Raw genomic sequence first — 121,896 nt, forward strand, 5'->3', positions numbered from 1 at the left:
CAATAGATCCTTAAATAAAGTAATATTGTAAGTAATTTATTTACATATTATAAAAGTTAATATTGATGTTTAATTTTAAAATTAAATAAATTCATAAATTTCTCAGCTATGAAAAAAGTTAATTTTTAATAAACCAAAGAAGATAAAACTTAATTTTTTTCAAGAGAAAAAGTTCAAAAAACGTGATAAAATAATATATATAAATAAATAATACGCAATGAAAAATGATTTTATCTAATATTGCATCATCATTTCCATATTATTATGAAATATGCAATTTAAAGAGAACATTTTTATTAAAGTAAAGCATTAATAAAACGACATTATTGAACTTATTTTATGATTTTTTTTTTTATATATACTAAAATATCATATGTCATGAATTCTGGTCAGCATTGATAAGAAACAATTTTAAAATATGAAATGCAAGTAAATAATAAATCCATTTAATACATTTTTTAATCTTTTATTTTATTAATTTATTGGTAGTTCTTGAAATTCAAACATATAAATTATAGATAAATATCAACAAAAAATGTGTAACTGGTCTATGTAGACGATTTTTAAATGACTAACTAACAGTATTAGTAAATTAATTTAGGACTATAGATCTGACTTAAAGAGTTAATAAAGTATTTTATGATTAGCAGTCATCAAACATTCGAATAATAATATTATATGCTGTTCTACGGCGCGTCTTTGATATTACGTATGTTGACTAAAGAAAAAATACTAATATAATATATTCCCATATTATTTGATATACCATTCGTCGTCACCACGTCATTATATCCTTATTACTTAGTGCAGCACTCACTATTTGGTATAACTGCGTCAAAAACATATTAATAAAATACGATTATTCGAATCAAAAATATTAAGAATAATTTCACACGATCTCTTACTCACACTTAGCGCTTGTTTTACCAATTCATGGGCCCATTACAATTTAAAATTTTGGGCTCTACATTGTCCATTTCTATTTTCTACAATGCAAAAATAAAATGTTTGCATAATATATTTTTAAATTAATGTTATATGTAATTAGTTACTAATAAATGAGTTGTTGGATCACAGAATATCATTTTATTGTCAAAAATATGATTCTTTAATATACAAAAACACTTAATATTTTAAATGTTTAATATTTATTCAAGTAAGTATTCAAATTAAAAAGCAAATTTTTTTTTTTTAAACAAAAATTAGTATTTTGATTATTACTATGGATAAGGACTTCATGCCCTAAAAAACATGCATGCGTTAAGAGGGCGTTATACCCGCACGTGTTGTCTGTCTTATTAACGTACATCATAGTAAATTTTGATTCGCAGAACACATTTTGTGATGTTAGCTTTAATATTAAAGTAAATTTATTTACCTATTCTCAAGTTTAAAGGTAAGAGTATTATCTAAACAATTGCATATGCTTATATTTATATTATGATTTTAAAGGGTGTTATAGCTATATAAAATACTAAAATTTTAAAATGTCATAACTCATTTTAAAATTTAAATCCTAATTTATTAAGTTAGATTCTAACTTATAGTAAATTTTTAGTGAATTTTAATATTATTATTTTTTAATTATTCGAAAAATTAAGATGAATAAAACGCTAATTTAAATGTTCTAAAAATCAAATTACATAAAATATATTTTGTACTATGGCCATTTAATAACAATTTTTTTATTGATTATACTACCTATATATTGAGAAATCCAAAGTGGAATTTTCCGACATATTGTACAATGCGCATTGTGCTTTGTGCGTGTACAGAGTGAGACACCGTGTTTTCCCGTTTTCCTGTGCGTTAATATTACGGAAAAACAGGAAAACAAGTGATATCCCGACCTGTACATCATATTATACGACTTACAGGTACGACGCAATAAACTACAATTATACACGCGGTATGTGTACCAAAGAGACGTAATTGGGGACGCGTTTGATTCGACAAAAACCACCCACGTACCTACGCAACAGGCAAAGTCAAAAGTTGTAATAAACTTGTCGTACAAAACTCGTATAGTAATATACACGGAAAAGTCGAATGGATACGAATATGATGGTTATAATAATAACAACACAGCAGTCACAAGTCGCGAAGAACGTAATATAACGTACACGATTTGCAGCTGCATACGCGCTATGCGTCTGAAGTTGGAAGTTATTTATACCGACAAAGTAAACGTATTATGTGTTTACCTATATTATTCATATACAGCACACCCGGCCACCGAAACGGGTATTTAAAGTAGTTCGATTTGTGGAGCACTGCGCGTACACGGTGCAGAATTCTGTATAATGTTATAAACGTTTTATTATTTGCACACTTACACTGTACATTATATTTGATCTGCGAATTCCGTGCAGAATTATGCACGCGTGAACTGGCGAAGAAAACTAATACGGACCATCTCGCACACACCCACACACGATTACACGTCGAGTTGCAGTAACGAGCAATCGCGCATAGAAGTAGGTACCTACTTAAATATTATACTTTGATTCGCGAAAATTTTTAATAATAAACGAAAAAGAAAGGAAGGACCAAGAAAATTCTTCGACCCGCGTTTTTAATAACGATTCGTGGTAGGTATACACGCGGAGATTGTTGTGAAAAAAATAAAATAAAACGATTTCATTAATATTTCCTCGCATAGCGTACGATTGTTAGCGGTCCAACGAATCCTCTCGACAAGGAGTGTATTATACCGTATTTTATACTATACTGTAATATTGTAATATTATAACTATTTTTATTATTATTATGTTCACGCCATTTAAAACGATTTTTATATTGTTTGTTAACACTAGATTATTATGACGCCAGAATCAGACGTTTTATTATATTTTATATTATTCTATAACGCTATGTTCTCCAAAAACACGTTTATGCGACGTTTAAAGATGATTAGTGATAATCAACGAGTGATATTGACATTAATATTTGAAGTCTGCGTAAATTTTATGGCAATAAATTTAATGATAAAAAACGATAAAAATTATTATTTAAATCCATTCTATTTTATTCGCATTATTGATTCAGTTTGAACAAAAAATATCAAAATATGTAATTATTATAATATAATACGATTTATTGGCTCACGAAAAAAGAATATTTGTTTGTTTGTACATAGGATTTCCATTGGTTACAGAAAATAAAATTCCTATTATAATTGCAAATAATTTTATACCTGTATTTTATATTTGGTTAAAATCACCCAAATGACAGTGTTGAAAATATGTGCAGTTTACACAGAGTTTAACGGAGTTTTGAAACGAGGTCAATTCATTGGCATTATTTAATTCGTCGGTACGGCGTTTCCCGTATAGGATCAGAAAGTTTATAATATTTTCCTGTAAGATGTCGGATGATAGCCAATCAAGATACAATGTGCGATTTTCACTTTCTAACATTTCTAACCGTCAACAATAAAGGTCACACCTGTTATTTGTTTACATTTATTACTGGTCGCGTGGTAATTCCCAGTGTTCAGTTTTACAACTGCTATGTTAGTAGGGCATTACCTATTTTTAAATATTTTATACACTTCTTGGCTTTCACATAGACCATGAAAACTAAAATCTTAGTTTCATTAATCAAAATATTTGATCGTGGTAAATATTAAAATGTTATATTATTTATATTAATTACGTAGTTGCGTAGTATATCGACATTTTTCATCTGAAATTAAGATAAAAAGTATGATTTTTAGTTTACGGATGTCCCATGGTTAAGATGTGGTTAAAATAGAATGTGTTCGATCATCGAAGTTAAATTTAATTTTTCATTTTAGTATAAAAAATACTATTTTTTATATATCATTGTAATGAATCTTATTAAATTACTAATAGTAATGTGAATATATAATAAAAAATACTTATAAATATAGGCTTCCAGCCTGAAAAAAGGTCAGTAAATTATTGAATTCAAATTGAATACATCCGCCACAGTGACTTAATCATTAATGATGTACGCTGTACACTCAACACCTAATATACAGCATAGCGACTTCTCCGATTAATGAACTGAAATACCTATATTATATATTTTTATTAAATATTTAAACCAATTTCTTAAAAGTAAGATATAATTTTATCCGTTCTTTACAAGGAGGAAACTTATATTATTAAAATGTATCGCTATTTTATTATATATTCAGTCGTTAGTGGTTACACATTTTGACTCAATAAATTCTTCACGTGCAAATAGTGTAATAAAAATACAGTACATCTGTGGACGGTGGGAGAACGACCAAACGATTTTTGAGATTGGTATTTTTATACTTTATACATTAATTAATAATAGATAATTATAATTTACTACAATCTCATTCAACAAAAATTGCATTCAGTCACGTACACAAATGTTATCCTACTGCTATTCTTATTAACTATATTTTGTAAAAACTCTATCTAGTTTCTTGTGATATAATGCGGACAATACGAAGAACCCATAATACCTTATTTAAAATAAATCAACATCGTATACTAATTTGTAATACTTTAAAAACTGTTAATTTACTTCAAAAGACGTTATAATCATAAAACCGTTTGTGTACCGTCCTATTGTACGTGTTATTGACATATCGTTTTCGACTTGCTTTACTCGATATTAATCCGATCATGAAATTTGTGTCAGTGTATTAATCTATAGTGCACGATACCGTAAGTTTTTTCGAACTAGAATATATATAGGTATATATGCTATTTTGGAGTTCAACAGTTACAACTTAACCTAATAACCTACTATATTTGGTATTGAAACTTCAAGTTCTCTGAAATCAATCATTAAAATATGAATACTTCGGATAATTGTTAATTGTTATTAATTTTCAATGTAAGTATAAATATAACATTCTGTTATGTAAAAAATACAGATTAAAATAGATTTAAATAGACCATTTTGAAAACCAAAATATGTGACTATATGAGAAAGATAAAATACGAATAATTTTACTTTACACGAATAGTGGATTTGCTAAAATCAACTTCTACCTATAGACAAAAACAATATTGACGGACGCTGGACCTCACACGAATCGGTAATCAACCAAAAATTCTTACCAAACCACCAACCATCTTTATCTATATAAGAAGTAGGTTATCTTGTTATAATAATTAAATATTTTTTTTTAACTGTATAAATAATGTGAATAAAAGATAATTGATTTATGTAAATCATTATTTATTGATGATTTATATTTTATAATTTAGTGATGATTTGAAATATTAACGTAATTAATAACTTTATCAGCATTTATTCTTTTAGTCATTTTTGAAAAAAAAAATTATTGTTATAAATGTTTGTGTATTGTTATACGAATATTTACTGAGTATAATAATATTAATATATAATATATATATATATATATAAATAAATATTGTATTGTATATACACCTTCAAAATTATTTATTTTCTCGGAACTAGTTTTTATTAGTACTTCACAAAAAATTAATATAGCACAGTTATATACAACTAATAAAATATAGATAATTAACTATTAAGTATACGAAACAATAATAAATTATAATTATAATAATAAGAAATAAGAAATTTAGTGTTAATAATAATAATAAGCAATTATAAAGTCGAATACTTACAAATTTATTCAGATAGGTACAATAATAACGTGTTTTAATGACGTTATGTTGATAATCAAAAGTTCTGAGAAATTATATTATGGTATAGGATGAATTGTTTATGAAATGCAGTAGTTATAGATGAAATTGTTTATTAAATTAACCACCTGTTAATTCGAAAAAATGTTCGATAATTAAATTTAATTTAGAATTCTGTTTCTTTGTGATCCATTTGTGTATTACCTTATGTAGATACTGTGTAAGCGTACATTTTTTTTTTGTTTGGTGACGGAGAGGTTAAGTGTTATAATATTTACAAGATGTATAATATTTATAAAATATTAAAATTTGAAATCAATATTAAATATTTGTCACATTAATTAAAAAACCCATTTTTCAAACCAGTTTTCATGACATACATAATTTATTTTTGCAAAGATCGCATTAAAAGTTTTAAATATAAATAGATATATTTGTAATTTGTAAAATGCTTCATCGTTAATCCGCATAAACTTGCATATTAATAGTGATTATCGGTGGTATAAAACTGGATTGTTAAAACACGTGTGAGTCCACACGCAATAAATTATAGTAAGTACTTACCAACATATAAATAATTGGATACGGTTTCGAATTTAAAGCACATTTAATAAAATTATATTAATCGTACGCTACGAACATAATAATTGTATGGCAATGCTCGTAAACTGTAGTGTCTATCTATACTATCAAAATATATATAGTATGTCGATGTACGCATATATTCTTATATTAAAAATAACTCGATGGACATAAACCGGAAAAGGTGTCTTCCCATTGCCACGGTTTCATTTTAACCAAAAATAGTATTATTATTATTATTATTATTGTACATATTTTTAGATCTCACAAGATTCAATAAGACATTAAAACAAATTTTTACGAGTCAAATTATATAGCTTGAAGTATAGCAGGATTTCGGACAAAAATAATAACACTTACTATATATGTAAACGAAATACAAGTTTTTCTCGTTTCTATACTTTTTCTCACCTATATAATAGTTTTTACACTAAAACTATAAATTAAAACAAAATCTTTTTCAAAATTAATAATATTAGTTACACGTGTCATAAAGTTTAATGATAACGTATAATAGCTATACTTTAGGTTCTAACTGTGGTGGAAATTCTTTGTTCCATATAATATATTATATCTTCATTCTGAGTATTTTAGTTTTTGATTGTTTTTTTTTTTTTAGTCACACGTTTGAATTTTTAGTATTAAACGTAAACTACATTATTCACATATATTTCCAACTTTAACTACTAAGTATTTGATACCCAACTACCCACATATACTTACCGAATTGTTTTTTTTTTTGTGTTACACACGAATAATATGGGTACCCAGTGACAAGGATGGTCTCATCGTAAAGTGTGTATGTAAAATATAGAATGTCCACGATGAATTCTTTTAACGTGTTAACAGATATTATTTATTCTATATACACGTGCATAAATTTTAACTAATTCCTAAAGTTCCACTATCGAATTAGTGCACAACAATCAGTCAGGACGTTATTTATTTATTTATATAATATTTCATATGAAGTAAAAAAAGTAATACCTGATAAATAAAATGTTTATCTAATTATAATCTCTTAACCCGATAAATATAGTTATTATAAAACCTAAAAATAAGTTTTTCACAATAAATGTTATTGTTATTTATTAATTAGCACACTATTAACACTCAACCAAACTATAAATAAATATTAAATATAATATGTATCTACGTAAATTACGTTTAAGTGTTCAATGAATACAATTTTAAGGTTCAATAAGGATAGACGATGCTTTTTAAATCTTAGACATCTATTATAAGCAAACAACAGAGGTGTGATAAAAAGTAAGAATATTTTTAATATCACTAAAAAATGCATAACCCCACTGACTAAATAATTCATATAAACAAAGTCGAAAAGTGCATAATAATAGTATAAATAAAGTTACCTGTTCTGTATTATTATATTTATGTTTTTTTAAACTTTTTAAGAGCATTACCTAAAGTATGAATATTCTTAAAACGAAATGTAAGATGATTTATTTTGAAAAATGTTCTAGAATAAAATATCTACTTATTATATGCTTATATCGATAATCTTTTTTTATTATTATTATTAGTTTAAAATCTATTATAATAATTATAAGATTATTTAATTTAATTCTAATATATCTACTAAGAAAATTAAGAAAGAAATATTCACAGATATTATGTAAATTATTAATATTTGTATTGTTATATTCGTAATAAACAAATAAAAAGGATAATAATTTTACATTTTTTTTTAATTGTATTAAATTCTACCTTGAGTTTTTATGATATAAAAGCCGTATAAAATTGTTAGCGTAAACTTTTATTGATTTAAAAATTATTTTTCGAGAAAAAAACTGCACGATGTTTCGTTTCAAAATATATAAACAAAATTACGGGCTGTTTATGATTGAGTATGAATAGTAATATTATGGTGAATATATAGTTTAAAAATATATTATATTGATAAATACTAAAGACATTATATATATAACATATACCATACATTATAAATGTTTTATTTAAAGCGCGAACGCAGAAAAATCATCGATCTCTGACAAATATAATATGATAATTATGATGTCGACGTGCAGCCATTATATATTGTTATTATGATTATTATAGTCTTGACGACATGTGACAGTAAAAATGAGATGGATAAAGCCCGAGAAAAACCACAAACTCGCTAGTCACTTCGAATGGTGGCGGGGAAGCGTGAAAATTTAATTCCCTCTTCGCGCTCTGTATTATACGTATCATTGAAGTATCCGTATATTATTCAACGGCGGTACGACGTAGAGAGCATTTATGTCGTGTCGGACAATATATTATAGCCCTCTGTAATAACGGTATCACGGCAGAGACATTAAAATCGCTAACGATTGGAATTGTTTGTACGCAAATATCCGGTCGCCACCCGGTCGTGCAATTTATCTCGCCGAGGTTTTCCGTTGACGTTACGTACGCATCCATTTTTCTAAATGAATGTCATTAATAAAATTATAATTAAACGACTATTTTCGAAATTTGCACGCTTTTAGATTATTTGTTAAACCAAAATAATTAATATTATGGTTTTAATATTTTCTGACGAGTTTTTATTTTTAACTGTCATATCATGTAAATATTTTATGCAAGTTACGCAACTGGTTATTTTGTGTGAAATAGCTTATTCGACCATCGATTTATCAATTTCAGTGCATAATACTTAATAATAGTAATCATATTATACAAAACAGTTGTAAGAGGCTACATTATCTATAACTATAATTTAGACTGCGATTATTTCGATCTTTGTTTATCGTTGTCCACCAAAATTGGTGTTATGCGAGAACTGCGGATAAAACACAGACATTGAATACAAAATTGAGTGTTTAATATTGGCGATTGTGCGTTATGAGCAACGAGGTAACCGTCCGCTGTCGGTGAGAGTAATCGGAAGGGCTGACTACTCTCGTCAACCTCGGACGGTTACCTCGTTGCTCATAACGCAAAATCGCCAATATGTTTGATTTTATTAGATCGAAATGCTAATATAGTAATATTATAATTACACATTGAGACTCATAATGGTCAGTGGTTGCCGTCACGGACCTGGTTACGTAGGACGTCACCGTACGTAGGCGTAAAACAAGCTCTAGTCCCCCGTACCACCTCTTCCATGAACGGGTAAGGTGGCAGAATCAAACTATACTTGTACTTTTTACTTACAACTGCTGCAGATTGCGTAATTTATCTATCTTTCAAAATCGTTATAGTATAATATAAGGTGATTATGTTATTTATATAAAAATAATATCCGGACAAATAATTTTGGCTTCTTTTAATAAATATGAAAATTGCTTAATACTTTTATTTATAATTTAAAGATATTTTTGAGAAAATAATGACCCGTTTTTCGTTATACGAGCTATCTATTCAGCTTTCGCACATAAGCATACGACATAAAGCCCAAACGCACGTAAAATAATCTATAATTTGATTTAAGCAATTAGTTCCAAAATAATAACAAAACTATATACTAAATAATTATAGAATACTATTTATATTATTGACAATATTTTTCATAAAAGTAATATTATTTTATAGCTTATCAATTTAACATAGTGATTATGTATTTTATGGAATCATTAAAATATATTAATTTTAAAAACAGTTGCCTATATTAAAACGCATTATATATTTATATAAAATAAAATAAATAATACTAAAAGATAATAATTAAATAAACTTTTAGTGTATATATATTATGTTTATTTATCATTAGTTAGTACTCAGTAGTCACCTTCACAAAATAAAATTTTAATAATAATAATTATAATTAATTGATAATCTTTATATTTAATTTTAAATTTAAAACCAACTATTTTTTAATAATCCATTATTATTGATATTTTTTCTGACAGATTTTAATATTAAAAATCACTTTTAAGTAGTGATTTGTTTTTTTTTTCGTTCTTGTATATTTATTTGAAGTTTCAAATACATTTCTGTATGGTTTTTTTTAAGTATTTCAATACAAATATGAATTGATAGATGTGGACTATAAAATTGGTATTTCAAATGATCAAGTGACATGGCTGGAGACCATTGGTAGTCCCAGGATTATTCGAGTGCGGCCAAGCCGAAAAGTGCGAAGGATATCTGCTGTCATTTTCAGTATAATTTGTTAAAATATAATCAAAAAACTTAACAACATGTTTTAGTATTTAAAATATAAATACACTATATTATAAAATGTAAGATTACGAGCATTGATTTTAAGCTGAAAGTAATAGTTAACAACTAAAATGGGTTTTAATTATACCTGCATTCAATAAAACTGAATTTTACGCTGTTGAGCTGTCAAAAAATTCATTTTATTTGTGCTTTTTGACAAAATGGATAAGGTTTATTGTTAAAAATAGTGTACAAATCCATATCCTTAATTGTTTAAACACAGCAAAGCCAATACGACAATAATATATTACTATGATATAATACATTATTATTGATCGTCAATAGTCGGAATTTGATGCTTGCAACACTAAAAGTGTCGACAATTGTTATTGGTATAATATATTAAAGTAATTTGTCCTATTGCTACTAGCAACTACAGTCACTGTAATAATTTTTTTTTTTTTTACTTAACTGTTTTTTATAACTTTAGTTTTAATACAATATCATAAAAATATTGTTTTGCATTTCGGATACAATTTTTTTTTCTATTACGCACGTGCCTACTATTATATAGATACGACGGGATTAGAACAGGACCTTATCCCAAACGTGAGACAAAAAGTGATCAGTTTGATGTTTTTTGGAATATTAGAACATGGCTCTAAAAAAACGGGTGATCACGTTTTAAACGACACCTTAGTATAATTAATTAATCTACTCCTACAAACAATTGAGATAGTGGATATCACGTGCAACATATATATCAAATATCTATGTAACATAAACCGTAAAAGTTTTCATATTACCTGACAGAGTTGGGCATCATTTGAATAAAATTTTATTTAGATGTTTATTTATATAATATTTTATTAGGAATAAAAAATTATTCAAATAATTTTTAGTAATTTTATCTTAATTAACATATGGTTGGTATTTTGGTAATTAAAACATTCGTGTATTAAAAAACAATAGTTAGCATTGTATTTTAATTTCATGATTGTAAATTTTCTTTGATTTGAAATAAATAGAAAAATACTGTAAATGAAACAAATATAGGAACTCTCAATAGAAAAAACTAGAGAGTAAAGAATTCGAATAAATTTGTATTTTGTATTAGTATTATGTTTGAAAATTATTCAATTACACTTTTATTCTAATATAATTATAAAAAAAAATCATTCAAATAATCATATTTGAAAATCATTCCAATAATTTTTTATTCAAATAATTATCTACATAATATATTTGGCCCAACTCTGTTACAAAATAAATTATCATTTTATTTACTTTAAATTTTTATCAACAATAATATATTTATTATGTTTTCGAAATTTTTTAGAAAATTTAAATTATTATTATTATTTTTTCGTATAAGTTTATTATGTTATAACTATGAATTATGAATAAAATTTGAATTGACCTAACCAAAGTTCAAAAATAAGAGTAAACACTACATTTAATTTAATACGATTTCGTAAGTTTTTTAAAATATAATAAGTAAAATTTAGCTGTGACTTAAGAAATAAAATATCAACATTTGGAACATAGCCAATTGTTTACAAAAATAAGAATGGGCATAGTTACAGGCATTAGTTGGACATACTTCATTATCAGTTCCAATATTAATTAATACTCGTGAGCGGTATTTTTCAATAAAAACTTCTACCTAAAACTAACATGTTTTATTTCTAATATTCTAGAAGTCCAAAAAGAAGTTATTAATTATTAATTATTATCATACCGAAATAATAGTATCTTATATTTAATAACTAATAAGTAATAAATTACTAAGTAATTTAAACATATTAATATATTATATTACTAATTTATTTATTAGTAAACGAAGCCATGTGCACTTGCAATGAGCCAATTAAAATTCATAGAATCCTACTCAATATCAAAATTGTATTATAGATCTGTACGAAGTCTTTAAGTGTAGTGATGGTCATCAAAAATACTAAAATTATTTCACCTTATAAATATTTTGAATGTTCACTGCTGGATAGCTACTCTTTTCACGCTAACTTTAAATTACATGTTATATATAATATATATATTATTATATATTATTCTAATAATAAATGTTAAATAAAAACATAAATATTCTTTTTAAGTAAAATAAAATATTCATACAAATTTATATAATACTTATTATAATATTATTGATCAAATACTTATTAACAAGGTATTGCAAAAATCCAAGATCATTTGTCGTCTAAACCTAACTACAATAGATATTGAAATAATTAATTTACGGAAATCTTGGCAATTTGATCGTATGAATATTTGTTAATTTTTTGTACAAAAATATGTTGTATGTATGTTGACTGCTGTCTGAGAAAACAATGTAACGACATTTTTCCAGTGACAAATGAAATATTTACATATTAAATATTCAATAACCATTAAAAACATAGGTAAGTAGGTAGATAGGTATAATAGACAGCTGTTATCGAAATTTAAATCATCATAATAATATATAATGATAATAATATTACTGATATTTATATAATACTAAACTTGTTATTGATGTAAACGGTTAACGCGGCGCGTTAGATAGGCATTTCTGCTACACTCCAGTAGTGCGTTCGTTTATAGTGCAGGTTGTTTATGCAAAGAACGACGATTTGATAAGCCGTGTGTGCTGCAATACCACTTTCACGCGAAGCCACCAGAGTAGTGCCACCAGAAAAGTATCGTCACTTTTCATGCTTCCAAAAATGCTCCCAGATATATTTATCACGGCATGTACTTAAATTAAAATGCAGTACAATATCAAAGCAGAAGTCAAAGGTATATTTGTGTATATATACACAATAATATATAATCGACGATGTACAAATACGAACGAATGCGACGAATAACATTAAAACAAATTAATAAACTAGATGCGTAAAAAATCCAAATTGAAGCACTGAAAAATTATAAATCATTTGATCTTTATGAGATACGTTAAGATGGCGTGTGGTTAAAATTCATTCATGTTCGACCGTGGTTCGCGCGCACACTTACCACGATAGATTTCCACTGTAAGTATAGCACGAAAGAAAAAACAACGACGTAACAGAGCTAATCGCATCAACTTAACAATTTTTGATGAATTTACAAAATAGATTATAATAATTTTTCAGCCCACAAATACGTGTGCTGAAGTAGTCTCGATTCATCGCTTGCTCCGTTTAATGCTACCAGGACGGACATCTTCAAAGTAAAATATATTACATTTCCATTATTTTTAATATACATTAAATTGTACTCGGTATAACTAAATATTATGTTAAATTTATCATAAAAATCCTCTCATACTCCCGTTTGGTATTTATATTTACGCCAAGTATCAAAGATGGATAACGTTTTATAGTTGATACCACGTAAGAATATGTAATATTAAAGTTATTGAGACTTGAGGGGCGCGTATAAAATATCAATTTATTTTTACACAAACTCGTATAAATCGTAATATAAAAAGTTTTATTTCGAACGCATACAATTTCAAATCGAAAGATACTAAATATAAAACGTATGGAAATTACTAAAACGAAAAAAATAGGAATTTTACTGTTGTTATTTCTAAGAATCAAATCATGCTTATATGAGCATTTGTTCAAATGTCCAAGCTTACAGTTAGATAATTCGTTATTTAGCACATAATAATTATATGTATTATATTATAATTCTTCGAAATATGATGAAAATAATTACATATTTTGTATATACAATAAGTATTTTCCGCTTATGCCGCAATGCCACAGGTACGCACCCTGCATGGAATGACTTATTTTGAAAAAATATTTCGGTATCGATCGGCTTGCTTTTCTGTCAAGTGTAGTAAAAACGTATTAATATTATATTGGAAACTAGGGTAGCATAAAGATAAATTGTTTATTAAAAACGAAAAACAATTAGTAGCTTTCGACTTTAGTTGGTTTAAACTTTAAAGTAAACGTATAAATACTTCATGAAAAAGAGTCTTGCAAAAATGTTTTTTAATTACTGTTCATGAAATAAAAGTAAGCATATAATATAGAAATAATTGGTAAAAATAACAGATGAATATTGCATGGTTTGAAGAAAAAAAATCTGTGACCCGTGATCGTTTTCTCGGTGGAAAAGATGTAACCATATATAACATATTATATGGTCCTTTTTCGTTTTTTTTTTTTTTAACGAATATGAAGATACAATATGAATAAAGACCTGCAGTATTAAAAATTTCATTATTTTTTACATCGATGAATTTCTTTCTGAATTCAAAATAATAAGTAAAATATAAATTTAATTTTACATTACCATCCTAAATTTTGTAAAATTATTTTACATACTTTCTAAATAATTTTGTACACCTAGTTTTTAAATAATTAATATTTATACTCAATATATATTAGGGATATTATTTTAAAATTATTTCAATTATTTAAAAAAAATATATTATTTTATAAAGCATATATATTTATTTGTTGTCGTAAAATATCTGTATATTTACTTCATTACACACATAGTTAATATTTTTGGATATTATTTATTGATACGGTCTGATATACTTGCCTACCTTTCGAGTCATAATCATAATTGTTATTTTATAATTTTTAATGCACATTTTTCTTTTTTTATTTAAGTTAAGGTGCATACTGTATACTGCATGGTTTCTCAAATGTATTAAATTCATAGCCCTGTTTGTGTAAAAGTGTTTGGAGTGGTCTAATTTTAAATTTGGAAGTAGAAATACAGTACATACATACGGAGCTTCATTCCGTCATCAACTAGTGCAGAAGCTTTCTTTATGGATATTGACGAATTGTACACATTATATAATGTTACGTATAAAATGTAAAAAAACAGAGATATCCATATAGTCCGTTAAATATCGACACGAGACTATGTCTATTATTATTGCTATAATTATTATTTTTATTGACTATTTAGATATGTACGCGAACTGTACTACGATATGTTTAAGTCGTATAAAGGCCTTCCCACATTAAATACATTGACGTCCGTTGTGAATTTGTGATGACGTACATCCAAATTATACATTAGATATTTACACATCTACTTTTCAATTTGCACATTGACGTAAAAATTTGTGTTTTATTACATAAGTATATCAATTAATTAAATAAAACTAGTAACTAGTAATATATAATTTAACTATTAATTAATAATATTCTTGTTTTATATTAATTGTAACTCATACAGTTAAAAATATTATTGATAAATATTCATATATTTATTATACTTATTGTTATTATGCCATATTAAAAATAAAATATTGAAAAATGTATAGTAAGATAATATTAAAGGTATTAAGAGTAAGCTAAACAACCATAACAATAATATAATTAATTCAACAATATTCCTATGGTTGAAAATAGTATGTAAGTTATTTTTACTTAATTTACAATATGAATATAATTAAATAAAAATTACCGTCAGTTTTAAGCTCATTAGCTACGTCTTACCATATGTCTTCTCTATGATGTATTGGCCTTTTTCTCTACTTTAACTACTAGTTTTTTTTCAATATTTTATACAAAATATATATAATAATATTTACAGTAATTACGGGACCACACTATTCTAAAAGAAATACACTTCACAGTCAAAGTATAAATACCTACTGATTATCTAACGCGTCGTATCTAGTGTGCGGATTCGTATTTAAAAATACGTTGAATTTAAAAAGAGTAAGTTGACATCGTCGCAACGGACGCCACGATGTATTTAATGTGGAAAGACCTTAATAATGCGATTATATCGTTGGCGCGTAAACGAAAATTACCGGTAAAAAATAAAATGAGCGTGACTTTAAATTATTATTACTATCGTAATACGCACACTCGTGAATACCGCAATCATGTATGTATACTTAACATGGTAATATTGAATAATGCAATGAACGAATAAGCCGTTTGCGGCCGCTTTCGCGCGCGGATTCGATAAAATAAAACCTGTACAATATTGTGCATAATATAAGAGAAATATAAAAAGAAAAAACCCACTGCGCCGGAACGACCGTGATCTTTGCTCTGTCTTCCGAATCGATCAAACGTGACGATAACGCATACACGATAATAATAGTATATAAATAGTATATATTGTATTGTGGATACGTAAGACTACTCGCGCACACGCGAAGGTATATATACATAAAATACGGTCTTTTGCACGTTCTGGACCAGAACAAATATAACGCTCCGTATGGTAGATATATACGATATACCACCGTCATATTGTGTGCCCTATACATATACATACGTCATACCACCTTACATATAATATACGTTCGTGAGAAATAGGTATACCTGCCGACCAGAGCCGGATTATGGGTTGTAGGGTTGTAACTCTGGGCCCCCAGAGAAAAATAAGTCCCATAAAAACTTTTGAAAACTTAATAAATAACTATAACCATTTAAAGTATAATATTCTATTGACTATTATATATATATATATATATATATAAGTGGTCACCAAATGGTGTCCCGCGGACCGCATCCTACCCACAGACAAGGAAAAAAATGTAATAACGGATAATAAAATGTATATAGTATTGTAATTTATTATTTATGTTCATCGGATTATACTGATTACCAAGCATATCTTATCGTTAGTATCTTAAAGTTTGAATTGGGGGTGACCGTCTGCGGAATGTGCCGATTACACGTCGACGGTCGACGAAATTCCGTCAATTACCGCCGACCCGTGTTGACTTAATTTCCGTTGTATTACGTTGTTACTTGCTTCGTGTTTATTTTGTTTTTATTTGATTATGGATAAGAAAAGAAAAAAAGTTGAATTTGAAAACACACAGCTTTTGCCTGAGTGGACGGAATTATATTGTTTTATTTTACCGGACCGCTCAGAGGCCTTGTCAGTTTGTTTGATTTGCCACCAGGCAGTACCTGTATTTAAAGTTTTCAATATTAAACGTCATTATGAGACTTCACATAAATCATTTACTAAAAAATTTCCAGTAAGTAGTGAACTTTGTAAATCAAAAATTGAGAACCTGCATATAAAATATATAAATCGACAACCAATATTTTGAGTAACGCAATGGCTGAACAACATAAATGTACTCAGGCTTCTTTGAATATTTCGTGGACGCTCGCTAAACATGTGAAACCAATTACCGATGTTAATATTGATAAATAATATATATAACAATGAACAATCTGTAAATCTACTGTTTGTAAATAAAAAAGAAATCATCGAAACAGACTAACGGCAAATAGGTTAATGAAGCAACAATTTTTTTTTAATGCAACAAAACATCTATTCAAATAGAAATAATTAAGTGAAGACTGATAAAATAAAATAAAGTTATTTTAAGTGGGAAAAATAAGTTTAAAGTATAGATACTTTCTTTGTAATAATAGAAAGGAGTAACGAACTTGACAGAAGACTATGTTTATATTTTTATAATTTGTTTTATTCTCAATTTAAATTTTTAGATAACTTCGAAACTGACATTGAACTTAACAAACGGTTTCCTCAAATATTGGTAATAATGGTGCTATAGGAAAATTTCTTTTTGAATGGAGTCTTATCATTTATCAACGTTTTTATAAATGTATATATTGCATTAATATTATATCTGACAATACTTTTTAACGAAATGTAAAGTATAACGCTCATTTTCAAAGTTGGGCCTGATTAAAAATCGACTAAGGTCCACACGGACCTAAGATATATTAAACACGTTAATAATTATGTCTATTGAAAATGACGTATGTGATTATTTTTCATGAATTTGAATGTTTGTAAACCCCTATTTATAAATAATTTCAGTTACCACACTCCTACAACTTCTGAACATTTAAAACAATTTGTTATTGAAAAAATGGATTCGAACAATAATGACAGTAAATTTTATAGTAATAAATCTGTATAGAAAATAAAATTGGTTTTAACAAAACTGAATCAGAAACAAGAAATTCAAACTATGCAAATTTACTAGCATTATTTTTCTTAAGTTTAAAAAAAAATTTAAACATTTTAAACCAATATTATATATTATTTTAATATTATTAAAGAGATATTCTTAAAATATAATACTACAATTCTATCCTCAGCACCAGTTGAGAGATTATTTAGTAAGGATTAAGGGAATCTAAGTTTTAACAACCCGGGGTAACCGAATTAAGTGATAAAATTGTTGATATGATTTTGTGGTGTAGTTCAAATATGGTTTAAACTATTATTATTTTAACAATATTTATTTATTTTTTAAAATTAAGTTTTTATTGTTTTATTAATTCAGAGATTAACTTGTTATCTTTTAATGAAGTTTATTTAAAAATTAATTTTTTTTTTTTTATATTAAAGCTTTTATTGTAATTATTGAATTAGAGAATGCATTAATGAATAAACTATTTTATTTTTTTTTTTTTTTTAATGTTTTAAATGATAATTTTTTCTAAAATTTTGCTATATGCTCAGCATATAGGCCACGGAGGCTCAGCATAATGTTGTAACCATAACATAATTTTAAATCCGTATTATATACCATGTTCTATGATGATGCCGAGTCTTCACTACCAACATCATGCCTAGTCTCCGGCAAAATGAAAACAAATCAATCAACTTTTTGACTGTCGCTTCTATTATGTTCTATACTATAAATATACATCAAAGGTCACAATACTTTTATCATGGCAATACTGAAAAAATATTAGTTAACTGTTTCAGCGACAGTTCGTTTCATTTTATGTCTGTCCATTAGTTTATCCAACCATCGAGTCTCGCAATATGTACATATTATAATGTATATATAGATTCTTCCAAATTTCATATGACAAAAAGGGTGAAAAATTAATTTGGTCTTACATGACCCACGCCATTTTTGTTACGCAAAATTTGGAAAACTCTGTACATACTTGTAATGTATAGGCAGACGTGTATTCAATAATGTAACGACAACAGAAAGGGACTGAATAGAAAAAAAAACAAAACCCCCAACAAACATTTTGTAGGTACCTACATAGCAAAACACATACATAACGTCGCGTGTGATTGTCATGCACTGTTCCGCGTCACCGAAGACTTTTACATTAACCACGCATGATATATATCGTGCGGACCTGTGGCCTTATACATAATAATATAGCCGTTCTTTTCGTTCACGTCTTCTAGATCCTTAAGGATTAGATTCAAGAGACGTTTAAAAAAAGGGTAAAAAATGAAAATATCCATTTAATCAAAAGTCACGAAGTTTCCAAAATTTGATTGATGGTGAAGAGATTTGAACTTCAAAGTCAATTGACGTTATAAAACATTCTTTTTTCATCGATGGATCAGCTTTCATAATTTTATGTCGACGATCGCCGATCCTCATACCGATCTTCAGCACCATGGCTGTAGATTCAACGATCTCAATATATTAACATATAAATGTTATAGATCACATTTATTGCATCGGAACACGAGAGTGTGGCGTTATCAGCCATTTTTTTTATGAACTCCGATACAAAAAATACAACAGGATGTATTTATGGTTCTGAGAGTGTGGACAATATATATAATAAATAAATATATAGATACAAAAAAATTATGCAAATACAATAATAAAATATTAAATTCATCAAATCACCTTAAAACAACAATGGTGTTTTCCTGGAAGTAATTCTAAACAAAGACTAGTGGACATATGTAGCTATGGGCAAATTGCCTAATTATTAACTACTAAGTCCTAACCCATTTTTCAGATAAATGGGCAAATAGAGGTTTAGGGGAGGACATTAGAAAATTAATATTATAGTGATTTTTAATTTTATTTTTATTTACCAATATACATAAAATAAAATATTTTGCAGTTAAAAAATTCTTCTAATATTATAATATGATAAATCGAAGTGCATTAGTATCGATGTGCATTAGTATCTCAATACAATATATATATATATATTACAACATTTTATAAAAAAAATAATTAAGTATGGACTGGGAGATATTATATTACACTTAGTCTATAATACAGTAATATAGTAGTAGAATTTAAGTACATTTTTTCCGCGCGCACGCATTTACAACGTCAAAGCGATTTCGTGGAGCTCGGTCGCGATCGACCCACGAAATTTAAAGCTTAAATGAAAATATTTAATAGCGAGTACGAGCTGAAATTCACGCGAAATATTAGAAACATTATTATAATATATAACAACATGTATGATGTAGGTACGTAAAAGGTTAATCCGTGCAACCCTTGGAAGGAGCTACAGACTCGATAAAAGTTAAAGAAACTAAACGCACACGGTACTAACGTGTATTATTATTGTATATAGGTACCTACAGCTGCTGCAGACGAATAGGAATGAGTGTTTCAATAGAATTTTGATTAATGTTAAGTAATGTTGATTAAGTGCAAGGATGAACAGCAAAAAAGGGTTGGTATATTAATATATTATATAATATAATGTGCATCGGGCGCGAAAAACTATTCCTCAATGCTAATCTACTTTAAAATAACTTAGCGCAGTGGGGTAACAAAGTGGATAATCGAGAGACAGACGTCTCTAAATTTTTCAAGGTGTGATGGATAACCAATGAGTAATAATTTAGTATTGACCAATGAGTGTATAGGATACGAATATTTTTCGTGTAGAACTGGTATAGGATACGAATATTATTCGTATATAATTGGTATAGGATACGAATATTATTATTCATGTATAACTGATATAGGATAATAATATTTTTCGTGTAACACTGATATAGGATACGAATATTATTCGTATATAATTGGTATAGGATACGAATATTGTTCGTGTATCACTGGTATGGGTAGTGGCGTATTTAGGAATTTGTCTTGGGGAGGGTCCAGAAAATTTTCATAATACAGATCCGTGGGAAGCTTTACCCCCACACTCCCCAATTACTCTTTATTAAATAAATTTACCATAAATAGAAAATCAATTAACATTTAAATAACAAAATCCAACTTTCTTGGGCTTAATGCCATTTCATTAACATCTAGAATCTAGATGTATGTCTCGATGAATAGACATCATAGCTAGTCCATTTAGCCTCGTCTACGTAATATAAATTAATACAGTACAAATAAGTTATATTGTTATATGGTAGATACTAAATATTTTCCAAAATAATTAAAGATTACTTCGTTTATTGTTGATCTTAGATATGTTTTCAACCTTGAAAAGGTTGAAAAAGATCTTTCAGGTGTTGCTGTTGACACCGGTAATGTGCAAAATAATTTAATTAAAAAATGTATGTTTGGAAAATCATTCTTTGGGCAGCTCAAAAGTGCAGTTTTTCTACAAAACAGAATAGGTCAATTTTAACTACTCTATAGTTGTTCCCCCAAGTAGCCTGGTAAGTTAACAGCCGAAGACAATAAACGTGTCCTCCATGCAGAACAATTTATGATAACATTTTTTTTCCCGATTACGTAAAAAAATAATATTTTACGTGGTTACAAGTTACAACTTATAATTGCACAGAATATAATAATATATTATATATGTATACTAGACGTTTAGATACGTATTTATGGAACCAATGGGTGGGGGTCCCAACCCCATGGACCCCCTCCCCCGTAAATACGCCACTGGGTATGGGATACGAATATTATTCGTGTATAACTGGTATAAGTATATAATGACTAGTATTTTAGAAATCATACTACAACATATAGTTTAAAATAAGACAGTAAATGTTTCTATCGAATTTGGAATTTCTAGCTAGGTCGTGAAATATTATCGACATACCTCTGAACAATTTCAAGTTCATTACGCCACTGCCACAGCGTTTAACCCGATCCACTATTCTTTTTTTTTACTTTATTATCCAATAAATAGATTTATATGAATTGATTTAATTATTACAATACATTTAAATTAATTATAATTTGATACAAGATAAATTCGATAAAATTGTTTTTATTTACAAACTACTATAGGTCAGCCCGTTTGGATCCAGAGTACACCTCTTTCAGTTCGTCACGTGACAACACGAAATGAAATTTAATATGTGCGATAAAATTATATAACGTAAGACACATTTGGCAAATTCGTTATCCCGTTATCCGTGCAGCTGCAGTTGCATTTATTACATTTCGGAGTCAAAAGTTTCGCTGTAAAAACAACGACTTGCGAATTTATTATACTTTACCAACAGTAGCCAATACTCGTACACTGTTTATAAAACTAATTATACAGTAGGTACACTGCACTTAAAACGAGAACACGACGTTTGCGTCATTGACATATCAAACAGAGTGTTTCAGATTATTGCGTAGACTTCAAATGTCGTGCCGAAATTAACACGACGAATCTTGGATACGATAAATCAACAGGTGATATATTTATTAGTGCAATATATTATAATTTTGAAATCAAATGATAGATGCACATGCACTCAGGTTTAGTTATATGTGTTTACAATTCAAAATCCCCTAATCGCAATACTCTATTTGATTTCACTCACTGACATCATTACCGATCTCATTATCAAAGTACCTACGGAAAAACTTGATCCCTGCAGCATATATACAGAGTGATTCAGCTAGCATAATTTACATATTTCACCATATTTGTCTTTATTATACCTTATACCTATAATTTTTATCTATACCTATCTATACATGAGGACCATATTTTTAAATTACCATTTAAGCAGTATTGTGAAATATTTAAGTGAAATTATTAAAATTCCTTTTTAAGTATTGAATACCATTTAAATATTTTTAGCATGAAATATCCTCGAAAGTCAATGGTATTTTAAATATTTTTTTTTATAACTTTACTTATTAGTTACCTATTTTTATTAAACACGTTTGGTTTCTTTTTTAGAATTTAAAAAAAAATCATTGGCCATTTCAACAATAGTTATATTCAATATGAGTTAACCGACATAACAGACGTTAAATTTGAAAATATCATGTTTTTGAAGTGCAATAAACAATTATTTAATAAATTAATTTAAATTAATTTATACTAATATACTTATTACAATAATGTTTCGTTAAATCTATACCAAATACTAACAAAAAATATTTGAAAAGTTATCTAAGTACTTTTTCCATGTATTATTGAGTAATAATTAAAATACTTTAAGGGAAAAGTATTTTAATAATATTTTAAATAATTAAAAAAAATGTATCGCACTTTATTTTAAAAGTGTCTCGTAATAGGATTCAAACATGTTTAATAAAGAGATAATTTTCCTCTTTTACTGTAAATATTTGTTAAGCAGATAAGTTTTTTGAAAATGTTAAAGTATTTAGATTGAGATTCGAACAAGTAGTTTTTGAGTTATTAAACCTTATATACTAAACATATAATATGATTGTAAATTATTATGGGAGTAATTAGTTTAGGTAGGTATATATTAATCTATTGGATTCTTATGATCTATAAAAATTGTCCGAGTATATACGCCGCTTATATGACTCACTTTGGAACCAATGCAAAGTGAGTCTCATAACCGAATGAATCTTATAGGCGAAGTGGGAAAAAAATTTTAGTTACATATTTATGAATTTTATTTTACTACATTTTTTGCTTTAATTTTAATCTAATAAGAGAATAAATAAATAATAATAATAATATATTACATACCTATTATATACAATAATTGCAAAAAATGTGAAATGCGATAAAATTTGTTGTACATACACAGATTACAAAACATGAATCGAAAACAGAAATAACCCAAAAAAATATATGTAATTTTTGAAAACCAATTTATTTCAAATTTTAACCAAAAATATTTATTTTTTACAATTTTTTTTACGAAATTTTAGTCTTATAAACAAAGCGGTGAGTCTTATAACCGAATTTTTATAATGTACTTGGATACGCCGGGCCGTTCCAGATAATTATTTGAGTCTAATTGTCTAATAATAAGCGACTGAACTTTATATCCGCGAGTTTTATAAGCGGTGTCCACTGTAATAAATACTAGACTAAATATTACATATGTTTAGATTTTATGTAAAACCATTATTATTCTTATTATTTAATAGTTATTATAACGGTACAGATTATACTCGAATACAATCTAAGAACTCAGAAACTACCTACTTGTTCAGATTTCGATCTAGATATAACAACATTTACTTAAAAATATACAGTGATGGTTAGTTCCATTAGAAATTGAATGTTTGTATCACTATTATTGACCACATGACAACTATTCAAATGTAAATTTAAAAATATTTCCCTTATAAGTGTTAAGTTATACCATAATAGTTTTAACGTATAACCATTATATTATTGGGAATTGAATAGATACATTATTGAAAAATAAAAACACAGTGTCCATGATTAGTGAATCGCTCTGTATAATTTTATATTGATAGCTACTAGTAATAATTATGGTGATAACGTTTGAAAAATACGACAACATTTTTATTTGTCAAAGTTGTTTATGTTGGATGTATAAAAAAAAACAGTAAAAAAGTAAACATACTAACTGTAGATCTGTAGGTATATTTTGTTGGCTGTGTACGTTTTATTCTTTTTATTATCATTGTTTTTTACGATCTCCAGACTATTAGCTATAATATTATTATTATACACACATATATATATATATATGTGTGTATGTACCTATATAGGTACTCCGAACGAGACACAAACACGCGTAACAGTCAACAGGTACCGTTTAAATTGGAAATTCTGGTTTTCGCTTAATAATCTAATATTTGGCCTGCAGTGGTGAGACTATATTATACGAGACGGTTGAGAATTGCAACCTCTGATAGTTGGGTACTTATACGTACAAAAACTGATGATTTAAAGTGGTCATCAACCAATAACAACAACAACCCATTTCCAATGTTGATTACAAATTTCAAAATCATATTACTATTTCGAAAACAATTTCACAGAATACAGGGACCAGTATACTTTAAGTGTGGTATATAAATATATAATGCATTAATATATAATAAATAATAATAAAATAAAATCATCATGGACATAATTTAGATATTCAAATCTTTTGAATAAAATTAGAGATGTTATTGCGTTTCATTTATCAATTTATCAATAAAAAAACTGCTCTCTGGCTCTATTGACTCTTTTTCCCTCCTTTCACTTATAAATATAAATAGGCACCAATTTGAAACAACCACAATATTTCATGTTTTGTTATTCCACACTGCTCAACCTATTAGGTAAGTACTTGAGAAACTATTCTCTAGTCGGCCAAAATGACGAGAATCGTCAATCCGTCATTCCTCTTCTAAATTAATTTATATTAAGTAATATAATTCACTTAATTATTGGTGTGTACTCATAATATACCGCTGTATACAGTGGCGTGTCCAGGAATTTTCTATGGGGGGGATACATCATATAATATGTTATAAGAAAAGACCGGATTTAATTATATTAAAAACACACAAAAATTGTATAATATTATACCGAAAAATGCATAATAAATTGCACTGTAAAAATACATGTCATATAAAAGAATTAAATAACTTTAAATTCTTAATTATAATTAAGTTATTTTTTTTAAAAAAATCGATGAATGTATTACTTTTTTGAATTAAAATTAATAATTAAATATATTTCCAAATTATGTTCATTAAAATTAAATCTGTTATTACTTAAAATATGTTTATACAAAGAAAAAATAATTTTACTTCTACTACACTAGTTATTTGGTGCATACTAAAAAAACTCAATAATTTAGGCGTTATATCTAAATAAACATCTGTTTTACTTGACATGACTTTATAGTAAGATTTAATAGTTTTATATCCTTTACTTTTTTCAATTATATACATAAATTTATCTTTAGTTTATTTTCCATTTGGATCAAGAATATTTGTTAAAATATCTTCAGTTTTTCAAAACATATTCATACTTTAAGTAGCTCACTTATTAATAATATTCGATTCTTCCTAGTTTGTAAGATTAATGGATAACTCAGATAAGTGTAATTGTATGAATGCTATAAACCACATTTCTCTATCATTGTGTACAAGCTGTTTCAGCTTTTCACACTGATGAGAATTAACATTGTCTTTTAAACTTTTAATCACAATAAAATTTTCAAAATTATTTGCATAGAAAAGTACAGCTTTTAACTATATTTCCCGCCTTTTAATAATAGATATGGGAGGTAAAAATATACCCGACATTTCTTTTCTGTATTTATTTTATTTATTTATTCTCGATTGTATTTTTAGGAAAACTTTTTTTCCTAAAATAATTAAATAAACGAAATACCTAAGTTACATATGTATGTTATATATCAAATTAATTACCATTGTTAAATAATCTATTTATGTAATAATAAATTTAGTTTAGTTAAGTATTTTGTTCATTAAAACACAAAATTTAAAAAAAAATCCAAAAACGTGGGAAATTGTTAAAAATTGCATTATAAAATTAAATAAGCAGAGAATGAGAGAACATAAATTATATGATTATAATAATATATATATATTATTATAATAAATATAATTTATAAGCAATAACTTATTACTAATAATCAAAAACAATGGCTTTATAACAAGTATCTAATACCTCTAATATCTAATAATTAGTTTAACAAACCTCAGCAAAAAAAAGTCAATGGGGGGATATAACCCCTAACCTCTCATAAATATTTGTTTGTAAAATGTTGTGATTTTGGAAAATCTTCTAAAAATTTAAACTTAAAATGCATATAAAAAAAGTTGTACCAATGCATTTTATAATTTTTATACAGATACAAGAACAACTTGGCCCTTAGGTTAGGTATTAAATTGATCAACAACTAGGTTCTTATCGTAAACAGATGCACAAAATACACACACACACACATTATTTATCATTGTAAAATTAATATATTGTAATAATTTGCGACGTCAAAACTAAAAAGTAATCTAATCCTTAATTGGTACATTATAGGTACTTACCTATCTAACTAAAAGATCGTTTAGTTAATTTTACACCAAGTGTTATTTTATATTGTTTTATTAAAACAAAATCATATAAAACTTAATGACTATAATATACCTATTGTAGTTTTATAAATCACAATATTATAATTATTAATTATTGTTTGTTAATTTTTTTAAACTTGTATTTAATATTTATGAATATCTATTAGGTATTTACTATTTAGGTAGGTATAAATGTATACCTACACGTATATCTACATTATAGACAATTTTAATAATTAATCTGTCTATAAATTAAGCTTAATACTATAGGTATTGATTGTAACCAGTTTAAGTTTTTAATACTTACTTACAACCAAGTCTTAAGTCTCAACGTACACCGCCACAACCCAGTCCTCAAGCTACCTATCTCAGACTTATGTAGTGTTACCTACCTATTTAAAATTATAACAAAATGTTTAATTTTATCATTTAAACAAGTATATACCTAATAACTTTTTACCTTTTTGATACATATGCGATATAAACAATAAGTATGTAGTTCAAAATACAAATGGGCTTTCCTAATTTCTAAATATTAACTATATAGTAAATATTTAAATTCTAAATTAATATTAGTTATACTACACTCCACAATGAATAGTTTTGAAAACACGCACCACAGACAACCGAGTTAGGAAGATAAAAAAAAATGTCTTTAGTCTTGAAAATATTTTTATACTTTCTCAAGAAAAAGAATAGGATAGAAAAAAAATATAGTATATAAACATTTAAAATTATCATATCTGTGGTACCACCGTATTGCTGACCAGTGCCATGATTTCCTGAAGTGCAAGTAGCTCGTCCTTGCACTGTACAGCAATTGTGTATAACTTCTGAATTTCTCATTCAGTTTCAAAGTTACACGCTACATGTCCTTCAGTCATCTGTATAAATGAATTTCGTATAAGATCGAGTGGTAGAAATAATAAGAATATAAACCGTTCTAAACCGATCAACCAGGGATGATCAGTAAGTTATATTAATATAAACATAAAAAACTATTCATTTCAATAGCGTATATTTCGTAATTGAAAACTAAGTACAATTATAAGCCAACTATTAAGAATCGTTAAACTTCGTTAAAAAAAATAAAAATTGCAGTTTACTAAGCTAAGGCAGTAAAACATACATTTGACTATTTAAGTATTTTTAATTCATTAGATAATATAATAATAAATATATAATATATTCTACCCTATGAGGCTATGAATACGTTTAACAATGCGTATAGTAACTCCATAATACCATAATTTATATTTTATAATACTTGAGTAGGTAATTAAAAAAAAATTTAACTTAAATATTACATTTCCAGAGGCTTTTTATTTTAATAGTTGATTTATTATTTATAAAAAATATATTCTAGCGAGTTGTATTCGTATTTCTATTTCAATTTAAAATAATATGATGCATCATGAGACTTTTATAACATAGACTATTAAACCAGGTTTGGTAGGTATGTTAAAGTGCTACAATTCCTAACACTGCAGCTCAAATGAAACTCTGATGTCTTATGATAATAATATAGAATTGAATGAAATGGATAAAAATATTCAAAACCTTAGCTTACAAAGATAATGAAACAATGCGATGTAATAAATTATCCATTATATTATGATATATTAGTTAGAAAAAAAATAATCATTTATTTTATTTATTTATTAACAGTTTATTTGTGTGCTATACTTTTATAATCCAATCTCCGGGGAGTAAAATGTAAACAAATATTTTATACGAAGCAGGTAGTTAAAATATGGCCCAATTCCTGGACACCCAAAACAAATAATGACCAATAGGCTACAACCTGCACAGAGCCAACGCCAGAAGTATTAGCGCCCTTAATCCTCCCTCCCCCCCACATCTAGTTTTAGTAGTAATAAAATTATGTTTTTTAGTAAGTTTAAATAAAATTAGTAGGTCTGTATAATTTTTGTATTATAACTTTAAACTTTATTACCTAATCATACAATATTATAACAAGGTTATTAATTTATAAAATTGCCACATCACGTAAAAGAATAAAATAAAAAAAATAGTAATTTTAAATTTGATACTTATAACTACAATTAATATTAAAACTAGTTCATTATACAAAAACGAGATAATTAAAACGACATTAGATAATGAATATTTAAAATTGTGTAGATTGTTAATACGTATTAAAAGATAAAAGAAATAAAGATAATTTTCAATTTGGCGCCACTTCCATGCTGTCACCCTGGGCAGTCTCCTAGGTCACCCATAGCTTTCGCCTGGCCCTAAAAGTACGGCATTTATAAGCTTATGATAACATAATTTACTACACGCATACAACTCATAAAGATAAAGGAAAATATTTTTTATATTAATCCAATCAGTACATTTGCTTCTATATATTATATTTATATTTATATATTATTGTATAATAAAATATAACTTTTCAAAATATAATAATTATAATATTAATTAAATAAATTTCTTCATTTTTTGCCTTGTTAGGAATTTAACGTGTAATTCCAACAGCACCGCAGCCACGAGGTCAATTATTATTATTGTAATAATACTCAATAGTTACCTTGTACACCAAAATCATATAAGAAAATAATTTACAATGTGAAATAAAACTAAAATATTTCAGTTAATTTTTATTATGAAGAATATGTTTTTTTTTCTATAACTAAATGAAATGAAACAAAAATAAGCGTATAAAAATAGTATAATATATTAATATTTGAATAAAATAATCATGTAGATATAATAGAAATCGCCCATAGGTAAAATACAATAAATATCTCTTGCACGACAGAAGAAAAATATTGTAAGAAATCGATGAAATCTAAAATTATTCAACAGAATTTGTAAAAACACATATTTAATGAAAAATATTTACAAGAACAACAATTAGTAGGAGTTTCTCTCTCTTAATAGTGAATATAACAGCACACATAGTGGACATAGTATAATATGAAAATTATTGATAATAATGTGTTAGCATGGAGATGACATACTTGGAATACACAAATAAAGACATGACATTGACTAAAAGTATGTTTTAAATAAGTACTAAATTAATGTCTAACTCAGAAACACATGAGATTTTAAAGCATAACTTTCAATCTTTTCTTTGATATTTTTACTACTTTTGTTAAGTATCTAGCATCATATTATAAAAACAATTATAAAAAAAAAAATTATGAGCGATTTCTAATGTATGATTAAATGTGATGGTAATTATCCCCATATTGACTAAGATAAATAAACTGTTGAAATCATGCAATATAATCACATTTTTAAAGATCCTTGCATATTTCAATACCACTTAAAAAAAAAAAACAATAAAATTATACAAAACAATCAATGGAATGTAGACATAAACATGTTTTTGTTTTTTTTTTCTTTGTAATTTTAATCATTCTTCTTATTTTCAGCTTCTTTGTAAGGTGGAGGGAGTTCCTAAAACAAAAATAACATCAATTATTTCAACTTAAATTAGATATCAGATGAAAACCAAAACATATTTAGTAATACTGAATCAGTTGATTGGTTTACTTTTTATTGAAAAACTGTTATGACATTAGAATTAAAAATGTTAACAGTACTATATTAAAAATATAATTTATCAAATACATCATTCAACTTAACTTATTTCAATTGAGTTAATTCCAAGGACGGATCTAGCATGTATTTTTGGTTGAGGCACTTTATAGGAAAAATTATATAATATAGATATAACCCCCACCAAAAAAAAAAAAAAAACAATATGATAAAAATGTATATGTTTTTTAATATTATTTTTTTCCAATGGGGGTGGCCACCAAATCCTCCCTTGGTTAATGCTTTACTATTACCAATTACAAACAAGTTACAATATATCATAAACAACAAACATAATAAGTAGGTATTATTTGTTAGTTATAAACTTTAATAATGTTAAGTTTTAGTTACTTTTAATTTAAATGAAAGAACAATAAATATAAATACAACCATTTTATTTAGGATGGTAAAAATAAATATTTTATAGAGCTGATTGTAAAACCATAAAAATTGTATTTTATAATTATTAAATAAAAGAAACCATTGTAACTTATATTATTATGTTCTATCTTTAAAATCATTCAATATAATGTTTTGAATTTTTTTATACTTTCAATTTCAACAAATATTTGTACAATTACTTTATAACACAAAAATGGTTTATGATTTAGTATTTACCATTTTAATAAGAAAATAAGAAGTATTTTTTAAATTTTATATTTAAAAATAAATATGTTTGATTTACCAAAAACTATAAAAAAAAAAACTGAAACTAAACTTTCACTAGAAAAATGTACTATTCTGCTTAAATTAGTAAGTATAATTTAATTTAAATGTAAAATAAAAAATAAATTAACAGTAAGCACTATGTTAAGAATCTAAAAATTGAAAAAAAATATGAATAAACAATATCCTGTGGTTTCGAATATGTTGCCTTGTTGTGGCACAATTTTGCTTGCCTGAAAGATTAAGCCACATGCATACGATCATAATGCCAACATAAGAAAAAAAAATTAGACCATAAGAATTCACAAATAAGGTTGTCTGTAGCCAAATGTTAATTAAAAACCACTGAAATGTATAGTGTATATTATACACAATGATTTTTGGTAAAATTATTTTAACATTTTGTTTTACTAACCAATTTTATTCAATTGATAAATTAGTGTGCCCTAAAGTCCCAGAAACATTTAAAAATTGAAAATAATAATGTGCTATAAAAAGATGTTTTTATGTTCTTTTAGGTTGCTAAAATCAAGACTAAATTCTCGATACAAAACCTCATTCCTTTTTATCATAAACAGATTATTTATTTTTTTAAGTTTATAACAATGCTGATACAACATATTTTTTTAAATAAATATAGCAAATAAAAACTTACATAGTATGATGGTGGTGGAACATAAGCCATTTGTGGTCGGTTGGGATCAAAGTATGCACTTTGTGCTGCTTCTGCTGCTTTTGTATCTGTAAATATTATGTATCTGTTACTTTAAGATTTATACATTTTTATAAATAAAATTTTTTTGAAGACTAATAAATTATAATATTATTAATTCATAAAATATTTCGTCTTATAGCCAGATTTTTCGAAATTTTAATTAAACATACATATTAATTAAAGTAACTACAATACTCAACAGTCTGGAGTAATACAAATAATATAATATATTTTAGTAGCATTATAATATTAAATAAATAATAAAAAAATTGAAATATATCATTACTTTTATTTTATTATATAAGTATCAAGTATAATATGCTCCTTTTAAATCAAATGTTGATTATTTTTAACTTTTTCTTCACTAACTTGTTCAATTATTTTTGGTATTATCTATGAAAAAATGAAATACTACTGGTAAATAATTTAACTTAAAAATCAATTGATTAATGTGATACTTCATGTTGTGAGTAGCATCACATTAAATTCAATTTTACTCTAAAATTGTGAAATTATGATAATGACTATTTTTTTTTTTTTTTAATTAACTATATTAATAGTGCAATATATTAACTGTTAAATAGTGATACAAATAATTTATGCATGATATATTATGATCTTGATATTTTTATGTACAAACCTCAGTTTTTATCAAAAAATATAAAAAGAGGTATAAAAATATTTTGCTGACTGTTACACAAAAAAATGTGATAAATTAAATCCAAAAACTATTAATACCTTGTCCATTAAAAAGTTGTGGAGGTGGAGCTGTTTGTGCAGGTGGAGCGCTTGCATAACCTGGATTACCAGTGAAACCAATAATACCTGGATATGGTGGAGGCATATCAGTTCTATAGACAGATTGAGCTAAAAATAAAATAAAAAATGATTTATTTTTTTAATTATTGATAAAAATTTGTCAAAAAACATTTAGATTTACAATAGGTTTGTTTTATACAAATTTTACCAAAAATTATTAAACAAAATATATATTTACGAGGTGGTGCATCTGGAAAAGCTGCAGTTGAAGGCATCCATCCATAATAGCCAGGAGGAGGTACACCGTATGGAACATCAGCCATATAGTATGGACCTTCAGGTGGTGCATAGGCTGGCGGATTATCCATTTGAGGATAGTTACTATTAGCTAAAAAAATCATATTGATTTGTATTGATTATAGATCTGAATACAATTATATTATATAGATAAAATAATCATACCCATTGATGCGGCTCTTAGCATAGCTCTTCCAAAATCAATAGCACCTCCCTTCTTAAAAATCAATTTGAATTTTGCTTCACCAACCCAGTTTCCATTAGGTTGAGCACGTACCTTACCTTTTATATAATTTGATCCAAATACTGGTTGTTCCAATTCCACCTTAATTTCATAACAATCTCAAAATTATAAAATGTGAAAACATTAATGAGATATTTGAATTCTAAAAATACTTACATCTTTAAGAGTAACAAATGGCATACTAAATGATAAAAGCTCGTCTTTATCAGATTTGTTGATGAAAATCAAACGATGAGTAGTTAAAAACAGTTTTCCCACTTTTGAACCATGAAATGCTCTGCCATCCTGACCATGAAAGTCAATTGTAACAGCATCAGTAAACAAGATAATGCTAAAAAAATAAAAGAATATTATAGGTAGGTGGTAAGGTTAATTTATTTTATTTGTTACAAATAGTAAAGAAATATTAAGATTAATATTATAAATTCTATATTCCTACCTATACTTAGTTAATCTAAAAATACATTTTCATTTTATATAAATACTATTTACTAAAGAGTAAACCACTAAATAGACCACAGGTAGGTAGTAATTTATTACAGTAATTTTTGGGTTTCCAATGATTTTCAAATTATTAAAGATCTACACTGATAGTCTACTGAATAGTCAACATAATTTTGATTTAAAATAACTCAAAGAAAAATCTTTTCATTTAGGTAGATTTTCAATTTTTATTTGAGTTAATTAAATTTCAAATTTTTAATATAGATAGATTGAAAAAAATTACTTTAAAAAACTAACTGGGTTCATGAACTTGATTCATAGTTTATAAGAAGACAAATAAAAATAGGTACGACTAATAAAAATCCCTATAAATACATACAGTTTATATCAGATAAACAAATTATATCAATTACTATACATTTTAAACCTAATTACAACAATTAAGAATAAAAACATAATTATCTGCTTCAATAGGTTGATGATGAAAGTAAAATGAGAAAATACACTAGAAAAAATTATTGAATGCTCTAGAATGTACTAGAATTTTAGTCAATTTCATTGTTACATTCAATTGCATTACATAGTTCAATGAAATGATTGCCACCTATAGAATATTCTAGAATACTAATAACAGTGGTGAAATTTACAATGGTGTCTTGAATGATAAAAGTCAATTGTGGTTTCTATCTAAGTATCTAATATAACCAAGAAAGTATAAAAACAAATAACCCATTACCGTAATTTAGTATTAAAATATCCACACATTTTTTTTTTTTTTTTGTAGTTACCACCCTATAAGTGTCTGTAACAGAGGAAGTAAATACAAAAACAAATGTGTTAGGCTAAGGTGCACAAACAAAAATATTCTGTAAAAATAAATAAAACACCTAGGTAATATAATAATACAATACAGTGGTGAAGGCCTTGTAGTAAAATCGTTATGATAACCACTACTCAGGCATTTTGGACGGAGTCCAAACTAAAGATGTGTTCTAATTGCGTACTATTGACGACAAACAGGTACTATATCCTAAAAACCCTAAACCCTGCATCACATAGAAATTCGAAATACAAATAGTATTTACAAAATATATCTATTCGAGAATAAACCCTTAGTGGGGGTGAGGAACATATTTATCGACAGGTTCGTCCAAAAGACGAAAAATAAGAGGGGAAAGTGGAACGCGGCCCGAAATGCAATTAGTCGCATGTGCAACGACTTCTGCACCGAGTGCATCGGTATCCGGTAGTACTATATAATAACTATAATCCGTAGGTGGTATGAAACGGACGTCACGGGGCATATATAATCTCATTTGTATGACTCACCATTCGCCTGCGTGTATTAGGCAACCACCGCCTTGGACGTGAGCAGTGTTCAGCGACATGATCGTCGTCGGTAGTCTCGTGTAGCCGGGAATCCAGTCGGGGAAAGAAAAAAATTAAATAAAATAACTCGTCAGCAACGAATGTTCGCGAAACCGTATCAGCGGCGACGTAGAGAAAATGCTCGACCGATTGCGTCACACGGGGCAAGCGAATACGCAAACGCGAAACGGCAACGACACGATCTGGTATCACACTGACGAAGTGATGAGAGATGAGAAATAATTAATAACAAAAAACCACTCGCGTCTCGCACTATCTAGATTTTTATTATTAACCACGACGTAATATTATTATCTGCAGTGTGCCTGAGCGTGCGCGCGCGACAGTGTACGTGTGACTGTGTGAGAGTCCGAGTGTTTTCTTATAATCACGGATTTTCTTTAAAAATCTTACACGCTTACCGCGCCCGACCGGATACTATTACGAATAATAACGTGATAAATTCGGTTGCTTGAGAAGAACGCGACCGACGGACCGACGACGTACAACGATATTATATTATTATCACTCAAAAAGTAGTGAATAAAAACGAAATTATCGCGTACTGGTCGGGGGAGGGTGGTCTGTCGGAAAAGATACGAATCTTGGATGAGCCGCGGGACGGGGGTTGTTCGACGGGCGACAACTACAGCTGCGAACGACGCACGGCACAAATACAACAAATTTCGACTGCACTCGCGTCCGCGCTAAACAGCTGCTGCCGTGATTAGAGAGCAGAGATTAGACATTCTTGGCAAATATTCAAGGTTACGCTGCGCCACAGTGTCGCCAAGCTGGAGATTTCCACTCGACACAACGCAGCCGTCGTTTATTTTCAAACCGCGTTCCCGCTTGCAATATAAATAATAATTAATAATATTTATTATTTATCATTATCGTGTATTAATATCATATTTTATATATATATATATTTTATTCGATTTTATAGTTATTACTGTTATTAGTAGTTACTAGTAAAGTAGTAACTAGTCAGAACTCTAACTAATAAAATACTAATAATATAGTATATACATATACTAGTATATTACATCGATGTAAAGTGTATGTACTTTGTCTTAGTGAAATAGTGAATAGTGTATTACTGATTTACTGTTTACTTTTTACTACCTACTGAAAATCCATCATAATTTACCTACTGTACAAATAATTATGACTTACAAGGATAAATAGCCATATATGACAATATGGTTAGTATTTTAGCCACCGAATGTAGGTATATTATAGAAAAATTGTATTATTATTTATTTATTATTAATATGAATGTTTAATTTAAGTATTACAAATCAGTAATAAACTAATAACCACAAACAATGATTTTTTTTTTTGTATATTAATATTATAATATTAGATCCAAACTTTAATTAGGTAGTTGGTCGTAGGTATGCAATAATGTGCAAATAAACTCAAAAATATACGATTGAGTTAAATGCACAGTCAATAGTCCTAAAGATAATGTGAGATGTGTATATAGGTACTGGGTAATATAATGAAATGGATTCGTATTTTGATTTAAAAAATTGAGTTAAATCCGAAAACAAAATAATTGAGTAAACATTTGGTGACAAAATAAAGGTGATTAAGAATATGGTAATCGAAAAAAAAAGCCCCGTACCTGGTACCTATCAACTAAATACTTTATTCGTTATTTTATTATGATTTACATAATTAAATATAATCATTACATTTATCTATGTAAGATTTCTTTAGCATACCTAAAAGTATAACTGCAATCTGCATTTAACATTGTCGTTAATTGTCATTTGTACCTACATAATTTAAAAAATGTTTTAGCGTAAAAATTTAAAACAATTAAAAAGTATAAATTCATTGTCATTTGTATATAATTTAAATAATTTATTTAACATTTTTTTAAATTATATAATACTTTTTATCACCCTTAATTATTTTTTAAATTATATAGGTACAAATGACAAATAACAATTATTGACAATTTGCAGATTGCAGCTTTATACTTATAAATATATTAAAAAAGTGCTACATAGATAACTATAATGGTTATATTTAATTATTTAAAATTATTTAATTTATTTAGAATAATGGATAATGTATTTAGTTGGTACGGGGCTTTTTTTTTCCTATAGTGGGGCTTTTTTCCGATGAATGTTGTTAAGGGCTTTTTCCTAGATTCAAGAATATAAGTAACAAAGCTACAAAGCAAGGGCGGATACAATGGGGGCCAATTCCTCCCCCCCCCGTTTAGGACCTCTGTATCAGCACTTGTAACAAAGTGATACACGTATCGTATTGTATCAACTATCAATAATACCAATTATAGCTAGGTACCTACCCTTAATGGCTAATAATATTATGTCTATAGACAATTGACAATATTATTTAAAATATAAATTTCTTTAAAAATTGAAATCTAAATTATATAGTTTTACTATTATTAAGCAATTTTTGATTTGAATTCTTTGTATACATTTTTATTTTTGAGAGAATACTTATTTTATTTATTTATAAAACGACATTTCAAAAACTTTTGTTTTTCAGCATAAAATAATTTGATTGTACCATTCGTACTTCTATTTTATTAATTAGCTACAAATTGCATTTTTCTCGTAACTCATGTCTCTATAACAAGATGGTTATTTCAATTGAAATATGTTGTTCGAATAATATGTTGTTTATAAAATAAATATAATAAATCCAAGAGATTTTATCGCAATGATGAGTGATAATAACCAAGGTATACATAGCGTGGGTGTCCTGACTAAAATAACTTAACTGCAGCATCATCATCGATACGAATACACGATCCTGACCTTACTATTCATTTTCAGGTTACACGGGATTGTTTCATACCTATACATATATATTACAACTACATCAATATCATATATTAAGTATAAACATCATTATAATATAGGTATATGTTTATATGTTAACGACAAGACTTGTCACCCTGCAAATAGTGCAAATAGTTTTCGTTGAGGACCGCGGCCCACTCATCGATCGTGTCTCTCCTTTTTAACACGCCCCCGATTCCGCCGCCGCCACACAGCTCCTAGCTGTCGAAAAGGCAGACGCAAGTCACCCGCGCGCATGGCACCCGCGCCGACGCACATACTCGGGGCAGTGTCGTACTTACACGAGCTTACTTACAAGTTTCACGTGCGCATGTATGCGTGCAGCAACATAGTTAGATTATTAATACGCAAGTCTGAATGGTGTGCGGTGTAACGGTGGCGCTCCGAACATCACTGCTGAACAACAACAACAATAATGCGCGCGCTGTTTCGAGTTGTTGATAAAACATTATAATAATAATAATAATAACAATATAACAGTTTATGTGTATAATATTGTGTATCGATATAATATATTACCAATATCGTGCGAAATTCTGTACAACACTATCACTAAACACGCGCATTACAAGGTACAATTATATGATATATGTATATTACATGTAGCCATATAGGTGGGTAGGTACAAGATATTCGGTAAATTTAGTTCTTCGTGGTGCGCGGTGATCGTCTCTTCTGCAGTTCGTCGTGATGGATGAGAACCTGAGCAGGGGCTACGTAGCACTGGGCAAACGTGGCAACATTTGTCCGCTGGCTACGCCTCCGGTAGACAACATGGGCAAGACTTACATGGCTATGGTACTGGCGGGCGCCGGTTTTCTGTTTCCATACAACAGGTAACCTTTCATAATAGAAGGTCTAAGGTATAATATATATATACACACACACACACACACAATATACGGTTTGCAGAGGATGACAGTTTTTCTAATTTTGGGGTGAAAGTACAAAATAATTTTAAAAAAACCTACCTCCCTGTGACCCTGTAGGCTGTATAGTAAAAAAACCCTTTTACAAAAACTTAAGTAATAACTAATTATTATATTATAGTATGGTGAGCCCTATAGGATGTCATACTCATACATAGGTATATATTTTTGTTTTGTTTAGCACCCCGTGTAAAGATGGATCCAGAGGAACAAGGGGTTAAGCTCTCTTTCAAAGTTCACGCCTCATACACCACACACATATCACATATACCTACATAATTTCCCATTTTTCAAAAGAAATATTTAATTTAATAATTTAACTATATAGCCGTCTAGATAATTAAATACATTTTAAAAATGTAAGTGCATAATACTTACACGTGAGTAAGTATAATATTTTAGCTATATATATTATATATATATACAGTCGAGAATAGTTTTCTACTATTAAGCGGATATAATAACTTGACTTCGTTCCAAAATGCAAAAAGATATCTATTAACTTAATTATGTAATACCTATGTTTATAGGTTATTCATAGAGAGATCAACATAAATACTAATTATTGCAATAATAGCGTAGTTGATTGCTTAATCGTTTTGTAAAAAATTGAACTACGTATTAAACGGCGACATGGCGTTTAGATTTTATAATAATTTAATAAATTAACTGGATTCTAAATATTTTTAATTTTAAAAATATATGTAATAAATAAATAAAATAATAAGTAATAACTAATAGGTATGTATTAAATTATAATATCGGGAAAATACGTAAGTCATTACACCGCATAACTTAAAAACTATATAAATTTGTCTACTTTGAAAATTTAGATCATACAAGTAAACAATGATATTATTATACATTTATACATTATAATCATTTAAATTAATTTTAAGAAGTAAGTTAGGTTAGAATAGTTAGTTTACTTATTCAAATTATTATAATATTGACATATAATAATCTGATTGGAACTACAACTATTTGAAAACTTGTAGGTATTACAGTTAACAGAATACTGACAATGGTTATAAAAAAAATAATATCATATTTAATATTAATTCAGCTGTTAACATTGTTTACATATATTATTAAATTAATATTCATTATATATATATGTATATATTCAGATATTCTTACTTCTGAGTTCAAGAAGAAGTCTCTCCCGCTATGTTATCGTCGTTCTACAAATATTACGAGTATAGTAGTATATTATAACGTTAGTCATTACGATAAATTAGTGTTTAACCAAACCAATTATATTAGTTTTAACTTCAAGTATAAAAGTATAAATTGACCTATTAATAAACTTAAGTAATAAGTTTAGAACATTTTATGTGTTAATTCGCAAGTTTTTTTTTTTTTTACTTTTTAAACGAATTATAAGTATCAAGTATGTAAGATACCTACTAAAACATTAACAATTTAAAAACACTGATGGCTCATTTAAAAACTGACATGTTTAAAATACAAATAGTTTATTCTTACCTTTAAGTTTTAACCTCCTACAATAGTGGTAATGAACTGGCGGACTGCGAACACTTTTTTACGGAACCTTATTCGCGGAGTAGATTTTAAAATTTTTATAATATAAATAAATAAAAATTATAAGCGTGTCTTATAAAATGTATATTACAGCAAAAAAATTAAATTAATCTGTATTGAACAAATGCATAAATAAATCTATATCTAAAAAAAGAGTATTATTATTGTGTGTAAATTATTAAAAATTGTTAGGGTATTAGAGACCGCGGACAGTATAGTAAGTTTCAAAAAGGACCTCCATAAAAATTAATTGGTGACCACTGTCCTACAATATTGAAGCTAACTACACAAAAACAAAAATAGGTTCTGCTGGACGCAAATCGTCTACCTATACATAATTGTACGCTTGGAAGATAAAGAAAACACATGAATATATAGCGCGTCATCTTAATTCTAATCATTATTTCGCATTTATAATCTAAAAATAAATATATATATATCATACAGTTCATACACAGTGCTTTTGTAATAAATGTAATAATAACATAATGTATATACTAATATTCCATATACGTAAAACATAAAACTTTTGTAAATTTGATTTACAAATGTCTTCTAAATGAAAGGAGTTGTATAAACAAATTACAAAATATATAACCAAATATAATATTACTTTTTTTTTTAATTTTTAGTTTTGTCATGGCTGTGGATTATTTCCAAACCAAATATCCTGTTTCGATGGTAGTTTTTGACATGACGATCGTGTACATTATGGTGGCGTTTGTCGCTGTCCTCACCAACAACTTGCTCGTCGAAACACTGTCTTTCACGTGTCGCATCAATATCGGTACACACAACACCACGAGACAATTTCCGTACACCATGACTGATTCTAATAGTACTTTATTGTGTTTGGATTTTTATATTTACTAATATTCATACAGGTTATGCACTGACGATTTCGATGCTATTGTTTGTGGGTTCCGTGGAAATTTTGTGGGATGAATTATTCACGCTGGATACGTCATATTGCCTCAACTTGATAGCCATTGGACTTATTGCATGGGGCGCGACAAGTAAATTAATTTTCAAAAAAAAAATCGATTTAAACAAATTGTATACCTTTACGTATTTTAATTTGACAGTCCAGCAATCCAGTTTTTATGGCTACACCAGTATACTACCTATAAAATACACGCAGGCCGTCATGATCGGAGAAAGTTCGTATACCTATATAGTGTATTATATATTCTATGGTTAAAATAAAAAAACATAGAAACTGTTAAAAGAATACGATTAAAACATCTAATAGCATTAAATGTCAGTATAATTATATTAAATATCTAAATTATTTGTTTCGTAGTCACATATAGGACAATATTCATTTCAGTAATAATAATAAATAATTATTTAGGGAGGATCCATTATTCTGACACCCAGAAGGTGAAATTATTAATTTTTTTTAATATTAACTGTAGATTTCTAATAATTTGTGAATGCAAAATTAGAATTTGTAACCTAAGACTTAATCTCATATAAATGTTTTCTTATAAGGGATATTCATTCTGATTTTTTGTTTATAAATATTAAATTATATTAAATTGGTAACTAATTTTAAAAAAACAATGCACAAAATTTCACTTTCGGAATTGACGGACCAGTAATACTGATTACTGTAACGATTAATTTGAAGGTGCTGCTGGGCTTTGGGTGTCGATTAACAGAATATTCACGAAAATGTTGACAAAAGATTTACGGATAAGTACGTTCAGTTTCTTCGTGATTAGCTATCTGGTAGTGATGACATCGTGCGTGCTGTTTCAAATAGTCCAAACGTCTGATTTCGTAAAATTTTACATTGCCCGGAGTGAAGACTCGAAGAAAAAGATTTCATTGGAACCAACAGAAGAATATGTAAGATAATAATATGCTTATATTGCATGCGTGCATCGATTATTTATTAATATATAATAAAACACAATTAGGTAGTTTTTTTTTTAATATAGTATATATTAATATGACGTGCTATGGTAAATTTTTAGATTATAAAAATAGGTCTAGTTACTTCTTTTTACAACATCATTTTAAGTTCAATTTTAAAAATGGTCATAATGAGTCTAGTATACTCTTAAGCAATGGTTTCCAAACATTTTATCTTTACCGCCCACTTAAAAAAAAATTCGACAGACACCCCATTAAAAAAGTATTGTTAATAATCTTTAATCGATTAACCCCCCACCCCGAGTTAAGCTTGTAACTTCCATTGCCCCTTTGGGTAGATCTAGCGCCCCCAAGGGGCGATATCGTCCACTTTGGAAAACACTGCTCTAAAGTCTAAATAATAATCAATAAAATTATAAAACAAATAATTGTATAAATTACTCAATTAAACATACGAATATATCAATTTATCAGTAATTATATGAAAATATATTTATGGTTCTTAAATCTCCATTTATAATTGATATGTTTGAACTAAAAATTCAAATATAAATAATGATAAAAATAATGAAAAATATATTACCATCAATTATGATGGATTCTTGAAGCAGTTGAAAGCTCATTGAATTAAAAAAAAGATATAATATCGTAGCTTTGTGTTCCTAGGAAGGGGCAAAGGTGACAAATCCTGCGTCCTTGCCCCATACCTAATAGATTTTTATAAATATTCTTAGTTTTAATAGTTCATTTTTTTGAAATTGTATGTAATGTACGTATATTTTAATAATCGTATTTAAATATTTTATTGACTTATATGTGTAGGTCGATTCCGAACAATCCCAACCAGAACCATTTGCTGAAACTAGTTTGAGTACGGGAAAAATATTTAAAGACGAAAATGCATTTAGCTTTGCAAATCCAATGTATGATCCGAACGCGAATAGTGTGCCAACGTATAAAGTTGAAGACGTCATGGTACACGTGGAAACAGGAAGTTCTTTTAAGCTACGAAAATCTACCTTATCTGAATTTTGGGATTCATTTAAAAGTAAGTAAAGATCAACAATTTAATGATCCAATGTACTTTTTATATTTATTTATGCATATTATCGACTAGAATGTAATGTAAAAATTTAAAATCAACGTAGATCTACAACATAATATGTCAATGTCCACACAATCTTGAACAATAATTTTATTTTCACTACATAACATATTGTATAGGACGTATAGATAATAAGTATACATATATATTATTCAAGTTGTGATTTTGATATTAACAACAGGTGGATATAAACTGAGAAGGGAAGTGTCGAAGATCATATGGAAACAAATGTTGGCGATATTTCTGTGCTACTTCGTGACGCTGAGCATATATCCGGGAGTACTTTCCGACCTAGTCAGCCCAAGATTCGGCACGTGGATGCCCGTACTCGTGATGACAGTATTTAATTTATTCGATCTTATGGGAAAAGTAAGTGGAATGCGCAATAATTTTATACATCAACTTCAACATTATAAAAGTTATCATTCAAAATAATGTAGTATTAAAAGGTTCAAAAAAGTCTTATAACGTAAAAAAATTTAAAACTTAACTTCCTGACGGGACGGATGGTATCTATTTTGACTGTTTAATTTACTTATATAATTATATTTAATACAACAATATGGTCAGATGGTCTACGATGATTGTTTTTATACCTATGTCTTATGCTATGTATAGTTATTGGGAGCGTATTCGTACGAACGTTGGGATGACAAAATACTGAAGAGCACCAAAAAACGTCTGTTCATGATTCCCGCTATTCTACTAATCGTAATAGTTCAACATCCATTCCACACGAAAATCATCAGTGAATTCATGATTATTCTACAAACAGCCGTGCTCGGCGTAACTAATGGCATCACTGGCAGCGTTCCAATGATCTTTGCGCCAGCTAAGGTCGTCGAAGAACGACGAGAACTTGCAGGTAAATAGAAAATATCATCGAGTATCATAGTCCATAGAGTACCATACCTATAAATGCTACTATATAAAAATTATAAAGACTATAGCCTATAAGACATCAGTGGCGTAACCAAGAATGGTGAATAGTGCGATAGTACCCGGGCCCAAGCACTAAGGAGGGAGGGAGTCCGAAGTATGTTTCAATATACTGTTTTAAAATTATTTTAATGGCTAAAAACATGGTTTAATTAAATTTTATGAAGATTTAGATGAGAGTGGAAATAATATGTTACTAATTCAGTTTCCATTATGTGTACGTCCCAGTGCCGTGTATTCCAGTAAAATTAGTGCCTGGTGTCAAGATTCATTTTAAGCTCCATCCTTATAAAAAGTGTATATCTATGATTACATCATAGGTTCTCAAATTTATTTCATCCATCCCTCACTTCGAGAATCAAAAATTGTCCAGTCCCTAAAACGTTTTAAGCTTACCATCAATAGTATATCTTAAAAACAGTAGTCTTTGGGTCTTTATCGCCCCACTGAAGACTATCAACGCCTACAGGCTACAGGGGGGTGATACGCCTACTTTGAAAAATTTGAAATGGCTGGTCTAACTAATAGCTAACTTAATACATACTTAAGAGGATGTCATACCCGCATCTGTTGTTTCTGTCTTACAAACGTAATTTACGTTCAGCATATTCAATTTTATGCTGTTAGCTTTAATATTAGAGTCAATTTACCTAATATCAAACTTAAAGGTAATAATATTATCTAGGACATCTCATAGGCTTTTATTGATATCTTAATTTTTAAGCGAATTATAGTTATGTAAAATACTAAAACTTTAATATGCTCGTAACTCGCTTAAAAATTAAGATATCAATTAAAGCCTATGAGATGACATATAATTATGTGCCCCAGGACTTACGTAATGACCGCATGGGCCATGAGATACAAGGCACATTCATTAACCACAATGTGGCACTAATTTTTCACTAGGAGGCACTCATGCTACCTACTTTTGTTAAAATATGCTCTGAGTTACTATACCTGTACCCAAATCAGTGGCGTCATTTGGACCGCGTAGGGTATACATTTGCGTACTTAAAATCCGATATTGTAATAATTTGGACCACTTTATACATTGATTGGCCTGAATAATTGATAGTGGCTTGCGCTTAAGTGGTCTGCTCTATACGCCATGCATATTAAAAAAAAAAATTGAAATGACGCCACTGACCCAAATTTAATTAATAAGTAAAATAACTTATAAATATTTATATTGAACGATTTAAATAACGTATCTATGGATAATATAAAGAATAAGCAACGAAAATATGTATTATTATACGATTCGGAAGGTTTAATATTCTTCTGTTGTCTTGTCCATCAGGTAACATAATGACGATCTCGTACATAGCCGGCACGACGGCGGGCAGCATATTCGCTTACGTGCTGGACAGGATCATACACTACGAGATCGGCTTTTCGGTGAGTTGGGCCGGCGTCGATTATCACAAGACGATGGTCACCGGCGTCACAACGGTCAGTCCCATCGAGCTGTTCAATTACAGCCACGTCACAGCCGACCCGGTCAACCACACCGGGTCGTCGCCACTGCAAACGACGGTCACGCTCGCCACGCTGCTGCTGTCGTCGGCCGCGCGTGACATCAATTCCACGACGACCGTGTTCCCGGGATAACCTCATCGATAACCGACGGGTGACCCCATGTGTACATACAACCACTACCCATATTACTACGATATTATTATCGTTTTTTTTTTAAAAAAATTATTAATATTTTATTGTAATTTAATTACACGTTTGACACGATTGGCGGGTGATCGAAAAGTTGAGAGAGTGGCGCATGACGGCTTTATAATAATATATAATATAATATATATATATATAGTGCTGTGATAATATTGGCGTCATCGTTCAGACCCAAAACCTCGATTGTTATATTTACTAACAGGTAACTAATGAATTAATGGTTATTTTGAGCGGATAAAGATGTTGGTGTTGACAAGTGCAGGTGTTTTGAAATTATTACAACAGTGTAGAAGCTAAGCAGTATAGATAGCCTAGATAGTTACCTATAGTACTTACCCATATTATCTTATAAGTTATAAGGGTATAATGCGTGCGGGACTACAAGTATACTACAGTATACCTTATATTTTTGCAATAATGATGGTATAACTGTATAAGTATAAAATATAAATTATAATACAATACAACTTATAAGTACCTATATAGGTACTGTCGTCTGTACAATAAAACATTTTTTTAAAACTCACTTTATAATATCTTTGTTTTCCACTCGACCCTTCCGGTCAATTAATAAAATTGTATAGTTAATGATAATAACATCATAATTTATTAAGATTTTGAGATATTATATTTATTTATTAATTATTAGTCTCGAATCGAGTAGTGGTTTCGAACTAGGTATATAATTATAATGATTAGGTACGTATATTAATATATTATTTTATGCATAAGATTTATTACGTTTTGGGTTGCGTGACTTTTCGATCGACCTGCAGTGTTATACTTATAATAAATTATAATACCTAATCGTATAAATGACATAATATTATGTCTATAATTATTATTTAAAACGTTAAATTTATGTGTACCTATCTACAACAGTCCACTGCAAATGCAATAGAAAGGTAAAATAAGTAATAAGCTATCTAATATAGTAATATCTACATGTTCTATTTATATAATTATATTTATGTCATAACATATACCTACTTATACAAAAAGCTAAAAAATAGTAATAACATGCTATATGCCATTGCCTATTACATATATTACCTCTCGGCTCTCATTGCCTTTTCTTATCCTTGGTATATACTATATTGTTGTGTACGTTTTCATTCCGTTTGAAACAATATATAAAATATTTCGATTTTTTAACATCATTGCAAATCAAAAAATAAAATACTGACGGAATATACTTCTATTTGTCTAGTTGACTAGGTAAGTAAACACAGTGTACCAACGTTATATCTATATGCTATTCAATGGAGTAACTTCAAAATTTGGGCCTGGGAGCGAAATTTTCAACTGGCCCCCAATCGTCCAGGTATCTATATTAAGAAGATCCGAGGAAGGTATTCTCCCTACTAAAATTTCTAAAAAAAATTTTTTTAATATTATTTTATTAAATACACATTTTATCATTTTATAATCATTTAATTTATAATGGAAATTTATTAGTAATTTAATACTTCATATTATATACATACAAAAAAAAATTAGTAAACAGTTATAGCAGTTGTAACAAATAACAATAAAAATAAATATAAAACTCAAAACTTAAAACATTTTTCTGGACTTCTTGTGGTATTTCAAAAACAGATGTAGTTATAGTAGGATTTTCCGAAGTAGACTCAACTGTTTTTTTGAAATAACTGTCTAATTTGGGCAGTTTACTATCTTTTAATTTTTGTTCTATTATTTTTTTGCGCTTTTGTGCTCCACTCATAGGTCTACTCATTTAAAAAAATATATACACTTGAATAACAAATATTCAATTTAAACTGATTACGGCTGCACGAAAATAAAATCGAAGTATATGCGATTGTCATCGACTGAACAACCGACTCTAACAAACTTTACGAACAAACTAACAAATAAAGATCTCAAATATTAAATATCAAAACGATAACGTAATCGTAATGATTAATGACAGACGGTCGATTGATAGCAGGTCTATTAACAAATGTATGTTAGGAATAAAACCCAACGTTTAACAGTAATGATAAAACTTTAAACTTCGTATTGTTTTTTCTGTAGTATCATACTCATGAACATTACGTAATACGTTGATACAATAATATTCATACCCATATGGACATATATAAAAATAATGATAATATATAACAATTTTGAATTAATAAATAAAAATGATATGTTTAATAGTATATTATAATAGAGAAATATAGGTAGATTTTCATTTTTATTAATAATTAATAGAAACATTTTTTTTTGTTTTTGGGCTCCTATACGAACGGACCCGGGTGCGACCGCATCCTCTGATCCCTCTTAGTTACGCCATTGATGATATTATAGTGAATATTGAAAAATAGTTCAAAAAACTCTAAGAAATCGTAATAAGTGATAAATGTGCATTCATTCATTACATATTTTTTAAACAAAAAAATTATTTACAATACTATACTATAAATAAATAATACTGATTAATGTTGCACTCAATTATCATTACTGCATATGATTATAAAATATTTATACTAGTTACAAGTTAACAATTTGAAACCAGTTTGATTTTTATTATAAATACACTGAATTAAATAAAAAAAATTAAGTACCTTGTTAAAAACTATACTGATTTCATTGATAAATAATTTATAACATAAATATTACCTACTCTATCTTATAGTTTTATAGACAATATATTGATTATAGGAACTTTTTTTTATTATTTAAATTCATCAATCAAATATGGAATTACATAATAAATCAAAATTTAATTTATACGATTGAATCTACTACAATAGTCAATGGACAAAATTATTAAGGACTAATATAGATGCCTAAAAGAAAATGTGGGTAAGTAAATAAATATAAACATAATTTATTTTTAAAATCTTATAATACATAATATATAAATATTGAATAAAAATATATTAATGTATTTTCATAAAAATATGTATTTATATAAATAAAATATTTAATAAACATTCACAATTTAAGTTTTTCTATACATTTTTCTAAATGTGTTCCATAAATTATTAAAACCCAATTAATTTATACAGAATATGAAAGATTAATTTTTTTTTTTATTTGCAATTTACTCAGTGAAAATACTTGACTGTTATAAAAAAAAGCATATGAGGTTTGATTTTTTAAATTTACTGTTTAATTTTTATAGATCTTTGTTTACTGTGAAAATAAATATTCACAGTTATTATTGTTTTTTTTTTATTATTATTTAAAAAGAAATAAATATTATGTTTAAGTTAGTTCAGTGTTTTATTCAATAAATATTTCTTAATTAAAAAAGGGGCACAATCCTACAACATTTACAAATACCTATCTCAAATCTTTGTTAAATAGACTTATCACAAAACAACATGAATAACTATTGTATTTGAAACTAGAGTTGAATCTAAAAGTTGATTGGTATATATTTTTTAAGTTTCATTAACGACAAAACTGATAATTTTAAAGTATATACTATGCAATATTAAGAGTTCATGGCTAACTCATAGATCATCAAAAACCTTAGTTAAATCAAAAAAAGTATTCACCAAATTTTATTTTGATTTAAGTACATCAAATTAATCAACTTAAATATAATAAAAATAATATACAACTGTGGTATAAATACAGTAGTTATCTATATTTATATTTACAATATATTTATATAATCAAGAAAAAATTCTAATTTTATAATATAAAAATATATATATACAATGATGTAACACTAATTACATTTTATAAATACGATAAAAAAAAAAATTTAATCCTATTATAAACATAAAACTAATTAGTTATTTTAAAACATATTAAAATTTATTAAGTAGACATTAACGTAAAACTAGTACAACATACTTAAAACATATTATAATCCAGTATTTATAATTTACTGTTGATGCTATAAGTAGTATAAATCATTATTTATCATCTAATCAGATCCGTAAAATTATATAAAAATCAATTTTTGGTTTTGATTTAAGAAGACTTTCTAAAATAGTATGGTCTCAAACCATACAGGCTTTTAAGTCATAAAAATTAAAATTGGTTTTTTAAAAACAAAAGGTTTATAATACTAGTACAAAATTAACATTATATTATATACATTATCCAGCAATATTTCAACTAAGTTAACTTCTCACTTATACACTTAAAATAGTTGGTTAAAATTGTAATTGATATATTATTGTATACATACACAAAATGAAGTAATTTTTGTACAATATGGCATTATTCAACTTACTTTCTTTTTAAAGTACCAAATATTTATTACACATGGAATAATAATAAGAGTATAAATAATAAACATACATATCCATATCTTATTTTGATAAATTAAGTCTTAACATTAATAAATGGGAGTTATAATTAAAATTTGAAGATTCCTTCAATTACAGAGATATAATCAATAAATCAAGTAAACTAATAAAAACAAATTAAACATAAAATTTTAAGACACAAATGACATATTAATGGTGAAATTAATAAATTCAAAATATTTTTGGTATCAAATTCCATTTTGTTGTGTATTGACGATCCCATGTACTACCATTTTGCAAACGGGAGTAGGTAGAAATACGTACACATTTATGAGACAAAGTGATAATGTAATACAATGGATATAAAAGTACTGGCCAAGATGCTTGCAAACTGCTAAGATTAGGTTCAATTATAGGTAGGATTAAGGCTAAATGAACAATAATGGTCCCTGTGTAATTAGGATATCTTATATAGGACCAAAAACCATCTACAATAATTCTCACAGCTAAAAACAAAATTAAGTTCAAATTAATTAATTATAATCAAATATTTATAAAGATATAATGTAAGACTTACTTGAAGGTCTATAAACAAATGTTGAGTTTACTTCATATTTATATTTAATAAAATCACTGTAACGTTGTAAGATATAGCCGAATAAAAAGATAATTGATGAAATACTCAAAATGATATAATTAACAGGCCTAAAAACAAATAAAATATAAGTTAATGACTTGATGTAAAATATAACAATTAACTTACAAATTGTTTGAGAGTAAAATTTGAATAGGTAAAAAATTGATAATTGGTTGTAAAAATAGTTGAATAATAGTCCAATATCCATCTTTTTCTTTTTGTAAATAAAATGATGACAATAAATTAAATTCAAAAATCAATTTATCTAAAGCATAGAATATTTGCAGTCCAGCAACAAAATAAAGATTAATGTTAATTGAATTTTTAAGAGATTCGTTGATCACAAGGGAATTGAATAAAATCTGCAAATAAAAATATAATTGTATGAATTAAGCACAATAAAAAATGTTTTATTTTTTTAATGAAAACTTACTGTCATTAATATAGAATATCTATAAAAAGCCAATTTAATATTAATAGGTCCCAGGGTGGGATTATTTGTTGTTCCAATAAATAATTTTTGTACAAAATTCAAAGAATTAAATTTATCAATTTGATTGGTGTACTTTCCTTTAATATACAAAATTATAGAAATAATAAATGTATACAATACTGATGCTACAATATGAGGTACAGTCTTTTTAGTCACTATTTCTAGAATAAAATTTATTGGGCACTTGTAATAATCCATTGCCAAAACAATCAAAGCAGCAATAATTAAATTGATAAATCCTAAAACAAAATTTTTTATTATTAACATTACTCAAACTAATTATATTTATGTATAACTAACCTGAAAACCTATAGTAGTTATACTTATAATCATCATCCAGTAATGATTTAGATTTTTTTGCCAAAGGTACAAGTGATATAAACAATTGAAGTAATATAATAGCAGCTGTCCATATAAAAACATCCTGATCATAGTAGTTAGCTAATCTTAAATAACCTCGAGGAAAAGGTATCAAATTTCCTTTCTGAAAAAAAATTTATGATTAAGATCATAGGAAAATTATGAAATTTAAATATTTTAATTACAGCTTTTATAGCAATTTTGGCAAGGATAACCAATAATGGTAATAATATCGTTAATATGATATTGCCAAATAATCCTCCAAATTCTACTGGATAAGTCTTGCATTTTGTATTATTAGCTAATTGAGGTTCATCATCAGATTCATCATTGTATTCTAATCTTGATGATGTAGTGGACATCTATAAATATATTAAAAAAAAATAATAAAAATATATCCAATTAATATCACAATACAAAATAAATATTCACTAAATGTATACGCAGTGTACAATAATTAACAGTGTCAATTTAACACATAAAAAAGCATTTTAATCTCGAGTTGTGATATTATATATATTTATAATATATATTATAAGGTGAGGAAGATCCAATAGATAATAGCCTACCCAAAGCATATAAAAAAAAAAAATATGTGCTTTGTCCAGAAGAGAACATGTTAATTCTGTGCATTCTGCAATAGTGGAACCGGTATCATTGACAGGATGGGGTGTGTAGAACTGATATAGCCACAGATACCTCTTGCTGGACTGAGTATAATATATATTTAAAATACATACAATATAAAAATGAATTTAATACTTTAAGTTATTTTTAAAAGGTTTTAAAATAAATTTAAACTTAGGTTATTTTATTTAAATAATTTTGATATTTTTAATTAAAGAATGTTTATAATATATTTGTTTTTACAATGACAATAGTCAATAATAGTGTTGAGCTACCTTATTTTTTTAAATTGTGTAAGTATATCGCAATATTTAATAAAAATTTGATTAACAGTAAATGTTTACTGTTAATAAGTTATATTTTAATTTTACAAGATAACAAAAATATTTTGATAAATGAATCCAAAGTGTTACTAACTATAATATACTGTTGAGTCAATCAAATTTATAATATAGGGTCATCCACTGTACTAGATCCCATGCATTAAACCTTTAAAGAGTTTAAAGCACCATATGCACTTCCTACTACCCGAGTAACTACCCAAGATCACTATATATATATTAAATCACCAACAATCAATATAAATAGTGAATGATAATATAAATATCATGTTACCATTATTAATATAATATTATTTCCAGGTAAATGAATAAACACTATACTACTATTGTATAACTATGAAAAAAATCTATGTCATGTAACACTGTTTAAGAACATCTACTTTTAGATTAACATTTTTAATATTAACTGATCTCTATCATTTGTGATTGAAATACATACTTTGTCACTTATTTTATCTGGAACAGGACTAATTCTTGAGTTTACAACTTCTTTAACAGGTGTTGGGCTCTTTCTTGATTGCGAATCAACAGGTTCTGGAGACTTTTTGCCTATAAACCAATATTAAATATAGATTACTCAAGTAAATAGAAAGTGTCATAAAAGTTAAGCTATTTTACTTTTGATTTCTTTCTTTTTATAAATTGGAATGTCTTTTTTAGTTTCAAAACGCTCTAAGACAACTTGCGGAACTCTTAAAGCCTTATTAGCTGATCTGGATCGAGTTCTTATCTTCCTTTCTATGGATCTACTTTTGGATCTACTTTTGCTACGACGAGGAGTGGCTGGCTTTTTAGTTTTTGATGGTGTTGCTGACCTTTTAGACTTTGAGGATGTGTCAGCATCGCTTGGTGAAGCAACTCCTTCTTTTCTTGATCTTCTAGTCAACATCGTAATCTTAAAAAGTAAAAAGTAAATAATATAATTTATTAGTTTATATGTTAAAAAATACAATAAAATATTTATCGTAATATTGCAGAATTAACATTTACCACAAAATATAAGTAAAACAAGCAAGATTATAGACATAACAATCTTATAACTTGAATTATCATGGTTGTTAAACAACAGGTAGATATTAGATAGTTGATAACGTACCTATAAGAAATCCAAAAACTAAAAGAAAAATTTAAATATGCACAACAGCGATTCGAAAGTACGATGGCAAACTACAATGGGACAGTATTACAAAATGTCACTGTAGCAGTACAATATACAAAATGGTGCAAAATGCAATTTGTAAACCGGGGGGTGTAAAAAAATTCACTGCGTAGGTATTTTAGGCAGCGCGATAGCGACGTTGACTTGTTGCCAAATCCAAAATAACGAAACCCTGCATTTACAGACCCCGGGAGACGACCAACACGAAGAACCTCATACAGGCCCGTAACGTTGAGAAATATAAAAACGACGACAAAAAACCTTTTCCTACCACCCAACCACAATAAAAATTCACAGTGAGTACCTAAGCGGCCTAAACATTTTTCGTTTGTATAAAAATCGCCGATCAAAAAGATGGGTAACGTTTTCCGCATCGGAAACAACGTAAACGTGATTCTTACCTGTGCAGTTTTGCGTCCAAAGCAGAAAACGTTTTCGGTGATGCTGTTAGTACTGCGCGACCGGCCTCGGGATTACTTGGATGAGTTAAAAGTCTCAAAACAGTCAAAACGCGGCAAAAGCGAAAACGAGGGAATCTTAAATTTTCAACTGATCAGATTATCATGAAAACGGTCAGATCCGTAGGTAAACAATGTCGGTGACGCCGCGCCGGCGCACGCTATTGGTGAATTTTTCGAATCTGTCGTGTTTACGTTCCATGAGAGGCTGGTTTGTTGTCTGTTTGCTTGTTTGTTGTCCATCCGTTCGTTATAAAAAATTGGTTTCCCGCGTGCCTAAAACGACTAACGGACAAATCGGACAATTATTGGCCCTACGCGCGTGCGCATTAATGTTATACACCTATACCGCCGTGGGGCGTCGGATTGTCGCGTACCGTGGCCGGGAGCCGGTTTATTATCCCGCATTCCCGCTTAAACATATCATTGTAGGCACGGTCTTATATATATATATATAAGACCGCAATTATAGGTACATGTATTTTATAATAACCTCACCACTACCAGCAAAAAATTGCCAATAATCATCACCATCCGCGGTGGCATAACATAACCTTCGCCAAGATTTTTAACACGTTTCAGATCGGTCATCAACCATGATTTTATTATGTAGAATTGAAATATTCGTAATTCACGATAATATATAATAATTAATATTATAAATAATATAACTGAAGGAAATTTAAATTCAAAATGAATATTTCCATGATATTATGCATACGGTTTGTCAGTTTTATAATTTACTATTTAGGTTTGTCAATTATTTAATGTGCCTAAACGGGATACTAGACTTAAAATAATAACTACATAAACAAAATCAATAATACACATGAATCATTGAATTATGTTAATATAATCAATCTGTATATAAAGTATACAAATATTGAAGTATGCAGTATATGTGTTTACACTACGGTCTACGATTGATAACGTCGTTTGGAATTTCGGGTCGTAGTCCGAACTCTAAAATCTGGTTGTGTTAAATATTGTATTGTAGAAGTGTTTGCGAAACGTATAGGACAAACTACCGCCCGATACATTTCTTACAAACATTTTCCTTCTATATTAAAAAAAAAATATATATTTTTGAACAAAGGATAAAAAAAAGTCACGGAATAAGCTATACAGAGTGCGCATCTTACAACTGTTTTTTTATACAATATTTTTAGTAATAAAATAATTGAAATATACAATGTAGCATTATTTATTTTAAAATGTATGATTTTTTATTTATATTAAATTATGTCTTAAAAATAATTATAATTAATAAAAACAAACAATTTAAAAAGTTTACATAATAATTAATAATTATTAAAATAATCATATTATGCTGTAAGTAATAACTTCCTAATACTCCAATATTTATTAATTGTCCGTTATATTAAACCGTTGTGGGGAACCCTTCAATGTAATAGCAATTGTAAGCATAATGTATTTTACAATTGTTGGTTACTACTTACTATTGTTTCTTAATACAACGCAATCGCTGGTAAATAATATATGCAATTTGTAAGACAGTCATGTCGAACCAGCGATTCCGTTAAGACTTTTGGAATACTCATTATTTTATGATGGTGTTTAGTATAAATAAATTAGTAAGTAAACTTTAGAAACATTTTGTTTTGTGTTGATGTTGAATAATCCTTAAGTGCGAACTTAAAAAAAACAATAACGTCGTCAAATCCGGAAACAAATTAGGACTGACTAAACGGACGATATCAGCCCAAACCGAACTTCCGACTTCCGTACACAACACCGTCAGTCGTCACTTCATATTTTATGTAATATTTCTTTCGTATTTTTATAAGTTTTTAATTTTTTTTTAGATTTTATATTGTCTAATGCAAATTGGGCTGATTTTGTTTCGTCAGGACTTCTGGAAACAATTCTATTCTCATTTTTTTTATTAGTGTCCAAATAGAAGGATGATTATAAATTATAATCTACTATAATTTTGAAAAACGAAACAATAGTTTCACCCTCCTGTTTAGTTATTGGTTCAATGTTCATAAACAAGGGTAATTTGATTCTACGTAGATGGTATACAATTTTACTTATATTAATTATTAGTTATATTTTTACAATTTTTAGTTTTTACACATACAACTTTTTATAAATAGATTTTACTTATATTTTTTACACGGAATACTCGAATTAAATCCCACGTTGAAACATTTTACCTACATTATTACCAGATTTTGTTTGTATAACGAATTTTATAGCATGAATAATATTATGAAAATAAAAATAATTTTTGTAGGATACTGAGAATCGCCTCCTCGAGGTATTATCTCTGGGTAATGCTAAAGCTAAATGGTTTTTAAAAATATTATAAGAAAATTATGAATCCCGGAAAAACCAAGGAAAAAAAACAAGTAAAAACAAACAAATTTTAATTATATTTAATATTTATTTATTATAAAAATTAAAAAATTATCACTTACTACCTAGTACCTACACACATATTTACATTTACGCAATGCGCATGAATCCACATCGACATTACCTACATTGAACTCCTTAATAACCATCGGTATTTAAACTGAAGTAGGTCGAAAAAAACATGTATAACAACCAAAATGCCAGACAAAAGTGTGAAGCTGATGTATGATGGATTTTAATTTAAAACACAGATTTGAATTTGTATTATAGTCTTCTAGGTTTGATCGAGGCGATTTTTGATATTTGAAAAATTTTACACGTACTTAATTCTTAAAATAAAGGAAATGTATAGTTTTTTTAATTATTAATATTTTAATAATTAATTTGATTATCTAAAATATTGCTTCGATCTAAACCTAAAAAACTAGATGAAAAATTCAAATTTGTTTTTAAATATAAAATCCATCAACCCTAAGCCTTAAAGTTTTGTCTGGCTTATGAGTATTTTATAAATATAGTATATAGAATATAGATTATACTATTATAGATGCTTTGGAACGTAGCGTGTTAATTTTGATTACACCGAAATTTGAAATGTTCCTGCGTGTGCGAGAATGTATTATCGTCTAGAGAATTACCGATATCCTACTAGGCTACTTTAATTCCGCGAAACCATTTGATATTAAAAATTAATCTTATTATAAATTTATACCTCATTAGTCATTACATGTACCGCTAGCACAGAGTGCCGGTAGTAACACGGTGAATTTAATATTTATTACTATATAATGCATTAATGTGTATAATCATATTATATTATATTAGGATTATAATATATTGACTGATACATGATTATTATTATTTATTATTCAAATGCAATGATAGTATTATTTTTATATCGTTGTCATTCGATAACCAGTACAGTGAGATTTTTAATGAAAATGAAACTGAAAACATTTTATTTAGAAAACATGTTGCCTCAAATACGTGATGAAGGAATTAGCTAATTATTATTATAATATTATTATATTCAGTTCTTTTTTTCATTATTATTATTGTTTGTTTAATAATTAAAAGTTAATACGCATTTTTTTTAAAATTTTTTATGAAGTCAAAAAAAAAGTATTTTTTCTTATTTGTTAGCTTACTTTATTTCTTATCAATACACAACTAAATTATAGACTATATTGCTTACACAACATACAGTATTTCTATATAGTATGTGTTTTATTTAATTTATTTTCGTTTTTAACGAAGAAAAAACAATAGTCATCTAAATAATAGTTAAGGTGCCTAAAAGCTGAAAATAATTAATTTACATTATAATATATATTTTTAACTACAAAATAATTTAAAATTTAACAAACTCTTTCAAAATTCAAACTTAAAATGTTTATAAAAAAAATTGTGAACATTTATTTTTAATAATTTTCAACTGCTATTGTAACGATTTATCTGTAGGAGCCTTGAATTAAATTTGCACGCTTCTTGATCCAACAAATTTAATAACAAATTTATTAACAACTATGGAAAAAAATATTGAAAATGTCCGTAAACAGTTTAGAAAGAGTAAAAATGTTTTGAAAATTTTATCAAGTATAGCAATTGATAAAATAGACATAAAGTGTAAATTATTTAAAGTATCTAAAGTTATTTGTTTTTTAATTACAACAAAATTAGAAAATCGCTACATGATAAATCGAGTGAATACCAATATTGTAAAATTTAAACTTTTCAAACGCTCATAAAAATTCTATTTGAATTTCTGGTAGAGATATTTTTTCATAAAATTAGACAAACTTACGAGGAATCTTGTATTAAATTTTTAAATGAGCGTTTGAAATCAAAATTTACGACATTGGATATTCACTCCATCATTTCTCATGTAACGATTTTCTTATTTTATTGTAATTCAAAAACGAATAACTGAAAATACTTAACAATTTAACTAAATGTTTATATTCTCATTTTCTATACACAATAATATTTTAAAAATATTTTGACTCGTTTTGAGCTGTTTATGGACAATTTCAAATTTTAATTTTTTTAGTTTTTTTGTTTATAAATGTCAATAAAATTGTATTCGTTGGATCGAAAATCTTGCAAATGTAATACAAGGCTCCTTATTTATATTGTTAGAATATCAGTTAAAAAATATTAAAAATACAGTGTCTATTTTTTTATTAGCATTTAAAGTTCGATTTTTTACAACAGACGTAAAAACAACGAAAATGTTCAAATTATTTCGAATTAGAAATTCAAGAAAATTTTATTTTTTAAATCTAACATTTGAAAATTTAATAAAAGATTCCTCATAAGTTTGTTTATTTTTATAAAAAACAAAAACTTTACCGGAAAGACAAATTAAATTTTTATGAGCGTTTGAAGTTGAAACTTTTACGATATTAGATATTCACTTGATTTCAAAAACGAATAACCTTAGACACTTGGAATGTATACCATATGTTTATTTAGCAATTACTACACTTGAAAAAAATTTCCAAAATATTTCGACTCGTTACAAACATTTAAAATTTTAAAATTTTAGGTTCTGAGCGGAGCAATGAATGTATTGGTTTTACAATGATGTGGTTTTTTTTTATATTTTTTTTTTTTGGTGGGGAAGGTAAATAATTTTAATTTCCCAATAGTTTTCAAAAGCAGAAAAACAAAATAAAAATTAAGAAAAAACGGGAATTTTTACGCAAAATCAGTTTTTGACAAAATTAATTTTGGTTTTTGGTCTAACTCTAAAACAAATGATTGTAAACATATGACATTTTCACTAAATGTTTATACTAGCCTTTTCTATGCATGAAAAAATTTTCAAAATATTTTATTTGTTATAATATTAAAAGTTCAATCACTTTTTTTTTTATATATATAAGCATTTCAAGTTAAAATATTAACAAAATACGTAAGAATGAAAAAAGTTTGCAAATTATTTTGATATATAAATTCATAAAAAATTAAGATGGAATTCAACGCCATCTCTTGAGCGTTGTATACGTTTCACTTTTACCACGATGGCCTCTCAAACACATACTATAGTTTTGGTCATATATAGATACAAAGATATAAGATATAAGATGTTAATTGAATGATGTTATCATGTTACCTAAATTTTCTCAAAACAGAAATACTACTTTCAAAACATTGTTAAAATTTATGAAATATGACAAATTATAAAATTTTGATTTTTATGTTTTTTTTTAATTGCAGTATCATTGTTAAAGATAACTGTAAGTAATTCATTAAAATTAATTTTATTATATAAAATTAAAAATTTAAAAACTAAAAATTAATTTTTTGTATTGGTTTGAACAAAGTCAAAGTTTAATAAAATAACGAAAGCCAGTAACGTACTAATATGGTTTAATATAAAATGTACAATAGTTTTTCCATTTCCCAAAATAGATCATCTATCACGAGCTAAATACGATAATATTGTAGAAAATGGCACATTATATGGCGGGGCGATAAATTTTATGCAGCGATAACAAACAAGTACCATGTTCTTTTTTCCTTTGGTTTTTTTTGTTTTTTTTCCGTGATTCAAAATGTACATGTAATATGAAATGCCTAAACACTTATCCTTATAACATGCATAGACCTTATGATAATATTATGGTATACTTCAGTCCCTGAAAAAATAGATAGGTTATTTTCATAAACGTATAAAATATGATAATTTATTATTTATGCAAGGGGATACATTTATATATTAAATACTAAAGACTAAAGTGTACATGTAGATATATTTATTTATCATTTTTAGGTTATATTAGTTATCGCTACTATAAATATGCTATGTTCCCATGTTTCTGAAAAATCCATTGTTATTTTTAGTATTATTACGTATTATTGAAATATCCATTGGTTTTATAAATTGACATGACAAGGAAATCATTGAGTAGGTAATAATTAATAAGTATTGACTATTGACAAAATTACAGGCAACACTGCTACAGCCTACAGGTGCAGACGTGTAGTTATAAATGAGAATATAATTTGGAATATCAAGTAATAAGTAATAACTTATAATTTATATACATTTATAAAACTATAAATATACAAATTATAACAACTGTAATTAATTAATAAAGGCTGTAATATTATATTACATTTAATAACCAAAAAAAAAAGACTAGTCTTTTTTATAATTAATGGTAACTAGAAGCGTTCTCAGGACTTTTTATTGAGGGGATATGAAAATTTATTAAAAGGTGAGTCCGTAGGGCAGCCTCCCACCCCTTTTTAAAACTTAAAAGCAACATACATTCAATTATATTATAACAACATTATATTTTTAAATAAAATATTAAATATACAAAATTATCTCAAGTTTCCTTGATTTTTGAGTAATTACATCAAGAACTTCTTTAACATCAACAGGGCTGGATTTAGGAATGTAGGTGCCCTGGGCCCACCTTTAGGAGTAAATTTTTTTTTTCGATTGCATATATTTAATAACCAGATTTCCAAATAACCAGAATTTTGGTAAGGAAAAAACAATGATTTGTTGTCATTTTGTCAATTATTGTCATAATCAAGGCTCGGGACTTTTAGCACTTAAAATCATTAAAATAAGCGCTTAAAAACATCATTATAAGCATTTAAAAAACTTAAATTTGAGCTACCGGTAACACAAGTAATATGTGAGAGGTCATTTTCAACACTAAAATTCATAAAAAATCGATTACGAAATACTCTTAACTAATGAGAATTTAGAAGCGTTTATGTTGATGTCCATAATATATCTACATAAAATGTTGAAAATATTTTTTAAATAATGAAGGTTTTTTATCATTATTATTTTTTTTTACATACTTATGATCATGGTCCTCAGTTAATTTTTGGCGTGGCAAAAAAAATTCCTGGCATAAAATATTAACCCAGTCCGCCCCTGCATATTTGTATAATGTAAGAATATAATGGTGTATCGATACCGCTGGTTTTGATATAAAAATAATGCCTACACATTAAGTTCTATTCTAAGGATTTTTGTCAACAACACATTACATTCCTTCTGCCCCTCTATCAAAGGTCACATTTATAACTCTACTCTTAACTATTCTAAAATATAATAATATAACAATAAAACTAATAAACATTGCAAAAATGAAAATATATTTCGACCAAAACATTTGTCATATTAAATATAGTTTATTAAGTATAGAATTTTATAAATTATAAAAAATAAATTTTAATACTTTTAATTATAGGTATGTTAAAATTCAATATAATATAATGTTAAACAGAAAAGTAAAAAAAAAAAAAATAATTTTTCTTTAATACAATTTAATATAAAAAAAACTATCCAAAATTTTAATTTTAACTAAAACTTTTTAATTTTTTTTTGTTATATTTTCTTTGTTCACTGTAGTTTTTTTATCAGCTTCTTCAAATATGCCATGTTTGTTCCTTTGCTTTATGTGTATCTTTTACTCGCCGGTCTTTTTTGTTTATCAATAATTGTACTGCTGGTCTAGGATCCCACATTGTTAATGAAGGCATATTAAAATATGTAAATAAATACTCGTTTTCAGTTTCAACAGTTAAATTTTGTCAATCATAAGACTTGAGTATATTTCCTATACTTATTAGACGTTCGACATCAGCACTATGTGGCTTAGCAACTAAGATTCTGGAAAGTACTAAACTCACATTTTGATAAAATTCAGACTACTAAAAATGATAACAATGAAAGTAAATTCATTTTACGAATATCAGTTATTGTATCTATGTTTAAAATGTCTTTGTATTCAAAAGATAATTCCATGAGATCAGTATCACTAGCTAAAATTGCATGTACTTTTTCAATGTCAACAGTTTATTGTAGTGAAACAAATGGAGTTGTATACTTTACCATATCTGAATTAATGTCAATACGTTCATTTAAAAAAATTGTTAATGATATTATGATTTCATGACAAATCGATTCTAAAGCCTGAGTATCAGAAACATATTTGTGGTGTTCTTTTCTGCGTTTAATTTGTAGTTTTTGTAACTTTATTTCCATAAATTCTTCTAATGCACCTTTTTCATCATATTTTTTCGTAGTTTCATTAAAAGCCTGAACCCAAACCTCCAATAAGATCATTCGTTTTTAATGTTTTAAGTCGCTCAATCATTAAAGTTGTTTGTTTTGTTATATCGAGAACTGTAGTAGAATTAGATTATATTTTTTTTTGATAACGACTAAAAACTGAAAGTAAATCAGCCATAAATGCAAGAAATTTAATATTATCTTTATCTAATAAAAATTTTTCAAATCTTTTGGCTTCTTTTTTTTTTGCTGTTTTGCATGTTTAAAACTAAATCACGTCATAATGTTAATACTGCATTAACTAGACTAAATGAGAACTCTGTCTATGTTTAGGAAGGCGAAGTAACTGAAAATTATTTGTTGAGGTTACATCATCAAGTTCTCGTGAACGAAGAGCAGACGTGAGAAAAAATGTGGACAATCCTATCAATTTGTTGAATAAATGTTTTATTTCAGGTACAGAATTAATAGTATCTTTCTACGCAAGATTCGAACGGTGAGCTGCACACCAAATTTTCTGTAAAGGGATATTTGAATATATGTTTGACGTTGATGCTGTTGTTCTCCATTTATTTTCAATCAAAACCCATAATCCTCTTTTAGATTCAATATTTACAATTGCTCCATCCGTAACGATGGATGAAATATTTCTTAAAATATATTCCATTGTTGCTTCTCCAACATTATTCCTGCATGTTGATTCTATTGCTTTTAATACGCCTTCAACTCCCCGTTTACATACTTGACCTGCTCCTAAAAAATATTGTTCTTGTTCCCCTTTTTTTGTAATTATTTTCAATAAAATATAAATTTTATCAATTTGACTACGATCGACTGAACCATCACACCTCAAAGACATTGCTAGAGCATTAGTTTTTATGTTCAAAGCAAATTGTTTTTTGAAACTTTCAACGATGCAATTTAATAATTCTTTATGAGAACTAGGTGTTATATATTAAAAATCAAATAATTTAGTTGACTCATAATTTTGGTTAAAAGTTTCAAATGAAAAATCACATGCTATCTCACTGGTAACTACTCTCATGGGAAACGTTTGAGCACTTAATGTTAATTTTTCAGCATTACCGTATACGTGAATAAGTTAAGAACTAATTTTATTTGCAAAATTAGATTTGTAAAATAATTATCGGTGGAATTACCGGAATTGAATCGAAAGAAAGCAAGGCCTGAAAATACCTATTATAATGTTATATTTATAACCCATATAAATAGTTTATTATACAATACATATAATACTAAATCATACTATTATGATTGTATGTCTATGTTCGGCGTAAGCAAGTACCGATAAGATAATCAATTTCCGAAAAATAATCTTTAAAATAATATAAATTACTAATCAAATAATTTAATATGTAATATTTAAAATTCGAAAATCAATTCACTAAAATACGCATAATTCCCACAAATTTATGACATCCGTGGTTATTCAAAAATATAATTTTCGAATCATTACACCAACTTCCTCACCAGTAATATTATTATTATAACATTATCAACAACGTGTAAATGTATTTCCAACAACGCAAAAATGTTCTCAATATCGCAAACAATGCTCAACAGCGCTTTACAATATACCCTGCTACACACCACCGCATTTGTGTGTGTCAATAAAATATATAGGTGTGTTGTAATAATTATTTTCATATAATATTTATTCATTTATAAATAAATTCATACACTTAACTATACAATTACGTCTAGATTCGTTACGTAATTCGGTAATTTTATACGCTAATAAAATAATATGTATAACCTTATTACAATATTGTATGATTAGGTTTAGCTAATGAAGTTTAAAGTTATGATATAAACAACATACTAATTTTATTTAACTTACTAAAAAACTTAATTTTACTACTACTCAAACTAGTCAAACTATGGGGGGAGGGTGTTAAGGGGCGCCAATACTTCTTACGCCGGCCCTGATAGTAGTAATCCGGTTCATCAATCATCGTAATTCGTAATTTCATATCGTAAGTTAATTTTATAAATGTATCGAATTGTCAACAGTGATACCTATTATTTAGGGAAATAATTTTTATTTGAAAGTAACAACCTGGTTATTTTTGTTAAGAAAACAATAATTTTCAAATTCCCATATTTGATATTATTTTACACATTTATATTTTTCTGTTTTTGCTGTTTAGGTGAGTTAAGGTAATCTTTTTCGTTATTCGAGTTTTCCTATGGTTAATTGATGTAGTCTTTGCTGATGATTGCGAATTCTGAGTAATACATTAGTGATTTACTAAATGTGTAGGTATCATTTTGAGATCTGAATGATCTTCTAGTGTTTAATTAGTTATTTTTAAAGTGTTTAAGGTGTACTACTATTAGCGTACGTTAATCTAAACAGTAAACAAAATCTTTACAAATCGTCCATTCATCGTTTTCAAATAATCCATCAATATTCAGTATGTATATTCTTAGTCAGTTTTTAAATTATTTGTATTTATGTTGTATGTAAATAGTTATATTATGTAATAATTTTATCTGCTGGCACTGGGAAGTTTTTTGGGGCCAAATTGATTTGTTGGTTAGTATAACAAGTACTCCTTATGTTAATTTGGTTGGTCTCCTTACAGTACAAATTAAATTTGGATGGTCTCCTTACAGTACAAATTAAATTTGGATGATAAATCAGATTTATAATAGATTTGTCAGCCTTGTTGGATTTATTCAAAGTATCGTGTACTCTCCTTTTGACTCAATTAAATCTATCAGTTTTAGTGCTCGCTATATATCAGAATTTAATGCAAATATCGATTTTAGAATAACTCGGTGTCCTGATATCTGATATAACAATGTCACAAAACATTTTTTATTTGCCTTTGAGTTAAACAGATAAATGTATCATTATTAATTTGCTCACTAGTATGATGTGAGATATTATTGTTTCTCAGTAGTATGCAGACTTTGTTTATGAGTTTATGATTATGTTACTTATCTGCATATTATATGTAGTGGATTCCGTTTAATGTGAGCACGTTGGGACCAGCCCTGTTTGCCCACATTAAGCGGTTGCACATAGAAACCGAAATTGGTTAAAAAAAAAATTATAATATTATAAAAAGTTAACAAAATCCCTTTCTGCATAAATTTTAATTTTTTTTTGATAAAAATGTACTTATTGTAAAAAACACTAGGATGATAGGAAAAATTTTTAAAAAAATTTTCAAGTGAAATTACCCCTAAAAGTTGATTAAGAGTTATTTTGGATACAAAATAAGGTTATGATATATTTCAATACCTAAGTATTATACTTAAAAATCTATACTTATTTTTAAAATATTCTGGACAAACAGTACTACAAGATAGTAGTTTTTTTTTACCAAAGATCGGTAGTATAGTATCAAATTGTTATTTTTGTAACATAAAGTGCATAGTTTTTCACTTTGCACAACAATAATATTTTCATTCGTTTATTTTTCATCTGAAGTTCACAATTTTACTGTTAGGTAGATGTACTTTTCAACAAAATTGTTTGCCTTTTTGTGTCGAATCGGGCTGTATATGTAGTAACGTTGTAACTTTACTTTCAACAATAGAAACTACGAAAAACTAATTTGTGCCATTTTTGGTACAATATGCAGAAAAGAGTTTTAAGATTTAAATGATACCTAATGCTTTTTATTACTTTTGATAAACACAATCTCAAAGATATGATGAAACCCGATTAAATTAGTCTTTTTAAATATGTGTATTTTAACACTATGATAAAGTAAAAATTGCCCACATAAATCGAATCGAGTGCCCATATTACGCGATTTTTTTAACCATGTTAATATACATTTGTATTGGGACCTAGGATGCCCATATTAACCGGTGCCCACATTAGGCAGAATCCACTGTATATATTTCTATAAAGGCTTTAACTAAAAGTCATTTTATGTTAAAAATATAAAATGTAACTAATTAGATGAGAACTTTTAATTTATTTATTCTGAATATTTTATGAATGTTTAATGGATAAATATATTCAACAAATTAATCAGCATTAATAAGGTACTTGGATTTTATTTTGTTGCTTTTCTTTTTTGGAAGGGGATGGGTACAATTTACAATTGCATAGATTTACCAGGAATGTCATTAAACCAAAATTGTTGAATAAAACTGTTTTGTGAACAATATCATTATTCATGTAGAATTGAAAGATTAGTAAAACGATCTTTTAATCAAAGTTATATATGTTTTGATTTGATATTAGCTAAAAATGACTACATAATGCATGAGTGATAGGCAATATTAATTATAAAATATAAAAATATGTCATCTATTATCACAAAATTACAAAAACTATTAAGTATTAATGTATCATCTCAGATATTATATATGATAGATTTAACTAATAATTCCATACAGTGTTAATATACTGATAAGTGGTATTACGATCTATAGCATTACCTTCCATAGTCGCAATGATCTTTATCGAAGTCATGGCAAATCTAGTAGGCCAAGTTGTAATGCTAATTTTTCTTTAGATCATATTGCAACTGTCATTTCTAGGACACATACAAGTTAATATATTTATGGTCAATTTATAATCTTATCGATTATTATTTATCAGGGAACATATTTACCATTGATAAATTTTCTCTGAGGAATAATAAACATTTTAATGATACATGTGCTAGGCGTTTGAAAAAGTAAATAAACATATCCAATTCTGAAAATTGTAACAGTGTATTATAACCTAACTTAATTAAATAAATTGGTTAAACCAAGGTTTTTGTTTGACAAATATTATTATGGTGCTAAATTTAGAATTGTACTAAACCAACTTTCTATGTAAAATATATATCTTATTGCTGAGATTAAAATTTTAAAAAGTACTTCAGCTAAATCAGTGTATTCTGGCTAGTTTTTGAAAAAGGAAATGGTAATGTTAAAGATATGCTAGATTATATCATAGTATTATACCTGCCATAAATTATTATTGTTATGATATAGTGTTATATTTTTATAATATATTTGTTTAAATTTACCTAACTATGTGAATTTTTGTTTTAGTTTAAGTTTACTTTTTTGAAACAATTTAAGGTTATATTAAATTAAAAATGTAGCCCATCAACATTTTCACTGTGGTTGAGACTAAATGGCATCAATTAACATTTTTTTCATATGGGAAATGATGCCAATTGGCGTTATTTTCCTTATTATTAAATACACTTTAATTTGGTCAGCAATACAATTAAAAAATTAGATTTTGTTAGCATCTTCTACATGTATTAATACTTAAATTTGTGAAAGTTGTATGTTTATATTTTAATTTTTCAGTTTTTTTTTTTAAAATAATTTTTTCAGAGTTACCTCAAGTATACACAAACGACAAATATGATATGTGACTAATGTGTTAAAATAAAATGTATTTACTCTAATAATCATCAAGGTCATTAAAAAATTAAACATTTACTATAAATAACAGTTATTTAATGTAAAGATGTAAAATTAATAAAATTACTTATCATGCACCTATAAACATAAAATTAAGAAATTTGTATATATACGTGAAATTCCCTATTTGAAAAAGAGATTCCTTCCTCTGATTAAAATCTATGCATGCCTATGATTTAGAAATTTTAAATTAATTGTTACATTTTGTTATATTTTTTTTTCATGAAATCATATTATTTTTATCAATTTAGATGAAAGAAATGAAAAAAAATGATGATACTAAAAAAAGCCGCTATGGTCGAATATCTAACAAGAGAAAATTTAATGAAGAGCTCGATTTATCTCTGGGTGAGTCCTATCGCGAAATAAATTTTATATTGAACAAAAAAAACAATGGAAAATCCTCTCCAACAGCTTCAAATAATACGAGTAATGGAAAAAGAAATGTATTTAATATTGGTGACATGGTGTGGGCTAAGACAGGGAAGTATCCAGTATGGCCAGGAATTGTAATTACAGACCCGGAGACAAATAAGTTTTCCAAAAGTATGTTTAAATAAACTATTCAATCAAAATCAAAAATTCTTAATTTTAATTATTAATGATTATATTTTAGATAAGAATATGGTACCTATGTTGCACATCTACTACTGTAATGACGCTTATAAAAGAAATTGGATAAAAATGAAACAAATTTCAAAATTCTCTGGTAAAGAAGAAATATTAGCTGAAATTCCAAAAATATTAGTAAGTAAAAACTTTTAACATAAGTAATTTGTTATTATAAATATTAAAATTTTTTTCAAATTGTTATTTTAAGTGTAATTTATATGCTTAGAGTAAGGTTTAGTCAAAAAAATGAAATGCATATTATTTTTATTTATAAAATTATTTTTAATGATATTTAGAGTGATGGTGGTAATATTCCATTTGGTATTAAAAATCCAAAAGCTCTAATGATAGCTAAATTAATTATTTTTAAAAGTCTGCAGGTGCTGTACTAAAAATAATATACAATATATTTTGTTCCTTTTTGTAATTTTTAATGCAGTATTATTATAGTAATAATTGTGGGTATATTTTTTGCTGTAGGGACTTGTTTGCGCTCATAATTGAGATAATGAAAATCAGTTTGTAGGAACAATTGTAGGTTGACTGGGTTGTGCAGGTGTACCACTATGATAGCATACACTGATGTATGCTGATGCCACACAAGACAGAACTCGTATACTCTTACTTTTCAATAAGTTTTCACCTATCATTCAAATTACAATAGTGATTATTCCAAGTACTTGAGTTGTGTGTGGTAGGCTTTTATCTTTAAGCTATATTTCTAAGTTAACACTTTTTTTGGTAAAAGTTTTTGGTCATAATTGATATACTTTATAACAATTTTAACTCGGAACATCTCATATACATTTTGATTTAGTCTAGTTACATAATATTGTCAGATACTATATAACTATAGAGAAAATTATATTTAATTGGAATAATTTAAAATTTTACAAGTAAAGGCAATTAAAAAAAAAAATGGAATTTCATTTTTTCTTATAGTAAATGATAAACTTTGTAATGCTAGTAATAAGTACAGCAAAGATCTTAATTATCCGTAAATTTCTATTATACTTCACTTACCATCTTAATGTGATATTGTGAATTATAATTATAATATTGCATGTCTGTATTATGGGTATGTATGCACTTGTTACTTATTTTCTTTATAAGATAAATTATGTTTTGTAATTAAATGTATAGGTTAGTACAAAAAAACAAGATAAAGCTGATTTGTCAAGTCTAATGATATTGAGAAAAATAAAATACTCATCAATAAGAAAAAAACCCAGAATTCATATAAACAAACTATATTCTATTCAAAATGAGATCAGTACTTGGTGGCAACCAGTTTTTGTCATGTGGGTGTTAGATAACATCCATTTTTAATCACCACCAAGTCAACTATCTATAAGCCTGTATGTAGTTAGTCATGTTTATGCGCACAACTCAGTATCCCAGTAGTACTGATCTAATTTTGCATATAATATTAAATAATCTAACTTTTTCAAATTATTTTATTTTGTCATCATATATACTAATATAGTAGTGCCCAAACTGTTAGGAGCACCTCTCTTGAGAGGTATAAGCACTTAAAAAGAAGACGTGAGGTAAATATTGATATTGTATACAATATACTACTATTATAGTTAGGGTTGCCTCACCAAACCAGGATATATTGAATACATTTTTTATTTTTAGATAAACCGGAATCCATACTTTTTACATACCTTTTTACATTACATTTTTGACTAAGTCATTTAGATAACATATAATTATTCCATGTCTTATTATTAAATTATTATTTAATAACTTTTTTTCTCTCAACTTCTATTAACCAGGAAAAATTTAATGACCAGCAGAGACATTGGGAAATGCTGTTAAAACCTGGGTAAATGGCAACCCTAATTATAGTACAATGCACTAATAAAAAATATTTCATTTATTCAAGAGAGGTGCGATACATTTTTTTATTTTATTTTTGTGAATGTGTGAATCAAAAAAGTTTAGGAACTGCTGCACTATTATGTATATTTAAGTGAACAAATAATAAATAACTTAATAATATTTTATTGAATTTCATAATTATAAAATTAAATTTTTCTTTATCCGTCAATTTTGGTACCGTTGTAGACGGTCAATTGCGATTTTACTGTGATAGTGACCAAACTATGAATTCATTTATTAATTCTGAGTATAACCATGATCAATATTCAGGTTATATACTTATATCAATAGAAATTATAAATTATAAAGAACTCTTTGAAAATGATCTGCTATGCATCCCAAAAAATTAATACGCCAAGCACTTAATTAATGCCAGTCCATGACACCAGAATATAATAAACTAAAAAGTCTTAAGCCTTATGAAGAGGAGTGTTTGGAATCATTGTATAAGTATAATAATTTTCAATCAGCAGTTATTATAAATTTGAAAATTTGTAGCTAAATAAGTTATTTTATTTACATTATATGTGGTTAAAACTCTTTTAAAAGAGATAAATGTGTGCAAATAAATTATAGCCCTTCCTGCCAACAAACCAAAATTAATAGTGTTATTTAATAGATTTATAACAGATTAAACTTAATATATATAAAAATATATATAAACAAATCATTTATGTGATGTTTCTTGGCTTGGAAACTACTGTACCAACTGGCATAATATTTTGCATATATATTTCTTGAGACTGAGTAATCTTTGCTGTTTTCAGTAGGTTATAGGTTGCTATAAATAATTTTTTTCTCATAAAGGGTATTGTTAACAAAAATAAAATTAAATAAAAATATATAGACTAATTTTAAGTTGTTATGGGATCTTATTTTAAGTAAAAGAGAATATTATTTATTTGATTGCTTGTTCTTTATGTGTAAAACAAAATGCAATATTTGTAGCTTATAGACTCAAAATCTTCTTGACTAATTTTGATGAAAGATTCAAAGATTGTTCTTAAAGATATCAGGAATATTTAGAGAGTTGTTTGAAGCATGTTCAAAAATCAAGTGCTATTTTCAATTCATTTTGTGAATTTCCTATCTTGGTTGAATTAGTTTACAAAGCTACATACATTATATATTAAAACTAAGGTACATTGCTATAGTGTCATATTTTATGTTGGTTCATTTTTTCCTAGATTGGTTATACAGATAGTTTTACATAATTCATAGATTTATGAATAAACAAACTTTACATTGAGCAATAGTTAAATAATGTTTTTTTAAATTATGTATTAATGTATTTGTTGTTGTATTCAGACTCAAGTTTCACGGAGTAAATTAAAAATTAAATGGAATCAAGCCGTAGAGGAAGCTGAGTTTTTAGCAGCATTAAATAGGTAAGAAATTGAATCATAGTGGTAGTAAAGGTAGTTTTAAAAAAAATAATGTGTACTGTTAAAGTTAAATATTTTTCTGTTTTTAAATTGTTTAAATAAACACATTTTATATGAGATTTAATTATTAAATTATATTGCAGAGACCAGCGTATAAGCTCATTTTTTGCTAACAAATTTTTAGCATCTAATTCATCATTGAATAACGAGGTAGGTAAACTGATGTAATTTAATAAGACATTTAAAAGGATGTCATCCTTGTATATGTTGTCCCTGTCTTACTACAATGCATACTTTACTAAAATATATGTTTAAAAGTTCTAATTGAATATTAAAGTAAATTAGACTTAATATCACACTTAAAGTTATGAACAATGTCTATGTTTTCTTTTTGGGTTTATTTACAATATTTTAATTTTTATAATTTTAGTGACCCTTGCAGTATACTATAGAGCCGAACTACAAACACAACCACTTTAGTAAACGATTGCTCACGTTAATAAAATCCAGGTTGTTTAGTTTTTGTGATTGTATTATAGTGACTATGACCGGCATGAGAGTGGGAATTCCAATAAATAATTTATAGCATTAAAATATAGAATGAGATAAATAATTAACATGTGCGCGTTATTAAAGGTTAAGTGAATTATGAGAATTTTTAAGTATTAATATTTTATATAATCATAACTCATAAATTAAAATACTGTAAAAAACCAATAAGAAAATATAGATAATATTTTTACTTTTAAGATTAATTATAGGTCATTTTACTCTAATATTTAAGCTAAACTCAATATTAGAACTATTGAATGTATATTTAGGTATGGTATGTGTCAATAAGACAGAAAACACTTGTGGGTACGACATCCTCTTAATAGTTTATTTGTATGTACATTTATAAGTTTTAAGTATCTTTGATTATTAAGAACCGTTTTATTTCATTTATTATTACTTATTAGTGTTTGGATTTGAAGGCAATATAGATAATAAAGTAGCAACTAAAAAGTTAGCTAAATAATGCATCAGGTTTCCATCAAATAAACTGTATAATTTGTATTCAAGCAAATTCACTACCATATACTTGGATAAATTGTTTTTAGTAAAGTGTGGGCGGTTAGAGCTTAGGATATTTTTATATATTGAGAATTTAGTACATAAATAATTATCCAAATAGTTATTTTAGATTCTGAATGGAGTGATGAATGTATTAATTTTATAAAAATGTATATTTTTTTTTTTTTTGTCTGTCATCACGTTTTGGGAGTAGTATTAGTGCTTTGATTTTTGACTTCAGCCTTTCTTTGAAAAAGCAAATGAATCTAGTTGGTACTTTGGGAAGGTCAAAAGTAAAAAAATTTCAGTAGTTTTCAAAGTCAGGAAATAAGGAAAAACCCTAGAAAAGTATCGTAAAAACGAGCATTTTACATATCATCAGTTTTTTATTTTGCTGTAACTCAAAAACGAATCATTGTAAATACTTGAAATTTTTACCAAATAATCATATTAGCGTTATCTATTTACAATTAATCTTTCAAAATATTTTGACTTTTTTAAGCTATTTATTTATAGATAATTGAAATTTTCAAATTTTCTAACCTTTTTTAAAATGCCGATTAAAAAATTTGGCTTCTCAAAAAATCTTTAAAATTTATCAGAAGGTTTGTTATAAGTACTTATCATAGTAAAACAAAAGATTCTTCAAAAAACTTATGGTATCCATAAGCCAAACAAATTAAATGCATTATATTTGAGTAAAAAGTTAGAATTAAACAATTTGCAATTTTTTTATGTAAGGGCTGCAACCAAAATGTTACATAGTTCATAATCAAAATCAGTTTAGCATTAGTATTTTGACTAATAAAAGACTTTTTTGTTATTTTAAATTTGTCTTAAAAAGTATTTTTATCTCTTCTGATATATTTATATATGTAGCAATATAGCTGTGTATAGAATTTTTTATTGTTTGATACATTAACTTCAACAATTTCACAGAATAAAATAAATGTGGTAAAACAACATGAAAACTTTTTGTATTATTTAAGATAATTCAAAAAAACCTGTTATTTTGACAAAACATTGTTGTTTTTATATTATATAATATTCTTATATCTATCTTTATTTTTGATCAATTATTTTATAATTGCACTTTTCATTTATATTTACTCTTCTATAAAATAATATACCTGCTGATAAAGTTCATATATGAATGTAATGAAATATTTATTACATTTATTATGAATATTTTCAATGATTTACTGTATTTAATTTAACACTGTATTAATTATATTTTTACTACATTATCAATCATTATCATACATAACTTAAAAGTATTTGATTTGTTAAAATGTTGATCAATAATAAACTATTCTTTATTTAAAAATATCTTAATATTTTTTGCTAGGAAAATTTCTGTTCAGCTTAACATTTATTAATAAATGTATATTTATTTAGGCAGGATCATCATCCACTGAACAGGCCGCTGTTCCTAACCAGCAACCTAATGTGTTAGAAACAAATTATAATGGTGATCAACTGCTGCAAGATAGATCTAATCACGAGGAACAAATATTGATTGTAAGTTTAAAGCTTATAATAATCTGAAAAAATATGTTTAAAGGTTACTTGATTAATGATAAGTATATTTATTGGTTAAAATTATTGGAGAATTTATCTATTGTAATTTTAAAAGATAACCTATAATACATTCAATGTTAAAAATGAATTATTTTTTTGTTGATAAGATAATTTTAGCACTTCAATTGTAATACAATTACTTGTTATATGAAATCTCAAGGGGAACTTTTGAGATATCGAGTTTTATTGCAATGATATTTTAGTAGGTTTATGGGGATTTCAGTTTAGGGTGAGATAAAAAAATTTTTTAGATATTGCTGTTCGTCATAATCAGAAACAATTGCATTTTAAAAATTTTCTTATTAAAATTATATATCAATTAATAATGGAATTTTTTGCTTCTAATGATTTTGATGATGATAAACCAATTTATTCCTTAACAGCAAATTTAAGTGTAAGTATTAAAAAATAGCTTTTATGATAAATGATAAAAATTATTGAATTATATTTAATTAAGTTATGTAATACCTACCATCGAAGTAGACAAATATTAATGTAAACTTATATATATAATTTAATTTTTTGCCTATTTTATTGAAGAAATTACTTTTGGGTAGCAATTAAATTTTATCTTTTTTATTAGGATCGAATTTAGATATTTTTTTCAATAAATAACGTTGCTCATAATTTTAATTTATATTTCAGGAGAATGGTTCAAAAGATCACCCTCGTCATTTGATTCCTGAATTATGCCGACAATTCTATACTAATGGATGGGTTACCGGTACCGGTGGTGGAATAAGCATTAAACACAAGTACATATAATTATTATTTAATGTCTTAATTTTCTAAAAAAAATAATATAAATATAATAGAGTACCTAACATAATTTAAAATATTATATTTATTATTTCGTTATCACATGCTATAATTAATCAATTTAAAAAATATACCATTTAGAGAAATTATATTAATAATTTTTAATGATTTATTAGTGATCAAATTTTTATTGCACCATCTGGTGTTCAAAAAGAAAGAATTGAGCCTGACGATTTATTTGTTCAAAATTTAAATGGCGAAGATATTATAGTTCCAAAAGCAGATAAAAAATTATCAAAAAGCCAGTGCACTCCAATATTTATGTGTTCTTATAATGGTAAGTTAAAAAATTATTTAATTCATTTTTTTTTGCTCACAAATAATTTTTGTAAAAACTATTAGAGCGTAATGCAGGAGCTGTGATACATGTACATTCACAAGAAGTAGTTAAATTATGTTTGTTAAATCCAGAAAATGAAATAAGAATCACTGGTTTAGAAATGATCAAAGTAAGTAAAAATTATTATATGGTATTTTAATAGATTGATTTATTTGTAAATACTATTTAGGGAATTTTTAATGAAAAAACGGGAAAATTCTATGATAACGACGAAGAGCTTGTCATACCAATAATTGATAATTCAAAGTATGAGAGAGATTTAGTTGACACTTTTAAAATGGCCCTGATAAAATATCCCAGCACTTCTGCAGTTTTGGTCCGCAACCATGGAATGTACGTTTGGGGCAGTGATTGGAAGTCGGCTAAAACACAGTGAGTATAACTTTTAATATCGTTTGATGTAAATAAAACAAATTACTTATTCTTTTTTATGGATTTTTTTTAGGTTGGAATGTTATGAATATTTATTCAAAATAGCAATTTTCAAAAAAATAAATAATGTTTAATAAAATTATACTCATACTTGTAGACTTGACCCTTAATGGAAAGCAATTGGGAGCTATCCAGGGGCTATTGAAGATAAACTATTTTATTTAATTATTTTCAGACTAAATCTATGTCTTGTGTATTATTTGATAATATAAAAAGGTCTTGTCAAAATATAATTTGTTATTCATTATAAATCATATAATTTATGAGTTTATTATCATTATTACAAAATAGTCTGATTTTTTTACTTATTTAAAACAAAATTATAGTTGCACATCAGTTGGTTGTGCATAAAAAATATTCTATTATTCTATCGATCTTATTGAATAAGCCTATTCAGTATTCATTAAATATTTTTGTTATATCAGTAAGAATATTTAAATTATAGTAAGAGTGCATATATGGTTTTAAAAAACATGCTTAACTTAAGAATTGAATCTAAGCCCACCCAAAATTGAAATACTATAAAGCCCTTTTGTTTTATTAGAATTGTAAAAATCAATTTAGTATATTTTTATCATGACTCTTAGACCTCCAGACTGATTTCTTAAAGATAAGAGTATATCTAATATGTTTTTAACGTTTATGATTATTATCATACATCAAACCTGAATATCTAATATTTTCAATTTCATAGCATATGCATGGACCATTATTATTTTATTTGAATTATTAATTTATAAAATTTTAATTCTAAGCTAAAGTAATGTGTTATATTTAAATAAGTGAAGATATTATCAAACCAGCTTTTAATTATTGTTTTAAGATATCACATGATTTCTTTGAATAATTTTATAACTCATTTGTTGACAGTTACTTAATCAAAACAATAAAGAATCATTGACTTATTATCTTGCTCTTTAGATTTAAATAAAACTGAAGTTAGAGTTACCCAATGATCTCTCTTAAGATCATCTCTTTTATTATTTTTATATATGCTGTCACTTCATGTCCGAACTAACTTACTGTCTACTGGAATGGTTTGTTAACAACATAATAACCGTGTTAAAATTAAGTGATCATCTAGTTCAATAATTGGAAACTAAATATTAACTCAATCAAAAGTGCCACAAAAATTTCACTTTAAAAATATAGTAATCTCTAGCAAATAAATTTCATAACAAAATTGGTGATATATAGTATATGCTAAGACCAGAAAATATACAGTATCACCAAAACCAAATATTAGAATTACAGATTATAAAACCATTAAGTTTTTTTACTAGAATAAATTATTGAATGGAATAATTAAGTTGTAGATGAAATTCAATATTTTTTATAATATTCTTTTTATTTAATTAGTTCCTCTAAACTGATAAGTGAACACCATTCGGATGATGTAAAACCAAAATTATTGATAATTAAATAAAAGTTAAAACTGCTACATTTATTAATTAATAACAAAGAATTTGATCAAATAACAAAACAAGCATAAAAGCATAACCTAATACGACAAATAATAAGTAAAGCTATAATCTATAATAATTTAATACTGCCAACTAACAAGTAAGTCAACTTGTTTAATAAATAATAGTACATGGTAACCAGTAACCCCTTCCTTCTTTTTTTAATTACTTTTTTTCTACTAGGTAACCCATACAGTTTAAAAATAATAATTTAAAAAAAAAAAAAAAACAATAGTCTTAATCAAATGGTAAAGGAATGCTTGTGTATTGCATTATTGGACAGACCATTTCTACTTGCAGAGCAGTAGCCATACTGTCCGTGGCACTGTCAGTCTCTCCTAAACTCTCCAAAACTTTTCCCAAATTATACCTGTAATATTAAATAAAATAGCTAAAAACATGGAACAATACATTTAATTTATGCAAATTTAAACATACCACGTTTCTGGAGCATAAGGATTTATTTTTGCAGCGTCTCTTAATGTTTTTTCAGCCAATCTATGGCTACCCAGATAATGGTACATCAATCCCTGTGAAATAAAAGTACTATAATAAAATAACTGAATGAAGAATAAACATCTTTATAATTACCAAATGTTGTAAGCTTTTCAAATGAGCCGGATGTACTGTTACTGCATTTTGATAGCATTGTTTTGCTTCATTGAATTCGTTTCTTTTTTCATGAAATAATCCTCTCTGTATCAACATAGTAAGAGAAAGAATGTATTTGTGAAACAAGTATAGAATTATATGATTTATAGTAACTAGAATAACATTAAATTTAAGAATCTACATAGACAAATACAACAGTGTGATAGAACCTTAGTAAAATCCATATTTTAAAATATTACTATTAGTCAGTGGCATATTTATGGAGGGAAATTAGAGTCCTCCTTTGACCACTCTTTTTAACATATTTTATAATATAAACCAGCGGTTATTAACCATAGGGTTGCCAATAATTTTAAATGGGTCGGCTAAAATTTAAACCGCCATTGAACATTATTTATAAAAAGGTCGTATGAAAAATTTGGTAAATATCTTGGGTTGCCACAACACAAAGGTTAAAGACTGCTGATATAAACCATATTATGGTTATAGTAGCGTTTTTTCCATTCATTACGATTACTTTATCAGTAGGTAATAAAATGCTAGGATGTGTTTCGGCATCAACATTTTTAGTTATATTCCTCTTCCTCAAAGAAATCCTAAATATACCACTGCTATTGATAATATTGCACTTTGGTTTTAGTTTATCTAAACATTCTAAACTATCTTTAATTGTTTTTTTTCAAAGTAAAATTACGCAAACACCAGTATTTAAAAAATTATAGTCTGTACGCATCTATGAGACTGAATCATATTAATATAAATGTAAACAAACATTAAATTATAAAATAACAATAAAAAAAAAAATTTATGTCAAGTAATTTATAGAAGTATAGATCTATCAACCTCAGTTTAAAGTGATATATAAAGCATTTACCATAAACATGATGTGATGTGATAATGGAAAAATACTGGCTGCTTCCAATAAACAATTATTTGCTGAATCAAATTGTTCTTGGGACAAGTATACCTCTGCTAAAAGTAACCAAACGTTTTGCTGTGTGTGCCATACCGTATTGGTCACAGGTCGTTGGGGAACCAGTGAACTAATAGATGATGCTACTTCTGATAAGGCTTGTTCAATACGCGCTGGCCCCAAAGAATCTACTCAATATGTAACTTGTTATCTTTATAATCAACAAAAAATATTAAAAAACTATGTAAATGTATGTATTACTTGAATCTTTGTCTGAGAGTTCAGTAGTGTAAAGTTGAAAAATACTACGAGTATCAGTATGTTCTATAGAAGGAGAACCTTCATTGCTGGCAGAAGAAGCTTTGCACATAGAAAGCATATGTTTAGCTGTCACAAGTGCAACCTTTTGAAATGTATGAAAAAAAAAACAATATTATGCATAGCTATAAAATCAATAGCTATAAAAAGTATTTTAATTACATCAGAAGCTTCTGTTTGCAATTCGATCCTGGCTCTGATGAATAATAAACCAATATGATCAGGAAAGTCTTCCAAAGATGATTCTAAAAGAGATTTGGCTTCGTTTATTTTTTTCTGAGCACTCAACAATAAGATAGCTAACTGTAATGATGGTGTATGTTCAGGATTCAATGTTAATGCTTGGCGTACTTTAGTAGTAGCTTCAGGTACTTTAGCCAAACAAGCATAATAAAATGCCAAATAATAATAAACCAAATGATCATTGGGATCTAATTGTTGTGCTCTAAAATAGTTATCATTTATATATTATATACCAATAATAATTAAATTAAAAAAATAATAAAATAAATTCAAATTTAAAAAAATAGTACTTTGTAAGAGATTCAAGGCATAGCGCATGATATTTATCTTTAACTGATTTCAAAAACGAAGTCAACGCCATACACTGTGCTCCAATGCCTATGTATAGATTACATCTTGATAGTAAATTTTCTGAATGCATTTTTTCTCTTTTAAGAGCTTCTTGACTCCAACTTAATCCTTCTTCCATCTAAATTTAAAATTAGTATTTATATTTTTTTAAATTGGTATAATTTATAACGTTAACCTTAAATAAATGTTGATAACAAATACGAGCAGCTAATAAACATGGAACTATTGCTTTGGGTTGCATATATATGACTTGAGTTAATACTTCCAAAGCTTTAATATGACGACCAGCAGCTTCAAGACATAAAGCTTGTTGCATCCAAACATGAGCATCATCAGCAGAAAATTTCATTGCACGTTCAAAAGACTAATCAAATTTTATAGTTTTATAGAAAATAATTAATATAGGTATAATAGAATAAATACAAATAAAAACTAACCTCATACAACATATTATATTGACCCCAAAGGACTAATGCAAAGGTTAACAGATCATAAATGGCTGTGGCTAAACTAAAAGCTCTAATTCTTGCTTCTTTGAATTCTGGAGACTGACTCAATACTGCATTTCTTGCTGCCATTGCTTCACTGTTGTTAAATGGTACAATTGGTAAATTTGAGATTATTTTTTTAAATAGTTAGCAATTACCTTATAATGAGCAACAATATTACTTCTTCATGTTCACTTCTGGGCATGAACATGTTAATAGAATTATATTTTTTTGGTTTTCTTATATTTGATAACTGTTTTTTAGAGGGAGCTACAATAAAGATTAAAATATCAGATTTTATTTAAAATTTAAAATGTTTACAAGAATTACTTACTACTTTGAGTTGGAAGTGAATAGTATTTTGGAGAGACTTTGCGTAAAAGAAATTCAGCAAATTGATATGTTAAAATAAGTCTAATGGAATGACTACCATGCGCTTCACAAGATGATAATATACTCCTAAGCAAAAACCATAGGAGTTGAAGCTATCTACTTTATGTAAGTAAGTTTACTCATTGTTTTACCTGAATGTTGTTATGGCACCAGCATAGTTTGAACTCTCAATAAGCAACAGAGGCAATCTCAAGATAGCTGTCTCTACTAAGATACTCAGAGAATGTGTCATGTTCACAGGCTGTGGAGAATGAGAACCTGTAAAATAAATTTACATCAAACATTTAGCATATTAAATAAAAGTTAAAAAAAAAAAAAAATACCTGTAGCAGATGTAGAATTGCTATTTGTAATCAATGGTGCATTACCACCAAGTGGTGATGGCAATATGAGCTGATTTTCTTTGTTGTCTAGTTCTTGTAAATACAAAATGCCTAAATTGGCCGCTTGCTCATAGTTTTTAATAACACCTTCAATCCATTCTGTTTTTTTAAAACGAGAACTGGAAGATGGTCTTAACTTTTCTTGGCACAAGCCTATGATCATAATTATAAAATTAAAACAATGAAATTTATATTTATACAACAATAATTTTTAGTAGAATTTTGAATAAGCTTAACTTACCTTTTATTGCAAATGACTCAGACAATATCCTTATGTTACGGATTTGTAAATCTGTTTGTATTATTGAGTTCAACTTGGCTTCTGTACAATGTTCCATTGCTTTGTCATAATGACCACAAGCGTAACACAATTTAGCAAGCAACATATGGCTATCAATACTCAAGCCGGACTGGAAATAATTTAAATTAAGTTAGCAAAGTATACATTATGCTAATAATTAATAATTTATTACTTGTGTAGAAAGCTCACTAATTGATTCAGTTAAGTATGATTTGGCTTCAGTAAGACCACCACAAGCTTTTGCAATGTTACTTTCAATAGGAGGGTTTTCTTCTAAAAACATTTCTAACTTTGCTTCACCAACCATTAAATTGTACAGCATTGCTAAAAATTAAAAAAAATTGTAAATTATATAAATATAATAATAATTATTTACAGAAAAATCCCTTATTACAAGTTATAGAAATATACGAGATATCTATCTTAATAAAGATAGACTTAGTCGACAGTAAAATTGTGAATTGTTTAATATTATATAGAATCTATATATATCATATGATGATATATAGCAGGGGTGGCCAGCAAGAAGAAACTTGCTCAATATATTAATAAATGTGGAAGAGCTAAAATGAATAAAAAGGTCATAGTAATAATATATGTATATTTTTTTTTCTATCTTACGATAAGATGCGAGCCACAGTTTGGTCACCCTTAATATACAGATATAATAATAGTTGCATTTATACTCTAATTTAAATAAAGTACCTATATAGTCAAATTATAATAGTTAAGTATTTATAAGTACAGTGTAGGTCCAAGATATTATGGCGCCCCGGGAAAATTTTTTAAAGGCGCCCTTAAAAATGTAACTTAAATATATAACAATTTATTATTATAGAGAAATGTAATTATTATACACCGTTATTATTTAAACATTTTTTTTATTAAAACATCATAAGTTTTTACAATTTTTTTAGCACCTACAAATGCGCTTCTGGCACCCTGAACAACTGCCCGGTTGCCCATGCCTTGGGCCACTACTGTATAAGTATTACGGTAATACAAATTATAACTAATTGTAGAGTTAATGGTGGTTTACTTAACAATAATTTACTTAATTTATATAAAATAAATAAAATGTACTTTGTTTACAACCATTAATTGCAGGAAGTATTCCCAAATATTTTAATTGCTCTTTGATTATATTTAATTATACCAGTAGCTAATTGTTCGGCTAAAAGAGCATTTTACAAGTTAACAAGAATAAAAAAATAAATATAGAACAAGCCAGACACAAGAAAATTCAACACCATTAATGATATTATACTCAGAAAATGATATTTTGCAATTGATTGATTTCAATGAAACTATACAATTTGCAAAATAACAAAAGAAAAAGCAAGAAAAAAAATTTAGGTTATAATTCTTTAGTAACAAATACAGTGTTTTTATAGGTATATAATATATGCATAATAAATTATTACATAATTAATAATTTATATAGCCTTACATATATTTTTTTTATTGTACAAAATTATTCAATAATATACAGTCTTTAAAATATAGTGATCAATTTTTTTGAAGTTAAAGTTTTAAGAGAGCCCACTAAGTTTATGGTGTCCTGGGGCATTCAATCCTTAATCTGGGCGCGCATTGCTCAGTTTTACATCTCCTACAATTCTATTCACTCTGACCTTAAATAAAATCTTATTACCATATTAGGTATATATATATATATATTAGAGCTGCAAAAAATTTATTTTCACATAATTACTAGCCAAGTGCTGTCTTATAAGATTGTTGTGACTATAGTGAGATATATATATTTGAATATACTTGCCTTTTCCAGAAGATAACTGTTCGACAAGCTCCAATATCTTAGACCAATTTCCTTCTTCTCGACATCCAGCCAATTCGGACTCAACCCTAGTGCTCTTCACATTTTTGCTGGACATTGCGCCGATATGTTCCTTTCAAACTAATCACCGAAATATAAAAAATTCGAGAGAACCTCGAGAAGTATTCAGGTTTCACCACCTGAATGTGTTGATAAATTAATATTTTAAATTTTGGGCACAATAACTTTTAAGTCCTATAACTGGTCGAATACGCCATACTGGCAATGAATTGAATAGTAATCATAAACAATACTCGGATAGTCGGATACACAATCCAATAAACGTCATTTGATGTCAGGCTATAGTAGTGATAATAATAATATTATTAATTACAAATAAGTAAGCAACTAGCTCAAGGTCGTCATTCACGATATGACGATATTCCAAAGTAAAATGTCCACCTACTTCATACCGACAAGCGAAAACGGTGAACTGGATTACCGTCTATACAGGACAGGTAGTCAATTATAATATACTTCAATACTAATTTTGATTACGAAACGAATATTTTGTCATACGAACAAGCGTGCACACACTCTAGTACACTACACTGTGACTGGCGATGCGGTCTAATCTTTATTCTATGACTGCGGTGTCGTCAATGATAAGAAGTGATCTTAACAGTTTAATAGAAAGAGACAGACTGATAGAGTAGAAAAAATATAAAAAATAATAACAAACAATAACATCACGTGACATATACGGAAGTAGAATCCCTCAGGCCTCGACCGACGAGACGGCGACTGAAAATCATGATTCATAATTCATCAGTTCATCTCCATTCGCGCCGTAAAGCGTAACCGTTTATCGTAGCAGTAGTATAGCATGATTTAAAATCATAGACCTGTAATTAGGTTAGGTTAGGTTAGGTATAGGTCAATGTTTAAAATAAAACGTTTTTCTTTTTATTAAATTTAAGTTTAACTAAAGCGGGCAACTTAAATTTTTACTGATTACTGAATGTCTAAATATAATAAATATTACTTTTACACATTTTAAATTTAAATAACTTATAGTTTTTATTTTTTATTTGATTCATAGTATTCATACAATCTATAGTTAATATAGTCTATACAATTTTAGTATAATAAGCATAAGTGATGGTACAAATCTACAGAATTAGGTTTACGAGACAGAAAACTGAATAGTTGGATGGAGAAGCCGCCCCCAGGCGACATTGAAAATTATTTTAAAAGGTTAGTCAAGAAGAGTAGGTCGCGACACTATTTCCTTTTTAATCTTTTAGGGAGATTTTCAGGGATTGAATTAGAAAGATTTTTCAGTATATAGTAAGTAAGTTAGGATGATCTGGAAGAGAGTTGTGGTAACGTTTGTAGGATTTAAAAGCAGTTTCACGAACTGATTGAAAGTTTTAAATCAGTGGAGTATACACATAAATACATAATCATAGCCATATGATTCGAAATATAGAAAGGAGTGTTTATAATTAGGAGTAAGGTGTTTTAGTCGTTTTGGAATATTTGAATTTTTTACTAAGATTTGGACAATACATGATTGAAAATTTTAATTTTGAGTTTAAGTAATAATTGAGGGTAAGAAGGCGAAAGTTTGATTCAAGTTTCCTGGAGAAATTTCGATATTATTGAAAGTGGCTTGAGAATAAATGCCTTGTTTTAGTGTGAAAGTGATGTGGCAAAATTTAGATTAATTTACTTTACACCAGATTTCAATAGGAGTGAAGTGGGAGCTTATTTGAAGCAATGATTGGATTTTCACGAGTTGACATAATTGCTTTGTCGTCAATATATTCTGCGACGGAGATTTTAGTGGAAGTAGGTTGGTCTATTGAAGAGAAGAAAATAATAACTACGATGGCGTTTTGAGGAACTCCACCTTGAATTTTGGAGAAGGCAGATAAAGAAGAACGATAGTTAACAGCGAACCGTGAACTGGCGATCTTTAAGATAGGATTTGAGGAGTAAGTAGAAGATAGGAGATAAAATTTTCTTTATTTTGTATATGAGACCATTATGCCAAATTATTGGCAAATAATTATTTGTAAATTATTGGTGTATCAACTATGAAAACGACTAGAACAGCTTGTCTTTCGATTTAAATTTTTTGTCGTTTTGAGGGTTTGAGTGTAGGTGATAATTGGTACCTACTACCTATACGGCTATATGAAAATGTTATTAAAAAGGTCTTATAGCAACATGGAGATAATCAATATTACAGAGAGAAGTAATGATATTTTTACGTATCGGCCACGCGTGGTTTTAGGTATTTTATATTTTTGTATTGAATTTTTTGAATTAAAAATAATATTTATTACTGTTAACATGTATCAGTGTCTCCTACTTATCTGAGTTGGTTGTGAAGGGAGAGTAGGCTGTTAATGTCTAGTGTTATATATATTTTATAGTCAGTTATGTACCAGTCGGCAGTAGCTGTACCGTTAACTTTTATGCTGAAGCTCTGTGTAATGTTGAACAATATGTTGTAAGTTTTAAATTGAATAAATGTTGTGAATTATCTGATGAAGTTTATATTACTATATAAAAAGCCTCGATCAAGATTCTCTACTCTTTTCCTAACACCTTTAAGCATTACTTGTCTGGGTGATGAGAAATTACTTGACAAATGGCAATGCCTACAACACCTCACAGTGATAAACAAAGTACTCAGGAAAAAATTCTTCACTCTTGATTCCGAGCAAGCAAATATTCATCGGAGAGCATAGGTCATATAGACCATGAGGTTATATGATGCTTACTGTGGAGTACTGCAAGGTTCTGTACTTAGCCGAACCTCTGGAATGTAGCCTCACTACGGATGTTTCGACAGTCGTTCACCTCGCGAGTTTCACTGATGATCTCGGGATCGTTATAGAACACACTCTGCCCCTCTAATTGAACAGGTTGGGGCTCAGAGCAGATCTTGGCACACACTTCGGCGATCCCCTATCTACGGCCGACATCTAGGATATTCTTTGTCGTTTGGTCTTTGAAGACCTACCTGGCAACCATAAACCACATGTATGAAGCAGAAGAGACTTTTAGGATCTTCCGTAATATGGTGGAGAAGATCCAAATTGGAGAAGAGTCAGACAGAATGTCGAAGCGCGAGTCTCGTATATTTCAATAAATGATGCTGTATGTGAGACAAGATGTGCAAACAGTAGGTACAGTCCCCGTATGTAGCGGTGCAAACACAATATGAATATATAAGTAAATTTAAATCCATTGTGTTAACTGTTAGAATACCAAACTCTAAATACCTATATTGTCTAAATTATAATATAATTTCTAAAAATGTAAACTAAAGAAATTGTTGTTTTTTTTTAATAAACGTCAAAATCAAACTACAGTCGTTTTATTATTGAAAAAATGGCAACAGTATTTCGGTGCCTCTAAAGCCTTAATCAGTAATAATTATAATTTAAATAATTTAACTATATGTATAAGTCAGTTAACTAACTAAACAATTTTATAACAACTACAATGATTTTGAATGGTAAACCGGGAGAACTTATGACCCAGCTCCAACGATAATTAATGCCAAAATGTCAGTTGTCAGTGGCAAGTACATGATCAAAATAACTACTATTATGGATCAGTGGAAAATAGTTTTTAATTAATTAATTGCTGTATTAGTGTATTACGTATTGTACTATTGTCGCAATGTCGCCTATCGGTTACCACCATAGACATATAAGACGGTGGTTGATCATGCGGTAAAAATATTACTACTATTATCGTTATTATATTATCACAGACAACTGAATATATTTTTAACATTTATCCCATTAGGCATCAGTTAAGTTGTATACCACGGAATACCAAACTCTTCCATAAGCCTGCGGTCTGCGATCTCATATTCCCGTATTACTATTTACTACTCCGTATACCTACTATCCCGATTTCTAATGTGCATTGATAACAGAGTGCTCGTATACGTGCGTGCGCACTGTGACCGATGCCGAGCGACGGCCGACGACTGCATAACTTACTATACAATGTACTCTGTTGTTGATAACGACATTACGACAACATTGACCATTCGAGAGGACGGTGACTACGTTCATGTCGAGAAATTAATTTATTTAGAAAAATATCATAAATCTCCTTTGATCGGGCAACTGTTCCGTCATCGCGCGTCTTACTGTTCACTCATCCTCGTACGGCTGTGATTTATATTTTATACAGATCAAATTTTACTTTTCTTGCGCATTGGGACGACTGCAATCTACAGTCCGCAGTCTTCAATCGTTCGTCCGTCAGTTCACAGCCACATTTTATGCGACAGGTCCCCGTAAGAAATGTGGGTTCATGTCTGGCCGTCATGCAACGTAGATTTTGCCTGTCTTGTTAATCGTTGAGATAATGTTCGGCCCCAGGAATGATATGTTACCGCTGAACGGAGTACAAAGTAACAATGGGCAGTTACAAAAAGACGTCAAGTAAGCATGTTGACAATACCTTTTGTACAATACTGTAACGATATTCTCTTAGCCCATTTTGGGTTAATGTGCTTTGCAGTAGTGCAGTGACAGAGAAAAGTGAAAATATTATATGTAAAACCAAAAGCATATAGTATACCTATACATTATTATTATAAATATATATTTCTTAGTAACATAACATTAATATTTTACCTTTAGAATGAAAATAATAAACGAATATACAGAAGTGATCAGCTCTTCTGATGCAGAACAAATTATTGAATGTAAGTAAAATGTATTGTTATATTTATGTAGTCAGAAATAGTGTTTGTTATTGGTATAAAAATCCTAGAAACTGCTCTAATACATTTTTATTTTTAGCAAATAATTTAAAGGATCTAATTGTAAATATAATATTAGAAAATAGCTGAAAGTTCAGTTTTATTCAGAAATTATATCCAAAAATTAATTTTTGATTTATTCAATTTTTAAAAAGAGATCACTTGATAAATTTTCTTAACACGAGGTTTATACCATACCATTTTATTGGTGATATTTTAATCACAGTTATAGACTAATTCTTCTAAGTCGTACAACAATCTATATATAGTTCTCCCTAGATTGAACTCCAGTTACGCTACTGTATAGTTTCCAAATAATATAAAAATAGTTTTAAATATTTAATGATTTTTATAATTTGTTAATTTAGGTGAAATAATAACTGATGGAGAGTTTGAAAATAATACATTCACAAATTTAGAAAATAATTTATCAAATGATATGTATAATGATAATCAAGATTCCATTTCAAGATGTAAAATGTCTATAGAAGAGTTATCAAATTCAAGTAATACAAAATGAAAAAAAATTTTTTTTTCAAACTGTTTTAGATAATACATTTTATATATTGTTTAGGTAATAAAAATCAAATATTATCTGATAGCGAATTGGAAAACAAAAGATCAACATATTTTGAAATAAATTTACCAAATAATTCATATGATGATAATCAAGATTCTATTTCAATATGTAAAATGTCTATAGAAAATTTATCACCATCAAGTAATTCAAATTATATGTCCAAAGTAGAAAATGAAAACCCAGGTATGGATCATTTAAATGAGATTGATGATACATATGAAAAAAATAAAAGACGTATAGAAGAAGAAGTAAGATTAGATGATGCATTCAGAGAATGTATAATTGAAATGAATAGTGACTTGTCTATTGATGACGAGGATATTTTTAATAATATTTTAAAACAATTAAATGAAAATAGTTCAACAACAGAAACCAATCACAAAAGAAAAATATTACTTTCAGATGAATTTGATACAGATGCCGATACTGATACTAATAGTAATTGTAGCTGTGGCATTGAAAAAGAACACTCTTATTTTGAAAAAAATAATAAAAAAAGAATAGTTGATGAAATTATTGAAAATTCGAATACCATTTCAGAACAATCTCCAAAGTCTTGTCAAGAAATCGGTATTGATATTCATAATATTTTTTTTGATCAATCTTCTGAAATAGAAAATGTTAAAAAGACTCTAGAGAGGTTTTTACAGAAAAGTATTTGTCTTAGTCTACCATCAAGGATTGATAAATGTATTGAATGTCGTGTTCACCAAATGAAAAATAATTTGACACAACGTGATTATGATACTATTACTTGTAGATTTTATGCATTCCGCCAATTAAGATATACAAAAAATGGAAGATTAGCTGTGGCTGGATATCCTGATCCTTTTATAAATGTTGATAATATTGATATGGGTATGTGGTTACCCAGTAAACATTCATCTGCCCCTAGTGATTTTAATATTAAAGCATCTACAAAAATTTTAGAAGATGCAGGAGGTCAATTTTGTATGTTTGTTCGGGATGAAATAGAAGCGTTAAAATTAAATTTTCCAAGTAATAATGGAAAATCACGTAAGATAGTATGGAAAAAATGTGTTAATGGAGTTAGAGAAATGTGCGATGTTTGTAGAACTACAATATTCAACCACCACTGGACTTGTGGTAAATGTGGATTTGTAGTTTGCGTTGATTGCTTTAGGACCAAACTTAAAGGTAACCGACTGACTGAAAAACAAAATATTGTACAAAGAAATTTCAATAAAAAAATTTGGTTACTTTGTTCAAACCAGGAAGAGCATCAGCTTAAAAATCTTTCTATTACCCAAATACTGGCTGGGGATGCTTTAAAATTTATTTCAGACCTCATGCATAAAACATGTTATAATCGTAATATATCTTTAAGTTGTAGTTGCAATGACAAATTGGTTTTTCCGTCTAATTATAGTGAATCTGCTTTTGACAAGTTTCTTAACAATGTCTATGGAAAAAGTAATTCTGATGATACAGATGATAATGAAGAAGAAACTTCAGAATTGCAAGCTATAATAAAAAAACAATATTATAAGTATTGCAATTCAACTAAAGGAATTGAAGAAGTTAAATCTGCAGATAAACTCAATACCAGCATTCCTAGGGAAAATGTTGAAGATAAGATTTATATAACTGAACATATAAAAAAAAAAGAATGGTTTACACCCAAATTATCATTGTTGTCAGATGATAAAACCAATGCACCTCATATGTGGCTTTGTGAAGGACATTTGTTACGTTTATTAGATCCAAAAAGTGACATTAACTATACAATTTTTCAGGTATTTAAAAATACAAGTTTTAGAAAGTACTAATTATTATGCATGGTCTGAGTCAGCGAACTATGTTATTTATAAAAGATAAAAAATCATAAATATCCAGAGAAATAAGATAATTATTGTAGAGTATAATAAGAGTATTAAAAAATGAGAAATTAGTTTCTATTTCAGAGGTATAAAATAATATGTATGATTATGATATATATAAATTGTTCTGGAAAAAATTTAAAGTATGGCAAAATGACAAATGTCTAAAAAATTTAAAACACGATAAAAAGATTAAAAAATAATGAATTTTAATATAATTGTTTTAAACTGGACTTAGGTAATTTAAATTTATTTAATTTAAAAAGAACAAGTAAATCAAGTCCTGTAGATATTATTGTGAGTATTTGAGTTAAACGATTGATTACTTATATCATTTTTATAGGTTTATAGATCAATACAATAAACAAAGTATTATTAAATGTTGAACCATTTGCCATTTATAGATAATAAAAAAATTTAAAATATCTGGGTTGATGGTATAATATAAAAGTCAAAGTATAATGAAACGTGTTAAGATAATAATTTTATTCTTCTGAAATAATATTAGTAAAAGTAAATGGAAGAGTAAAAGTAGTGATGAATTTGTAATCTATAGTTTAAAAAATGTATATTTATATATACTTAGATGGTTTACTTTACATGTAGTCATAGGTGTAACTAGTCCTTTAAGTTAGGGGGGGAAGGTTAGAATCCTAAAAATGCTTTATAGCAAATTTTTTTTAATTTGATTATTATTTGATTTTTTTGGTGTTTATTACAACTGACGAGAATGATTATTAGTTTATATGAAACATTATATTTTTTTATATTGTAGGTAAAAATAAAGTTAATACTAATATGTTTATAAGCACATACATTTACCAATAAATTGTGGGGGGCTAAACCCCACCCAAGCTCTCCCTAGTTACACTTATGTATGTAAACTTAAAATAAAATCAATTATAAATTATAATTACAAAATGATATGTATTGGATTTTTCAGGACCAATGGAAACGTGGACAACCCGTATTAGTGAGTGATGTTGGCAATAAATTAAGCTCTTCACTATGGCATCCAGAGTCATTTTCTCGTGATTTTGGCAATCAAATTAATGATCTGATTAATTGTACCACTGGTAACGTAATTTCAGACCAACCAATGAGCAAGTTTTGGAATGGGTTTGAAAATGCTGAGGAAAGGTTATGTGATAAGCAGGCAATGTTATGCTATTAAAACTTAAAGACTGGCCGCCATCAGCAGATTTTGCAGAAACATTGCCTGATAGATTTCAAGATTTGATGAATTGCTTACCACTGAAAGAATACACACACCGTAACGGTAAATACAATTTGGCTTCTCGTTTGCCAGATTGCTTCGTTCGACCAGATTTGGGCCCAAAAATGTATACAGCTTATGGTAATGCAGGCACAAAGCACAAACAAGTAGGCACCACAAACCTTCATTTGGACATATCAGATGCTGTTAATGTTATGGTCTACGTTGCAATCACTAAGAATTGCAAAGAATATGATCATAATTGGCATGTGAGGGAAGCTTTACAAGTGATTGAAGAAGCTGGTTGTGATGATTTGACAATGAGACGAATTTACGTGGACGGAGAAACTCCTGGCGCACTGTGGCATATTTACCATGCATCAGACGCTGATTCAATTAGAGATTTGTTAATCAAAGTCGCAGTTGAACATGGAACACCACTGGAACAATTCAGTGATCCAATCCATGATCAATCCCATTATCTAGACGAATACCTTAGGGAGCGCTTGTATAGAGAATACGGAGTCAAAGGATATGCAATTGTCCAATATTATGGCGATGCAGTATTTATTCCAGCAGGAGCCCCTCATCAGGTACAAAATACATCTGTAAAATGGATTATGGATAAGTGATATTAATTTTAAGATTTAGTTAAAAATAGTGAATATATTAATGTTATAAAAATATTTTTTATATTTTAATTTCTTTTTTTAGGTCAGAAATTTACACAATTGTATAAAAGTAGCTGAAGATTTTGTATCACCAGAAAACGTCCATCATTCGTTTCGAATGACACAAGAGTTTCGTAATCTAACTGACAGTCATACTAACCATGAGGACAAGTTACAGATCAAAAATATCGTGTTTCATGCAGTCAAAGACTCAGTTTCAGTATTGATGCATAAATCACATTAAGTATAAGTAACATACAAATGTATAACATTTTTGTATGTTAACAATATATAACATTTTGTATAGAATATTAACAAAATTAAAATTATTGTTGCAACCACCAAATACTTTTATAAAAATTTTTTTACATTTTAATTGAAAATGGAAATTACCATAAGTTGCCATCTCATTTTTAGTCAGATTTTTTTTTAAAGTTTTAATTATTCTAAATAACATTATCAATTGTTTTAAATTATTAAGGCTGTGTACATAAATATTACTAATTGTTATAACTTATTATAATGGTTTATGAAAAATAAATTGAACTACTATTTTATTATTATTTCTTAGAATATAATTTCTGTATGTGATAAGAAAATGTATACTCATTACATTTTTCATAGATATTTGTTGCTTCAGACTATATTTATTTAAATTATTGAAGCAATATTTGACTATTTGTTTGTACAATTAATTTAAAATGAACAGTGTTACTCTATTATGTAAGTAATTATGATTTGTTAATTAAGGTAAATGTTTACAAATTATGAAAGTGCTATTTTTTAAACATATTGTGTAATTTTTTTAGAAACATAGTAAAAATTAAAAAAAAAATAGAAACTTAGCTACTACTTGTTTGTGTCAAAATAAATACATTATCTTGTCTATTTAAAACCAGAATCTTCCTCTTCTATCGTTAAAAATTAGATTAATAATAACCTCAAATTTAACATTGAACATAAACGCAAGATTAAAAATATATCTAGTTAAAAGAAGTTTTACTGCATTACCTTGTATGCGATAGAATATTAGTTTATTACAAGAACAATAGTAATGAATGTATGAACGATCATCAACAATAAATATATATTTAGCAAACAAGCTATATTATGAATATAATAAAAAAGTAGAATAATAGTTGATTTAAGTTGTACTTGTATAAATAAGTAGTATTAGTTTTAAATGTTTTCTGATCTTTAAAAAGAAGGAACACACGTTTGTTTTTTGGACAATACCTCTAGCCGAGTATTTACAGAAGATAAAAAAATATATATAAATTCTGATGTAATTTTTTTTTTTCATTAAAAAGCATAATTACAATCTATACAATAATTTTCATATCATTTTAAAATAACAGGGAATTACAGTGAGAAGGTATTCAGTATAATCAGACCGATTAAAGATGTAATTTTATGTAGCTCGCAATAGTAGCCAATTCAATGTACAAGCCCTGTAGAGATCTGTTTAGTGTTTACTACTCTTCCAACCAACACTATGAGATGCAGCAATATGAAACATGACTCTCCAACCATATCCGATTATATGATTTCAGCACAAAAGGAAGGGATGGGGCCAAATCGCATACAACATATCGTTGGTGGCCAAGGCTGCTTTCTCTGTTTCAATATCTTATTAAACAAACATTATTCCTTATTTTTGTGCCGTCATACTGACTTTTACACATATTGAAATAAATACACCATAACATAAATCTAATGGATTAATTTTAATTTCTTACAAATTGTAGTCTGTAGTACCGCCACCCAAAATTACCATTATAAAATATATATAAATATTCATGATCCTTACCTAAGCAAATCTTATTAGTATTGTGATTTTTCCTTTTCTTCTACCTCCAACATAACCTACACTGCAATACCTATGGCCATACATCAAAATCGTTGTAGTTTCTGTCAAATTATTATTCTCTTTTCACTTTGAATTTGAAAGATTCTTCATGATTACAACATAAATCAATAGACTGTCATATTGCATGTATTTGTATGTTATAAATTTATCAAATAATACAGTTTTTATTATAACTGAATGTTTAGGTTTATAAATAAACTTTTTTAAATTGATAATTAAGGTAACAATGGCAAAAGAATAAAAAATTAACTGCAATTTTAAGATAATAAATGTAATGACATTTTTATTCTAATGATACATCCAATTTCAATTTGATTACATTATATATAAATATTTATTATTTTAACTATATTATATATAATAAGGAATGGCTATGACTTAATTAAAAAATAAATAACACAATTAACTTGGTAGTATGAAAATAAAAATTAAGAACACTGGTCTGAAAATTGTACTTTATAATCAGTAAAATTTATAAACATATCTGCAATTTACACATCTGCTGATCTAACACAATTTAATATTTTGGTTTTTTAACTTGAGGTTCCAATGATCCTAAAGAAGAAATAAATTATAATATATGCTTTTATAATATAAGAAAAAAACTCACTCATATCTTTGAGATTATTAATATCTTCTACGTTTTGTCCAATAACTGTAGCGACTACTTTATTTATATCTAAAGCAGATTCCTGAGTAGCTGGAAGCTTATTTGATTTCTTTAACGCCGGCAAAATCTTGTTAATATCAATATTCCTTAACAATTCAGGTTTCTTCAATTTCAGTTCATTTATTATCAATCTAGCAGCTGCTTCTACAGCAGTAGTATGTACAATATTTTCATCTGTGTATAATGGGCACCTAATAATTAATAATACGTGTAATACATATATATTTTTATATTAAATAATTTATGATTCAAATATATAAATATATTTGACATAATATACTAAATAATTTATTAACTGTTAACAAAACCTACTTATTTTCCATCACTTTTTGGTGGTAAAAATGAGCATAATTAGAATCAACTGGCTGCCTACATATGTAGCACATTTGTTTACCACAACTGCAAGTCATTTTGTTGCATCCGTCTTCTTTGACAAACTTACGTTTACAATAATAACAAATTCTACATTGAATAAGCAACAAATTTAATAGATATATTAAAGATATATTAGTGTTACTATAATTATCAAAATTTCAACTACAAATCCAACTTGATTACCTTATAAGTACTTCAGTCATTTTGTTTTCAATCATGGTTCTGACTTGTACTTCTGGAGCTTTTTCTATTTGATCACATCTGTATGGAAAATGACTTTCTTCTCGACATTTCCTAGAGAAATTAAATACATATTTTATTTACACACAATGAAAAAAAGTAATAATAAAAAAATATTAATCATAGACTTTAAATTTCTTGCCATAGAGTAAATTATTATTTTAAAAACACAAGGATATTTTCAAAATATTTAAGCATATATGATTTTGCCTCATAAAATAATAAATAATAAGATTGTGTAGATTATATATCTAATGTATAAAAATCACTTGTCATAATGGAAAATGTTTGTTACCAAACTCTTTCGAAACAACTGGACTGATTTTCATGAAATTTTGTCTGTATATTAAGTAGGTTAAGTAGGTCTCAGAGTTTGTTGTAACCCCTAGGTGAAAAGAGTGGCTCACCACAAATATTAAAATCAGTAAAAATAATAATAATAATCATGCGTTGCCACAGCTATTAGAATATTTTTTTTATATGTGTATTTTATCTGTTATATCTGTAGATATGAATTGTTCCGAGGCGTTTGACACCGACTAGCTCAATTATATTATCGCTTTTTTATGTTTAAAGGCTGTGTGATTATTTTTAACAAATGATACATAATCGGTTAATCGATTGAAAAAATGCAACTCTAGACGGGACAGTTATGTAAAATTGATGTCAGAGATTTCATCTATAAACCAAAAATAGTTTTTATCCTTACGCTAAATGCTAGCATTGTTAGCATTATAGTCAACCAAACTTAACATGGGTGCATTTTGTATGAGCGAATCGACCTAGAAGATGGTCTGTTTGAGCAATTAAATATCGTTTGGGCGAAGGTTTATTCAACTAAAATTACCGTTTGGGCGGCGAGGATTATTCAACTAAAAATATTGTTTAGATGATATGAAAATGCTTATAATATACACTCAACAATTAGTTAAACAAAATCATACAAAATATAAATAATTAATAAAATGTCCTATTTAAAAAAATATATTGTTAAAGATATTAATACACTAACCTACAGTCAAAAAGTTATAATTAAAATTACATATAATATATATTCAACAATTAATTATTTAAATTTTCGATAAAAGTGATTAATAATGATTAGCAATAATATCATCCGTATCTATAACCAGGTTTTTATCTTGAATATAGGTAAAAATAATTTCACTCGCCCAAATGGTACAAATGATAGTTGCCCAAACGACTATTATTTTTTTGGTCAAAATTATTACTTTTGCCCAAATGACCACCGCCCTTTTGTATGGATGGCAAAGTACACGTATTATTACATAATATATGCTGTTTTTGGGAATATTAATATATTTAATAATGCTTCCTGGTACTAGTTACCAAATTATAATAATTTCTTCAAACTAATTTATTTGTACAATAATATTGATTGTAATAAATTAATAATTTAACACAAAATATTAAAAAAATATACATATTATGTGGACAGTTAACGTAATTTTTTATTTAAAGGCCGGCAACAAACAGACTAATAATTGTGTCTAGAAACAGTCAGGAAAACACACCTATGTTCTCTTTATAGCAACATTATCAAAAAAGTACTTTGATTTCCATCAATATTTACATTATTTTCTAGCTATTGCGTACAATTTGGTTTATTTTGTACATAATATGATACTGACTCAGTGTATAATTGTGTAACCCACTATTCATATAATATAATTGTCTTACCTGCAAGTTTCTTTTTTGCATTCAGGATTCAAGCAGTTAATAATCTTGAGATCAGGGGATAAAATAACAGAATAATCACAAAATGCACATGTTTCAAGTCCTTCAATGTCGGCTGCTTTAATTTCTTGTGCTTGCTTCAATCTCATTATACGTTGATACAGTTTGTCATCAATAATACTCTGAAAACATAAAAATTACAAGTCAATACATTAACAAGGTGTAATGAAAAATAAATACTTACTTTTATCATTGTTAAATTAAATTCTTCGCCACAATTAGCAAAGCATTTAATATCCACCTTACTTCCACCAACTGCAACTTCTGTACCTCTATAGAAATATAAGAAATAATGAAAAAATAATTTTGCTTAACAATTCTAATAACATTCGATACTTGGCTGTTTAATAAAAATGAAAAAATTTACTTTTTTATACAAGATGAACAAAATGTATGTCCAACTGGACAAGAAAACACTTCAGTACTTAATAGTTCATTATCAAAACAGCATTCACAAGTGTTTAGATTACCAATAGACTTAGCCTATCAACATAATAATTAACATCAATTAAATATCACATCAAAGATATATTATTTTAAATATTTTACTTGTTCAACTTGAATCCTATGTACTGTTTTTACAGACTCGATATGATTCAGAATTTCATCTTTATGATCAAGGTATGCTATCTATAATAATTATTAATTACTTTATTATAGTATACGTAGATCATAAATTAATTAAATGTAATAATTACTTCTTTTAGAAATTCAATATTTTCTGTTGTCTTATAATTGATTTGATAACGATGACCATAAGATTTTCTTTTATTTTTTAAATAAACAGGTTTAGGATCAGCTGCTAAAGATTCAACAGTTTTCGATAAATTGAAACTGTATTTAAGCAATTCAGCACGTAGCTTGGCCAATGAAATAAGACTATACCTGATAGAAAAATAAAACTTATCCAATATTAATATCGAATACATTAAAAATTGTTACAAGTAAAACTCACCTGTCACTTAAATAAGACATTGATTCATTATAATGCATATTAATTGCATTAAATTTAATATTTTTGAAGTAATTAACTGGATCAGGGCACATCTTTAAAAACTCTTGAACTGAGAAATCGTTTCTTAAACTCTTTACAATAGCCAAATGATTAACACGATCATTGTACTCTTGAAGTTTAGGATAGTTTTTTTTATTAGTAGTAATTTGACCAATGAATTCATATAGTTTATTATCATCGTAGGCATAATATTCTCCAACTAGATCCAAGTAAATGGGGTCGGCATCTGGTATAATATCTTTTAAATTGTTAGTCAATTGTATAGAGTCAGGAGAGTGGATTAATTTTTCTTCCATTTGTATTGTAAAAAGAGCATCATTTAGGTTATTAATTGTTACATCAAGTTTGATAAGCAAATACAAACGGCTTATATCACTATGTAAATTGATTACTTTCATAACATTTGACATATAATTTTTGTATAAAGTCTGCCACCCATAATTTTCAAATCTTGGATAGGCAATACAATCTGCCAGTGTACTCGTATTGGTGAATAATGGTATAGAGTCAGCCTAGAAAAACAAACACACAAGTTATTATGAATATTTTTGTTGATGAAACATAAAATTTGTATAAATAGGCAATATAGAAAACAAATAATTTTTAAATGTAATGCTTCCTCTATACTTTTAATGCTCTAATATGTCTTTTAGATACATGAAATAGGTAGATATAATTGAGGATATAATATTACAAAAAAATAATACTTTGATTTTAAATACTAATTAAAGCATAAATAATGTTATCTGTTAAATTAACATAGAAATATAAATCTTTTTAGGGCCATTCTGACAATGTCTAGTTAAGTGTCGGTTAAGACTAACTAGTAGAATTCTATCGGTTAACACTTAAGAAATTTTGCCGGTTAGCGTTATTAGACACTAATTGGTCATTGTAAGAAAGGCCCTTAACATTGGTTAGTTTTTATATTTAAAAGACCCAAATAAAATATGTTTTACAAGTATATTGTGTCGATCATATCTTAAGTACCTCCAACAGAATATGATAATGCTGAAGCAACTTGAGGTGTAAGAAATCAATCAGACATTGATTCAAAAGTTGAATAGTTAGAAAGTGCATAATTAGATAAGGTATTAATATTTACAGGTCCAAATTACAACCAAATGTAGCGATTATACTAACTGAAAACTTAAAGGGAAGAAAATATTAAAATTGAAATAGCGCAGCAGTTAATTACATTTATATATTATTATAATATTATTATGAAACAGTAAAAGCAAAGTAGCTGGGAAGTTTTTCAGTTTCAAGATTTCCAAAAACTATAACATTCAACTTACTATACGTGCCATTTTTTCGGCGAACTGAACTCAATTAAGATGATATCAAAACTAAAATGTATAGACGATGGCAGACGGTCAGAGTTGCAGTCACCACTTGAATTTTGTAAACACCGCAATATTACAATATTTGATGGACGAGGTCACTCGTAACATTTGATCTGGACATCGGCAGGAACGATAAGAAGTAATGTTTGGCCATAGAAACGCAACAACCGTCAACAATGATCAATTCAAATCAACAGAAAACCATCGTCGACTTTGTTATTATAGTTGTTGAATATTAAAACATTATTATAGTATCATTATACGCGTTAAAAACGTCACTATAAAATAAAATATTTACAAATCTAAATCATATATCATATACATATAATTATAAACACATCAAATCAGCACTCACCATACAAACCCCAAGATAAATATGAAACCGGAGGTAAACTTTACTGTGGTAACCAAATAGAACGTAAAAATAAAATAATAATTATTAATAAACGTAATATTACATTACTTGTATTATATTATATTATTATTTATGATATAATAAACTATTATTAATATTATTAGCGCAACATGTAAGTACCAAGTATTTTGTTATTATCGTATACAAAAGTATTCGGTTTAAGTGCACATGTTATTCTCTTATCAGGCGTATAATATTTTTAGTGCGCCGATCGTACAGACTGAACACTATTACCGAATACCGAGTAACCCTCTTATACAATAATAATACCGAGGGGGGTCTATATATTAAGAGGACGCCATACCTGCATACGTTGTCTTTGTCTTACTAACGTACATTATAACAAATTTTCGTTTAGTAGAATACATTTTGTAATGTTAGTTTTAATATTAGAGTAAATTTACTTATTATCAAATTTAAAGGTTAGAATATTATCTAGACAATGACAAATGCTTTTAATGATATTACTTTTTTAAAGTGAGTTACAGCTATGTAAAATATAACAACTTTAAAATATTCATAACTCCCTTTAAAATGATAATATCAATAAAAGCCTATGAGATGCCCTAGATAATATTATTACCTATAAGTTTGATATTAAGTAAATTTACTCTAATTTTAAAGCTAACATCACAAAATTTATTTTGCTGAACAAAAATTTGTTATGATGTACGTTAGTAAGACAGAGACAACATATGCGGGTATGGCGTCCTTTTAACTGCATCGCAAATGGACATGCTGCAGTGGTACCACTCATACAATAATTAATGTTAACTTTCTAATATAGCACCGATAATTTGTTTTTATGGCCAGTAGTCAGGACAGCAGTAAAATATTAAATTTTCTCGGTTTTCTTTTATTTGTACGTAACAATACATAAATTTTATTTAATATAGGTATTGTACATTATCTAGTATTATATGAAGTGTACAATTAGTATTAATTTTATTATAATGTAGTTATTATTATAGTTTTAGTTAATATTGTTAGTGATAATATAACTAACAAATAACATTTAAATTAAAAATAAATACAATAAAAAACATACATGACAGAATCATTGTCCCTTAAAAAGTACTAACTTATTGTATCATGTTCGTAAAGAATCTTTTTCATTTTGTTTTTTACAAATATGGTGAATTTTAATATCATAATATGAAGAAATCACTAATTTTATCAACAGAATTATTATTTATTATTACTCTATGAATACATAGGTATATTAGTATATTACTATGTTATATTTTCGTGGCATACCTAAGTACGAAACTGGTAAACAGCAGTTATTTATTGAATTATAATGAACTTGCCAGAATAGCTAATAAAAAACCTGCATCTAATTAAAAATTAAAATAGTTTTTATTTTTGCAAGTACTTAAACCACAAAATAGATTAAATAATATATAGTATATTCTGTGCTTAAATTTGAAAATCGTGTATAATATTTCATAATATACCTACCTATATGTGGTGTTATAACTTATAACTCGTAATAAGATTGTCTTTATATAATTTTTTTATTCGGGATAATAAAAAATTTAATGTTAACTGTCTAACCATTTAGTAACTTGATTAATGTGTTTGAATTGAAAATTTGATATTTAAAATTTAGCGAAATTGAATAATATTTATACGAAGAATAAAGAAGTGATTTATGATATTTTATTGTATAATTTCCAAAAACATTAATCGATTTTATCAATGAAATAGGAAAATGAAAAATCCAACTATATCTAAAATTAGATACTTACCATTTAAATTAATTATAAACATTCATATTCTGGAAATATTTACTCATTCAAAGCTATTTTTACAACGGACCCAATTACAGTGACATACTATTTTATGGAGGTAGCCAGAAGGGTAGTACAAAAACTAAATTAATAATTATTATTATAATAGGTACCTAATTTTGACTAAAATTAGTTTACCAATAAAAATATCATAATAAATTAGAAATATCTTTAGAAATTATTGATTTAAAAACATGCTAATAACTATTGTATACCTACTATAATTTAAAATAAATGTTGATATTTAAATTTTAAGATAGTTGGGGGGTGTGTGGGGAGAAACTGTAGCCCCCCTAAGATTTAGTGCTAGTTGCGCTACTGATGTGAATAATATACCATAAAGTGATTTTTCTTAAACTTCTATTCTAAAATAGTTTTTAAAAATTAAAATGTAAAATGGTACTCTAGGTAATTATATAGGTGTATTATACCTTTCCTACATGCAGCAGCATAATTGAGTTGAAAAACTAAGAGAAAAAAATAATTTATTAACCAAAATCGAAACCATAAATTAATTTTGTTTTTATATAGTCTTAAAATTAATTTAAAGATTTAAAGATTTCTATTGTTGAAATATCTGGTGGTGAGGAAAAAGGCAATATGATACTTTACCCATCAGCTCAAAACTTTCAGGAAGGCAAGTACACACCTTCCACATTTACTAAACTGCTTACACATTATATTAATATGATTAACTAGTATAAGTCTACATAAGTAATAAAATTCAATAATATGATACATGCTGACATACTGTAATAATTGCGAATCAAGACCATTAGAAACTTAAAATATTCTACTATTTTTTTATTACTTAAATTATCATTTTAAATATATTTTAACTAATTTTGTTTAGACAATTGAAATTTTTAAAAACTTTCTTCTAAAAATAATGATAAATTGATAGCAATGTCTTAGCTTGGTCACAAGCTTTAAAATTAAATAACATGTTCCTTATAAGTTTTATTTAAGTAGCAATTAAACGTACCGAAAATATATGACTTATTAGCGTTTTTTTTTCTAAGTACTTTTAGATTTCAAATATTACCATTAAAATTAAATCAATATGTAAATTAATTTTGTACTTAAAAATTCATAATTTTTTTTGTTTAAAAACTTAGTACAAGGTTCTTCATACGTTGTTCTTACAGCATTTTAAAAATATTGAAAACTAATATGAATTTTTTTTATATACTTTTAAAATGTATATTTCGACGAAATTGGATATTAAATATAAAAACGATTTAAGTCTTTTTATTGTAATTTAAAAAAAACACATTAATTGAATAGATTTAAATTTTTTTAATATTACGTAGTATACTAGTATATTAGTATACATTTTGTAGTACATAAAGTATGTTAATGTCCATTGTCCAAGTCTCCACTTAGGGGTCAAATAAAAAAAAAAAGATAAAATTTGTCACATGACATCAACCACTTCATATTAATTGCAATTGATATACTTTTATACTAAAAGGAATAGCTTTTACATTTTTATGTATAATATTGTATAATTACTATATTACTTTAATGTATACGATAAAAAAATCTGCAGAATAAATATGTAAATAGAAGTCCTTGTTTTAACAATTATATATTGTGTAATTATAATATATACAACTATACAAGTATAATTCTTTATCGAAGCTATTCGCTACCCTAGGCCAAATTAGAAGGTTATTTAAATATTGTAATTATTTAGGGCTTTCACGCCTTTCCTAATATTAATATTTAATATATGCAACTGTAACTGTGATTTTTAAAAGTTTTAACTATTTGAGGAATGAAAAAAAATTATAAATATAGGTATGATTCGCTTGTTGCAGAAATCAATATATTAGCTTCTTTGCGGGCTCTGAACAGAATTTAAAACAACATTTGTTTGTTCGTTTGTAGATAAATAGGTAACATATACTTTTTTTTAAAATAACTATATTAGTTACATAAAAATCAAAAATATTAATCGGGAATTATTTTATCTCAATTACTTGAAGGTATGTTTAAAATCAAGTGTATACCCACAATAATAATTAACACGTGCTTGTTTTGGCCTAATAAAAATAATTCACTTTTTGTAAACGTCACCCTTGAATGTATTCGGCAGTTAGTGTACAATATATTGTTATATCATTGAGTATTGATGTAATAGCTTGCTGTTTGTACGGTTGGCCTACTTTTATATTCTCGTGTAGCATGGTCCAGTCTTCAGGCATCACGTCGAAGTTTCACTAGTGAGTTGCTCTTGCTTAATGCGTTAACAAGTAATATAATAATAATATAATTACAACGGGTTAAAACAAAGTTGATTTTATATATGTGAGAATTAACAGTGATTTACGAATAAAAGTAAAATTAAAATAAGATACCTAGTGTTTCAACTTCAATTTGAATCGGCCTGTGAATTAAAAATAAAAAAATGACCGAAAGTAATCTTTTGTGCGCGTGCATGCTACGGTTATCTATTTTAGTTGGTCTTCTATCAGTTGTGGTCACTATAATCTATTATACGCCTATTCCCGATCTTGGTAATTATACTTCGTGAATACTTTAGTAATAGTAATATATCTATATGCATTTTCAATATTCATATCCTTGATGGTGTTGTTGATTTTGTATATTTTATAATAAATACTTAACTATAGTCTATACTAAAATGTGTGCGAATATCTAAAGTATAAAAATAAATAGGTTATAGGTGTTATAGGAAGTTTTGAATTATTAAGATTTATACACGTTTAATACATAGATTTCATATAAATATAAATATAGTATATACTATACACAATATGTGACAGATATTAAAATAAACATACTTAATTAAGTCAAATATTCTATGTTTGGGGTCTTTCAATAATATGTTTTATTATAATAATATAAAATATATATTTATAATATACTTTAAAGATGAAAACATAACGATTTTATTGAAGTGAGAGTAATTGAGTGGATTTAACAAAAGTTGAGGTTATCTACATGGCTATATTTTGTACCTATCTGTTTTATATTATAGACATAATTTTCCTTGAATATTTATTTTGAATTAAGTATTAGTCAATTTAGCCAAGGTAAAATATACTGTGACTTAAACGCCTGGTCATTGACGTTTGACGTTTCTTATTTATTTTAATACTTCGTCGATAAGTAGGTACATAATACACATAGATGGTCGTCCTCTCGATGTTGTTTATTAATTTTCTACGAATGACTATGATTATTTTTCAATAACTATAATTACCTATGTATTTTTATTATTTTATAATAAAGAATGAGTTTAAGTATCTATTATATCTTTATACATAGATGGGTATTGAGATTTGAGAAAGCCACAGTTGCAAAATTGACTATATTAATTCAAACGTTTTAAAGTCTGGTAAAAACATCATCAGTGTCATATTAATAAACGAGTGAAAGCTATAAAGATTGTAATTAGAATCGCTCATCAAAAACACAATACCTTTACGCTACAATCTATAATAGTCATTACTAAGCTAGTAATAATAGTAAATAATACTATATGGTATTGAAATTTGAAGTGATAGTATATAATAAACCATTTTGTAAACGTGTTATGGGTTCAATAAAAATAAAAACAAAGATCACATGAATACATGAAAATTCAAAATGGACATTAATTAAAATCTATACAAAATTTGTGTGAGAAAGATAGAAGTCAGTGACGTATTTATGCCGAGTCCATTAGGACTTAGGGGCTCTTAAAGTAAATCCAAATTGATAGACCATAGAACCTTTATCATTATATTAAAAAAGACTGAATATTTTTCTTAAATTAAAATTGTATTATTTACATAAAAAATAATTTGATTAACATTACAAAAAAAAATTCTTTAACATCAAACTCTTTCTATCATAACTATTTATTAATTTAATTTCTGTGTTTATGAGAGACCTGCAACCTCCTATAGGTTTTATGACCGCCAACTGTTGAGTTGTATAAGCCACTAGCTACTAAGAGATATGGAATTATTTTATACATGATTATAGATTGTATGTATCGTTAAAGTATTCTCAGCGTTATTAACTTTGTATTATATTTACGTAAGCATACATTTTATAAAAAATAAAAAAATAATTATTTATTGCATCTACCAATTAAAATGGCGTGCATTTGAGAGTTTAATGATAAAAGTATGCTAAGTTTTATGTATAAAAAAAAAATAGTTTCTGTTACAATCCAATTTATTTTACAAAAATTAATTAAAAAAAAAACAAGTTCATATGATTGAGCTAGGGTACTAAAATTAATTAATATTAGGAAGAATTTAAAAACTTTTTTATACAAAAATTAAATTGTTATTCTAGAATAAGGCTCACCCTTTATTCTGAAGTTCCCTCTAGCTTAAAATGTTACACATAATACATTCAAATCTTTGAAATAAGTTAAATTTTTTTATGTATGTTTTCTTGTTTTAGTTGCATTTTTTTATCATTAATGAATGTGCTATAATTTATTAAGTAGGTATGCCGCAAAAACTTTCCGAATGCAATTGGTATTAGCTATTAGGTATTTAATTATATAGGTATACTTGTAGGTATTCATACCAATCTCAATGGGAAATTTTAATATAGTTTATATATATATATATATATATATATATATATATACAGTAGACAGACGGTGTACCTATATATTTTTGAAAGACAAAACATAAATAGGTGTCATACTTATTACATTCAGCACTTGCATCAGTATAGTATTTGAATTGGTAACAATCAAGAAGTTCAATTATTGGTTTATAACAGCGTTTCAATTGAGAAATTAAAGTGAAAAATTAATTAACATAGATCCGAGATCTATTTTGACTCTACATCTCTCCAGCAATAATCCTTAAACAAATAGTTCATTAATATCTGCCTCAATATTTTTAAACATTAAACACTTCTTATAAAGTTACGATAAATTAAAATAAAAGATTTTTTAACAGTGATCGGTTACAATTGTGTCCATATAAAAAGTAATTTTAATCAATTTAATTCATATATACACATTTATATATTTTTTAAATTAAAATTACATTTTATTTAATAGAACATAGTTATAAATTATAATTATATTTTTAACTATATGAACTATGGTTTACTTTTTAGTTTATTTATTTTTAGGACATTATTCTTCAGTGGATATTTTCTCACTGTATGCATATGTACATGATAAAACATAAGAATTTGGTTCAAATAATTTTACCGGAGGTCCAACATAATTAATAAACACAAGCGAAGAAATATGAGTTGAAGCATTTCATTTTGTAGTAATTTAATGGTTTATAAAACTAAAAGCTGGTTCATGCTGAATGAAATGAATATACATCTTACACCTATATACAGTATATGGCATATTCTTTATAAAAAGGAATTCATCCCTTTTTCTTATAAAAATAAATTAGTTCAATGGGTTTTCATTAAAACGGAATTCGTTTCCTATGAAACTCGTTTCTTCCAAACATTGAATTAATATAATATAATATTAACCAAAATAATGTGGAAGTTTTAAAACGAAAATAGTTAAATGTAGAATCGAGAAGGATTGATAGTAAATGTATAAATCTTAGGTACTATTTTATGATAAACGTATTACCATGGTTAAACAGTGAGCATAAATAATACTAATTATAATAATTATAAAATAAAATTGGTCTTATTATCATAATAAAGTATAACTTATTAAATTCAATTCGAATATACCTATTTTATATGGAAAAAATATTAATAAAATAAATTTATGTTAAATAAGTATCTTATTAAAAAGAATGTACGAATTAAATAAACCCTTGGCTATCAATTTAACAGCATACACATATAGAGATCATTGTTATAAAGTGAACATATAAGGCTTAATATGAAATTCAAGTAAGTTGTAACCAGTTATATAAGATATTATTTAGTAACGATAAATAAAGTTTGTTTTATAAGAAAAACTCTAAATCGAGGAAAATTATATTTTATAGCGGGTTCGGGTTATATACATTAATATAATTCAAAGGCCTACTTTTGACAGCCAATCGATCTGTGAAAAAATGAATAATATCTTGATGATTAATGGATATTTTAATGAAATGTAATATGTAATAAGATAACTTATATTTTAACAATACAAAATAATGTTAAGTTGAATCGATCATATATTTTAATTTGGATTATTGGTTGTGAGTATTAATATCTATATAATTATATCTATTATATAATATATAAATCAATAAATTAGCTATTAAACGTTAACTTAATTTACAATTCATTTCTATTTCCTTAATCGATAAATATATATACATATTTTAACCATCTTATGTATATATGGTGTTGTTATTAAATTATTGTATGTACTACGTGTGCCTATATAATCCAATGTAAAAAAAATATATTATGATAATTATTTAAAGTTATTAAATGTTATTTAAATGAATGAAAATATTACATGTTGTATAAAACTATAAAATATAACATTGTTTTTAGCTAATACTATAATAATACGATTTTTATTTTAAATCGACCAACAAAAGTGTAAATATATTATTAGTATAATAGAATAATATTTTTTTGTTGAATTAGGAACAAATAAGCATAGGATACGGTTTTCATCATACATCTTAAATATTGAGATTTGGGGTATTGTACCTATTTGGCACTCCCTGGTGGCCACGGTGCTCATTTATATCAGAGCGCTTCAGATGTCTATGCCACATGTAGCTACATGCTACAGAGTAAGCCGAGTAAGATATTCAAGGATAAAATAAAAAAAAATACATTTAAAAAAAACCACACGTGTTAGGTTGTGATATGAGTTGTACGTATACTCATTATTTTAGTGAATACTATAAATTATAAAATAAAAATATAAGATTATTTTTGTAATAACTGATTTACAAATCGATAACCTACTTGGACTTATTTTAATAATAATTATCGTGTTTGTTATGTTGCGTCATGAAGGAATATAAATATTATTATATTATATTAAATTTATTTTTTTAAATGTACGAATATATAATGCATTTTCAGATAACGTACAACAACAACAATATAGAACAACTAATTTTCTTGTGTAATTATGTAATAATATAATACTCATTTATGTATAAATTGTATTTGTATTGTATCTAGAATATATAACTGTACAATACAATGAATAATAGATGCAATAGTTTTTTATTTGGGGTATTGTGTTTTTGAAATAGTAAAATAATCAGTAGGAGAAAGTTAAGACTTAACAATGCATCAAGTGTGTAATACTAATATTAGATAGGTTAGTATTTATCGAAAGGGAAATTGTGGCAATAGTCGTTTTCCGAGGATAGCACATTATACATGTGTAGGAGCTAGAGTGAAGTATGGCTTCAGTAAAACAGTTAAAAGGTTTAAAAAGTAGAATTTCAGTAGTGTTAGGCGTAGTTACGATTACTGGGTTAGTTTTATGGAATACGGATTTACCAAGTGAGTACTGACAATTACTGTGTTAAGAATTTAATGAAAACAATTAATGAATTATGTAAACCACAAATAATATGAGTATATAACGTTGGGCATAAGTATTAGGTAGTTTTAAGTATTTAGTATAGTTATTAAGTTAAAGAATAATCATGATAATATTTATAATACTTTTCTAGAAGCTTCAAAACAAAATTGTGATAGAGAATGTCATGAACTGGATTGGCCGTTAATTTGTAGATATAAAATTGTGCTGGAGACTCAAAATATTCAAAAGTAAAACAATGTTTAATATAATATTTTTTATATAATTTATTACTACTATTTATTTTTAAAAAATGTAAATACTTTGTGTCAATGTGTTATTAGTCATTAAAGTGAATTGTTCTATTATCAAACTGAAAAGTTAGAACATTATTATTGTTTGTACATTGGTTTTTACAATAGTACAATTTTTAAGAATGGGTTCTGTTAAATGTAAATTTGTTAAGTTGAAAGGGGCAAATGTAAACGGGCAATTGTAAACTCTTCCGATGGTAAACTTTTCTGGGTCTACTTCAGTACTAATAATTTAATTTTAAAATGTCGTGATGTTTATTTTAACTTAAACATTTTTACTTGAGTATAAGATTTTGGAACTGAAGAGCTCAAATGATTAAAATACCCATATTGTAATATTTTCTTGTATAGAAAATTTCAAATTTCTCTGTTCTAACGAAAAAATATTATTATAGACGGTATATTTAATATTATTGTACAAAATATTTTCTGCAATTATTTACTTTTCATGGTTTTAAGAATACAAATTATATACCATTTGTATTTGCTTTGCTTCCTGATAATATATCCATATTTTTTTTATTATTATATTATTTTGTAGGATTTAACACTACCTTTTGTAGGAATTAACACTATCTTTTGTAGGAGATTACCTAAATTTGTAAGAGTTAACCATTACCCGTTGAAAGTATGCAACCTATATACGATACTGTGGGTGTTGTGTCACTTTTTAACATAATACTCAAAACCAGCGTACAGTCAAAACATTTTTATTTAATTCGTAGTTATATTAATTATACGATTTAATATAATACTTACTACTTTTTATGTGTGTGAAAAGTGTATAATGAACATACTATTATACATGTTTTAAAATTAGTGTTACTTATTATTAATAAAGTAAGTTATGATAAATTAACTAATAAAATAATCATATTTTAGCGATTGTCAAAAGTGTTTCTCCAACAATCAAACGGAATGCCAAAATAATATTTATTGCAATAGATTTTCAGAGAAAATTATTACTGCTAATAGACAAGTTCCTGGTCCATCTATAAGAGTATGTTTGAGGATTTTATTATCCTATCTATTACTTATTAATTGAATAATTAAATTATTTTTAAAATAAGTACATAATATTTATAAGTTATACCTATCTACCGGTAGTTTATAAAATACAATAGCATTTTATATTCGATATTAATAATGCACGTTTAGAAATATATGTTATGATATAGTATGATGTAATTAAATTGTAATAATAACTTTAGTTTTTAGCGTGCAAAGAGATAAAAATAATATTTATTAAAGAAAAATTCAAAAATGTACACATTTATTTATGTACATTTATAAAATACATAATTTATTATTTTTTTTATTCGTAAGTTTAATAAAATATAATAATAATAATTTGTCTTTGTTGACTGCTATTTAGAGAATATATAATTGGTACCCATTTTATATTTTATAATATTATACTTTGTATGTTATAAGATATTTATACTTTTTAGTACATCAGAATATAAAAATCCTAGTCATATAGTCTAAATAGTTTTTGATAAAAAATATGCATCATTATTTTATTTATCAAATAGAAGTATTAGTAGTAGATTTGTAGTATTAAATAATAAAAATATATTATTTAATTACAGGTTTGTGAAAATGATATAATGGTAATAGATGTTGTTAATCGAATACCTGGTCATAGTGTTTCGGTACACTGGAGAGGTCAGTGGCAAAAAGAGACTCCAGTAATGGATGGTGCACCTATGGTAACACAATGTCCAATATTACCACATACAACATTTCAATATAAATTTAGAGCGGCTCAAGCAGGAACTCACTGGTGGCAAATATTATCGGGTAAAATAATAAAATTCACGAGAATTAAAGTAAATTTCTTAATTTAATTTGTTCTTACTACAAATCATACAATTTTTAGAGTTAAAACTATGTATCCATAAGCGAAATTTAAGGGCGTTTGGGGGGCTAAGCTCCCTTAATACCAATCATAGCTTTTGAACATGGTTTGTATATCCTCTTCCACTTATATATATATATAATATATCTCAGGAAGCATACACACAGTACATAAATGCAAATTATAATAGCCTCTAAATTTAAAACTCCAATTGCCCCTATGCATGTATCTATATCGATTTAACTAAACAAAATAAAAAAAAAACATTAATTTTTGTTTTAATAATACAAAATTTGCTTTTAATAATAGATGTTTATACATTTATACTTGTACAATTCTTTACGCACAAATACTATATATTATATAGTATGGTTCTGTATATGTTTGTAAAATAATTCGCTGTATGCATCATTCTATATCTATATTTATTTATTTATATTGTGGGCTATAGTTTTTGTATCTAATCTTTATAATTTATAATTATTATAATATTATCCATATGATCATATATTTATAAATAGGCGACGAGTTGTCCGATAGAGTATTTGGAGCATTTATAGTGAAGCAGTCCAAAAGAAAAGAACCACATGTCTCCATTTATGACTTTGATGAAATCCCACACGTTTTACTTGTAGAATATACGACATTGACTCAAAATGGTTTCAATGAAATGCGTATAAATGGAATCGCGTCGAACACGGTAAATGAAACTACTCAAGATATCTAATCAATACAATTTTAAATAATTAACAATACTTATAAATCAATCTTTTAATTTACTATATGATAAGAACCTATATAGAAATTGAAATTGATAAACGAATTTGTTAGTTTAATTAGAAATTCATATGACTAGTGTCGATGTTATAGTTAATTTTTATTACTTACACGTAAAAAAAACTACCATATACCTATGTATACCGGTTATCGCCAAATATTCGAAGGCTATGAAAACCTATACCAAACATTATAATAATAATAATAATAATATTAATATTAAACAGTTCTAAACTAGAACTTCTAGTGAACGGTAAATTTATATCCCAAGAACATATTACTTGTATATGCATACATGCACTCACCAATACTTATATTTTTTAAATAAAGCATGAGCGTAAAATGTGCACGACTTACACTCGGTGGCCATTGATAAAAATAAAATACAATTTATCGAAAAACCTTGAATAATTTAATACAATTTATATTACTTAAATTGAAAAATTTCAAAATCAAAAATATATTGGTTTGTTTTTATTGATTTTAGTCAATCACAGTACAAAATAATAGCAAGTATAGATTCAGAATAATAAATACAGGCGGAGTTTCGCAATGTCCAATAGAAATAAAAGTTCATAAACATCATATAACAGTTATATCAGTAGATGGCCATGCGATTGAACCTAAACCAGTTGATGTTATTCAAGTTGAACCAGGTTAAGTGTTAAACAAACATGTTTATACAGTTGTAAAATGTATTTAGTTTAAAACACTCCTATTTCTGTGTATTTAAAGGTGAAACATTAGACTTCATTTTAACAACAAACAAAAATAAAGGAATTTTTGACATGATGGTTAGTTCAGAGGGTCACTGTAAGAGCAGTAATCACACACACACATTGTATATACAATACAACTCGACATTAAATAATATTATTTCAGATACAAACAATGTTGTACAAAATGTGAGTATACGTTGAGTTCATGTGAAAAAAATATGGTAAATAAAATATTAAATATTTTATTTGTCATATTTTTGTTTTTATTTTTAAATTTTAATATTAAAATGGTTATTAAAATTGTATAAATGTATGATCTATAATATATCTATGTTTTTAATTTTAAATTAAAAATTCATTAGAAATTCATATAAAAATTTTAACATTAAGGGAGTTGCTACACCGATAATGCATTTTTCTGTCGATCTTCATATAATATATAGGAACAAAGTACAAAGATATTCTGTATTTCCACGATTACGACTCTCTAGTTCAGTTCAGGGCAGGGGTTAACAACCCACGACCTGCGATCACATTTGAAATATAGTATGTATCTTTTCTATTTCACGAATGAAAATTGTCAAATTGAAAACTATAGCTCGGTTAAATGACTTAAATGACATTCACTTATAAAACTCGTTGTGAATACATGGTTTCGGATCCAATGAAACTTAGAAAAATTAGTTAATAAAAAACAATGTTAGCTATCACACTAAAAATAAAAAAAATAACTTGTAATTCAAAATTCAAAAATGTTAATCTATTATAATAATAATAGTTTGAAATTTAAAATGTAATTAAAAAAAATATAATAATAAAACTAAATTATTGTTCAAAATATATGTTTTTACTACAAATACGGTCCACGAGATCTGTAGAAAATAATAAAAAGATTGAAGACCACCTGGTTTATTATTATTTATTTTATAAAGAAGAATATGTTATGTGCATTGACCGAATAGATTTTTAATATTTATATTTTTTTATAAATATAAGCATGTTTTAATTCAAAATAATTTTGGTTATTTTTAACCATTAATAACTTATTGAAAATGTAAATATTAAAAATCTATCCGGTAAATGCACAGGAAATATTCTTCTTTATATAGTATAATATATTATAGGTGCCTTTACCTTAAATTGAATCAGAGAATCGTAATCGTGGAAAACGAATTATCTTTGTTCCCATATAATATAGGAAAATAGACAGAGAAAACAAATGTTGGTCTAACGGTCTCTTGTATAATATTTTTTTTTGATATAAGTGTTCTGAAAGTATTTTTATATGACCGACACATATAAGGTTATTAGTTATCATAATATGATTCTAAAAATAATATTTAATTTTTCCTTTAGAATTTGATAGATTATGAAATTTTTTTATTAATTACCTTTCTAAAGTTTTGATAATTATAGGTTAATGAACAGCCGCTGTGATTCAAACTGCAATTTTATTGTATTCCCGATAAACAAATAAGCTATCGTTAAAAAAAGGCTCCATACACAGGAATCTCTCTTTATTCTATTATAATAATGTTGGAGCTCATCCAAATCACATTTACAGACTATTAATCCATTCAATTTTATTAGCGAGTATGAATATAATATTATCCCCGGCTGATTGTGCACTTTCATATTGATAGCAATTATTAATTTCTATAGATGGAAAAACAATGGAATTGTACTGTACAATTTACAATTTGATAAACATTAAATAATTAAAGAACATTAACTAAATCAAAAACTATAGTGTGATTTATTTCAAAGTACTTGTATTCGATTAATCGATTCCTTGTATTATTTTTTTTGTAACTATCATTATAAATTATAATAGGATGTATGTTGTTGGATCCACGCATAGTAAAATAGTATACAAAAACAAAATAAAAACTCAACTTTCCTATTAAATATATAAGGTAATTTAAATAGTTTTTAAAAACACAAACGCTGTTTTGTTTAAATTGTTTTGTATGTCTGTTTTGGCTGTGAAGTAAACTAACATATAGACTATTATCTATTCAGTATTCACGAGCGTTTATTATTTTGACCAAAAATATGTATGGTATTTAATTACTAAACTTATTATCCTAAAACATAATCACTTACAACCTTTTAATATTTTTGAATTTTAATTAATAATAAGACTGAACGCGGGGATCGACGTTTGTCCATTACAAGTCTAACAAGCTTACCTTACGAGTTGTCTGCAGTTAAATTGAAAAATACAATTTATTTGGGATTTTCTTCGATTCAATATCAACTTGGTGGTAAGTATACAAATGAAAATACAATATCAAACGATCGATATAACTATAAATAAATAACTTACGAACGTTTGCAGAAGGAAGCTGGTCATTGCCGAATTTTAACAATATGTCAATGGTGCTACCTTCCGCTCCGCTGTTATTGCAACAGCCTGAAGATGTGATAGTGTGCAATGCAGAAAATGTACCACTCAAATGCCGGTCTAGTATCACATCTTGCGAGTGTACGCATGTCATTGACTTACCGTTGGGTACTGCTACGGAATTAGTTATTTTCGATACAGGTACATAATAGTATAATACACATACACACACACATCTTATTATGATTAAATCAGTCCTGAAATATAATCATATAAATATTATTGTTATTGTAAATCTCAATTCACATAAATAATAAAAAAACATGTCTATGATGTGATCACAACGAGAACTGAAATATAAATGTTGTATATTCAATATTTTTATAAATGCGTAACTGAGCTAGTTATTAAGAAAGTTTTGTGATTTTCACAAATCGATTTTTACAGGAATTTCCTCAATTAGATACAGTGTTTGATATGTTGACTTGTTACTTTTAAATGTAACAATAAAAAATCTATACATATAAAATATAATATGAAATTTTATTTCTTTAATATACAAGTATAACATATATTTTCAGTCAACGCGTATCTTGTGTTATTGGTTGATATTATACGAATATATGTATAATACACATTTGTGTATAAATTACGTTTGCGTTATACCTAGAATAACCTAGAATTATATTTTATACTTTAAAACATGAAATATATGTTGAATATATATATAAATATATTATATTATCATCTGATTATCTTAGAGTTAAACTGCTAAACTATAATAATATTTTTCTTAGAGCACACGCTGTTCAAAACGGATAGATCCCATTCGTTTTATTTGCATGGACACAGTTTCTACGTGGTTGGCCAGAGGAGCAAGGCGTTCGTAAAGTCAGCGGATCATGCAAAGAAGTTGGACAGTGATGGGCATTTAGTACACAGGAAACTCGATAGGTCGGTGCTGAAAAACAGCGTTGTCGTGCCAGCAGCAGGTGTATCTGTTGTACGATTTATCGCTGACAATCCCGGTAATGATCTACCGTTAACCTAACTTTAACCTTAATAGTAAGATTCCAATCTTATGTACAAGGAAACCACGTCCTAAGTAAAAACATTAATATTTATTAATACAAAAAAGGTCTTTATAAACAGATCTTTTGTAAATTAATATACACAAAAGGGCGAAAACCCCGTATTAATATAAACGCTTTTGTATTAAAATGTCATTCCATTGCTCAAGACGACAATTTTAATAGCACACTCTTCATATTTATTAAAAAATTCATTAAAAACATATTATTTTTTCCACAAATTAAAATAAACACAATGAGCTGTTTTCATTTTTAAATTATTATGTTTTAAGCTATAAATATTTCTTGGTCGTGAACATTGAGGAGAAAAAATATTTTTAACATTTTATGAATATAAATAGTAATAAATTAAAAGATGATTTATAAATGTGTTTTAAAAAATATTAAAATAGTTTAAGTGTTAGGTCTAATATTTTTGAAAATTTAATATTTACAGAATTACAAAATTATTACAAATAGGTCGTAATACATAATTATATTTGATTTTTTTTATTGTATCATTTATTATAAAAACTTATCTCTATTAAAAAAAGATTATCAATTAAGTTTCCTATAATACTGTTTTAATTTATGGATCTGAAATTGAATCCAAATGGTACATTTAAAATGAAAATTCATCAATATTTTCAACAGTTTATCCAACTCTTAAATTACCGTTACCAATTTTAAGAAAAACTTAATTATTCATAGAACTGATAGAAAAATGGTAAAACAATGTTGGAAAAAAAAGTTTCAATTTATTCAGATTATTTTTGTGGAATGGCATTTATCATTTTCAAATTAAATATTACAAGACACCACTATCCTATATGTGCAAATCTTGAGAATTCTATATCCAGTCTTGGTTTTTTATAATAATAGTTATAAAATCTTTTTAAACAAATATACATTTTTATATAAACTTTGAGAGAATTTAAAGGGACTTTAAAAATATGTGAAACTTTAGTCGTTCAACTTTTAAACATTAAATACATTTAGATTAAAGAGATACATTTACATTTTTTTTAGATTGGTTTTATCATTTTTTTAAAGTTTGATTTTTATCATCTCTTTTATAAACTTAAAATATTTAACACGTATAAAAGAAAAAAATGTTATCATATCTTAAAAAAAAAGTTTTAACTATTATGGTTTATTGTCAGATAAAACAATTGTGAAATAATTAATGGTAATAATTTATTTAATAATTATACTTTTCCATACTTATTAATAAAAGGAAAAGTCTAAATTATAATTAATCTTTTTTGATAAGCTCTTTTTAGTATTTAATTTAAAGTTTTAACTAACGCTAATTTGATTAAAATATTAACGATGATGGTATAGATATGGTTCTAATAATAAATTATCCATGTTTATATTAATTTATCTCGTAAAATAAGCATTTTAGGAATTAGTTTTTAAAAGTCTGTTTTACATCTACGTCCTTTATCTATAAGAATATTTGAAATGGTAGTGTATTTATGAATTTACAAATAGGATATTGAAGTTCAAATATTTTGATGAAATTCGTTAAAATCACTGAAATTTTCCATCAATTTTGTTGATATAAACTCATTATTTCGGATTTAAAAATTATAATACAAAATTATTTATATTTCAAGTGAATCACCTTATAATACAATATGGTATAAATATTAAATATATATATTTTAATAATATAAATATATATTTAATCAGGCACGTACACAAAAAAAAATTTCGGGGGGGTTACAAAATTTAACAATACAAATTATGCTGCAACATAATAAAACAATTTTTTCCTCGTTAATCGAAATTATTTCGGGGTGATGAAAGGGGGGAGGTGAACCCTCCCCTGTATACGTGCCAGTATTTAATATTATTAAAAAAAATGCAATATTTTCGGAAAGAATTAAATTAACTTACCATTATATATTAATAATAAGATAAATTACTTTAACAGCAATATTAAAACAAATTTAACACTTCATATTCATACAGTATTCTATAGTTTCCTCCTCAAACCTTAGATACAGACGAGCGGTATCCATCTGCCCACATTTCTTATATTATTAGTGATTAGGTGATTAGTGATACCATAAACGGGAATATAACTGTTTTACAATAAGATAATTACCTAAAATTAGAAAAATTATAAAACATGTAATTTTAAGTAGATCTAAGTTTTCATCCACCTGATAATTTTAAACTAAGTTTTTAGTTTAAAAGTTTAATATAAACTGCAATCAATGAGTCTTTAAAATGTTGTACGTATAATATATAGGTAAAAATATAAAGCTATAACATAATTATAAACGAAACATTGTTCCGATGATCAAGTTTAGTTTATTTAAAATTGGTAAAAATTGTCGGATTAAAGGTACACAAAATATAAAAATACATTTATTAAACTTCTAAATAATAAAAGTCAATATTTCCATAAAATTAATTGTTTTAATTATTGTTTAAATAATATGCCACTAAAAATAACTAATTGTATGTTTCAGGATATTGGTTATTCAGGAGTGAAAAAACTTCCGAATGGTCCAGTGGCTTATCATTGATATTTAGAGTGACAAATCCTTCTGGAAATTTTCCTCAAGTACCTGAAGACTTTCCTAAATGTGGAAATTTCATAGGACCAGAATTTTTTTTGGCTTGATAATGTTGAAATATTTCAATCATTGTTACCGTATTAATCTTGATCTCCAACAATATCCTTAAGGTATATGATAAGATATAGGCTGTAATAGTTTTAAATATGAATGTTACATGTAAGTTTATTTTTTTTAAGAATTAGTTATTATTTATTATTTCAGTTTATATTGTTTGTAACCATTGTAATATGTAAAAAAATTATAATGTATAATGTATTACCAGTTCCCATGTACCTATAATTTATTTTATGTAATGATAAATTTGCTTCTGTATAAAGCCAACATTTAATATCCGTATCCTATAAAAATATATTTTTTTATTTTATCTTAAGCTCAATTAAATAGTGGTTATCAGTTAAATTTAAAATACTATATACATTTTTTTTTATATATTTTATTCTTTGGATTTTATTTTCAATAGTTGTTCTTAATGTTTATGGATTAATATTTTATGTAAGTAATATGGTTAGTCAAAAAAGTGTTATTTTGTTTATTTGTTTCTATTTGTGGTCCGGGTTTTTGTGTAATTGGTTAGCCATATTTTGTTTTATTTTATTTTTTTACACTTCTTCTCTTTCTGTATTACTAATATTGATAACGTTCGGTTAATAAAACTAATATTATGTTTTATAATAAATTGTATTTAGTTAGTTTAACATGTATAGGTGGTAGGTCTCAGGGGCCTATTTAGAAATTTTTTATTGGGGAGGGGGGGCACAAACAAAAAGTTCAAATTTGCGTACATGGGACGTAGAGTTGTAAAATATCTCATATTATAAAAATAAGTATAAAATACGGTGAATGGGGGGGGGGCGGGCCCCATAGGCCCCTACCTTAAATACGCCCCCGGTAAGTCAATATAAGGGATTTTTATTTGGCTATTTATTTAATAGCCAAATAGCACGATTTAATTCTATAAATATATAATACGAGAGATAAAAATATTATCCTGGGGCTCCATACATTAGGCTTTTTATGATACTTTAATTTTGAAGCAAGTTATAAGTATACTGAAGTCGTAAATTTTTATTTATTTGCTTAAAAATTAATATAATATATAAATAAAATTGTGAGGATAAATGAATAATATTCTTATACACTCTTAAATTTGAATAGGTCAATTCGATAACAATTATTATTATTTTGTAGTGTCCTTTTAATCTCAATGAATGTGACTGCTGTTGCTGTGAATCTTCTTTACAAATATTATCACCAAAGTTTTATTACTTATTATATACCAATTTATTATTGAATATAAATATTCAACTTAAATTGTTGAGCCATAAAAAATTAATTATTTGAATTGTATATTTTAATTATAATAAGAGGATTATCTTAAATATGAATATATATTTTGAAAAATGTTAATGTTAATATTAAAATTATTTCAAATATAACATACCTAATTTAATTGAAAAATATAACCGTAACAAAGACCACTAAGAGACCTTACTAGGTATGTATTAATATGGTTACTAATATTATTAGTGATTACTTTATGTTTATTGTTTATACTTGATATATTTTTATAAATATTAATTTTATTGTTTCTGAAGTAAGTATTTTACTTTTCGTATATTATGCTATGTCGTGTTATATAGAAACCAATGAGCAAGAAGTTTTATTTAAATAATTAAAAATATATAAGCTATAGCCCATAAGAACAACTCATGAACTAATTTTCGACTTTATTTAGCTATCATGTTAATTATAGTTTAGGACGTTTAGATGATTTAAACAAAAATATTTTAATTATAATAAAAAGTAAAAAGATATTAATGATGTATAATGTATATCTTAGAAAATACTATATTGCTATTTAATATTAACAACCAAAATTAATTATTAAGTTACCGCAAAATAAAATAAAAAATAAAACAGATAACTTAAATAATAAAAGTATACCTAATATTAATTTTGCCACAAAAATATATACACCACTGAGTTATTAATGAACTTGATATTTTATTATATTTATAAAATATTCACTTTATTATATATATTAAAATGATTCATTACGAAGTACTTTAATTTTTTTTTAAAATCGAACTCGTTAATTTTTTGTCGACAATGAAATGTAAGTACCTATAAATATGTCAGTCGTGTATAAAATAATTAACTGAAAATGTTTATCTATATTTTCATTTTTCACTCATTGAATTGTTGATGGTTTGAAATGCTATATAAAGTATTTAAAAAGCTGAACATTTTAAGGGGTTTTAGTGTTCAATTTTAACGTAACGTTAGCACTTTAAATTTATAACAATGTATGGTTGAGCACTATTAATTGTTCAGTGTTACACGTCAATAAAAACTTTATTGGTTAGGTATAATGCTTATATAATATGTTATTAATTATCTTTGAGTAGGTATCACTTATAGTACCTATTGCTACTGGCTAATTC

General features: G+C 26.8%; 8 protein-coding genes and 1 pseudogene across 18 annotated transcripts; 4 read left to right on the plus strand and 5 right to left on the minus strand.

Moving 5' to 3' along the window:
- Positions 1–21,237: 21,237 nt before the first annotated feature.
- On the minus strand, positions 21,238–21,685 carry LOC113552520 (annotated as a pseudogene).
- Positions 21,686–30,594: 8,909 nt separating this feature from the next.
- Positions 30,595–35,957, minus strand: LOC113551560 (WW domain-binding protein 2). Of its 3 annotated transcripts, none has more exons than XM_026953859.1 (7): positions 35,247–35,957; positions 33,630–33,804; positions 33,395–33,554; positions 33,171–33,320; positions 32,912–33,040; positions 32,114–32,190; positions 30,595–30,651 (listed from the first exon to the last, which is right to left on the minus strand). In XM_026953859.1, exons 1-7 carry the CDS (start codon positions 35,303–35,305, stop codon positions 30,604–30,606), a joined length of 798 nt encoding a protein of 265 aa, XP_026809660.1. In that variant the 5' UTR covers positions 35,306–35,957; the 3' UTR covers positions 30,595–30,603. The 3 variants fall into 3 exon arrangements, with proteins under 3 accessions (XP_026809660.1, XP_026809661.1, XP_026809659.1); XM_026953860.1 differs by having other exon boundaries at positions 32,114–32,187; positions 35,247–35,955; XM_026953858.1 differs by having other exon boundaries at positions 32,114–32,199; positions 35,247–35,954.
- A 2,870-nt stretch (positions 35,958–38,827) lies between these two features.
- Positions 38,828–47,250, plus strand: LOC113554322 (equilibrative nucleoside transporter 4). Of its 2 annotated transcripts, XM_026958108.1 has the most exons (9): positions 38,828–38,973; positions 41,244–41,398; positions 41,496–41,627; positions 41,697–41,771; positions 42,245–42,465; positions 43,315–43,540; positions 43,779–43,966; positions 44,216–44,462; positions 45,840–47,250. In XM_026958108.1, exons 1-9 carry the CDS (start codon positions 38,828–38,830, stop codon positions 46,148–46,150), a joined length of 1,701 nt encoding a protein of 566 aa, XP_026813909.1. In that variant the 3' UTR covers positions 46,151–47,250. The 2 variants fall into 2 exon arrangements, with proteins under 2 accessions (XP_026813909.1, XP_026813910.1); XM_026958109.1 differs by lacking the exon at positions 38,828–38,973 and having other exon boundaries at positions 41,294–41,426.
- Positions 47,251–50,010: 2,760 nt separating this feature from the next.
- LOC113552184 (lamin-B receptor) lies at positions 50,011–63,348 on the minus strand. Its single transcript, XM_026954922.1, has 11 exons — positions 63,336–63,348; positions 61,846–61,847; positions 54,458–54,592; positions 53,516–53,792; positions 53,337–53,446; positions 52,115–52,291; positions 51,870–52,053; positions 51,510–51,808; positions 51,203–51,438; positions 51,017–51,144; positions 50,011–50,945 (listed from the first exon to the last, which is right to left on the minus strand). Exons 4-11 carry the CDS (start codon positions 53,784–53,786, stop codon positions 50,671–50,673), a joined length of 1,680 nt encoding a protein of 559 aa, XP_026810723.1. The 5' UTR covers positions 53,787–53,792; positions 54,458–54,592; positions 61,846–61,847; positions 63,336–63,348; the 3' UTR covers positions 50,011–50,670.
- Positions 63,349–65,075: 1,727 nt separating this feature from the next.
- On the plus strand, positions 65,076–76,700 carry LOC113554344 (probable methylthioribulose-1-phosphate dehydratase). Of its 5 annotated transcripts, none has more exons than XM_026958147.1 (12): positions 65,076–65,225; positions 65,284–65,383; positions 68,615–68,909; positions 68,980–69,110; positions 72,171–72,250; positions 72,391–72,457; positions 74,699–74,821; positions 75,527–75,636; positions 75,817–75,977; positions 76,043–76,149; positions 76,210–76,412; positions 76,486–76,700. In XM_026958147.1, the coding sequence occupies exons 3-12, from the start codon at positions 68,615–68,617 to the stop codon at positions 76,544–76,546; spliced, it is 1,338 nt and encodes a 445-aa protein (XP_026813948.1). In that variant the 5' UTR covers positions 65,076–65,225; positions 65,284–65,383; the 3' UTR covers positions 76,547–76,700. The 5 variants fall into 5 exon arrangements, with proteins under 5 accessions (XP_026813948.1, XP_026813947.1, XP_026813950.1 ...); XM_026958149.1 differs by having other exon boundaries at positions 65,107–65,383; positions 68,615–68,711; positions 68,778–68,909; XM_026958148.1 differs by having other exon boundaries at positions 65,108–65,225; positions 65,272–65,383.
- Positions 76,701–77,895: 1,195 nt separating this feature from the next.
- LOC113553173 (tetratricopeptide repeat protein 7B) lies at positions 77,896–84,340 on the minus strand. 2 transcript variants are annotated; one of them, XM_026956355.1, is made up of 17 exons: positions 84,181–84,340; positions 83,718–84,074; positions 82,110–82,261; positions 81,878–82,046; positions 81,577–81,789; positions 81,385–81,511; positions 81,195–81,319; positions 81,019–81,130; positions 80,810–80,957; positions 80,548–80,736; positions 80,312–80,490; positions 79,941–80,223; positions 79,722–79,863; positions 79,422–79,648; positions 78,527–78,631; positions 78,374–78,465; positions 77,896–78,305 (listed from the first exon to the last, which is right to left on the minus strand). In XM_026956355.1, the coding sequence occupies exons 2-17, from the start codon at positions 83,830–83,832 to the stop codon at positions 78,173–78,175; spliced, it is 2,511 nt and encodes an 836-aa protein (XP_026812156.1). In that variant the 5' UTR covers positions 83,833–84,074; positions 84,181–84,340; the 3' UTR covers positions 77,896–78,172. The 2 variants fall into 2 exon arrangements, with proteins under 2 accessions (XP_026812156.1, XP_026812155.1); XM_026956354.1 differs by having other exon boundaries at positions 83,718–84,337.
- A 3,251-nt stretch (positions 84,341–87,591) lies between these two features.
- LOC113554458 (lysine-specific demethylase 3A-like) lies at positions 87,592–93,307 on the plus strand. The gene is given in 7 exon segments (XM_026958329.1): positions 87,592–88,195; positions 88,397–88,461; positions 88,887–89,024; positions 89,093–90,855; positions 91,883–92,087; positions 92,090–92,748; positions 92,870–93,307. Coding segments are annotated over 7 exon segments (3,108 nt in total). The 5' UTR covers positions 87,592–88,118; the 3' UTR covers positions 93,071–93,307.
- A 1,735-nt stretch (positions 93,308–95,042) lies between these two features.
- LOC113553201 (E3 ubiquitin-protein ligase RNF216-like) lies at positions 95,043–100,616 on the minus strand. Its single transcript, XM_026956404.1, has 12 exons — positions 100,456–100,616; positions 100,053–100,378; positions 98,695–99,266; positions 98,438–98,624; positions 98,289–98,369; positions 98,107–98,222; positions 97,924–98,011; positions 97,683–97,861; positions 95,925–96,035; positions 95,679–95,828; positions 95,307–95,557; positions 95,043–95,251 (listed from the first exon to the last, which is right to left on the minus strand). Exons 2-12 carry the CDS (start codon positions 100,062–100,064, stop codon positions 95,214–95,216), a joined length of 1,785 nt encoding a protein of 594 aa, XP_026812205.1. The 5' UTR covers positions 100,065–100,378; positions 100,456–100,616; the 3' UTR covers positions 95,043–95,213.
- Positions 100,617–104,513: 3,897 nt separating this feature from the next.
- On the plus strand, positions 104,514–119,843 carry LOC113552256 (laccase-8-like). Of its 3 annotated transcripts, none has more exons than XM_026955038.1 (11): positions 104,514–104,830; positions 109,925–110,018; positions 110,964–111,081; positions 111,674–111,884; positions 112,464–112,642; positions 113,207–113,375; positions 113,455–113,624; positions 115,582–115,705; positions 115,780–115,986; positions 116,583–116,813; positions 119,342–119,842. In XM_026955038.1, exons 1-11 carry the CDS (start codon positions 104,722–104,724, stop codon positions 119,494–119,496), a joined length of 1,767 nt encoding a protein of 588 aa, XP_026810839.1. In that variant the 5' UTR covers positions 104,514–104,721; the 3' UTR covers positions 119,497–119,842. The 3 variants fall into 3 exon arrangements, with proteins under 3 accessions (XP_026810839.1, XP_026810838.1, XP_026810840.1); XM_026955037.1 differs by having other exon boundaries at positions 109,922–110,018; positions 119,342–119,841; XM_026955039.1 differs by lacking the exon at positions 104,514–104,830 and adding an exon at positions 109,612–109,748 and having other exon boundaries at positions 109,922–110,018; positions 119,342–119,843.
- Positions 119,844–121,896: the final 2,053 nt, after the last annotated feature.

The sequence above is a fragment of the Rhopalosiphum maidis genome, chromosome 2 (genome assembly GCF_003676215.2).
Source record: "Rhopalosiphum maidis isolate BTI-1 chromosome 2, ASM367621v3, whole genome shotgun sequence".
In the NCBI taxonomy this organism is placed as follows: Eukaryota; Metazoa; Arthropoda; class Insecta; order Hemiptera; family Aphididae; genus Rhopalosiphum; species Rhopalosiphum maidis.

What these genes read in the sequence shown, in the direction of transcription:
- LOC113551560 (XM_026953858.1), bottom strand. Translation starts at nt 35,305, where the DNA reads ATGTCGCTGAACACTGCTCACGTCCAAGGCGGTGGTTGCCTAATACAC. An exon ending in CATTTGTTACTCTTAAAGAT is followed by an intron (nt 33,555 to 33,629) that starts GTAAGTATTTTT and finishes TATGAAATTAAG; the next exon opens with GTGGAATTGGAACAACCAGT. An exon ending in GCTAAGAGCCGCATCAATGG is followed by an intron (nt 33,321 to 33,394) that starts GTATGATTATTT and finishes TGATTTTTTTAG; the next exon opens with CTAATAGTAACTATCCTCAA.
- LOC113554322 (XM_026958108.1), top strand. Translation starts at nt 38,828, where the DNA reads ATGGATGAGAACCTGAGCAGGGGCTACGTAGCACTGGGCAAACGTGGC. An exon ending in TTTCTGTTTCCATACAACAG is followed by an intron (nt 38,974 to 41,243) that starts GTAACCTTTCAT and finishes TTTAATTTTTAG; the next exon opens with TTTTGTCATGGCTGTGGATT. An exon ending in TATTGCATGGGGCGCGACAA is followed by an intron (nt 41,628 to 41,696) that starts GTAAATTAATTT and finishes TTAATTTGACAG; the next exon opens with TCCAGCAATCCAGTTTTTAT.
- LOC113552184 (XM_026954922.1), bottom strand. Translation starts at nt 53,786, where the DNA reads ATGTTGACTAGAAGATCAAGAAAAGAAGGAGTTGCTTCACCAAGCGAT. An exon ending in CAGATAAAATAAGTGACAAA is followed by an intron (nt 52,292 to 53,336) that starts GTATGTATTTCA and finishes ATATATTTATAG; the next exon opens with ATGTCCACTACATCATCAAG. An exon ending in GATATTCTATATTAATGACA is followed by an intron (nt 51,439 to 51,509) that starts GTAAGTTTTCAT and finishes TTTTATTTGCAG; the next exon opens with ATTTTATTCAATTCCCTTGT.
- LOC113554344 (XM_026958147.1), top strand. Translation starts at nt 68,615, where the DNA reads ATGAAAGAAATGAAAAAAAATGATGATACTAAAAAAAGCCGCTATGGT. An exon ending in GACAAATAAGTTTTCCAAAA is followed by an intron (nt 68,910 to 68,979) that starts GTATGTTTAAAT and finishes ATTATATTTTAG; the next exon opens with ATAAGAATATGGTACCTATG. An exon ending in ATTTATGTGTTCTTATAATG is followed by an intron (nt 75,978 to 76,042) that starts GTAAGTTAAAAA and finishes AAAAACTATTAG; the next exon opens with AGCGTAATGCAGGAGCTGTG.
- LOC113553173 (XM_026956355.1), bottom strand. Translation starts at nt 83,832, where the DNA reads ATGTCCAGCAAAAATGTGAAGAGCACTAGGGTTGAGTCCGAATTGGCT. An exon ending in ACAGTTATCTTCTGGAAAAG is followed by an intron (nt 82,262 to 83,717) that starts GCAAGTATATTC and finishes TTTAATTTTTAG; the next exon opens with CAATGCTGTACAATTTAATG. An exon ending in CAATTCTACATCTGCTACAG is followed by an intron (nt 81,512 to 81,576) that starts GTATTTTTTTTT and finishes TTTATTTTACAG; the next exon opens with GTTCTCATTCTCCACAGCCT.
- LOC113553201 (XM_026956404.1), bottom strand. An exon ending in ATATTGAATTTCTAAAAGAA is followed by an intron (nt 98,370 to 98,437) that starts GTAATTATTACA and finishes TAATTATTATAG; the next exon opens with ATAGCATACCTTGATCATAA. An exon ending in TGCAAAAAAGAAACTTGCAG is followed by an intron (nt 96,036 to 97,682) that starts GTAAGACAATTA and finishes TAATTTCTCTAG; the next exon opens with GAAATGTCGAGAAGAAAGTC.
- LOC113552256 (XM_026955037.1), top strand. Translation starts at nt 104,722, where the DNA reads ATGACCGAAAGTAATCTTTTGTGCGCGTGCATGCTACGGTTATCTATT. An exon ending in GAGACTCAAAATATTCAAAA is followed by an intron (nt 110,019 to 110,963) that starts GTAAAACAATGT and finishes ATCATATTTTAG; the next exon opens with CGATTGTCAAAAGTGTTTCT. An exon ending in GATTCAATATCAACTTGGTG is followed by an intron (nt 115,706 to 115,779) that starts GTAAGTATACAA and finishes GAACGTTTGCAG; the next exon opens with AAGGAAGCTGGTCATTGCCG.